Here is a 144,179-nt window from a genome sequence, read left to right as displayed (position 1 = left end):
CTACAGCAAGCAACAAAAGCAAAAAATGGTCCCTAAGTAGCACTAGGCTCTAACATTCAGTCAGGAAAGCAAGTCCCATGGCAAGAATCGGTGCCCATTCATTACCAGCTAAACAGCACTAACAGATATAAATTCAGTCTAGCACATCCCAATGAGATCTGTCATTATCTCAAACTCTTCAAGCACCGTGTTGGGCACCAAACAAGGATGATGGCGGTTTAACTTCACTCAGCAGCCAAGCCCCAGGCAGATGCTCACTCACTCCCTCCCTCACCTGCAGGATTAGGAAAGAGAATTAGAAGGATAAAATATAGAAAACTCACGGGCTGAGAAAAAGACAGTTTAATAGGGAAAGCAAAAGCTCTGCAAACAAGCAGAGCAAACGAGGGAATTAATTCACTGCTTCCCATTGGCAGGTAGGTGTGTTCAGCCATCTCCAGGAGAGCAGGGCTCCATCATGTGCAATGTGCAGTTACTTGGGAAGACAAAGGCCATCACTTCAAACGTGTTGTGTCTCTCCCATCCTTTCCTCCTTTTTCTCCCCAGCTTGATATACTGAGCATGATGTCCTGTGGTGTGGAAACTGCCTTTGGTCAGTTTGGGTCATCTGTCCCAGCTGTGTCTTCTCCCAACTTCCCATGCACCCCCAGTTTCCTTGCCAGAGTGGTGGTACAAAAAGTGGAAAAGGCCTTGGCTCTGTGTAAGCCCTATTCAGCAATAACAAAAACATCTTTGTATTATCAACTCTGTTCAGTACAGATCCAAAACACAACCCCATGTCAGCCACTGTGAAGATGGTTAACCATCCTAGCCCATATCAGCACACCAGATCACTATAAACTGTTAAAGGCTTTTACTCAGACACTCATCTCCCATGTAAGTAGATCCTTAAACAGAGTGGGTGGGAAGTTCTAGGTAAAGAGGCTTCAATTTATGTATGCCAGATTAATATGCAGATCTGCAGTTCACATGCCTGTCTGCCATTTCCATGAGGTCTGTTCAGAAGAATAATGTCTTTTTAAGAACTTTTCTGTCAGTTAAGCAAAAGATCAGCTCTTCAGTTACTTTTGGCTCATTCTAAAGCTACAGGGTTACCAAAACAAATTTTTAGGAAGAGCCAGATTTCCACAACCAGAGACTACTGCTGAATGGTTCAATATCCAATTCAAGATTAGTGATCAGTGGTGTCATCAGGCTTCCAAATTGGGATCAGTAGTATTTAATACCAAATTGGTATTAAATTGATTCCAAACTGGGATCAGTAGTATTTAATACCTTTATCAATGGCATAGACAGTGGGGTTGAGTGCACCCTCAGCAAATTTGTAGATTACACCAAGCTCAGTGGTGCGGTTGACAGCCCTGAAGGACAGGATGCCATCCAGAGGGAGCTGGACAGGATCAAGTAGTAGTCCCATGGGAATCTCATGAGGGTCAACAAGGCCATGTACAAAGTTCTCTACCTAGGCTGGGACAATCTCTGATACCAATGCAGGCTGGGGGATGAAAGGAATGAGAGCAGCCCTGCTGAGGCAACTTAGGGATACACTGCTGGGTGAGCAGCTGGACTTAGCCAGCAATGAACTTGCAGCCCAGAAAGACAACTGCATCTTGGGCTGCATCAAAAGATGTGTGGCCAGTAGATTGAGGAAGGTGATTCTGCCCTTCTGCTTTCCTCTTGTGGGACACCATTTTGACACTGTGGTCCCCACCCTGCCTTTTTCTGCTTAAGTAATAACCACCAGTGGTGGTTGTGATGGCTGTGTCTGACTTACAGATATCAATCCAATAGCTAAGGGACCTAAATCTTGCTCAACAACTAAGGGCAGTTAGTTTTGCCAACATCTCAAAGCTAGTTGAGCATGCAACAACCCAAAATACATCTGGTATGTAAGTATGACTCTAAGTCAATCTTCTTATTCCATGTACAGTGGATGGCCTGGGCCCATTGAGCTGTCCTGCATGGGAGTGAATTGCATGCCAGGATCTCCCCTTGAGCAGGAACATTTTCCTGAACCTCATGACTCAACAGGAGGGTGTCCCTGACAGTTTTGTTTGACTCTGACCTTTATGCAGCAAAAACTAAGTGTACCTTGAATTAAATCTTAATTAACAGTTAAATCTTAAATCTAATTAAATCTTATTTAACAGTTAAACCACTGTCACATTTACTATCAGACTTTGTTAAGTTGCTTGTTTATATCAATAAACATATTGCTACTTTTCTCTTACAGGTGAAGTGAGAGGTAAGTATCACTTAATCTGTGATACTGTCCTGAGTACTGCATTCATCTCTGGAGTTCTCAGCACAGGAGAGACATGGATGGGGTACAGAGGAAGGCCACGAAAAAGGTCAAAGCAATGAAACAGCTCTGAGAGAGCTGGGGTTGTTCAGCCTGGAGAAGAAAAGGCTCCAGGAAGTCCTTTCAAAACTTAAAGGAGGCTTAAAAACAAGACTGGGACAGACTTTTTAATGGGGTTTGTAGTAATAGGACAAGGTCTCATTGTTTTGAAATAAAAGATGGTAGATTCAGAGTAGATATAAGGAAGAAATTTTTTACAATGAGAGTGGTGAAACACAGGAACAGATTGCTCAGTGGGGTGTTAGGTGCTCCGTCCCTGGAAACATCCAAGATCAGTCTGGACAGGGCTCTCAGCAATTTGGTCTAATTGAAGAGATCTCGTTGCAGGGGGCTTTGACTAGATGACCTTTAAAGGTTCCTTCCAACCCAAACTATTATATTTCAAATTACTCTGAGACATCTTGCTTAATGGGAATGGCTTGAGTTAAAAAAATTCAATAAACAGAAGACCAAGAAACCATTACTGGGAGGACTGTTAATTGATGTGGAACAGAACCCCTTGCAGAGAGGCAGACCAAATGAGCAATTATTTTTGGCACAGCAGAACACTGCTGTTCCTCGCCCAAAGACACCTTGAGCAACAGTACTTACCTGTTTTCCTTCCTCTGTTTTGTGATTGCTCTCACAGAGAGCTCTTGTCATGCAAGATGAACAAGAGAACACAATCCTGGTAGGGAGTGCCCTGCTCAGGAATAAGCAGGGTAATTATCTGCTAAAGGATAATTGGGTCAAGTGTGCATCACATTCTTGATGCTTTCATTTGGAGCATAATACTTGTCTCTGATTGAGATCTTCCTTTTTGTTCATCGCTTGTTTTGGTGTTCTTTTTTGCTTGTTTGTTTTGTTTTGGTTTTTTTTTTTTGTCATTTGAGAAAACGTGGAAGATGAAGATTAGTTCATGAGTCTTTTTAGGCTAATTTTCTATGATATAGGTTGTTAACCTTGTTGTCAAGAAATGTGATCTCACTTGACACTTTGAAGCTTTTCTACAGCCTTCAGAAGAAATCAACTGTGGATTTATAAGGAAGACTTTAACCAGAAAGGATAAACTCATTTGGTGGGTAAGACTTTAAGACTTCAGTGGTGGACACTCACTTAGCTGATAGGCTTACAAATTTTACAGTGAATCCAGAAGCCAAAGGTAGGTGGCTGTTTTCTCCCAGTGGGATGAGGAAATGGGAGACTCAGGAGGTAGAACAATAAGAAATGCAGAGGTTAAGGAGTGGGAAGAAGCTCTACTGCCAGTAAAAAAGGAAATTACCACTCTGGGTGACATTGATCATGCCATGTTTTACAGGCTGCAGATGGGTAATTTTGTGTACCTGGAGTTAAAAAGAAGTGAATAGCAACCAGGTAAAAAGGTGCCAACTTCAATAGCCTTGTGTTGCCTGCAGCCACTGTCCAGGAAGGGTTGGTGTGGGATGAGCCTTGAGCTGAGTGGCTGCAGGAGGATGTTAAGAGGGTGCCAAGAGGTCAAGCACAATGAAACTTGGCTCTGCAACCTAGTAGATAGGGTGCTCATTTGGGACGTGAAAATGACTAATTCTGCTTCTGAATCAAGACTAAGGGTTTTATCTGAAAGAGCTACTGCCTCCACTAGCAAAATAATTCAGTGTAGATGGTTCAAAGTCTTCCTGGTGATTCTCTAGTGATTAGGTGTGTAGATGACAGACCTCACCTCATTATGGTGAGCAATTTATTAGCTCTGGCTAAAGGCTGAAAAATGTGTCGCCATTTTCAGTCCCCACAAAGCTAAATGAAATGAATGTCATCAGTGCTATATTTTGAAATAATCTACATGTGTTGGTTGTGCTCTGGGCCTGTTAGACCAGATTGAATTCACAGGAGTGCCTAGTGTGTCTCTGGAATCTCATAGGCTTGAACAGGATGCTTACTTTTTCAGTGCACAGAACTATTGGGTGTGAACAGGATGGCAACAACAGGAGTTCGGGGTTCTAAGTTGAAGATAGAGGCATCTTATCAGTTCACATTCTGGTCTTCTGGGTGAGCAAGTTTGGGGGTCTTTTTTTCTGGTTTGGTTTTATTTTTAATTAAATTTGTCTGTTAAGTCACAAACACTCACTGAAATCCTGAGGTAGTTCTTGAAATCTTTATTTGGATATTGTCCATATTGCCTTCCTGTTGGCAGTGGTAGATGAACATGTTTTGTAAGACGTTTTTAATCAAAGAACAAAAATAATCTTTGTTGGAGTGCAGCATGGAGTACAGAAAATAAAAGGTACCATTGCATGCTGGCAACTACACCACAGTTTCCCTTATTTAGTAATTTTTTTCTACTTCCATTACTAATGTGGTTTGGAACCTCACTTCAACTTTCCAGTTTTCACAGAACTCTATTTTAAGTTCCTGCTTGAACAGGGGAGTTGAATCACATGATCTCTGTAGGTCCCTTCTAACACAAACCATTCCATGATTCTATGAAAACTTGCATTTCCCACAACTTTTGTTGGCATGCCAATTAGTCATGCCTGCAGGGAAGCAAGCACACAGGTGGACAGAAGAGTCACCAATAGTCTTTCTCCTGGGCTGTTGTTCACCTGTTGTTCCCTATGTTGGTGATTGTCCTGTAAAAATTATTAATAAATACTGCACCTGTACTCTGAACTGCAAAAGTCTGAGGTGGATCTAAGTTTACTTTGCTAGGAGCCTACAACACATATTACATCTTAGGAATATTTTTGTTAGTGAGAAGCTCTGTTTCTTAGTCTGCCCGCTTAGTCCCAGAGGTAACTCTGCAGTGCAGTGCTTATCTGCATGATCAGGTGTATGTTGACTGCTTTTCTTCACCATCAGTATGAATGTGTTTAATTTCTGTATCTGAGATCCTGCAGGGATTTTTAAATTCCTTTGTCTTTAGCAAGGATTATTTAATTCCTTTGAATTTACTTATCTCTCTGTTGGCTAACTTTAGCCATTTGCACTTCGTGACCTGGTATATGTTTGGGAGGTGTGCAGGTCTTGTGTGTCAATGTATGTGAAGTTTATTAAAATAGTTAAATATATTATTGCTGCCTACAAGAGTGACAAAGCAACCTGTACATTTGGCCAGCTAGAGGCTCCCTTCAGTAATTCCTATGTATATTTAAACAGAGTTCTATGGTTGTTTCACCACTTGCATAAGACCCTTGTGAATTGCCAGAAGATGCAATTTCTGTGAAAACTTGTTTGCTGTCTGTAATCCTGTAACAGCCTGCCAATCTGCAAAGGCTGATACATATTCTCTAGTTGAGGGCTGCTAACAGGATTATAGGGACCAGGAAGAAAAACAGCTTTTCTTAAAGGAACAGTTTTGAGTTGATTGAGCTGTTATTTGAGGCCTCAGGGCTGCAATTTATAAGCTGTCAAATAGAGAGCTTCTGCCTTACTTATAATTGTTTTGGTTGCAGGCTAGATTAAAATGTACACCATTTATTTTTCCATTAAAATTCTTAATTTAATAACTGGAGAAAAGTAGAGATTATCTGCTCTTGAATATTAAGGGAAGTCAGTGAGGCATGCAGGGGTGGCAATGGTAAGGTGCATGGCTTAGACACTTTGAACTTAGATCAAAGGGTCCAGGGCATTCCTGGTGTCAGGGACACCCAAGACAGGGCAGGGAGCTCCTGCCTGCAGCCAGCAGCTCTCCTGAGAGAGGCTTCTGCAGTTCAGGCCTTGCCAGGAACAACTGTGGGAGACTGAAATGGCCCTGGGGACCAAGGTGACCATGATGGGCAGATGGGGATTGAGGGGGCAAACAGGGCTTGAGAGAGTACAGCTGTTTGCACAAAGTGCATGTGAGAAGGGCTGTGCACCTTGCCTGTGGGCCCACAGCCCAGGGAAGTGCTCTAATGTGCCATGATTGTGGGCACATGCCTCAGATATAAACCCACTGATTCTACAGAGAAAGCCTCTGAGATGTTTGAGGCTTCCTTGCAGAGATGGGACTGTTAAGGAAGGAGATTTCAGTAGAAGCAGTAGGATGCAATGAGTGCCCACACTCTTCTGGAGAAAAGGTAAATACCTGCAGAAGATGTGCACAGGGTGTTGCATCAGCTGGCTGAGTTGCAGGAAACAGTTAAAAGGCTGTGCAGTACTAGAGAGGCTGAGATGGAGATAGATAAGTGGTTTCAGAACCATACACCTGTAGCAGACAACACAGAGAATGTGACATCTTTGACCCTTGTGACCCACAAAAGCCTGACCCTGCTTCATTCCCCACCCTCCAGCACAGCAACCAAAACCAGATATGAAGCTTTAACTGCTTCATGTAGACAGCCATGAACAAGGTCTGTGAAGGGAAACTATGCCAGCAGCAGGCAGTGGATGCCACAGAAGGAAATGACAAATGCTTGTAGCAGGTGACGCACTGTTAAGGGGTATTGAGGCACCCATCTGCTGGCCTGAGAACAGGATATTCTTTGATGACAGTGGCCTATTTGGGAGGGATGGAATCGACCTCTCTGGAAGCAGAAGGGTGATCTTCAGTAGCACGCTGGACAGCTTAGTGAGCTTGGCTTTAAACAGGAGGACTCTGGGGGTGGGGTCCAAAGTGGCAACACGCCATTGCAACCAACTGTGGAATATGTCCGGCCAACAGAGTAGTGACAAATTTTCCTTATTTGCCTGGCCAGAAGGCAGCCACCTGACACATCAAGTGTGTGTTGATCAATGCACACTGTCTGAGGAACAAACAGCAGGAACTGGAACTTCATGCATCAGTGAGAAAGTTATAATATCACAGGAACAACTGAACCATGGTGGGACAGCTCACATTACGATGGATGGCAACAGACTGTTTTGTAAAGACAGGCAGGGATGAAGAGGAAAATGAGTCATGCTGTATGATAAGGAAAACCAGAATATGTAGAGGTCAACTACAGCAATTGAGATTCTAGCTGGACTGAAGATGAACATTTTCAACAACAGGAACAAGAAGTCATTGGAATAATCTCACCAGGGAAGTGGAATTCCCCAATTTTGACACTTTTAAGATTCAGCTGGAGAAGGTGCTGGCCATCTGGTGCTTTTTCTAAAAAAGATTGCAGCAGGTGATCCTTGAGGTCCCTTCTATGATACTATGAAAATGCTTGTTTGTATTTACTATAAAGGCTACACATGGCTCAATGCTAGTTCTACCCTTTTTTTTGGTTTTTTTTTTTTTTGGCGGGGGGGGGGGTGTGTACCTATTTCTGAGCAGTTATGTTCCATCTTTTATAAAAAATAACATCTTAAACATCTAAATCTAAGCCCTGATACCAGATGCAGTTACTCAATAGTAGAATTTTCAGGGGAACTTTTTGAGAGACCTGAATGCAGTGTCATGTATCAAGAATAGAGAAAGTGGGGATTTGACAGGATGTGGCATTTCCTTCTGAGAAGCTGCTATTCTGAAAAGGAAACTGAGAGTCCTGTTAGATAATAATCTTATCTCACATCTCAGATTAAGTGTATAGAAAAAAGAATTAATGTCATCCCTGCATACACAAAAAAGGAATATTGAATAGGTATAGGGAAATTGTTCTACTGCATTTGCCAGTGAAAGTGGTTTTATATAACTTTAACTCTCTCAATTGATCTGATTTTCCCACTGCAGGTCTTTCTCTGTTGTCTTTGGAGAAGAAAGCTAGATGGTTACCATAGACTATGTGCATAACATTTGCATAGCTCAGGTTAAATGGGGGGAACCCTATCCCTGTCCCAGCAATGTTCAGAGTTTATACAAGGCATGCAGATTCCAGATTCCACTTCCAGAAAGTTAAGAGAAATCCTCTTGTGCTCCATCCTTTCCTTATCATTCAAATTTTAGGAAAATTTTGCAAACATCTTCATACTGTGATGTCATGTCTTCTCTTCTACTTGTTGATCATCAGGAAAGTAGTTGCTTCTGTCCATGCTCAAACTATTAGCAATGGCACCAGACTATCCACAGCTGGTCTGAATGATGCAGGGCCTGGATATTTTTCAGGCTTTCAGCAAATGCATGCAGACAGTTTTGCATCATTTACTGTCATATAAAAAGCTTTTTTTTGGAATCATACATGAGATTACTATTAAAGTGGGAAAAAAATGCAAGAAAAATAATTTAGAGGCCAGAAGCCGCTCTTCCTTTTACTTCTGTTCCTCCTGAGTAGCCCCATAGTGCAGAGCCAATAAAAAGAACTAGGGGTTGTCACACATATTACTCTTTGTGGTGGAGTCCTTTTTAACCCTATGGATTAGTTTAGCCTCTGGCATAGCAGAACCCTGCTGTGCTTGGTGTTATTAAAACTTCTATGACAACAACAACAACAGTGATAGTAAGTGTACTGGAAAACTTCATACCTGTATAATTAAAAAGTTAAAAACTGCTCCCTTATTCAATGACACATTAATTAATTATTATTAATTATAATTATATATAAAGCTAATTTTTGAGATTTGACTGATTGGAAATTATTTTGCCCAAGAGCCAGTGCCTTTTCTTACTAGGTTTTCATGACAATGCAAAATGACATATTTGTGTCACAACCTCCTCTCTTGTCAGAGCACTGCTTCAGTGAAGAAATAACATCTAGTGATTTGTGTAGTAATCCTTCTTGTGTCCTGATGGAAACAGGGAACCCACATGTATTTTAGTCTTAATATCTACTTGGAATTAAAAAGCATTCAAAATTTTTTTTCTGTGTTGTTTTTGAAAGACATGCAGTCCCACAGATACTTCACTCATGCATGTTTTCCCACCAGAAGACAGTACAAAACTTGATTGAAATAATAAAGACTAGGAAAATAAATAGCTGTTTTCCTGTATTTGAATGTCAGCTGGATGTAATTGTTTGGGAAAATACACATATATTTTTTTTTTTTCTTTTTGGAATTATCAGACATAGTTCTGGACAGAAGAAACCAAAGGTTTCATTCAGAGGTGAACACTGTAATGGCATGGGAAACAAAACAAATATAGTGCCTCCCATTTGACAGGTCTTTGTTTCCCTTTTCAACTTTTTACTTTTAAATTTAGATGAAATACATGACAAATCAACATGCAACTTGGTGACAAACCAACATGCAATTCAGTTATAAATAGGCTGCCTACGTTAGTAACAGACTCAGTCCATTATTGCTACATTTGCTTCCATACTTAGTTCCTACTTCTCTTTCTGTCATTGCTCAAAAGGATTGGGCAAGCACTTGGGTTTATTAATATATTCCAACTATGATGAGACTAGTGCAAGTCATTAGCACTCAAGCAACATGCTGCTAAACTGTAAACAAAAATGTTCAGAACCAATGACGTGAACAGCTCTTTCTTAGTCCTTCACTGGTGTTCACATTGTTCATATTGTGTTTTGATTACTGGGGTTCAGATTGGTTTAGCTTGCATTGAAATTAATGACCACAGGTGTGCAGGATTCATTTTAATATTCTACCAATTCCTAACCAATACCTCAAAATATGGCTTAGCAACAATTGCTTTCAGGTGCTGATTGTGAAACTGTAAGAGAGGTTCCAGGGAATTCCTAGTTCACTTGATGAATCCACATTCTGTTCTGCCAGGGAATGTTAGTGGTACCAGCACTAACAAGAGTGCTCTTTAAAGAAGTGTAAACTATGGAGATTCTCAAGTCACTTTCAGACTAGCCATCTTGTTAATAAGCCTCGTAATGACATCAAGGAAGTATGTTAATTAAGTTTAAAAATCATTAAATAACTCCCCAAAACCTCAGAATTGAGAAAGGTGAGTGACTGAGATATTCAGTTGTGAAATGGAGAGCAGAAACTTAAAACTTTTCGGAGCAGGTTATGAAGCTTCTTGGTGGCAGAATAAAACAGAATAAACTGTTGATTCTCTCTATAAACAGAATAAACTGTTTATTCACAGCTCAATGCTTTTTTTACTTTCTTTGTGGAAAGACTTGGGTCCCACCATCAAGGAAAACTTAAATCATAAGGGAAGGTAATCCTGTGTTTCCATTAGAAAGTCAGAAGAGGAGAAAGATGAGTTTAGGTGGTTGGGATGAATTCAGATGAGGGAGAGTGAAAAGGGATCTAGCAGTGACTACTGGACTTGATCCCTTCAGACATTATTTCTGGATATTCCAATGTTGTTTGCCTTTTAAGCAGATGGCAGTTTTTAGAAAGAAAGTTCAATACTGCCTTTAATGTTGTGGGAGACTCAGAAATACTTTGGGACTTTTTATCTTTTGACAAGGCTTTTGTGCTTCTACATTTAAATGGTTGTGCTCAGTAAAAGAGAGCAGCTGTGGAATCAAACATGAGACTCAGGTTTTAAATTTGTAGAGAGTTTATTTTTCATTTTCACAAATGATGCCTCCAACAAAGAGATAGGGCTTTAAAACTAGTTCATATTTATTGATCTTAAGAGTAAACCAAATTGAGTTCTTACTTTAAAAACAGAGAATTTTAAATCATAGTCTTAGGATCATAAAGACTTTATGAGCTATTTCATGGCAAGATATCTCAAATTAACTGTTTTGCTAACTGTAAAAATTTAGATAAGATAGAGGTTTTACTACTGCTTGGTGTGAAGACTTATGACATCAAGAATTTACTACTTCAGGGAATTACTTTTGAACTTTAGTCGGGTTTACTGAGTAATCACATGACTCATTTTCATTTTTCCTTTGAAAGGCGTGAACATTTTTGCATGGCTGTTTAAAAGAGAAACCACACAGAATCCTATATAAACGGCTTCCACAGTTTCAGGCTATTGCTCCACCCCACTGGGATGATATAAGGTAAGAGTTACATAGCTCTAAAGATCCTAAAGATATGTTTTATGTTATGATTGGAAGGTTCTTAATTTTATATTACTTGCTATTTAAGTAATAACTTAGAAAAAAATACTTAAACGTACTTTTGTGATAAAATATTTTGTTGGAATTTGCAGCTTTAGTTTGCAGTTACCTTAAAATATGAAATCATAGAATCATAGAATTCATAGACAATTTGGAAACAATGTAAAGGAAACAATTCTTGTGTCAATTTTGAATTTACATTATTAGTAAAAAAGAATTTACTCCTAGAAAGCCAGATTCTCATATCTATATTTTTGCTAGGTGGCTTTTTAACTTTTTCTGCCTTTTCCATTCTTAATGGAACCTAGAAGTAAATTTTTCAAAGTAGGAATCTGAGCAGTTATTCCTAATTTCACCTTTCAAAGCAAACCCCCAAGAAATATTAACTCTGAGTGATGTGTGGGGCTGTGAAACAGCCACATCTCTGCTTCACTGCTGTCAGTCAGTGACTGAGAAAGGCTCTTTGGGACCTGCTGTGCTATCCCTGGGATGGAAAGCTCTCCCCGCTGCCAAGAATCCCCCTCAAAACCTTTCCAGAGGAGTCTTCTCCTCTTTGTGGGTGGAAGGAAGTCCAAGAGGACTGTAGGGCTTAGTGTTGGTCTTCCTAGTGAGTTCTAATTAGTTCAGTTGAATTGATTCTCACCTGACAAGTTCCTTTCTCAGAATCAAGGAAAAAGAAATCATCAGTCAGTTCTATCCTGGGGTATTTAATTTTACCCCAAAGAGAATTCTTGTCTTTGCCATCTAATTTGTTGAAAAGATTCACCTTTTGTTAGCAGAGGTTAAACAGTAAAGAGGAAGTGTGTGTGCATGAGAGAGTTTGGGGAATTAAGTGGGGAATTCCCTCTGGAAGTAGAGACAAGAGGAAGAATGTAGTACAGAGCTCTTGTGGGCAGTGTCATTTGTCATCACAACCAGCAGTAGATCATTCCAGATTAAGTAAGTTTTGAACAAGTTTGTGTGTTTGTGGGAAGTTCACATTTTAACCCAATATTTATTCAATGGTAAATGCATAATTGTTGGACTGGACTGACAGTGCTTCTGTCTTGTGCAGCCCGGGAGATGGAGATCGAGACTGCAGATGAAGTTGCTATTGTTGGAATAGGATGCAACTTTCCTGGAGGTAACTTTGGGGTAAAAGCAAAGCAGGCTGTGAGTGAACATTGAAAAGCAGAGATTTTTATTAATGTTGGCATGGAGGAAACCAACAGTTGTTGGTTTGTCCCTTGGTTGAATTTTTGCTTTGCTGCTTGTGTGATCTTTTTGAAAGGTGGTGCTGTGGTGGAAACGGATTAGTTTAAATTTGTCTGCTGACAGACAGACAGACAAAAGAAGCTGCAGTGCTGGCTGTGGGCAGGGCATTGAGCTGCATATGAAACTCATACAAATGAGCAGGATGGGTCTGGGATGATTTGTACTTTCTCTGTGTTCACTGGCTGGGTGACTGTGCATTGTTACAGGACTCTGCATCCATAGGAACAGGGCAGATGAAGGGCTGGACATTCTTATCAGCCATGCCTGTAATAGGAACAGATTGGGTTTTCATAAAAGAACGCTTCTTGCTTTATTACAGTAGATGGTAGGGAATGGGGAGAGAAGGTGGTAAAGGATTTTGTGGGGTTCCTTTGCTTTTAGACAAGCAGTGAGGGGATCAGTCATACTTTTTCATTTTCCTCTCACCAAAGAATGATCACTTCTTTCTGTGGCAAGTCTGCTTGAGCAGCCTAGATTTACAGGCGGGAGGTCCTTGTTCCTAATTGTGCATTTCTGAGTCTGCATGGGGAGGGGGAGCACCTCATTTAATCTGTTTTAAAAACTTTGTACAACAGGAGATGGAATTGACAATTTCTGGAAAGTCCTGGTGGAAGGCAAAAACTGCACCGTAGAAATCCCCCCCGAGAGGTTTAACACCAAGGAGTGGTATGATGCAGATGGTAACAAGCCAGGAAAAATATGTACAACACGAGCTGCTCTTCTGGATGAGTGAGTCTGTTAGCCTGCTGCACCACTGACTTTTGTCGTACTTAGACTATGGGTACAGCTGCTCAGGGGCTGTGATAGGGTGAAGAATAGCAAATTACAGTAAGGTCAAAGTAAGTGTCTTTTATTTGAATTGCACATTCACCTAAAATCCTCAGGGTGTAGAGCTTCATTCAAAGGAGAAGTTGACATGCACAGAAGAAATCTTATTGTCTCCTGAAATTTATACTTGGCAGGGTTGAACCATAAGACCCAGAATTACTTTAGCGCTTAGTCCCATGTTAGATATGGAATCCTGCTCTGAAATCAAGAAATGATAGAAGGCCATATAAATCTGATCTTGGGATACAAGATTATTGTTAGATTTGGTCTTTTGTAAGCATGGGCCTATTTTGAAGATGCTTTTAGAGACAAGCATACACATGCACACACACAAAGCATTTTGAATATATTTTTAGAGAAGCATTGGTATTTCTTGACAACATCTGAGTTGATCCCCTACTTTTTGGTTTTAAATTTAGAGCATTGGTCTGTATTGGCTGAAAATAATGTAGAAAACCAGGTTTTGTGGGGGATTCTTTGCAGTGAGGAGAGATTCTCATTTTGTCTATTACTTGTTGAAGCTATGACCACATTACTGCAGAGGGAGTCTCATTCTGCACATTTCATAGTTTGAGGAATCCAGTTGGTAGTAGTGCAATAACCATGAGAATAAAAATGGGTAGGAGTGGGCTCTTAACTCTGAAATGCAGAAGCTTTGATAAAATGACATATACATGAAACATCTTTGGCTTATAAACATTTTCTTCTGAATTTCATAAATGGGAACTGTGGCCTAAACACCAGTTACTGCTCAGCTTTTCATGAAGTTGCAAAAGATGTTTACTGTGAGTGTAGAAGTAAATGGATCTTATATACATCTGTCATATTTTATTCTGGTCTATGTATTTCAGATTTAATTCATTTGACAACCACCTGTTTGGGATTAATAATATGGAGGCAGAACGCATGGATCCGCAACAGAAATTACTGATGGAGTGCACATACAAAGCCCTGGAGGATGCAGGAGTCCCTGTGGAATCTATCAGTGGCTCCAAAACAGGTGTTTTTATTGGTAAGATGAAAATTTCATGTCAAAGAAAGTGTGTTTGAAGCTCCCAAAGATTGGAGCACTCCTTCATAACCTTTCAATATGTTATCTAGCACTGGATCTAGACTGGAGATCTAAGGCTACTGTGCTATGGCACTAGTGGTTACTTTTGGTAAGAATTACCAGGCTACTCTAGAAGTTCATGGTACAATTCCTGTATCTCTTTTTGCTGCTCTTCTCCCTGTGTTCAGGCACTGAAGGGAAGCAGGAAACTGCATCTGCAACCCAAGCCTTCTTAGGAAAGATACTCCCAAGACAGGCTGTGATGTTCCACCCTTAAGGGGAACACCCAAGATGCATAATTGCTTGTGTCTGCAAAAAATCACAAAGTTTTCTTAGTAAATTACACACTTGGCATGGAAATTGGAATGTTAGTCCCTGACCTGCTACATCAGCACAGGGCAGTGGGGTGTAGATAAAGAGGTGGGGTGGAAGGAAAAGACAAAGGAAGAGATGAGTTAAAGAAGGGGAGAGAGAAAGAGGGAAAGAAAGAGAGAAAAAGAGAGAATGAAAGCGGGGAAAAGAGAGAAAGAGAGAGAAAAAGAGAGAAAAAGAGAGAGAAAAAGAGATCACCAGTCCTTCTTCCAGTGTTGGTCTGGCAAATGAGATGTCCAGGGTCTTGGAGGATACCCCAGATTTGTTGGGGGTACCTTTTCATAGATATGCTTCTGTGCACTGAAGACAAGTTGCTCTCTTTCTATGCAAATTCTCATGTCCAGTTCCTTCTTTCAGACCTTTTTGGAAATGCATCAGAGGCTTTGGGATTCTTGGGTGGTCTCAACGCCCTCCCTCCCTCCCCAGATTGACCTTGGGTCAATATTTCATTCCCGTTTCTGTGCTCGTGCTGCCCATTGTTTGTTGATGGGGGTAGAGTGGTAGGAAAGTGCCCAGCAGAAAAGGACCTGGTGGTGCTGGTGGTCAGCAGCTGAACATGAGCCAGTGTGTGCCCAGGTGGCCAAGAAAGGCCAGTGGCATCCTGGCCTGTGTCAGCAATAGTGTCACCACAGGAGCAGGGCAGTGATTCTTCCCACTGTGTATGACACTGGTGAGGCCACACAGTCAAGTTCTGTGTCCACTTTGGGGCCCCTCAATTCAGGAAGGAGATTGAGGTGCTGGAGTGAGTCCAGAGAAAGGCATCAGAGCTGGGGAAGGGTGTGGAGCACAAGTGCTGTGAGGAACAGCTGAGGGAGCTGGGGGTGTATAGCCTGAGAAGAGAAGGCTCAGGGGTGATTTTACTCCCCCCTACAACTGCCTGAAAGGAGGGTGAAGTGATGTGGGGATGAACCTCTTTCACAGGCAGCTGGAGACAGGATGAAAGGATATGGCCTCAGGCATTGTCAGGGGAGGTTTAGAGTGGACAGTATGGAGAAATTCTTTACATAAGGGGTGATTTGATATAGGAATCAGCTGCCCAGAGAGCTTATGGAGTTACCATCCCTGGAAGTGTTTGAGGAAAGATGGGATGTGGCACTTCATGCCATTGTCTAGTCAAGAATGTGTTATTTGGGCACAGGGTGGTCTCAATGATGTCAGTGGTCTTTCCCAATCCAACTGATTCTGTGATTCTGTGATTGTGTCTCTGTGGAGCAGAACAAGGATGTTTATCCCAGAGAAGTGCTGCCCTACCTCCCCATGGTCCTGTCTCATTTAGGTTTTTTTAACAATTCTTGGTTATTGCTGACAATCCTTGGTTGGCTCCCTGGCTATCTGGCAATCGGTGTTTGACATGTACACATTAGCTCCTTATCTTCTGGGCTTCTACACAGGCCTACACTTTCCCCCCAGTATGCTGTTTTCCAGTATAATTTTGGTTGAGGTGTTCTGGGGATTAATATCCTTTTAAAGCAGCAGAAATCCTCCTGTGGACATTAGAATGGTACCAAGGTGCACTTGTCCAACTGCCTTTGTCAGTACCCAAAAAGCTACGGACAAGATGATACCAGATGCTGTTGAAAGATATTTAAAGGACCATAGTAGAGTACCAGCACATTATTGCTGGTGTAATGTGTGTCTCTTTAAAAAGGAGTTTTCTGGGGGAGTTTGCTTGATGCACCTATAGGGGAAATGTTTTAGATTACTTTAGTCTGAGAGATGCTCTTCTTCCGTTGAGGGCACTATTCCTTGCTCTCTAAATAGAGCTACTGTGCTTTCCACATGTGCTCATGGACTTGGGGATCCACCATATTTCAAACATTGCATTCCCAGAAAGAGGACACAACTGGTCTCACAGGCCCTGCTCTTCTTACTATTTCCTACTGCTTGCAAGTGTGAAAAAAAAGATAAATACAAAATATTAGATGTAGTTTGTGCTGTGACCCTTAACTTGGTACATCTGAGGAACTGAGGTTAACATCTTGTACATTTATGTCTGAACAACCCTCTTTGTAACTTGTTCATGTTAAATGTTCTCATAGCTAATCTAAAACAACCTGAGTCTCAAAAGTGTATCTCAGTCTCACAGTGAGATACAGACATCTAAACAGACTCCAGAGAACTTAGCTGCATCATTCAGTGAGCTGAGCCATCAGAAAGGGCATTTCCTGGGCAGGTAGGAATTTCCTGTCATTTCTTGGGCAGGTAGGAATTTCCAGTGTAAGCTATATTTGTGTACGCTGAGTCTAGGGGAAATTCCTGTGACTTCCCCCTTTGACTTGTGTTGGAGCAAAGCTTCATGACAGGAGCCCTGATGCCATATGGTTTCATCTTAACACTTAACACTTAACCAGCTTTTGAGCTGTACATGCCTATTGTTGGCTTGGGTTAAATTGACATGTATCTGATGTTTTCCAGGTCTCATGAATCGAGACTATGAAATTATAACCAGCAGAGCTGTGAGTGAAATAAATCATTATGATGGTACTGGAACAGCAATGAGCATTGCTGCCAACAGGGTCTCTTTCACATTTAATCTGACTGGACCATCTCTGACTGTCGACACTGCGTGTTCATCTTTTCTTTTTGCTCTGCACTATGCCTTGCAAGCCATTAAATCAGGTAATGGGACTGAAGAGGTGCTGGACGATGAAATCAGACTTCCTACTGTTTCTGTCTATCACCAGGGCCGTCTCAACATGAATATGTTTCTGTTTGACTCCAGGAGACTGTGAGGCAGCAATCTGTGGTGGGGTGAACTGCATCATCGACCCCCGCACCTTTGTATCTCTCACTAAAGCCAAAATGATCTCTCCAGAGGGCATAAGCAAACCCTTCTCCAAAAAAGCAGATGGCTATGGAAGGGGAGAAGGCTGTGGTGTTGTTTTCCTCAAACCACTGAAAAAGGTAAGATTGCTTCTGAAGCAGTCTGAGTAAAGACTGGTTACTTGCCTGAATTTTGTGTCTTCAGCTCTAATAATGACTATTCCAGAGAAGTTTTTCCAATCTAAGTTTAACTTTCCCTAACATAGGGAAAGGAACTCACATTTAAAAGTTAGCATAATATTCTGGTTGTTCTTGGCTTTGTTGTGTTATTTTGTTCTCTTCTCTAGAGAAAAAGCATGAGTTTATTAAAGGCAATTTAACTTTTCATGGAACAGGCAAAGGAAGACTACAGCAAAATCTGGGGTGTTATAAACATCAGTGCAGTCAATCAGAATGGCAGATCCATAACTCCAATCACGAGGCCGTCCCAAATAGAGCAAGAGAAGTTACTGCGCAGCATTTATGGAAGTCGTGTTGATCCCTCAGTTGTGCAGTACATTGAAGCCCATGGCACAGGAACTGCTGCTGGAGATCCTACAGAAGCTGAGAGCCTTGGTAATGTCATTAGCAAAACCAGGTGTTCCCGAGTTTCCATTCTGAAAATCGGTTCAGTGAAAGGAAATATTGGACACACTGAATCAGCTGCTGGAGCAGCCGGGTTAATCAAAGTGCTCCTGATGATGCATCATGGAAAGATTGTTCCATCTTTGCATTACTCAAAGGAGATGAGCAGCATCGATACAGAGAAATTAAACCTTGCTGTTGCCACAGCTGTCGAGCCCTGGGAAGAATCCAGTGAGTATGGAAGAGTAGCTGGCATCAACTGCTTTGGATTTGGAGGAACCAATGCTCATGTTGTAGTCAGGCAGGTGAAGCAGCCAGAGCCTCTTCCTGCCTTTAAGAAGCCCCTGGAATTAGTTCTGCTGTCAGCAGCATCCCCTAAGTCCCTTCAGATGACAATGGCCGACACAGCTGAGCAGCTGAACGCAAGGAACTCCGTAACTCTCCCAAGCCTGGCCTATACCTCTGCCTGCAGAAGAAGCCACACCAGCTACAGGTACCGAAAAGCATTTGTCACAAATTCCCTCCAACACTTGCAGCAAGAGCTGAGGTTGGCAGCGAGCACGGAACCTGCCATATCCAAAGCGGAACCACAGCTGGTGTTTGTGTTCTGCGGCAACGGCGTAATGCTGAAGGAGTTCAGTGAGGCACTGCTGAGCTCAGAGCCAGTGTTCAGAGACAAGTGTAAGGAAATAGAAGACCTTTTTCAGCAGCACGCTGCCATCAGCCTCCTGCCAGCAAGAAATCATAGCCCAAAGGACTTGTTGAATCCAGAGTTTTCTCAGCCCTTGCTGTTTGCCCTGCAGGTTGCTGTAGCTTCCCTCCTGAAGCACTGGGGTATTAAGCCCGTTGCTGTTGTTGGCCACTCAGTGGGCGAAGTTGCTGCTGCACACATTGCTGGGTACCTGTCCCTGGCAGATGCTGTCAAAGTGATTTATCACCGGAGCAGGCTGCAGGCAAAGACTCCCAGCGGCAGAATGCTGGTGGTTGGAAACGTCCCCGTTGAAGAGATTGCTGAACGCCTGCATCCCTACTCAGGAAAGGTGTGCATTGCTGCTTTCAACAGCCCCATTTCCTGCACCTTGTCAGGGAGCGTAGAGGCTGTGGAAGCTGTCCAGAGAGAGTTAGCTGAAGCTTTCAGACAGAGAAGCATCTTTCTTCATGTTTTAAATGTTCCAGCTGCGTACCACAGCCCCAGCATGGATATGATACTCGGCGAGCTGGAGGAGCAGATAGAGCCTTTAGAAAAGCAGAAGGGGGAAATGGAAGTGATTTCGACACTGACTGGCGTGGCTGCATCTGAAAATGACTTTTCTCAGGGCAAATTCTGGGCGCAGCATACTCGTGAGCCTGTTGCTTTCACACGAGCCATCCAAACTGCAGCCAGAGGCAGGGAAAACGTGGTGTTTGTGGAAATAAGTCCTCACCGAGCACTGCAGCGAAGCATAAAAGAAACGCTAGGGAAAGGCACAAAGGTGTTCTCCTCTTTGCAAACAGATGCAGAATATCAGACGCTCTTCACCCTGGTAGGAAATCTGTTTGAACTGGGATTTAATCCCAACTGGCAGCATTTTTATAACGGGTATCAAAGTGTTCCTGTGGCCATTCCACGATATCAATTTGATCGCCAAAAACTTATGAACTGTCTGGGTATCCATCAACAAGCAAACCAAAGAGGTGTCAGTGCCAGTCATTCTTTGATTTACGGTATAAACAGTGACAACTTGGAGTTTGGCTGCCTGGTGTCCCAGGAAACGACACCATACTTATATGAGCACAAGAACAATGGGGTGGCCTTAATCCCTGGTGCTTTCTATGTGGAGCTTGGTCTGGCCTCTGTGATGAGCAGCTCAGAACCCAAAGTGCCTCTGAGCACTTGCCAGCTGAGTATCAGTTTTTCTGCACCATGTGTTCTTACACAGAATTCCCAGGTGCTGAGTATCAAGCTGAGTCCACAAAAAGCCATGACAACCTTTGAGGTTCTCTCTTCCTCCAACGCAGTTTATGCTGCTGGCCAAGTGGCCAAGGGGCTTGAAGGTGTGGTGGAAGAAAGCAGCATCTCCTGCCAAGCCATCTATCAAAGATGCAAGTCAGTGATTAGCAGAGAGGAGCTTTATGAAGCACTGTCTCAGGTTGGCTTTCAGTATGGCTCCGTATTCAGGCAGCTCAGTGATGTGCATTACTGCCAGGAGCTAAAGGAAGCTATAACAAGCATAAAGGTGAATGAGGAGACCGCCAGAGACATGTACAGCTACTGTATCCACCCAGTGCTGCTCGACTGCTTTCTGCAGATGACCGCTGTCCTGACCTCAAGGACACTCCACTCCAGAGCAGGCTTTCCTTCAGGGATAGGCAGCCTGGTGGTGCTGCGCCCGCTGCAGGAGGAAATGATGATATACATGCGAATGAGCAAATCCACTGGGAACTGCCTTGAGGTCTGTGGATGCTTTGTGGACAAACACGGCTCTGTTTTGGCTGAGCTCAAGCGCGTTGCCATCACTTTCATGAAGGGATCGTCTTCCAGAGACAATGAGTTTCTGTTTCAAAACAAATGGAAAGAAGTCTCTCTTTCACAGACAATTGGACATCTGGGGTTTAAGCCCAGAGTCCTTGTGTTTGCAGACAAATTTGGGATAGCTGAGCAGCTCAAAAAATACTTGCATCCTGCTTCGAGATATGTTATGTATGAAGGCTGGGATTGCCTCGTGGAAGGCGATGCACAGAACAAAATGAGAGCAGAGGTTAAGGATTATGATGAAATTCTCTTCCTGTGGGGAATCCAAAAGTTAAATGAAGATTCCCCAAGGGAAGCAGTAGATCAGTTAGCAAAGTGCTGCGAAGCGTATCGCCAGGTAGTGGTGGCACTAAGAGAGAAGAGGTCGCGCTGCTCCGTCAGAGTGATCACCTACAGAACAACAGAGAGATATGTGGACCACATTAACTGTGGGTTTGCATTGTATGGCATGACCAGAGCCTGTATTGTTGAATTTCCAGAAATCACATTTCAGTTGATTGACCTCAGCTCCTCCACTTCCCTGGACATCTCAATGTTAGCAGATGTTCTTATCAAGTACAAAGGTGGGGACTATCCAGAAGTCTGCATCAGCCAGGGAAGAATTTATGTGTCCGAAATCAGACGCACACCTTTTGTAGATGCAGATTACATGCAACCCGTAAGATCACTCCAGAAATCACAATCATTCACTTTGTACACTTCTGATCCATACACAGCAAAAGACTTGTCTGGGGAATTATCCACTGGTGCTGCAACTCAGCTTGACAAACAGAGTGTTGAAATTCAAGTGGATAAAATTTGTTTGCACTCAGAAGATTATTTTCCCATTAGTGTTTCTAGCTGTAACTTTGGTAATACACTGTATTGGAACTCCCAGGCAGGGGACAAACACAGGCTTCTAGCTCTTGATTTCAGTGGCACAGTCACTGCAACTGGCAGTGATGTGAAAAAAGTGAAAGTGGGAGATCACGTGGTTTCATGTTATCCCACTGCTGCATCTTCCAGAGTTCAGATTCCAGCAACAGTTTGTTTCCATGCAAGGAAATTCCCATTCCTCCAGAATGTCCCTTGTGTGTCATACTTCATCATTGCATGGGAAATCTTCACTCAGAGGTTACCCAAAGGCAAACATGGCAGAACATTGGGTATTATTACTACAGAGCCGTCCTCAGTTCTGTGCCACGTCCTTTCTGCAGCAGCAGAAGAGATGGGTTGGAGAACAGTCCTTGCAAAGCCCACTCCTAACGTGTTGCAGTATATCAACCTGTGCAGTGCCCTGGTTATTCTTTCTCCAATCAACAGACTGTCTCAGGAGGACCTGGCCCACATGTCCTTTCTTAAAGATGTGGTGATCGTGTGTGGCAGTCAACAGTCAGAATGCATCCAGAATGTCAGTGAAATTGATCATGAAAACGTCAGCTTTCATATCCTTGCCGTTGCCCGCCTTTTCCGGAAAGCACCTCTAAAGGAAGTGCAGAAGACCATACATGCCTGGATCAGTTCCATGGATATGAAATGGTTTAGAAATCTCTCAGGTTCTGTTTTTCAGCAGACTGAGAATTTTGAAGGGCTAAATTCTGTGATGTCCTATTTCACCTGCACTTCTGTCCCCCTTGCTGTCCTGAGAAGGCAGAAAGACATCAGTGTGCTTTCAGATATCCCATTGTACGAGCCCCAGAAGCAGCTGTTCAAGCAGAACGCTGTTTATGTAGTAGCTGGGGGGCTCACTGGACTTGGCTTTGAAACAGTGAAATTCATAGCTGGGAACGGGGGAGGGTGTATTGCAATTCTGTCCAGGAGAATTCCCAGCAGTGAGAAGCAAGAAGAGTTAAGGGCTTTGCAGCAGCAGTACAAAGGGAGCAAAGTAGTGTCTGTGCAGTGTGATGTGACTTTGAGCAGTGATGTTGAGAAAGCTTTCCAGTCCATTGCCACCACCTTTGTGGGGAGTCCGATCAAAGGGGTGTTCCAAAGTGCTGTTGCTTTACATGATGGCCACCTTGAAGTGCTGAAGCTGGCTGACTTCCACAAAGTGCTGAGCCCAAAAGTAGCAGGGACCCTAAATCTTCACTGGGCTACCAGAGACCAGGAGCTTGACTACTTTGTGTGCTACTCCTCTGTTGCTTCCTTTCTGGGCAATGCCACCCAGACAAACTATGCAGCTGCAAACTCTTTCCTGGATCTCTTCTGCCTCTACAGGAGGAACTGTGGGCTCTCAGGCCAGGCCATTAACTGGGGTGCTTTGAACCTCGGCATTCTGCTCAACCAAGACCTCATTCAGAGCATTCTGGGATCCAAGGGCATAGACATTCTGCAAGTGCATGAAATTCATGACTATCTCAGGAAGACCTTACTTATAAACAACCCGCAGCAAACTGTTGCCAAATTGAACTTTCACACTTTGTATCATCATGTTTTTACTCAGATTATTTCTCTCAAGAGTCGCTTCATAACACTTATGTCAGAAGATTTCAAGAACAAGATTGAAATGTCTGAGGAAGCTGAAGTCCCAGAGACTGCCTGTCTCAAATCAGAGGATTACATCACCTCACTGATGAGTGACCTCACAGGAGTGAATGCAGATGAACTAACCATGAATACGGCACTTTCATCTTTGGGCGTGGACTCTATGTTGGCCATGACAATTCAGAACCGTGTCTTTCGGGAGAGAAAGGTGGACATACCCATTGTTAAACTGCTTGATCCTCACACAACTCTGTCAAGTTTAGTGGTGTTGTTAGAAGAAACAAGCGATGCAGATGGAACAGTTGAAAAGAAGAATGCTGTGGTTGAAAGTGCAGAAAATGGGAGCTGGCTATAGGAATCTCCCCAAACAGGAACTGTGTAACTTTGACAATACTCAGGCCCTTTGCAGCATGTCAGAATGTGTAATTGCAGAATGTCTGGTGATGTTGAATGTACTCATCTGCACTGACTCAGAAAAACCCATACCAGGTTCTTCTGCCATTATTCTGCTAGCTGTGTTAATTTCAGTCAGTTGTTTGACTTTTTACTTTCAATGTATTTTACCTTAATTTTCAATAGTTTTAACTGGAAATAAATAGGTAATTTTGTACACAATTTATTGCATATTGCATTTCTTAAATTGTATTCAAGTTTTGATGAAAACTGCATATTTGCGCCTCTAAACAGTAAATATACACATAAAGCTGTATAAGCTTATCAGCATTTTGGTCATATTCTATTGTTAATATATAATTATTTTTTAATATTACTAAATATTTTTAAATACAGATATCTATTTGAAAGTCTGATGTCAATTTCAAGAACCTAGTTTTCTTTGTCTTCAAAAATATTAACAATTTACCAAGTGTTACCAATTATGAAGCATACAGAAAAGCAAATGTTTTTTATTATGAATTAATAAATTTTTATGAAAGCCCAAATAAACAAGAATAATAAAATGTTTAAAAAAAACCCCAATGTGTATTTTTATCCTTTTTTTTTGTCCCTTATGTGCTCTCCTACTTCAAATTTTTGTAACCCTTATATCTGCCCTGCTTTTGTTCCAGTAGAAAAAAGCAGTCTTCCACAAAGCCACTGAAGAAAATCTTGTTTATAGACTTTTAATATGGGAATAGGGTACTGTATTATTTCTCCCTTTTCTCCCTAATTCTGATGAGTTGTCCTTTGCAGATCTGGTTGTATGCTCCAGTGTCTGGAGTATCCATGGTCTATTAAGTCCCCCTGAAATAATCTGATCTCCAGGCTGAAAAGTTCCCTTAGTCTCTCTTAGCTCTTGTGAGCTGGCCCCAAAGGTCTTGGTGGTTTATGCCAAAAGTGTTCAGGCTTCTCTGTATCTTTCTCATTGGGGGAGGGCCCAGAGCTGGACCAGGGTTCAGGATGGGGTGTAATGAGTCAAGGGTGGTGTTGTGGTGGTGCATGTTACACCAGTGTGATGCAGAGTTCCCTGCTCAGCTGGCTGTTGGCTTTCACTGCTGCCGGTGTGTGCAGTGAACTCGTGTTCAGTCCACTTCACCCAGGCTGCTCTGCAGCCAATCAGTGCCTGCACTGTAATGCTGTGGAGCTTTGCCTGTCTCACGTGCAGAACAGGTGCAGGGGGCTAAGCCATGCCAGGAGCAAGGCCTTGCATTCACTATGGTTGGAAATAATGAAGATTCTGTAAAGCTGTTTGTCCTTGTGAATAGTGGCCCTCCCTTTCAATGTGCCAAATGCTCTCACCTGACTTGATGCTGGCTAGGCTATTAATAAAGAGCCTGCAGGGTGCTGCTACTGACTCACTGCCAGATGGACTTGGCACAGCTGATACCACCCTTTAGGCCTGGCAGGCCAGTGAATACTCCACCCAGCTTATAGTTGTCTTTTTCAATCTATCTAGCATCAGTTTAGCTACAAGGATGCATTGGGACACTGCTGAAAATCTTTATGGAATCAAGGTGTATAAAATCTCTCCTCAGTGTTTTCATTCTTCAAGGTAATCAGGCTAGTCAACCCCCATATCTCTGGAAAATCCATGATGGTTGTTCCTAACCACTTTTTCACTCATGTCCCTTACTACCTGAGTCTCTTACTACAGAGCTTATGGCTCTGTATGAGCAGAGATCCTTGTGACCGTGCCCAAACATTTTGGAGGGAAACATGGTAATGAAGTGAGGAGCAGTTAACTGTACACATGTATATACATATATATATGCAGAAAGGCACAAGGAGGATTTCAAATCCAGAGTGGTTCTGGTGTGGCATAACCTGACCAACAGCCAGGCAAATTACAAAGCAGAGAATTTGTTCTCTGCAACACATTTGTTGTACTCATTTTCTGTGCTATTCCCTGTGCAAAAACACAAGAACCTTGTAGCACCGATGTCAAGGTCAAAGCAGTAATCCAACAGGGCTGCTTTGCACAGCAGGAGTAGATAAAGGTATATTAGAGAGATTTTAGTTGCATGACAATCTCTCACAGATGTCCACATTGCACAGCTGTGACTGAATCCATTGATTTCAGCCTTTATACAGACAGATCTCATTCTAAAAGACTGAAGCACCAACTTTGGCTGGCTATAGCTCTTTGGTTTTCTCTCACCAAAGCCATCACTGCTCTGTCAGTACTGTGAAATCCCTCTCTTATCTCTTCTATGTGTTTTGCTTTTGACTGCTCCTGTGAATCTGCCATAAATATTCCAAAGGTGAGAATAGTTGAACAAAAACAAGATCATTGCCAGCCTCCAGAAATACAATGAGAAACCTAAGCTCAAAGAACGCTCTGGCAAAGCATTTTCAGCTGCAGTCAGGGCAATTAGAATTAGCAGTTTGTAACACAGAGTAAGGCAGCAATGGCAGAGCACTGACTACTCTTTCATTTATAAATAATAAATACATAGACCATATGACCAGAAAAATAGCCCAGGAAATCCACACAGATGACAAAATAGCTCAGAGATATGATTGATGTCCTGGAGGTAGCAACTAGCTGAAGGAGAAGGCAAAGATATCTACAAGCAACAGAATGGACTGCAAAAACAGAAACAACCTGTAGTACTGTAAGAGCAGTGAGAAAGTCCTGAGTCCTGTTCTGTCCTACCAAACATCATAAATGGAAGAGATAATCAGCCCTTTGCAGCTGGCAATGCTTTTCCTAATACAGCCCATTGACCTTCTTGGACCTCAGGACACACCGCTGGCTCATGGACAAATTGTTGTCCTCCAGGACCCCAAGGTCCTTCTCCACAGAGCTGCTTTCCAGCAGGTTGACCCCCAACCTGTCCTGGTGCAGGGGGTTATTCCTCCCCTGGTGCAGGACCCTGCACTTGCCCTTGTTGAATTTCAGGCAGTTCCTCTCTGTCCATCTCTCCAACCTGTCAAGGCCCCTCTGAAGGGCTGCACAGCCTTCTGGGGTATGGGCCACTCCTGCCAGCTTTGTGAACTTGCTGGAACAGAAGAGGCCTCTGCCCCTTCATTCTAGCCATTGATGAATCAGTTAAACAGTACCTGGTATCAGTTAACAGGGCCTGGTATTGAACCCTGGGGGACTCCACTAGGGACAGGCCTCCACCTACACCCGGTGCCACTGATTATCACCTCTGGCATCTGGCATTCAGCCAGTTTATTTTAAATAAATTTAGAAGGCTTTTTTTTCTTCATCAGCTGTCAAACATGATTGCAGACACCTGTACTGCCACTTCCTCCTAAAATAAATTATGTTCTTCTCAAAACATGTATTGTATTTAGATAAATTACTTGTGGAAAAAAAAAAATCTGTATCTGTGTTTAACAAAAGGCTTTTAGTGACAATGTTCTTTGGTGTTTGCAATTAATCTTACATAGTTAACTACATAGGGATATTTTTAATGATTCTGAGCCCTCAGTCTCCAAACTCTCAATCCTGTCATTAGAGGAAGGATCCCATTAACAGGATGCATATTCAGTAATCAGATAAATGTGACTCTGGGACAATACTTGAAAAGCTATTAATTTTTCCAGGCATGGCCTGAAGTGATATAACATTTGGACAAACTGCTAAAATACCTGGCTCCCCTTCTCTGAGTAAACCATAAATGCAATTAGTCAGATATGTTCTAAACAGGAGCAACATAAATACAGAATTAATGGCACAGAGCCCTAATGGTTCTTTGGAAAATGTGCTCGTGGATGGACTTTTTGCTTAGGCACTTCATCAAAGCATTCTCCTGTTGCATAACAGGACCTTGCAGGCTGAACTAATAAAAGCATAATCCTGCAAGTAAACCAGTGTCTGTTTCTGGTTTTGCCTGGATCATAAAACACCTGATAACGTCCATGTTGGCCCGGAGGCGTGTTCTGCACCTGCATCAGGGGCCACAACCAGCCTGTGGCAGGACTGACATGGCAGTGGCCAATGCTCTGCCAGGCCCCTCTGCCTCTGGGAGCCTCTTCCCCATGGTCCCAGCTGATCTGCCTTGGCCCCAGGCCCAGGCAGCCAAACCCCAGGATCTCATGAAGCCAACATGTGTTTTCTCCTTCAGATAACACTCCAGAGATGTAGGCATTGAGTTGATAGTGGTAATGTTACTGACAATGGCTTTTTTTCAGTCATACCTTACAAGTGCATCAAACATTGATTTCCACTGTAAAGGAAAAATGCTGTATCATAAATGGACCCATGTAAATGTTTTACTTAATGTAGTCAACAGATTGAAACATGTCTTACTCAACAGGCTGTTCCTATGGTGCTGGTGGAATGTAATCCTGACTCTGCTACTCAGTGTTTGCACCTATGACCTCAGAGCCAATCATAAGAAATGGTGACATTAATAACAAAACAAGACATCAATTTTGCAAGATGCTTGGAAAGCTACAGCAAAATTACTCAGACACATGAGGCTGTTTGGATGATGAAGGGACTGGAGCACCTCATGTGTAAGGAAAGCTGAGGCAGCTAGGATTGTTCAGGAGAGAAGGAGGCTTAGGGGAATCTTATTAGTGTACATAAATTCATGAGGGGAAGGTGCAAAGGGCCAGAGCCAGGCTCCATTGGTGCCCAGTGACAAAAACCAGAGGTAACAGGCACAGACTGAAACATGAGAGGTTCCCTCTGAACACCAGAAAACACTTTTTTATTGTGAGGATGACCAAGCACTGGCACAGATTGCCAGGGGGAGGTTATGGAGTCTCCATCCTTGAAGGTATTCAAAAGTCTTTTAGACATGGTCCTGGCAACAGGTTCTGTGTGTTCTGGCTTGAGCAGGGAGTTAGTCCAGATGGCTTCTGTAGATCTCTCCCAAGCTGCGGTGATTCTGTGAAATCCATTGTCAGATGGATTTGATCATCTCCATCAGTTCAAATCTTGGATAATGTATTAAATAGAGCCTAGTGGACAAAAACCCAAATCAATTCAGAAGCCTGTGACTGATCTCCTTCTTTCCCCTTTACATCCCTTTAGACCACCCTTCATGCTCTCAGGGAAGACCAACCCCCCACTTTTGAAAGAAGTGCCCAGAGAGACAAATTTAATTCTATTTATGTATTAGTAAGACAATTCCAGAAATTCCAGAGTATTTTAAAAAGTATTTTTGTTAAAAATCAGACCATCCTATTCAGTTTGACCTCTAAGACATAATTTTTTTACTTTTAAGAAAGCATTTTCTATTGCAAACTTAAAAGCAAATCCCATGCATCAGTAAAACACAGAATACAATTTCCATGCATGCTGTCACTACCTGTGACTTTATATGCTACCTGGAATTCATTAGGAGATGACAGTCTTAGCTACTGCTTCACTCAAAGACCCTCTTCAGTTAGACTCTTCAGGTCAGACCAAATCATCCTAGATTAGTCGAGGGTGAGAACAGTACTTTGAGAATAGCTGACACACCTCACAGAGCAGACAGGCTGCTTGTTTCAGCTGCAGTGTTAGTTTTGACTACTTGAACAACAGCATGTGACCCTGCAAGAAAGAAGCTGACCCATTATAGAAAAAACAGGCACCTCCAACCCAGGGAGTGATTGGCATCTGACTCCATTGATTCAGAATGCTGAACAATATAGTTTTATTAAAACTATATTGTATTACATTATAGTATACTATATTAAAGAATACTATACTATAAAGAATAAGTAGTATACTACTAAGGAATACTAAAGAAAAACCCGTGACTGTCTTGAGACAGCCAGGACACAGCGTTGACCAATAGGGTAATTAAATAAACAACCATCACCAGAATCTAATTAGGAACTCACTTCAGGTAAACAATCTTCCTAACACATTCTACATGTGCAAAAACAACAGGAGCAACAAGTAGAGATAAGAATTGTTTTCTCTTCTTCTCTCTGTGCTTCTCAAGGAAAAAACCTGGGAGAGAGAATTATCTCTCTGTTCAGACAATGTGAATGCCACAGACCCACTCTCCTGTTATTTTCATGGATGGATTTAGCAGAGTGACATCTTCGATGTAAAGTTAGTCACAGACGCTCCATGCACACATACACAAAGAAAAAAGAAATATTTTCTAAGATAAAACCATTCAATAGATTTTGATGAGGCCTAATGACTCCCCTCTCTAAAATACCTGCTTTACCACTGGCAGCAGGAGGAACCCAGGACAGTTGGCTCACACAGGGCTCTCTTGGGGACAGCCAAACTGATTTTGTTAATATCCACAGAAATTCAACCTGCATAAGCACAAATGGAAAATCTGTAGCCTTCTAGCCTATGTTTGGCAGAAGTCTGTGGAACTGGACAGGGGGCTGAGTATGGAGAATGTCAGACAAAATTCATTATGGTGTTACTCCAGTCTAGATTTATCAGCCCACCGCAGATGAGTGGCCTCATCCATGCTTGTGACATGGATGAGAGCTGATGGAACTGCTTGAGCCACAGTCTGGCTCAGAAAGACACACTTATATCTCTCATGTGAGAGTAAAGGAAGACCTTGTTCACTTGATGTGTTTCTTTTCAATACTCAGAATAGGAAGAACACGCTTCTGTGTAGAAATGCAATTTCTTGTCATGATACCATTTATTGCAAAACTGCTAAGAAATGCAGAGAATGCAATCTTTCATATTGACATAATGTACCTTTAGTTCCATAGGTGAACTGAAGAGAAAAAAGCTGGTTATTCTGCTTTTTAAGTAATAAAGCCACTAGGTGATGGAACTGATAATTTCTGGGAACAGGAAAAACTAATATGATGGAAATACTATTGGAAAGATTTAATATCAAAATATTGTGTACACAAAAATAAATGTGCATGGTGTGAGCTGTCTTCTTATTGAGTAGATATGTTACTGCAATCTAAAACTTCAAATCAGATTTTTAGCATGGAGAGTGTAAGACTCCATGAAGTAAATAACTGTTTTTCATGAGCAGTGGAAGACTGCCCCACTGAGCATACAGACAGTCATTCCTTAGGCTTCCAGGAATTTAACCCTCGTTTTGTCTTGTAAATCTTCTTGGCTTTACATCCTGAAAGTGCCATGGGAAACAATGGTGATGACTGGATTTTGCATGTTTCCTTATCTGTTTTTACTGTAATTTCTGGATTAACAGTTCTTCACCTTTCAGCTGTTATTTGAGGGCAGACGGGCACAGAGCAATGTTACCTGTAATTTCACCTCCTATGGTGGCTGCTGTGGCTATGGTGACAATGTGGAATCCAATTTGTGGACAGGATGGCACTGAGCAAACTCAGCAGAATGTATCTTCTTCTTTGGAAACTGCTTAAATCCATATATAACTTACTTGCTGATGCTGCAATATTCTTCCAAATCAAGAAACCACTGTCTAAGCAGCACCACAGTTGCTGTGCTAGCATTGCTTCCAGGGAAATCTGTTTGAGAAAAGAGTTTTCAAGATAGGACTCATGTGTATGTGAAATATTCTTTTGCTAAAAATTCTTGTTCCAAATTATTGCAATGAATAAGGACTTGAATTGCCTTAAATGTTATTTGGACAACAGTCTGTTTAAAGTTTGCTGCCTGAAGTTGCATTACAGCAAATATAAGCCCTTTATTAAACTGGTTAGACCCTCTGAAGCGACAAGATTTTTACAGCTAATAGTGTGAGTTTATACTCCCAGGGACAGCCCCTAAGGTTTAAAAGCACAAGAGATGCTCTGTGATTAGCAAGAAGGTACCTTTTTGCAGCACATAATGGTGAATAAAATAGCCCAGGTCTTCAAACACCAGGTTATGTTTTTCAGAAGGGAATTGCTGAGGTAATGATGAGCTCCTCATAGCTGGTGTTTAGACCAGAAATAAATACACAGCGATTCCTGGGGTTCTCTGGTGGGAGGAAAATACCGTAGAAGTTATATATTCTTCTTAGTTAGCAGAAAGATATTTGAAATTTGTGACATGGGGACAGAAGATGCAGATTCAAGTATTTTGGGGGTCTTAAAGGCAGTAGTTTCAGAGTGAGACAGTGGTGTTTGTTACAACTTGAGACATGTATCCCCTCAGGTACAGTAAGGAACTAAAATACGTGGAAACACTAGAGTTACTGAGCACTAGATTTAACATTGTAGGAACAGCTTTGATAATTCTTGTTGACATTTATGAATTAACATTATGGCTGCATTTCATAGATTATATGCTATAAATGCTAGTGTGGTAAACCAGTACAGACAGTCCATACTCTGGCTGCAAACCTAGCTCAGTTCCAAACAAGACTCCATTTAGTCTATTTACCAAGTTGATCACTGAAAAGTTGAGGAGTCTTCAAAAGTGCTTACTCTGAAGTCTGACTTGGTTAAAAACCAACTGTGGTTAATTAAATTTTCTTCAAAGGATGTTTACACCACATCAGTGAAGAGATTGTTCAATATCTGTGATCCTTGAATGCATGCACAACAGTTACAAAGAAGTGAAACTCCCTGTGTTCAGCATCTTTATGGAAGCAAGAAGCAGCTGATGAGTTTGGGAGAATATGGGGCTATTGATGGGGGAGAGGTTTATGAAAATAAAGACTGCTCTTCCCAGTAGAGGAAGCCCGGAATTATTTCTCTTTTCTCAAAATATAAAACACACCTGACTAGCTGAAAGCGAGAAATCAATTGTTCTCTCTGGACTTGGAAGTTACCTGCCCATAGAAATGTCAGGTTTGCTGGTGCTTTTCAGAAACATTTGCTTTTAGCACTGCCATCGTTTAACTCCAGCTGGCCACAAACTACCAGGTAGCCACAGGTTAAATCCCTCCCCTTCCCTCTCCTGGTGGGATAAGAAGCAGAAAAAAGTAAAACTCGTGGGTAGAGATAAGAACAGTTTAGTGATTGAAATAAATAGTAATAATAGTAATAATAATAAAATAATATATTAATAATATAATTGTAATAGTATTATTAATATAATTGTAATAGTAATAGTAATGGGGAGAGAGAGAAAGAAATAAAACCCAAGAAAAACAAGTCACATTTATTACAATTCCTCATTACCCACGGAGCCATCCCAGCCAGCTCCAAGCAGCAATTGGCAGCTCCAGGCCAACCCCCTCCAGTTTATATATGGAGCAGGATGTACTAGGGTATGGAACAATCCTTTGATTATTTCAGATTATCTCTTCTGGCCATGCCCTCTTCCCAGCTTCTTGTGCACCTGCTCACTGGCAGAGCATAGAATATTGAAAACCTTGATTTAGAGTAAGAACTAGAAGCAACAAAGAAACCATCAGTTTGTAATCAACTTTGTTCTCACACTACATCCAAAACACAGCACTGTACTAGCTAGTAAGAAGAAAATTAACCATCTCAGCTGAAACCAGAACAAGCATGCAAAAGAAGAAATGTTTGTTCTTATCTTTTAGATGTCCCAGTTGTGCTTCACAGCTTGATTACCCTGCTGGAAACCAAGGAAAAATAGTATTATACTCAACCAACAGAAGTGGATTCAACACTGCCTGGGATTGCTGCTTCTTCAGAGGAGGCCACTGAGCAATGCACAAAAAACTTGATGCTGCCTTATTTTTAGGCAAGCAGTAGCACAGAAATAGGATAAACCCCAAGTGTTTGTAGAAACATGTCCTCAGAGAGGTTCAGTGATATGTAGACACTTGGCACACTAACACTGGATATCACAAACCTGTTTGATCTGGGATGTACAACAGACTGGCAGCCCCTCAGTGCATCATTTGCTCTTTAGCTGAATAATTTCTCTGAGTGTCCCAGTGCCTGTTCTGCAGTACCCATTATGATCACAACAATTCCATGGCCTGTCTGTATATTTCTGCTGCTGAGATATTCTGAACCTGGAACATTTCCAGGTCTGGACTACTCAGAGGACACAGGGGCAAAAATACAAATGCTGAGTAAACCTGGCATTTTTCTGAACTTAAATTCCATTACTACATTTGTCAAATAAAGAGAAAGGTCAGGCGCAGAACTTCTGTCATGGTTTAATCCCAGCTGGCAACTAAGACACACACAGCCACTCACTCTCTAGGGGATGAGGGAGTGAACTGGAAGAATAAAAGTCAGAAAACTTGTGGCTTGAGATAAAGACAGTAACAGTTAAAGGCAAAAGCTGCATGCAGAAGCAAAGCAAAATAAGGAATGATTTCACTACTTCCCCTTGCAGGCAGGTGTTCAGCCATGTCCAGGACAGCAGGGCTCTATCACATGTGTATTAGTGACTTGGGAAGACAAACATCATCACCTTTTCCTTCCTTCCTTCCTTCTTCTTCCCCCAGCTTTGTATTGAGCATGACACCACCATATGATCTGGGATTTCCTATGGGCTTGCTACAGTTGGCTGTCCTGATTGTGTCCCCTCCCAACTCTTGTTCACCCCCAGCCTCCTTCCTGGTGGGGTGAGAAGCAGAAAAGGCCTTGACATTGTGTAAACACTGCTCAGCCATAGCTAAAACATCCCTCACTTTTCAACAGTTTCCAGCACAAATCCAAAACACGGCCCCATACCAGCTACTGTGAAGAAATTAACTCTACCTCAGACAAAACACCACAAGCTCCAAGCATTAAAATAAAACAAATAAAATTGCTTTAATGGAACAGAGAAGAAACATGAAAATTTTGACTACTGCCACTAATTGTAGCATCACTTACATTTGTCTCTTGAAAATTTTATTTCCCTCTGCAGCTTTTACAGTGTTCACATAACATTCAGCTCCACTCCACTGAAAGCAGTGGGAGTATCACTTCCCTTTGTCAGTGCAATGAGCTGTGAGCTGTATGTTTGTATTTGGGGCATTTCTGTGAAAGGGTGGGGACAAGGAAGTGGGTTTTGCTTGCAGCAAGCTTCTCCACTCTTTTCAGTGGGGAGCTCCCAGTCCCAGAGCCATTTCTCAGCAGTGGTGCCTCCTGCCTGTGAGCACTTCCCGAGGCTGACACCCCTAAGCTGTGCAGCTGGGCAGGGCCAAGTGCAGCAGGAAGCCCTCTGCCCATCGTGCCCCATCCCCAGGGTGCCTTGTTTCCACTGACCACAGGAGATCCCTGCACTACTGCAGTGGCATTGGTCCAACAGCCACCTCTCTTCAGGTATGAATGAGTAAGATCACTTAGGAAATCACTGGCAAGGGTATCAGTGAAAAGCAGGTTTAACATTAAGCAATAGCACAACAAAGTTAGGTGCCAAGGTTTACTCTACTACTTACAGAACAGTTAAGACACAATAAGAAAAAAAAAGGAACAAAATATAGTAAATCAAAACAGAAATTACGTGAGAACTATCTATGTGTGTTTGAATGTGTGTATTTAGTTGCATGTGACAAAGGACAGAAAAGAATACAACCTAAAAGATTAGCAGCACTCAAAAGTAACAGTACTTAAATTTAACTTATATCGTAAATGTAACTTATAACTTAACCATAACAATTTAGCAAAGGAATAACACTTAAAAGCATTTAACTTAGTTTATAACTTAAACTTACTTGCAGGCCTAACTTACTTAGATATCTAAGGTACTTAAACATCTAAGAGAGCAGCATTTCTCCCAGATTTGTTATAGCATGTGTGTACATGTGTATGCCCACAGACATAAAGGTCAGTGCCAGGTACCTGTGAAAAATCCCCACTTTGGACGCTTTTGCACCTCCTCAATGTACGAAGGGTTGGGCCTTGAGGAGTGGGGCTTTTGGCCCAGGGTTCATTAAAGTCATTCAGTGATCCTCCAAGTACAGCAGAGCTCAGAGTTTGCAGGCTCTGAGAGGCCCCACTCAGATGGAGGCCACTGGTCACTGCCCACTGCAGCTCAAAGGACTCATTTTGGACCACTGTTTATAGGGCTGCAAGAGTGGGGCTTTGTTCATAGCAGCGTTCCAACCTGGCCACACTACAGGTCAGCAGACCTTCTCTGAAAATGTGAGCACAGGGATATGATGCTATGGAGGCAAGGAAAATAGTTTCCAAGGCTGATCATGAACAAGCCCTGGAGCTAATTAGACAGCAGCAGTTCCTAGGAGCAGTCAGTGTTTCTGATAAGCTCAAGAGGAGCTGAGCCCAGGTGCTGTTCATCAAGGCTGAGGCCTAATGAGCATTTCTCAGATGGCAGTGCAGCCTGAAAAAGAGAGGGGAGCGCACCACCACAGTGCTCCATTGCCTTTGTTGAGCAGACCTCCATTAACTGTTAAAGACACTCAGACACTCATCTCTCATGTAAGTAGATCCTTACACAGCCACCATCTAGAGTGGGTGAGCAGTTCTAGGTAAAGAGGCTTCAATTTCTGTGTGCAGATTTATTTGAATCTGCAGCAGACTCTCCCCTCACAGTTCACATGCCTGTCTGCCACTTCCATAGAGTCTGTTTGGAAGAATAATGTCTTCTAAAGGATATTCTACTAGTAAAACAAAAATTTGTTTGTTCATATTCTTCTGGATCATTCTAAGGTTACAGGATGAAAAAGCAAGAGTTTAGGGAGAGGCAAATTGCCAGGAAACTATTTCAAATCCCTTTTCTGTCTCATGCATTATTGTGAATGGGATGAGTTTAAAACAAACCCAGTAAACTGAAAAGCAACAAACTCATTCTACCTGACTTGGGAGGACGGTTGGCATGGAACACAACCTCAGCAGGCAGGTAGGCAGGCCAGCTCTGTGGAGAATGTGTTTACAGCAGTACATTGCCATTCCCATCCCAAAGTCTCCCTGAACATGTGTAATTACCTGCCTTTCTCACTTTTGTGATTGCTCTCAGAGATAGTTCTTGTCACGCAAGAGAGCATAACCCTGGTGGGGAGTGCCCTGCTGAGGGGTAAGGGAGGTAATTCTCCCTTAGGGACACAGTGGGTCAAGTCTGTTTTGTGTTCTTCATGCAGTCACCTGGAGCAATATGATATCTGTCTGTGAATGGAATCTTCTCTGTTGTTTTGGAGGTTCTAAGGGGTATTTTTTATTTTCCTTTGGTTTTTGTTGCTGTTTTTTTAGATTATGCGGATTGCAGGGTGCCGAGGTTCAGGGACATCACACCATAACCAATATGATCCAGTGAAGCCAAATTTATTATCCCTAAAAAGACTATATTTATAATAGATCTCTACTGTCCACATGTCTCTAGCTAATACATGATTGGTTAATCCTAGCTGTTCACCCATCTAAATTAGAATGCTGATTGGATCACCTAATTTTTCACGTGTCTTGCTGTGGTCATCTGGCCCACCCATTACTCACTTTTTTCTTAATTTCCCAAGCTTGCTGACAAACTTGCTAAGTCCTGATGACTCTTCTTCTTGTATCTCTTTCAAGGATATACTGACCTATTTCTGAATATGTCCATTATTCATTGTTTGTGAACGTGTCCATTGTCCATTAGTACAAGCAGGCTGGATTGTGCATTGGCTGAATATGGCCATTGTCTAGCAAGAACTCCTGAATTGCAAAAAACTCTCAACAGCAGATGAGCATGCAGGTGACAAAGATTAGATTATGATCCTGTGTAGGTCAATTTTTTATGAACTAGGTTGTAAAGAAGTACCATTTAATTTGACTCTGAACTGTTTATACAGCTTTCATCATCAATCATTTATGGTTTGTTGTGCTCAATATTTCAATATAATAAGGAAACATAAGTCAATATGTTTTCATTTTTGGAGCTGTTTTATTTGTCTTCCTTATAAAGCCTGTGTAATTAAGGTAATAGGCAGTTACAAGTTTAATATATTTTCCACTTTAACTGTATAAACACTAAATATTATGAATGTTTGTATCTTACCTTCAAAAGAGAAACTGTTTTTACATGGGGCACACCCAGATCACCAAGGCATCATAATGTGGTTTCTTAGTGGTTTTGGAACGCAGCAGAGGCAGTCCTTGTCCTCAGTCCAGTCTCTGTCACACCCATAACCGTGCCTTGCTTGCTAACAAGCTGAGATGAGGACTGGGAGAAAACACTCTAAGGGCCAAACAGGTTAAAATTTAAAGGTATAAAGTGAATTTATTATTAACAGAGTCAGAAGAGGACAATGAGAAGTAAAATAAGCCTTTAAAACACCTCTTTTTCCCCCAGCCCCTCCCTACTTCCCACTGACAGTGCAGGGAGATTGGGTGTAGGGGTTTTGGTCAGTTCATCACCCAATATCTTTTTTTGCTTTCTCAGGGAAAGAGTCTTTCCTCTGCTATGCCATGGGGTCCCTCCCACAGGAGACAGTTCTCTGTGAACTTCTCCAGTGTGGCTCCAATCTCTGGAGCAGCAGTCCTGCCAAAACTGCTGCAAGGTAAGTCTTTCCCACTGGTCTTTCCAAAACTGCTGTGGCGTGGGTCACTTGTCCACAGCACGGGATGGACTCCTCTAAGGATAGGCTGCTCTAGTTTGGAAGCAAGGGTCCTCTTTCTTGATCTCTGGAAGCAGGGGCACTCTCTCTCCTTTTGAGTCTCCCACTTGATCACACCTTTGTCCAGTATCCACCCACTCCGGCATTACTACTTCTGGCATGGGCTGCGAGTGGATCTCTGCATCCCCCACGTACCTCATTGTGGTGTTACATTTTAGTTAAATGGTTTGCTCTGTCTCACCCCTCGAAAATGTACGGTTTATTCCAAGCCATGATTCTCCCCTGAAGTATCACGTATCTGTAATCCCATTGGCCCAAGTCTTATTCCACACCCACTTTGAATCTCCCTGTTAAGCTGTGTAGGGGAGATTAGATGCTCTCTTGGCCCTTTGCTCCCTAGGCTCTCCCCTTCCCTTCCCCTTTTCCCCCTTCTCCCTCAGAAACCATGCTGCTCCCAGGGGTGGGACCCCCAATAAACCCTCATCTAATTAGCACCCTTAGAAGCTGTGTGGAGACTCCTTGCCTGTCTGCTGCTACCAGCGAACATACAGCTTAGGGGGCCCCCTAACGAACTGTGACACCTCATGGTCTGCAGGGGCACAGCTGCTTCACCATGGTCCTCACCATGGCCTGCAGAGGAATCTCAGCTCCAGCATTTGGAGCATCTCCTCCCCTTTTTTCCACTGATCTTGGTGCTGCCGTGTTGTTTCCCAGGTGTCCTCACCCCCTCCTCTTCTCTGACTAGAAGAAAAGCTGTTGCCTGTAGGTACCACTGCCAACAGTTTCCTCCACTTAAGATTCCTGTAGGATGCTGCAGTGCCAAGAGGTCGATTTTGTCTCGATTCCTTGCCAGGAGTCACTCGCCATACTTTTGCCGCCAGCCACGTGGCCCTGCCACCACTGAGTGGTCAATGATGGCTGCTGCGGCGCTGGTGCTATTTAATGCCTCTCTTCATGTGGGGCAAGGAAGGGAAGTTGTGGCTGCCACCCCTGCCCTTCTGTCTTTGGCAAGGCTCTTTAGGAGTGGCCAGGCAGGCAAAGCTTGCTGTGGGCCGTGCTAAGATGGCGGCAGCTGTGGCACATCGCCTCACGCTGCCAGGATGGCCCTGGTGGCAGTGCCTTGCCACCCCGGAAAAAAGCTACACATGCGCTGCTTTGATTTTCTTCTTAAATATGTCATCACAGAGGTATTACCAACCTCTCTAATTGGGCTGGCAGCATGTATATCTTCAGAGCCATCAGAGATTGGCTCTGTCAGACATGGTGGAAGCTTCTAGCAGGTTCTCACAGAAGCCACTTCTGTGGCCCTCCCCTGCTACCAAAAGACCAGGCCGTGCGAAATCAACACAAATGTCCCTTCCAACTCAAACTATTCTATGACTCTATGAATGAGAAGCATCCTGCCCTTTTACTGGGTCTCATGAAACTGGCCAGATATCCACAGGGAACAGAGGCAGTCCCTGGCTTTGCCACACTTGCTCAGACTCTCAGAAGAAACCCACCACAGCAGCAGATTTGGATTGAATGATTTAATAAGCACTACACCAATTTTTCCAGAATTACAAACACTGGTTACCATCACTTATTTTATTTCCAATGGGTCTATCGTGATATTGACAACAAATTATGAATTGATTTTCACCTACTGCCTTGTCCCCATAGGTTAGAAGATCACCTCATATATTCTTAGCTACTACTCAGTGAAAGCTCCTCTGCTCTATTGATGCATCACAGGATGGGCTGTCACTGATGAACATAATTGAATTTATGGGTTTACAGTTTTTGGACTGATCTGCATAAACATGGGTTTCTTTTTCACTTTGTCCCAAATCAGGCTGTGATTGTCTCTAGTGAATCCCTGCCCTGTCATATCATGGAACAACATCTCCCAAGTGGTTACTCAGGAGGTCCACAAAAGTTCAATAAACCTTGCAAACTGCAGCCAACAGAAGCTACAGACAAACTTCTTAAGGGTACCGGATGTTCAGCCTTAGCTAGAAAAATGGACACCAAGAAAAGGCTTTGAATAGAAAATGGGAGTCAGCTTGGGATGAGTCTTCCCCAAGGGTTTTTCGTGCTGCACGAGAAACCTAAGCACATTTTGTCTCCTGAAGGCTTATGAATTACTGCAGTCTGAGACAGTTCTGACTTCTTATAATTTTGCTGTAAACCAGCAAGATTTGAGCCTCTTGGGCAAAAAATTGTCTTCCAGCTCAGTGCTGGGATGAGTTACAGCATCAAGGCAAACAAGGAGGAAATCCAGTCCAATGAGAGTTACTCTTTCCTGCTATGACTGTGTCCTGCAAAAATGTAACATATTCCATTCACCTGATGAAGTGGTCAGTGTTTGCAATAATTTTAATACATTCAGTTAAAAAGTCACACAAAAAATGATAATTGTCACCCTGTTTCAAGTTTTTCTAAGCCTTCTGATGTTTACATTCTTGTAACCAACTTACTCACGCACTTTACGTAAATAACTTATTGTTTTGCATTCTTTTATGGAGGAGGAGAAATTTGATGGACTGTTGGTTTGTCCAGTGTCATTGGAAAGGTGGCAGTGTCACCCTCCAATCCACTGTCTCTTTTGGAAATCTATAAATGTTGGAGTCAGAAATTAAAGTGCTCTTTTTTACCTTGGAAAGCTTCATGTCCGCGTCGTTTTATTTCGTGTCCTATGGCGACAGATAATTAGCAATACTAAGGTGGTAACTGAACATACACAAAGGTAAAAACTGCAAATCCATTCTGTGCGGTTTGTTGCTATTTTTCTTACCTGGCTTTTCTGAAGCTTTTGTTGATCTCATGTATTTATTCTTCTACTTTTTATGTCTTATATTTCCTGACAGTCACTGCATTTGAGCTTCCACATAGTAAATATATAAAATCTTATATTTAAATAATTCATGGACAGTCTTTATCATTTCTAAATCTATGCTCTAACCTTTTAGACATGGTACTGTGAGGTGAACTGACAAAGTTTCCAAAAAATGTTAAAAACACTGGAATAAAAACAAGACCATGAAGAGCCCCAAACAAAATAACAAGGAACATGATCTTGAAGAACGTCCTAAAGATGTAGGTGCTCGCTGCAGCCAGAACAACTACGCCCAGTATTGTAGAAACCGCACCTTGTAGAACTGGGTAACCCAGCACGGACAGAGCTTCAATTGCCCTTTTATTGGCCGATGACTCTCCACTGGTAACAAAGGCATAGGAAATGTGAGCAGAAAAATCTACTGAAAACCCAATGCAAATGACCAGGTTGATCATGGATATGGAATCGAGGTTGACGTTCCAGAACGTCATGAAACCAGCAACACCAACTATAACAGAGGCTATAGCAAAGGTCACCCACAAGCAGCACAACGGGTTGGGAATGAGCAGGAGGGAGACAACGAGCATGGCCCCGGCAGCAACCACAACATTCTGAACAGTGTTCTGCACTATTACCAGGTACTGGTCGTAGTAGATGAAGGCTGGGTGATACACCTTCAGTGGAATGCTGCACTGCTTGGCTGCCTCTCTTAACTCATTGAGGAGATTCTTCTCATCCACGGCTGATGTCACATTCACTGTCTGGATGAAGAAGCGTGAAGCCTCTATTTCATCCTGAGTCTTGTTTATGTCCCACTCAAAACTGTGATGAACTCCAAATAGTACAATTAAGTTATTTAAGAAGTCAGTCTTACTGTTTATATTTATCACACCCCTTTTGTCAAGTTCTGTGTATACTCTCAGCCATGACTCTGAGAGGTTCTTATCTACATAGGAAATGTTCTCTAAATTCTGTGCACAGCTCTCAATGCCAAGACGCACCGACTCATTCCAATAATCTACACTCTCAGTAATGACAACCATGACCCTGGGCCCATATGTGGAGAAGTATTTGTCATCATCATCATAGTATGGAATAACGTAGGAGGCATCATTTGCCAGATTTCGGAGATCGATGCCTTCCCTGACCTGAGTACACCCATAAATGCTGCCACCCAAATATGCTCCGTAGAGCAACACCATGAGCACCTTGATCCATTTATTTGTAACAAAAGGGCCGTAATACTTTTTAAAGAATAAGCTCATTGGATGCTCACCTTCTGGCTGAGATGGCTGCCCAGAACAGCTGCCGATACAGCAAGCATTGTACAAGCAGGAGTTCTCAGCCTGATCTTTACCTACATCCACACGCATACAAGTCAGCCAGTGTCGGTTCCCTTGCTCCCTTTTGTGATTTAATACCAGAACTGCCCCAAAGAAGGTCATGGTATATACATAGCAGAAGACAAAAGCTGTCCCTGTATAGAGGCAGAAAGACCTCACGGATGGAAAAGCAGTCCAGGTGCCAATGAAGAAGGCCAAAACATCCGTCAGAGTGGTGATGGTCACAGAAAGTGCTGCCTCTGCATAAGTCTCAGCCAGCAGAGATTTAACACTGGATTTCTCGTTTTTCCTTGAACTTTGCTCCCAGGAAGCAATCATGATGAACATGTCATCAACGCCAACCCCTGCAAGAGGAGAGACTGTTAATGCTGCGCTGCAAATGGCAGCTTCCACCAACACCCAACAAAACTACAACATTAATCACATTTCATTCTGCATAAAGTCTGGAGAAGAAAGTTGGGCAACTAACACTGCTCAAGCACTGATGCAAGTTACAAGAGAATCTGGAAAACAGATCCTTTGTGTGCAGCTGAATGTATTACCTTTCAGCACCTCCTGGTGACCTGATGGGCTGTTGATCCCTCAGCGACTCTGCTGAAGGACTGAGCACACCTACTGCATCTCTGACAAGTGTCTTGTAGCTGATGTCCATGATGCAGATGTCAGATTTCAAAGCATCACATATTCTGATCCTCAACTATTCTTACCACTGGAAGCATCCCCCATTATCTCTGGAATCTCTTCTTCAGCACTGCAGCAACTTAGAGCAATAATGTCTTGTTCTGCCTTCAGAAGGCAGGAAGAGCAGTTGCTACCACCTGGGAGAAGAATGATTCCAGTTTTCCAGTGGCTTACTTTTTTTATGCTCTTTGCCCTCCACTTCTCTCCAGTTTATTTTCCAGCACTTTTTCACAATTTATTACTCATTTTTGTTCACCTCTATACTGATGTGCTCACACATATTACCTGACAGGTCCCTGGGATAACCTGCCAGGAAGACTGGATCCTGGGTTTGAGTTTTTGCTAAGATGCCAGAGTAAGTGAGCTGAAGTTCAAAAATGAAGAGCCAATGGGCTTCTCTCACCTCTGCTAACTCTCAAGATTATTATCTCACACCTTTCAATATTTTGCCATGTTGTCAAGGGCTCTTCTATTCACTGAAAATTAATCACACAGTGCAAATAGCAGAGTGAGATTTAGCCAAGCACAGAAGAAGAGATGAAATCATTACCTGCTACCTGAACAGGCAATTGCCAGTAAACATGCAATGATGAATTAAGGAGCACATCAAAAGGTACTACTGGGTGGCAGGGAGCCAGACTGCTTCAGAAAGCAAGCAGCCCTCAAAGCAAATCCTCTGATGTACTGAGAATTTGTTTGCTTTAACGCAAGGAAGACAAAAGTCTGCGTGTTATATCTGAAGATCTGAAGAGACTGACTTAACCCCTTTCCCAGGTATACAAAAGGGACTTTTTGATAATCAGAGCCACTGCAATTGATGAGCAAGCAAAAGTAGATGAAAAAATGCATTAGAATTAAACAGGAAACAAAGAAACAATGCCTGCCCAAAGGAGCATTTGCATTGGACATCTTAGGATGATGCACAGCCTCCGTCAACCTGGGAACTCCATGTGTTTCCCTCAGCATGAGACCAAGCCCAAAAAAACATCAGATGAATGTATGATACAGGAGACCGGTAAGGATTTTAAAAGCAGTAATTTGTTTGCAGCAACATTATGTGGTTGGAAACATTATCTAATTGCAGCAACACTTTCAGTACTTGGAAAGTTCAGCACTGGCTGTTAAGCAGTCTGTGTAACAAGGATGCAATGATACCAACTTCCTTGGGTTTTTGGGGGGAGCTGCTTGCACAAATGGTGCATCCCTTCAGTTGTGCAGCCAACTGAGACTGGTTCATAGATGTTATACTGCAGAGGATTAATCATCCTGGCTACACTTCCAGGGACACTAGAACAACTCCAGAAGTGCTAACCTTACCACTCTCCCATTTACAGTTTGCCTGCTGTAGCAGTGGATCTAGATCAGGCCTTGTCTTCTGGGGAAAGCTGCCCTTGCACCAGAACCCATCTCCAGTCCCACTGTGGCACACGCAGCTGAGCTGAGGGGCTTGCCCACCTCTGTAGGTGCTCTGGGGTATCTCCTACACACCTCTGGGTATCTCCTACACTCACTTCAGGAGAAACTGTTGTATTCTCTGACATTCACATCATAAAAGACTGACACCATTAGGTTGCTTTAACTTCACTCTGGTCTTTGTATCTGAATACAACTCACTTTTTCTACTTACCCAGAATGAGGAATGGTGCATTTGCTACAGTGACCACAAATGGCACTCCACAGAAGAGCATCAATCCAAAGCTGCTTAATACAGCTAAGCCAGAAGAAAGCACTCCACAGCTTGCAAGCCAGATATTATTTCTTATACAGCTCAGTCTGAAATTATTTCAAGGAATATCTTAGTTATGTTTCATATATTTCCCAGACAATACCCTGTCTGAATAGAACACCTGATGAATGATGCTTTGAGAGATCCTAGAGTGTCAGTAGTGGACAAGTTTAATTTCTCTAGGGGGTGAGCATTCAAGTTGGTCATGTCCACACAGAATACTTGTTCAGGTATTTATCTGGTATTTACTGTAATCCCCATCTAAGCAGTTAGGAAATATTCACAGATAGACAAGAAAAAGCAAATAAATACCTTTTGCCTACTATTAAATATATTATTATTAAATGTCATTGTTATATTGTTAAATATTGTTAAATCTTATATTATTAAATGTCACTTGAAGCCTGCAGTTTCAAGAACGCCTTCACTTGGCAAGAGCAGAAGCCAGCTGGAGGAAGGTAAAGAAGAGCAGAGATCACGACTCATTGAGCCGTAGCTTAGAGACCTTTTACCTTAGGCAAGAGACGATTGCAAAGGTTATTGTCAGGAAATATGTTATGGAGAAGAGCGGGATCACACTTTTGGTATTTCCTTCAAACTCCTGTTGTCTGGACAGCGAGGTAAAATAAGTCACCTGCCGTTAAAACAACAAGAAACGATAAAGCACTTTCCCTCTTCTTGTTCTATGTACAAACGCACAGGTAAGGCCAAACATCACGTTAGCAGAGGAGCATTGCCGTGGCCCTCGCAACCCGTTCGCCTTCTTCCGCCACCGTCCCTTTCCATTCCGCGCCGGGGCTGCCCGGACGTTTCGGGCTCGGCGGCTCCGCACGGCCGTAGCCGGCCCCTGCGTTACCTGAATGGAGCCGAGGCGCAACTCCGCCACTTTGGATGAGATGTTCTGCACGAAGCTCTCCAGCCACTGCCGGCTGTCCTGCGCCTCGGGGCCGTCCTCCCGCAGGTAATACAGCAGCTTCAGGGCCCGCGCCCTGAGCACCCGCCCGCCGTCCGTGTCCACGCCGCCCAGCGCGGTCCCCAGGAAGACGCTGTCGTTGACGGGGAAGCGGAGGCTCCCCGGCTCGGGCGGACCCGCATCGCCCCGCCGCGACAGCAGCTCGTTGGGGCTGGCACAGCGGCCGGCGGTGCGGGCGCAGAGCCGCTCGTACTCGGCGTCGTGCACGGTCGCGTTCAGCCGCAGCACCTCTGCCCACGGCGCCGCGTCCAGGACCGAGGTCCCGTTCGTCGCCACGGCGATGAGGGCGGCGTAGGCGCCCTCGGTGGGCAGCCGCGCGGCGGAGAAGCGCTCCGAGTCGTTGGTGGGGAAGTGCCGCCGCACGAAGTCGCGCTCGGTCTTGGCGGGGCCCCACGTGGGCGTGAACTGCCCCTCGATGTCGTTCGCCTGCCGCTGCGGTAGGAAGACGAAGCCGGCGCCCAGCCCGCCCGACAGCAGCAGCGGCACCAGCACGAAGGGCCAGGGGCAAGCGGCCACGCCGCCCGCCAGCCCTTCGAAGAGCCGGCGCAGCGGCCGCTCCACGCAGTTGGTGTTGCGGCAGGAGCAGCGCTCCGCGGGGTCCCGCGGCCCCGCCATGGCCAGGCGGGCACGGGCTGCCGGCCGCAGCTCCTCGCCGCGGGCGCGTCCCACGCCGGGGCCCGACGGTGCGGTCTGTGCAGGCGGCGGAGCAGCGGAGAGAGAGGGGAGAGAAAGAGGGAGAGGAGCTCAGAGCCGCCCTCTGCCCGTTGGGGCCGTGGCAGTAACGCGGAGCTTTCGAAGGTGGGCGCGGCCGGGGCCCTCCCTCGCCGTGATTCACGGGCTCCCCGGGACGGGCAGACCCGGCTCCTCCTTCTGCGCTCCCCCGCGTCTTGCCCCTGTGCCGTGTGCTCCCGTTTCCTTGGCCCTCGTTTACCGTAGCCCGCAAAAAAGGGACTTTTTCTGTGTATAGTGAGCTGAACAAATTCACTGGGGAGTCATATGAGTGCTGGGCCTGTTACAAGGAGGAGGGTACAGGAGATGGGGAGGAATCAGTTACAGCAGGAGGAAAGAGCACCTGGAATAAAGACTGTGTCATGCACAGTTGTCTCATGAAAGCTCACATGTCGTGGACAGCAGAGATTTCATGTAAATTTGGGGCTGCCTCTTGGTATCTAGTGCCTTGAGCTCCCTGTAGTAGACAGGGTTTAATGTGATCCTTGTGTATATGAACGGAGAACAAGCTGAGGGAAGGGATTTCCACAATATCTAACAGAATCAATAAAGCCAGTGTTACAATATTAAGAACAGAACTAGCTTCCATGTTGTAAGAAGAAGAGAGCAGAATTAAAAGGTGAGAGGTGAGGTGTGGTGATCCTAAGCAGGAGATCACTGCCTTTTGAGGAATTAAGACGATCACAAGGCAGTGAGCCTGTGCTGTATGCCCAGCTTGGCCCTCGCACCAGTCTGTGCCTGCAGGACAGCCTCAGCCAGCCCATGGTACCAGAGGAGCCTGCAAAGCATCTCCCACTTGGTACCAGTGATCAGCTAGACTTCTGTTTCTTTTATCCAAATCTGCTGCTGCTGTCACTTTGCCACTAAAGATTATTCTCCTATCTGGGAGCAAAACACAGACAGTGGCTGGCTATATGCATCTTGCAGTGTTTGATTGTAACAACATTTGCTCATTCAGTGTACAGGTTTACAAAACAGGGGAGCGACAGCAGAAGAAATAACAGACTTTGAAACAAGGGTTAGCTATTCCAGTTGGCAAGTCACAAGAATATCACTAGTGTGATATGCCACAGCTTTATGCAGTAGCAATCATAGAAAGGATCTTTCCAAGTCCAAAACCTACCCTGCAGCCTGGTGTTCTTGACACTGGTGACAGTGATTTGAGTGACTTCTGGCTGAGAAGAACATTAAGCTCAGATATGGAAGTGTGTCATATCAGGGGTCCAGATAATTAGCTAATACCTAACAGGCATGCACTTCTTCTCCTTGCCTTTGAAAGAAGCAACTCTCTTCTCTACTCTCCTACCAGTACTTGTAGAAAAGTTGTAGGTATTTCTTCTCTCCCATCTAGAGAAGATAGGCTTGGCACCTGTGAGTATAGAAGAGCCAGCCAGGTTCTGAGCAAGGTTATATATCTCCTGCTGCACTCAGGGCAGGTTGGATCCTGGTGATTTCTTTTTCCATGCACAGGTGTTCTGAGACAGGTATGTCAGCTCTGAATTTCTCTCTGGGAGACAGACACTTTGAAGCTATTTCCTGTAGCTCCTAACTTGTTGAAATCTAAGTGTTAATTAGCATGACTCCAGTGATAGCTTCTCCCATGTTCAGTTCTCAATTTCCTTGAATGGATTGACACTATGATAGAGTAAGAGCTGTTTACATAGAAGGAATTTGTCAACAGAAAAAGGGGTAGCTACTTGCTGTCATGTAGACATTTAGGTCTTAGTGTTAATTAAAGAGTTACCTAGCTAAAAAATATAGCCTTTCTTACATAGAGATAACTAGGAAGAATAGACATCTGGGTGGGAATAAATCACAAAGACACACCTATCCATAGTCAGACACCAAGAAGATTTCTAGGAAAATCTGGCCTTAGACCATGTTGTGGAGGATTCACTCACATTGAAGCAGACATGAAGAGATGGTGTCTAGCTGTAAGAAACAGCCATGAATTGTTAGTGATGTTTTTAAGCTCAACAAGGCAGAAAATAAAATTTAACCACTTGTTGTAGCCAGTTTCTTTCTGGCTTCTCAGGAGTTTGGGACAAACTCTGGTAATGGTCAAGAGGCAGGAACTGGCCTAGTGGCAGGAGCTATCCAGTCAGGGTACCCAGTACACTGGGCTCAGGTGGTGCCCTTAGTTTAGCTCTAAGACTTGGGAATCTCACCTATGGTGTGGAAAGATTGCTCCACCAACTCTCAATTCAGAATGTACTTGAAGAAAGAAGTATATGCCAGTCTTCTCCCAGAACCTGGATTCTTGTCCTTGTTCCCTGCCTATTCATGCTCTGGTATTAATTTCTAATAGGATAAAATCTGAAATGCTTCTTGGGGCAGAGCTAGGAGCTGATTACAGGACTTCCACCAGCCAGCTTTCTGGTATTTTTTGGATGAAGGCACAAGCTCTCCTGATTGTTGTGTTGCATTTGCTGAAATTTTCAAAGTGAAATCACAGTGAATTGCTGTTTAGATGTATTGCCCCACAGGTAGATACTGGCAGCAAAATTTCTTTGTGTTTCCCAATGCTAAAGAAATGGTGAAAAGGAAAGCTGATTATCTATCTATCTATCTATCTATCTATCTATCTATCTATCTATCTATCTATCTATCTATATCTGACATGCCTAGAAGATGGCTGAGATGGATAACTGGTGCCTCACATTTAAGCAGATTGTACTCACATCTTTGCAAGGTTTGTGGGGACTCAGCAATACAATCAATTAATTTCTAATATCCCTCAAAGCCCTGTGTCCAAAGGGAGCCATTTCACTGTCAAACTGGGGGCTGCCAGTGAGAGATGTTCACCAGCCAGCATGCCAGAAAGGATCACATTTTCCTTGGCCTTCAGGAAAATGCCCACAAAGGAATGATGGGGGTGGCTGGGTGATGGGGCAGCAGAATGGGAGGTGAATTCCTGGTTTCCTCTAGGGTGGCTCTGGAATATAAGATTGCAAAGAAACCCCAGAAGTTCTTCTGGGACCAGGACCCAGAACTAACAGATGTTTATTCGTGTTGAGGAGCTGCTTTTCCTTTGCTTTGGGAGCACACAGTGACGCTGTGAAGTTGCTGTGTGCTGGGTGCTGGCAGGATGAGTGGCTCCTCTGCTGCATGATGAAATTGCATTAATTTGATTTTTCATTTTTGTTTTTGGGAAGAGTGAAGGTGCCTAAGTGTTTTAACTCTCTGGGTGATACTGTGGATGGAAACTGTCAGTTTCAATTGAACATTATCATGATGAACAGAATTTCAGCTTATCAGTGTAGGATACCAGAAAGTCAAGGTATGATGCCATATTTTATTACTTTAATTCTGAGGAATATTTCTTTCCAAGCTGAGTTAAAGAAAATTTCCTGATTCCACAATGATTTCATAATCATGAGATTTCCCAAGAAGACTGCACAAAACCCTGGAAGGTGATGATATGATGTAATCTGACACTAGACACTACCAAAGAACCTAATCAACTTTTGTACTTGTACATGCTTATAAAGGGTCTATAACATTTCACTTTCTTTAATGTACATGAATGATTTCCCAACTTACTTCCATGAGAACTGCAAATTTTTTGCCTCTTTGACCAGTTGTTTTTACTAGGGAGTATGTTATCTTTGTAGTCTGCTTTTATTTGCATATATGTTTGCATATATGTTCATAAAATGGTCAGTCAGGTCTCAGAGATCTTCAGGAACTGTAAGCACAATATTTATGGAGAAAAACCACAGAGTAAAACTACAGTGCCTCTCTTTTACTCCTGCTTTGATCAGGCAATGTCTACTTGAAATTTTTTAGTGGCTTTTATTTTAAACACTACTGTATTATTTTGAACATCTAAGTCAGAGAATACTGATACTGAACATGAACTGAACTTTGATTTATTAGAGCTCAGAGACGCTGTTACAGGTTTGGGAGGATGCCCATGCACAAAAAGCTCATAACACACTCAGAATTGCAAAGGAAATTAATTTTGTTAGCCATGTTAGCAATTAATACATACCAACCCCTGGATTCTGGAAAAGCCACTGAGCCGCAGAAGGAGCTGGAGCATGGCTTCTGAGAGGGAGGGCTTGGAAGGCAGCACACTTTCAGGGCATCCCCTAGATGACAATGGTGTGCATCATGTCATCCTCTCCCTTCCACCCCAGGACCACATTTTGCATCTCCTCCTCAGGAGTAGCCATTTTCAACATCATCTCACGTGGGGCCAGCACATGAGATGAGGTCATAACTGCCTGTGATAACACTTCCATGCCAAGAATGGCTTTATTGTGTATTATTTCCCTTTCACAGGATGAATTGCACCAGGTGTCCAATACATAGTTTAATTTCTGAAGGTTAGAGTCCTACTAGATAAAAATAAACAGTTCTTCTATGTTATCTTGTCGACGTGCACAGCAGTGCACCAAATATGGCAGGCTTTAGACACATCTTCAGTCCCTGACACAGACACAATAAAGATATCTCAGGGGCTAATGTGAGTATCCTGTTATCTGAGGAGGGGATGAGCTTTCAAATTCCTGCCCATTTCATTTACTGGAAGCAAATTTTATACTTCCTTGTCAGGGAAATTTTCTGGCAAACATACAACTTAGGTAACATTGATCTGCTCCACAGAGTTTCTGTGCCAACAGGATATTAGAGAAGTTATCTCCATGTCAAGTTAATCCAGTCTTTCCTGGCATATGTTGACTTATTATGGGTGTACATGTCAGGGTAATATCTTCTTTGGTTGCTGGTGCAAACATGGAAGTCTGCGTGTCTGGCTCTATCTGTGCCTGTATATTTTTATCAGAGTGTCCTTTTTTGTGAGCTAGAATGTTTGCAGAGGTGTCGCTACCTGGGTAACTTGCTTTACATACAGTATAGCAGAACCTTCTAAGGAATTTCTGCTTTTCCTAGAATGCTGACATGTCAGATGGAGATTCCATGTCCTTAGAAAAAGATCTTTCTGATCCCTGAGTTTTGACAGCCACAGTCAATATTACTTCGCAAAAATGAACCAGAGTTCATCCTGATCCTACCTTGGTCTTTCCCTGGTACCTTCACTTTTCTTCACCCTTTACTTTATCCTTGCTAGTAACCTGGAATATGGTCCAGGGAAATCACTCCTGTTCCGTTAGCAATGCTCTCAGATTACTAATTGTAAAACACAAATGTAATGCCAGGGACCTTCCTTTCCATTTACCTATCTTGGGTAACAATTATCCTCTAAGAGTGGCTTTCCTTCCTTCCTTTCCCAGGACATTCCTCAAACACTCTTCGTGTCCACTTGGAGTGGGACTGCAGCGTCCACCTGCATTGGTCCATCATCCAGCTCACTACACTGCTTGTTCCAAATGAGAGTTTGAGATCACTTGAAAAACCACTGGCAAGAGTATCAGTAAAAGCCAGATTTATTAATAAGCAACAGCACAACAAAGTTCATTGTTCAAGGCTCACTCTACTACTTACAAGACAGTTAAGGCACACTGAGGAAAAAAAAAAACCAACAAAATACAGTCAATCAAAACAGAAGTGAAGTGAGAAATATGTGTATATGTATGTGCTTATGTGTGTATGGCAAAGGATAGAAAGAGCAATGATAGAAAGAAATACAACCTAAAAGCTTAACAGCAGTCAAACTTAACTTATAAGTTAACTTATACTTAACTTAACTTATAAGTTCTTAACTTATAACTTAACTGTAACAATTTAGCAGGGAATAACGTGAAACAGCATTAAATGTAGCTTATACCTTAAATTTACTTGCAGGCCTAACTTACTTAGATATCTAAGGTACTTAAACATCTAAGAGAGCAGCATTTCTCCCAGATTTGTTATAGCATGTGTGTACATGTGTATGCCCACAGACATAAAGGTCAGTGCCAGGTACCTGTGAAAAATCCCCACTTTGGACGCTTTTGCACCTCCTCAATGTACGAAGGGTTGGACCTTGAGGAGTGGGGCTTTTGGCCCAGGGTTCATTAAAGTCATTCAGTGATCCTCCAAGTACAGCAGAGCTCAGAGTTTGCAGGCTCTGAGAGGCCCCACTCAGATGGAGGCCACTGGTCACTGCCCACTGCAGCTCAAAGGACTCATTTTGGACCACTGTTTATAGGGCTGCAAGAGTGGGGCTTTGTTCATAGCAGCGTTCCAACCTGGCCACACTACAGGTCAGCAGACCTTCTCTGAAAATGTGAGCACAGGGATATGATGCTATGGAGGCAAGGAAAATAGTTTCCAAGGCTGATCATGAACAAGCCCTGGAGCTAATTAGACAGCAGCAGTTCCTAGGAGCAGTCAGTGTTTCTGATAAGCTCAAGAGGAGCTGAGCCCAGGTGCTGTTCATCAAGGCTGAGGCCTAATGAGCATTTCTCAGATGGCAGTGCAGCCTGAAAAAGAGAGGGGAGCGCACCACCACAGTGCTCCATTGCCTTTGTTGAGCAGACCTCCATTAACTGTTAAAGACACTCAGACACTCATCTCTCATGTAAGTAGATCCTTACACAGCCACCATCTAGAGTGGGTGAGCAGTTCTAGGTAAAGAGGCTTCAATTTCTGTGTGCAGATTTATTTGAATCTGCAGCAGACTCCCCCCTCACAGTTCACATGCCTGTCTGCCACTTCCATAGAGTCTGTTTGGAAGAATAATGTCTTCTAAAGGATATTCTACTAGTAAAACAAAAATTTGTTTGTTCATATTCTTCTGGATCATTCTAAGGTTACAGGATGAAAAAGCAAGAGTTTAGGGAGAGGCAAATTGCCAGGAAACTATTTCAAATCCCTTTTCTGTCTCATGCATTATTGTGAATGGGATGAGTTTAAACCCAGTAAACTGAAAAGCAACAAACTCATTCTACCTGACTTGGGAGGACGGTTGGCATGGAACACAACCTCAGCAGGCAGGTAGGCAGGCCAGCTCTGTGGAGAATGTGTTTACAGCAGTACATTGCCATTCCCATCCCAAAGTCTCCCTGAACATGTGTAATTACCTGCCTTTCTCACTTTTGTGATTGCTCTCAGAGATAGTTCTTGTCACGCAAGAGAGCATAACCCTGGTGGGGAGTGCCCTGCTGAGGGGTAAGGGAGGTAATTCTCCCTTAGGGACACAGTGGGTCAAGTCTGTTTTGTGTTCTTCATGCAGTCACCTGGAGCAATATGATATCTGTCTGTGAATGGAATCTTCTCTGTTGTTTTGGAGGTTCTAAGGGATATTTTTGATTTTCCTTTGGTTTTTGTTGCTGTTTTTTTAGATTATGCAGATAAGTATGTATCTGGCAAAAATTAGATTGTGATCCTGTGTACGTTAATTTTTTATGAACTAAGTTGTAAAGAAGTACCATTTAATTTGACTCTGAACTGTTTATACAGCTTTCATCATCAATCAGTAATGGTTTACGAGCTCAATATTCCAATATAATAAGGAAACATAAGTCAATATGTTTTCAGGAGCTGTTTTATTTATGTCTTCCTTATAAAACCTGTGTAAGTAAGGTAATAGGCAGTTATAAGTTTAATATATTTTCCACTTTAACTGTATAACCCCTAAATGTTATGAATGTTTGTATCTTTCCTTCAAAAGAGAGATTGTTTTTACATGGGGCACACCCAGATCACCAAGGCATCATGAAGTGTTTTTTTAGTGGTTTTGGAACACAGCAGAGGCAGTCCTTGTCCTCAGTCCAGCCTCTCTCATGCCCATAACCTTGCCTTTCTTCAGAAGCAGCCCCCCCACTACAGACTGGGAGGGAAAATAGCCATTGAACTTCTGTCACTGTGGGAAGCCACAGGCTCTTTTCTTTTATGCAGTGTACTATATAGAAAAATACTGGTATCAGATGAGGTCTGAGCCATAAGAAGATTGATGTTTACAAGCAGTGCCAAAAGTCAGACTTGCAGAACTGCTGCATCTCTTGCCTGAGACCCCTTGCCCACCCCACTCAGGGTGACTTCTGAGCTGCACATACCAACAGGGGGGCACCAAGACCTTCCCCTTGGCTATTTCTCCCAAAGCTGTACACAGCCTTTTACTTACCCCTCTTGCTTCTGTCCAGAAGTCCTAACACTCTGTGGCAGATCTCTGTGCTGTGCTGGTGCATGTCACTGTCAGGCTGTAGCGGACTTGTGACCATCTGGGGTTGGTCATTGCTGAGCAATGCTTGCAGAGAGTCAAGTCTTTGTGTTTCTCACTCTCCTCTTCAGGATCATTTGGGGATGGGCAAGAGGCAGGGAGGGGACACAGCTGAGACACGTTGCTGGACCTTGTACTAACAAACCACGAGGGATGGGTTGAAGATGTGAAGTTTGGGGGCAGCCTTGGCTGTAGTAACCATGAGATGGTGGAACTCAGGATCCTACATGGAGGAAGCAAAGCATTAGGAAGGACTAGTCCCTAAACTATTGGAGAGCTAACTGTGGCCTCTTGAAAGACCTACTTAGAGGAATGCCGTGGGTTAGGGCTTTAGAAGAGAAGGGCTTCTACAAGTACAGCAGCATTAAAAGGGAGACTGGGGAGAATGTTGGCTCGCTGCTGAATTAGAAGGATGTTTTGGTAATGGAAGACACAGAGAAGGCAGAATTTCTGAAAACCTTCTTTTCCTCAGACTTTACTGCTGGGAATGGCCCTCGGGAGTCCCAGAACTGGGAGGTGAGAGAAGACTGGAGAAAGTAAGGCTTCCCCTTGGCCTTAGAGGGTGTTGAGATTCAGTTATTAAAATTATTAGCAATGCCTCTGCCCAATTAAGATGCTAATGAGACTGTGAGGTGAGGGTCTGTAGTGACACAGGGTCCCCAGGCAGGTGCAAAGGAGAGCCCTTTATTCCAAAAACCCGGCCTTTTTAAGCAATTAGCTGGTCATCAGCTACATAGTTTTTAATCATATCAAACATAATTCAATTAACCACCATACACCACGATGTGAACAAACAATGGGTACATAACTTGTGTTTCTACCTCTAATTCAGCTGTGTCACTTTCCCACAGTCCTTTTCTGCTTAGCCAAAGTAACACACCTGAGCCATGATTTTACAAGGCCTTCCCTTTGTAAGGTTTTACCTATATGCAACATGAGACCATATGCTAAAGTCAGTAGTAAAGGGTTTTATTTGATAGTAAATGTGAGAGAGAAAGAAAGAAATAGAAAAGAGGGAGGGGTAAGAAAGAGAGTGATAGAGATAGAATAAAGAAGATATCACTATCCGTGATCACAACAATGTTCCATTGATCCTCTCCAGCTGGTCTTCTTGGTGATGAAGGTGCCCCAAAAAAGCATAGAATCCACTGGGTTCGTATTTATTGATATTAAGAGCAAATAAAATGGAATTGTTACTTTAAAGACAGAGTATTTTAAATCATATTCTGAAGATCATAAAAATTTACTGGGCTATTTCATGATGATCAGAGGGTTGGAGCACCTCACCTATGAATAAAGACTCAGAGAGCTGGGGTTTTTCAGCCTGTAGAAAGAAGGCCCTAGGAAGATCATATAGCAGTCTGCCAGTACCTATAGACCCCTATAAGAAAGACGGAGAGGGACTTTTTAGAAGGTCATATGGTGATAGGATAAGGAGGAATGGCTTTAAACTGAAAGAGAATAGGTGAAAATTAGGTATTAGGAAGAAATTCTTTACAGGTTGCCCAGAGAATTTGTGGATACTCCGTCCTTGTAAGTAATAAAGGTCAGGCTGTATGAGGTTTTGAGCAACCCATTCCAGTGTAATATGCACTGCCCTTGGCAGGGGGGCTGAATGTTGAGGATCTTTAAGGTCCCTTACAAAGCAAACAATTCTATGAATCTGTGGTTTGTTAAAACATAACTTCAGTTTATTATTTGCTAACTGGAAGATGATGGATAATACTCTTGTCCTTGCTGAGTATTACCCAATTCAAGAAATTTACAACTACAAGGAAGTGGTTTTGAATTTCAGTCAGGTCACTGATTAATCACATTTGCATTTTCCCCTTGATTTAGGATAAGTATTTCAATAATAAACCACACAGAATCCTACATAAATGACTTCCACAGACTCAGCTTATTTCTCCACCCCACTGGGATGATATAAGGTAAGAATTACATAGATCACAGGATAGTTCTAGAGATGCCAAAGGTATGTTCTATGTTGTGCTTGAAAGGTCCTTAATTTTCCATAACTTGCTATTTAAATGCTAACTTAGGAAAAATGCTTAAAAGTACCTTTGTGATAAAAGTATTTAATTGGGATTTGTAGCTTTAGTTTAGCAGTTACCTTAAAATATGAAATCATAGAATCATAGAACTCATAGACAATTTGGAAAGAATGTAAAGGAAACAATTCTTGTGTCAATTTTGAATTTACATTATTAGTAAAAAAGAATTTACTCATAGAAAGTCAGATTCTGATCTACTTATTTTTGCTAGGTGGTTTTTAACTTCTTCTGTCGTAGCTAATGGAACTAAGAAGTAAATTTTTCAAAGTAGGAATCTGAGCAGTTATTCCTAATTTCACCTTTCAGAGCAAACCCCCAAGAAATATTAACTCTGAGTGATGTGTGGGGCTGTGAAACAGCCACATCTCTGCTTCACTGCTGTCAGTCAGTGACTGAGAAAGGCTCTTTGGGACCTGCTGTGCTATCCCTGGGATGGAAAGCTCTCCCCACTGCCAAGAATCCCCCACAAAACCTTTCCAGAGGAGTCTTCTCCTCTTTGTGGAAGGAAGTCCAAGAGGACTGTAGGGCTTAGTGTTGGTCTTCCTAGTGAGTTCTAATTAGTTCAGTTGAATTGATTCTCACCTGACAAGTTCCTTTCTCAGAATCAAGGAAAAAGAAATCATCAGTCAGTTCTATCCTGGGGTATTTAATTTTACCCCAAAGAGAATTCTTGTCTTTGCCATCTAATTTGTTGAAAAGATTCACCTTTTGTTAGCAGAGGTTAAACAGTAAAGAGGAAGTGTGTGTGCATGAGAGAGTTTGGGGAATTAAGTGGGGAATTCCCTCTGGAAGTAGAGACAAGAGGAAGAATGTAGTACAGAGCTCTTGTGGGCAGTGTCATTTGTCATCACAACCAGCAGTAGATCATTCCAGATTAAGTAAGTTTTGAACAAGTTTGTGTGTTTGTGGGAAGTTCACATTTTAACCCAATATTTATTCAATGGTAAATGCATAATTGTTGGACTGGACTGACAGTGCTTCTGTCTTGTGCAGCCCGGGAGATGGAGATCGAGACTGCAGATGAAGTTGCTATTGTTGGAATAGGATGCAACTTTCCTGGAGGTAACTTTGGGGTAAAAGCAAAGCAGGCTGTGAGTGAACATTGAAAAGCAGAGATTTTTATTAATGTTGGCATGGAGGAAACCAACAGTTGTTGGTTTGTCCCTTGGTTGAATTTTTGCTTTGCTGCTTGTGTGATCTTTTTGAAAGGTGGTGCTGTGGTGGAAACGGATTAGTTTAAATTTGTCTGCTGACAGACAGACAGACAAAAGAAGCTGCAGTGCTGGCTGTGGGCAGGGCATTGAGCTGCATATGAAACTCATACAAATGAGCAGGATGGGTCTGGGATGATTTGTACTTTCTCTGTGTTCACTGGCTGGGTGACTGTGCATTGTTACAGGACTCTGCATCCATAGGAACAGGGCAGATGAAGGGCTGGACATTCTTATCAGCCATGCCTGTAATAGGAACAGATTGGGTTTTCATAAAAGAACGCTTCTTGCTTTATTACAGTAGATGGTAGGGAATGGGGAGAGAAGGTGGTAAAGGATTTTGTGGGGTTCCTTTGCTTTTAGACAAGCAGTGAGGGGATCAGTCATACTTTTTCATTTTCCTCTCACCAAAGAATGATCACTTCTTTCTGTGGCAAGTCTGCTTGAGCAGCCTAGATTTACAGGCGGGAGGTCCTTGTTCCTAATTGTGCATTTCTGAGTCTGCATGGGGAGGGGGAGCACCTCATTTAATCTGTTTTAAAAACTTTGTACAACAGGAGATGGAATTGACAATTTCTGGAAAGTCCTGGTGGAAGGCAAAAACTGCACCGTAGAAATCCCCCCCGAGAGGTTTAACACCAAGGAGTGGTATGATGCAGATGGTAACAAGCCAGGAAAAATATGTACAACACGAGCTGCTCTTCTGGATGAGTGAGTCTGTTAGCCTGCTGCACCACTGACTTTTGTCGTACTTAGACTATGGGTACAGCTGCTCAGGGGCTGTGATAGGGTGAAGAATAGCAAATTACAGTAAGGTCAAAGTAAGTGTCTTTTATTTGAATTGCACATTCACCTAAAATCCTCAGGGTGTAGAGCTTCATTCAAAGGAGAAGTTGACATGCACAGAAGAAATCTTATTGTCTCCTGAAATTTATACTTGGCAGGGTTGAACCATAAGACCCAGAATTACTTTAGCGCTTAGTCCCATGTTAGATATGGAATCCTGCTCTGAAATCAAGAAATGATAGAAGGCCATATAAATCTGATCTTGGGATACAAGATTATTGTTAGATTTGGTCTTTTGTAAGCATGGGCCTATTTTGAAGATGCTTTTAGAGACAAGCATACACATGCACACGCACAAAGCATTTTGAATATATTTTTAGAGAAGCATTGGTATTTCTTGACAACATCTGAGTTGATCCCCTACTTTTTGGTTTTAAATTTAGAGCATTGGTCTGTATTGGCTGAAAATAATGTAGAAAACCAGGTTTTGTGGGGGATTCTTTGCAGTGAGGAGAGATTCTCATTTTGTTTATAACTTGTTGAAGCTATGACCACATTACTGCAGAGGGAGTCTCATTCTGCACATTTCATAGTTTGAGGAATCCAGTTGGTAGTAGTGCAATAACCATGAGAATAAAAATGGGTAGGAGTGGGCTCTTAACTCTGAAATGCAGAAGCATTGATAAAATGACATATACATGAAACATCTTTGGCTTATAAACATTTTCTTCTGAATTTCATAAATGGGAACTGTGGCCTAAACACCAGTTACTGCTCAGCTTTTCATGAAGTTGCAAAAGATGTTTACTGTGAGTGTAGAAGTAAATGGATCTTATATACATCTGTCATAGTTTATTCTGGTCTGTGTATTTCAGATTTAATTCATTTGACAACCACCTGTTTGGGATTAATAATATGGAGGCAGAACGCATGGATCCGCAACAGAAATTACTGATGGAGTGCACATACAAAGCCCTGGAGGATGCAGGAGTCCCTGTGGAATCTATCAGTGGCTCCAAAACAGGTGTTTTTATTGGTAAGATGAAAATTTCATGTCAAAGAAAGTGTGTTTGAAGCTCCCAAAGATTGGAGCACTCCTTCATAACCTTTCAATATTATCTAGCACTGGATCTAGACTGGAGATCTAAGGCTACTGTGCTATGGCACTAGTGGTTACTTTTGGTAAGAATTACCAGGCTACTCTAGAAGTTCATGGTACAATTCCTGTATCTCTTTTTGCTGCTCTTCTCCCTGTGTTCAGGCACTGAAGGGAAGCAGGAAACTGCATCTGCAACCCAAGCCTTCTTAGGAAAGATACTCCCAAGACAGGCTGTGATGTTCCACCCTTAAGAGGAAGGGAACACCGAAGATGAGTAATTTCTTTCTCTGCAGGAGATGTTTTCTTAGTAAATTACACACTTGGAATGGAAATTGGAATGTTAGTCCCTGACCTGCTACATCAGCACAGGGCAGTGGGTTGTGGATAATGGTGTAGGGTGGAAGAAAAGGGGGAAAGGAGGAGATCAGTTAAGGAAGGGAGAGAGAAAGAGAAGAAGAGAGAATGAAAGAGAGAAAAAGAAAAAGAGATTACTGGTCCTTGTTCCAATGTTGGTCTGGCAAATGAGACATCCAGGGTCTTGGAGGATACCCCAGATTTGTTGGGGGTACCTTTTCATAGATACGTTTCCCTGCCCTGAAGACAGGTTTCTTTCTTTCTGTGAAAATTAGTTACCATGTCCAGTTCCTTCTTTCAGACCTTTTTGGAGGTCTTGGTTCTTGGGTGGTCTTCATCCTCCCTGGACAGACCTTGGGTCAATATTTCATTCCCATTTCTGTGCTGGTGCTGCCCATTGTTTGTTGATGGGGGTAGAGTGGTAGGAAAGTGCCCAGCAGAAAAGGACCTGGTGGTGCTGGTGGTCAGCAGCTGAACATGAGCCAGTGTGTGCCCAGGTGGCCAAGAAAGGCCAGTGGCATCCTGGCCTGTGTCAGCAATAGTGTCACCACAGGAGCAGGGCAGTGATTCTTCCAACTGTGTATGGCACTGGTGAGGCCACACGGTCAAGTTCTGTGTCCACTTTGGGGCCCCTCAATTCAGGAAGGAGATTGAGGTGCTGGAGTGAGTCCAGAGAAAGGCATCAGAGCTGGGGAAGGGTGTGGAGCACAAGTGCTGTGAGGAATAGCTGAGGGAGCTGGGGGTGTATAGCCTGAGAAGAGAAGGCTCAGGGGTGATTTTACTCCCCTCTATAACTGCCTGAAAGGAGGGTGAAGTGATGTGGGGATGAACCTCTTTCACAGGCAGCTGGAGACAGGATGAGAGGATATGGCCTCAGGCTATGTCAGGGGAGGTTTAGAGTGGACAGTATGGAGAAATTCTTTACATAAGGGGTGATTTGATATAGGAATCACTTGCCCAGAGAGGTGGTGGAGTCACTGTCCCTGGAAGTGTTTGAGAAAAGAATGGATGTATCTTTTAGTGCCATGGTCTTGTCGGCATGGTGGTGTTTCACCATGCAGTGGACTTGATTTCAGTGGTCTTTTCCAACCTAGTTGATTCTGTGATTCTGTGATTGTGTCTCTGTGGAGCAGAACAAGGATGTTTATCCCAGAGAAGTGCTGCCCTACCTCCCCATGGTCCTGTCTCATTTAGGTTTTTTTAACAATTCTTGGTTATTGCTGACAATCCTTGGTTGGCTCCCTGGCTATCTGGCAATCGGTGTTTGACATGTACACATTAGCTCCTTATCTTCTGGGCTTCTACACAGGCCTACACTTTCCCCCCAGTATGCTGTTTTCCAGTATAATTTTGGTTGAGGTGTTCTGGGGATTAATATCCTTTTAAAGCAGCAGAAATCCTCCTGTGGACATTAGAATGGTACCAAGGTGCACTTGTCCAACTGCCTTTGTCAGTACCCAAAAAGCTATGGACAAGATGATACCAGATGCTGTTGAAAGATATTTAAAGGACCATAGTAGAGTACCAGCACATTATTGCTGGTGTAATCTGTGTCTCTTTAAAAAGGAGTTTTCTGGGGGAGTTTGCTTGATGCACCTATAGGGGAAATGTTTTAGATTACTTTAGTCTGAGAGATGCTCTTCTTCCATTGAGGGCACTATTCCTTACTCTCTAAATAGAGCTACTGTGCTTTCCACATGTGCTCATGGACTTGGGGATCCACCATATTTCAAACGTTGCATTCCCAGAAAGAGGACACAACTGGTCTCACAGGCCCTGCTCTTCTTACTATTTCCTACTGCTTGCAAGTGTGAAAAAAAAGATAAATACAAAATATTAGATGTAGTTTGTGCTGTGACCCTTAACTTGATACATCTGAGGAACTGAGGTTAACGTCTTGTACATTTATGTCTGAACAACCCTCTTTGTAACTTGTTCATGTTAAATGTTCTCATAGCTAATCTAAAACAACCTGAGTCTCAAAAGTGTATCTCAGTCTCACAGTGAGATACAGACATCTAAACAGACTCCAGAGAACTTAGCTGCATCATTCAGTGAGCTGAGCCATCAGAAAGGGCATTTCCTGGGCAGGTAGGAATTTCCTGTCATTTCTTGGGCAGGTAGGAATTTCCAGTGTAAGCTATGTTTGTGTATGTTGGGTCCAGGGGAATTTGCTGTGACTTCTCCCTTTGACTTGTGTTGGAGCAAAGCTTCATGACAGGAGCCCTGATGCCATATGGTTTCATCTTAACACTTAACACTTAACCAGCTTTTGAGCTGTACATGCCTATTGTTGGCTTGGGTTAACTTGACATGTATCTGATGTTTTCCAGGTCTCATGAATCGAGACTATGAAATTATAACCAGCAGAGCTGTGAGTGAAATAAATCATTATGATGGTACTGGAACAGCAATGAGCATTGCTGCCAACAGGGTCTCTTTCACATTTAATCTGACTGGACCATCTCTGACTGTCGACACTGCGTGTTCATCTTTTCTTTTTGCTCTGCACTATGCCTTGCAAGCCATTAAATCAGGTAATGGGACTGAAGAGGTGCTGGACGATGAAATCAGACTTCCTACTGTTTCTGTCTATCACCAGGGCCGTCTCAACATGAATATGTTTCTGTTTGACTCCAGGAGACTGTGAGGCAGCAATCTGTGGTGGGGTGAACTGCATCATCGACCCCCGCACCTTTGTATCTCTCACTAAAGCCAAAATGATCTCTCCAGAGGGCATAAGCAAACCCTTCTCCAAAAAAGCAGATGGCTATGGAAGGGGAGAAGGCTGTGGTGTTGTTTTCCTCAAACCACTGAAAAAGGTAAGATTGCTTCTGAAGCAGTCTGAGTAAAGACTGGTTGCTTGCTTAACTTTTGTGTCTTCAGCTCTAATAATGACTATTCCAGAGAAGTTTTTCCAATCTAAGTTTAAGATTAACTTTCCCTAACATAGGGAAAGGAACTCACATTTAAAAGTTAGCATAATATTCTGGTTGTTCTTGGCTTTGTTGTGTTGTCTTGTTCTCTTCTCTACAGAAAAAGCATGAGATTACCACAGAATCAGTCAGGTTGTAAGGGGCCTCAGTGAATTTTCTGGTCCAATCTCCTTGCTCAAGCTAGGTCGTCTTAGATCAAGTTGTACAGTATTGTGTCCTGATGATTCTTGAGACATTCTGTCTCCAGTGAGGGAGAATCCAGTCCTTCTCTGAGCAACCTGTTCTTGTGCTTGGTCACTTGAACAGTGAAGAATTTCTTCCTCATTTTCAGATGGAACTTCCTGTGCATCAGTTTCAGCCCAATGCCTCTTGTCCTGTTGCTTGGCACCAGCAAGGGCCTGGTTCCACCTTCTTGACACCTTCTCTTAAGATATTGACAGACACTGATGAGGCCCCTTCTCAGTCATCTCTTCTCAAGGCTGAACAGGCCCAGCTCTCTCAGCCTTCCCTCATAAGAGAGGTGCTCCAGCTCCTTCATCATCTTCATAGCTCTCCTCTGGACCCACTCCATTAGCTCCATGTCTTTCTTGTACTGAGGAGCCCAGAACTGGACACAGCATTCCTGGTGTGGCCTCACCAGGGCTGAGTAGATGGGCAGGATCACCTCCCTCAACTGTTGGCAATGCTTTTCCTAATACAGCTGAGGATCCCATTGACCTTCTTGGACCCCCACTGCTAGCTCATGGACAACTTGTTGTCCTCCAGGCCCCCCAGGTCCTTCTCCACAGAGCTGCTTTCCCGCAGGTTGACCCCCAACCTGTCCTGGTGCAGGGGGTTATTCCTCCCCTGGTGCAGGACCCTGCACTTGCCCTTGTTGAATTTCAGACAGTTCTTCTCTGTCCATCTCTCCAACATGTTGAGGTCCCTCTGAAGGGTTGCCCAGCCCTCTGGGGTATGGGCCACTCCTGCCAGCTTTGTGTTGACAGTGAACTTGCTGAGGAGGCTCTGCCTCTTCATTCAAGCCTTGATGAGTAAACGAAACAATATGGGCCCAGGGGATACCACTAGTGACAGGTCTCCAACTGGACCCTGTGCCACTGATTATCACCCTCTGGGACCTGCCATTCAGCCTGTTCTCAATCCACCTCTCTGTCCACTCATGCAGTCCACACTTCCTGAGGATACTGTGAGAGACAAAAGCCTTGATAAAGTTGAAGTAGACAATATCCACTGCTCTCCCCTCATTCATCCAGGTGATGGTTTCATCATAGAAATCAATCAGGTTGGTCAAACATGATTTACCTCCAAGGAATCCATGACCACTCCTGATCACCTTATCTTTCTTGTGGACAGAGATGGCCTCCAGAATGAGGTGGTCCATCACTTTTCCAGGGACTGAGGAGAGGCTGACTGATTGGTAGTTCATTGGTCCTTCTTCTTGCCATTTTTGAAGATTGGGGTCCCTCTTGCCAATTTTGAAGATTGGTCCTTCCAGTCCTCAGGCATGTCTCATGATTGCCTTTCAAAGATGATTGTGAGCAGCCTTGCTATGTTGTCCTCCTGCTCTCTCAGACCTCATGGATGCATCCTGTCGGAGCCCCTGGACTTGTGGGCTTAATGTCAAGTTAATTTAGGAGTTCTCTGACCCAACCCTACTTGGCAAGGGAAGATCTTCCTTTCAGCATTCCTTTAACCTGGTCTCCTGGGTCAGAAATCCCTGAGGGCTGGTCTTGTCAGTAAAGGCAGGTGCAAAGAAGGCATTCAATAATGCAGCCTTCTCTGTGTCCCGTGTTACCAGGCTCCCCCCTCCATTTGCTAATGGACCCAGGAGTCCTTTAGTGTTAAAATTAATCCTTAATTTTCATTTTGTTGTGATGGATTTGAAAAAGCCCTTTTTGTTATACTGAAAATCTTTGGCCAGATTTAATTCCAGATCTGCCTTGGCCTTTCTAGTCTCATTTCTGCTTACTCTGACAACCTCTCTGCATTCTCTCTGAGTGGCCTGATCCTGCTTCCATCTCCTGTATGTTTCTGGCTTACATTTGAGTAATGATAGGACTTCTTTATTCATCCACAGAGGTTTGTTGCCCCCTTTACCTGCTTTCTCTCTTATTGGGATGCGCTGTCTTTGAGCCCGTAGGAAGTGAGCCTTGAATGTTGACCAACTCTCTTGGACCCCTCTTCCCTTCAGGGTCTTCTCCCATGGAATTCTTCCAAGATCCCTAAAGATGCTAAAGTTAGCTCTCCTGGAGTCCTGGAGTTTGAAATCTGTCTCTCTGTCCTGCTGCCTCTTCCTTCAATACCAAACTCTACAGTCTCGTGGTCACTGCAGCCAAGGCTGCCCCAAGCGCTGCATGTCCAGCAAGGCCTTCCCTGTTTGTTGGTCGAAGGTCGGGCAGCCCAGCATTCCTCGTGGGATCCTTCACTACCTGGGACAGGAAGTTGTCATCAGTGCTTCCCAGGAACCTCCTGCACTGCTTGTGCTTTGCTGTTTTGCTTCTCCAGAAGATGTCAGGGCAGTTAAAGCCCCCCAAGAACCAGGGCCTGTGACTGTGGGGCTGCTTCCAGCTGCCTGCAGAAGGCCTCATCCCCTCCCTCCTTCTGATCGGGCGGCCTGTAGCGAACACCCACAATGGTGTCACCCTTCCTAGCTCGCCCTTTTATCCTCACCAGGACAGAGCTTGGCGCACTCCAAGTGTTGCTTCACATCGAGTGCAACTCCACCACTGCACTTTCCTGGTCTGTCTCTCCTAAACAGCCTGTGGCCCTTCATGACAACACTGCAGTCACAGGAGCTATCCCACCATGTCCATAATTGCAATGAGATCAAAGCCCAGTGGCTGCACACAGATCTCTTGTTCCTCCTGTTTGTTCACCATACTCTGTGCATGGGGGTACAGCACTTAATAGAAGTATTTTATGGTAACAACATTCCAGTGGGGGTGTGAAGGGATGTCCCATAGCCCTGTCTAGTGGTTGTGTCTTTCACTGTAGACACTTGATCAACTTAATCCCTCGTAAGCCTTCTTTTGGTACTAAGGTGTTTCTCTGATATTTCCCTGTTGGCTTCTATTATCTCAGGAGCCCCTTGCTTGTCTCTGTAAGACTGCTGGTGTGCTCCAGTGTGGCTGGTACATCTCAGAGTCACCTCCAGAGGGGCCTCAGAAGTACCCTCTAACTTTTCCATACTATTACCCAGTTTATTAGGGACAAACCTGATATTACTGCCCTCCCCATCATAACTAGTTTAAAGCTCTCCAAGGAGTCTTGCTGGTTCCCATGCAAAGACTCTCCTTCCTTACTCAGAGAGGTGAGCCCCATCTAATGCCAGCATGCCTGGCTCTGCAAAGGCAACATCATTGCCAAAAACCCCAAAATCTTGGTGGTGACACCAGCTGCAGAGATATGTTTTAGTAGACTCAGTCCGTCTGTTTCTTTCTATATGGATGCTTTCAACGATTGTTGGTTTCAGTATTTTTTGTTCAATATTGCTTCTTTGAACTGGAAGTATGGAGGAGAAAATAACATATGCCTCAGATTTCCTTAGCAAATATCCCAAACCCAAAATCTTGATCTCTCTCAGACTATGTGCTGCCATGTTACCTCACCCCCTACACGGAGGATACGGAATGGGCTTGCACCAGGCTTTTAAGGTTCATGGTAACACCTTTAACCACAGACTACTTGTATTATTAAACAAAACTACACTTTTTCATGGAACAGGCAAAGGAAGACTACAGTAAAATCTGGGGTGTGATAAACATCAGTGCAGTCAATCAGAACGGCAGATCCATAACTCCAATCACAAGGCCGTCCCAAATAGAGCAAGAGAAGTTACTGCGCAGCATTTATGGAAGTCGTGTTGATCCCTCAGTTGTGCAGTACATTGAAGCCCATGGCACAGGAACTGCTGCTGGAGATCCTACAGAAGCTGAGAGCCTTGGTAATGTCATTAGCAAAACCAGGTGTTCCCGAGTTTCCATTCTGAAAATCGGTTCAGTGAAAGGAAATATTGGACACACTGAATCAGCTGCTGGAGCAGCCGGGTTAATCAAAGTGCTCCTGATGATGCATCATGGAAAGATTGTTCCATCTTTGCATTACTCAAAGGAGATGAGCAGCATCGATACAGAGAAATTAAACCTTGCTGTTGCCACAGCTGTCGAGCCCTGGGAAGAATCCAGTGAGTATGGAAGAGTAGCTGGCATCAACTGCTTTGGATTTGGAGGAACCAATGCTCATGTTGTAGTCAGGCAGGTGAAGCAGCCAGAGCCTCTTCCTGCCTTTAAGAAGCCCCTGGAATTAGTTCTGCTGTCAGCAGCATCCCCTAAGTCCCTTCAGATGACAATGGCCGACACAGCTGAGCAGCTGAGCACAAGGAACTCCGTAACTCTCCCAAGCCTGGCCTATACCTCTGCCTGCAGAAGAAGCCACGCCAGCTACAGGTACCGAAAAGCATTTGTCACAAATTCCCTCCAACACTTGCAGCAAGAGCTGAGGTTGGCAGTGAGCACGGAACCTGCCATATCCAAAGCGGAACCACAGCTGGTGTTTGTGTTCTGCGGCAACGGCGTAACGCTGAAGGAGTTCAGTGAGGCACTGCTGAGCTCAGAGCCGGTGTTCAGAGACAAATGTAAGGAAATAGAAGACCTTTTTCAGCAGCACGCTGCCATCAGCCTCCTGCCAGCAAGAAATCATAGCCCAAAGGACTTGTTGAATCCAGAGTTTTCTCAGCCCTTGCTGTTTGCCCTGCAGGTTGCTGTAGCTTCCCTCCTGAAGCACTGGGGTATTAAGCCCGTTGCTGTTGTTGGCCACTCAGTGGGGGAAGTTGCTGCTGCACACATTGCTGGGTACCTGTCCCTGGCAGATGCTGTCAAAGTGATTTATCACCGGAGCAGGCTGCAGGCAAAGACTCCCAGCGGCAGAATGCTGGTGGTTGGAAACGTCCCCGTTGAAGAGATTGCTGAACGCCTGCATCCCTACTCAGGAAAGGTGTGCATTGCTGCTTTCAACAGCCCCATTTCCTGCACCTTGTCAGGGAGCGTAGAGGCTGTGGAAGATGTCCAGAGAGAGTTAGCTGAAGCTTTCAGACAGAGAAGCATCTTTCTTCATGTTTTAAATGTTCCAGCTGCATACCACAGCCCCAGCATGGATATGATACTTGGCGAGCTGGAGGAGCAGATAGAGCCTTTAGAAAAGCAGAAGGGGGAAATGGAAGTGATTTCGACACTGACTGGCGTGGCTGCATCTGAAAATGACTTTTCTCAGGGCAAATTCTGGGCGCAGCATACTCGTGAGCCTGTTGCTTTCACACGAGCCATCCAAACTGCAGCCAGAGGCAGGGAAAACGTGGTGTTTGTGGAAATAAGTCCTCACCGAGCACTGCAGCGAAGCATAAAAGAAACGCTAGGGAAAGGCACAAAGGTGTTCTCCTCTTTGCAAACAGATGCAGAATATCAGACGCTCTTCACCCTGGTAGGAAATCTGTTTGAACTGGGATTTAATCCCAACTGGCAGCACTTTTATAATGGGTATCAAAGTGTTCCTGTGGCCATTCCACGATATCAATTTGATCGCCAAAAACTAATGAGCCTGGATATCCCTCAACAAGCAAACCAAAGAGGTGTCAGTGCCAGTCATTCTTTGATTTACGGTATAAACAGTGACAACTTGGAGTTTGGCTGCCTGGTGTCCCAGGAAACGACACCATACTTATATGAGCACAAGAACAATGGGGTGGCCTTAGTCCCTGGTGCTTTCTATGTGGAGCTTGGTCTGGCCTCTGTGATGAGCAGCTCAGAACCCAAAGTGCCTCTGAGCACTTGCCAGCTGAGTATCAGTTTTTCTGCACCATGTGTTCTTACACAGAATTCCCAGGTGCTGAGTATCAAGCTGAGTCCACAAAAAGCCATGACAACCTTTGAGGTTCTCTCTTCCTCCAACGCAGTTTATGCTGCTGGCCAAGTGGCCAAGGGGCTTGAAGGTGTGGTGGAAGAAAGCAGCATCTCCTGCCAAGCCATCTATCAAAGATGCAAGTCAGTGATTAGCAGAGAGGAGCTTTATGAAGCACTGTCTCAGGTTGGCTTTCAGTATGGCTCCGTATTCAGGCAGCTCAGTGATGTGCATTACTGCCAGGAGCTAAAGGAAGCTATAACAAGCATAAAGGTGAATGAGGAGACCGCCAGAGACATGTACAGCTACTGTATCCACCCAGTGCTGCTCGACTGCTTTCTGCAGATGACCGCTGTCCTGACCTCAAGGACACTCCACTCCAGAGCAGGCTTTCCTTCAGGGATAGGCAGCCTGGTGGTGCTGCGCCCGCTGCAGGAGGAAATGATGATATACATGCGAATGAGCAAATCCACTGGGAACTGCCTTGAGGTCTGTGGATGCTTTGTGGACAAACACGGCTCTGTTTTGGCTGAGCTCAAGCGCGTTGCCATCACTTTCATGAAGGGATCGTCTTCCAGAGACAATGAGTTTCTGTTTCAAAACAAATGGAAAGAAGTCTCTCTTTCACAGACAATTGGACATCTGGGGTTTAAGCCCAGAGTACTTGTGTTTGCAAACAAATTTGGGATAGCTGAGCAGCTCAAAAAATACTTGCATCCTGCTTCGAGATATGTTATGTATGAAGGCTGGGATTGCCTCGTGGAAGGCGATGCACAGAACAAAATGAGAGCAGAGGTTAAGGATTATGATGAAATTCTCTTCCTGTGGGGAATCCAAAAGTTAAATGAAGATTCCCCAAGGGAAGCAGTAGATCAGTTAGCAAAGTGCTGCGAAGCGTATCGCCAGGTAGTGGTGGCACTAAGAGAGAAGAGGTCGCGCTGCTCCGTCAGAGTGATCACCTACAGAACAACAGAGAGATATGTGGACCACATTAACTGTGGGTTTGCATTGTATGGCATGACCAGAGCCTGTATTGTTGAATTTCCAGAAATCACATTTCAGTTGATTGACCTCAGCTCCTCCACTTCCCTGGACATCTCAATGTTAGCAGATGTTCTTATCAAGTACAAAGGTGGGGACTATCCAGAAGTCTGCATCAGCCAGGGAAGAATTTATGTGTCCGAAATCAGACGCACACCTTTTGTAGATGCAGATTACATGCAACCCGTAAGATCACTCCAGAAATCACAATCATTCACTTTGTACACTTCTGATCCATACACAGCAAAAGACTTGTCTGGGGAATTATCCACTGGTGCTGCAACTCAGCTTGACAAACAGAGTGTTGAAATTCAAGTGGATAAAATTTGTTTGCACTCAGAAGATTATTTTCCTATTAGTGTTTCTAGCTGTAACTTTGGTAATACACTGTATTGGAACTCCCAGGCAGGGGACAAACACAGGCTTCTAGCTCTTGATTTCAGTGGCACAGTCACTGCAACTGGCAGTGATGTGAAAAAAGTGAAAGTGGGAGATCACGTGGTTTCATGTTATCCCACTGCTGCATCTTCCAGAGTTCAGATTCCAGCAACAGTTTGTTTCCATGCAAGGAAATTCCCATTCCTCCAGAATGTCCCTTGTGTGTCATACTTCATCATTGCATGGGAAATCTTCACTCAGAGGTTACCCAAAGGCAAACATGGCAGAACATTGGGTATTATTACTACAGAGCCGTCCTCAGTTCTGTGCCACGTCCTTTCTGCAGCAGCAGAAGAGATGGGTTGGAGAACAGTCCTTGCAAAGCCCACTCCTAACGTGTTGCAGTATATCAACCTGTGCAGTGCCCTGGTTATTCTTTCTCCAATCAACAGACTGTCTCAGGAGGACCTGGCCCACATGTCCTTTCTTAAAGATGTGGTGATCGTGTGTGGCAGTCAACAGTCAGAATGCATCCAGAATGTCAGTGAAATTGATCATGAAAACGTCAGCTTTCATATCCTTGCCGTTGCCCGCCTTTTCCGGAAAGCACCTCTAAAGGAAGTGCAGAAGACCATACATGCCTGGATCAGTTCCATGGATATGAAATGGTTTAGAAATCTCTCAGGTTCTGTTTTTCAGCAGACTGAGAATTTTGAAGGGCTAAATTCTGTGATGTCCTATTTCACCTGCACTTCTGTCCCCCTTGCTGTCCTGAGAAGGCAGAAAGACATCCGTGTGCTTTCAGATATCCCATTGTACGAGCCCCAGAAGCAGCTGTTCAAGCAGAACGCTGTTTATGTAGTAGCTGGGGGGCTCACTGGACTTGGCTTTGAAACAGTGAAATTCATAGCTGGGAACGGGGGAGGGTGTATTGCAATTCTGTCCAGGAGAATTCCCAGCAGTGAGAAGCAAGAAGAGTTAAGGGCTTTGCAGCAGCAGTACAAAGGGAGCAAAGTAGTGTCTGTGCAGTGTGATGTGACTTTGAGCAGTGATGTTGAGAAAGCTTTCCAGTCCATTGCCACCACCTTTGTGGGGAGTCCGATCAAAGGGGTGTTCCAAAGTGCTGTTGCTTTACATGATGGCCACCTTGAAGTGCTGAAGCTGGCTGACTTCCACAAAGTGCTGAGCCCAAAAGTAGCAGGGACCCTAAATCTTCACTGGGCTACCAGAGACCAGGAGCTTGACTACTTTGTGTGCTACTCCTCTGTTGCTTCCTTTCTGGGCAATGCCACCCAGACAAACTATGCAGCTGCAAACTCTTTCCTGGATCTCTTCTGCCTCTACAGGAGGAACTGTGGGCTCTCAGGCCAGGCCATTAACTGGGGTGCTTTGAACCTCGGCATTCTCCTCAACCAAGACCTCATTCAGAGCATTCTGGAATCCAAGGGCATAGACATTCTGCAAGTGCATGAAATTCATGACTATCTCAGGAAGACCTTACTTATAAACAACCCGCAGCAAGCTGTTGCCAAATTGAACTTTCACACTTTGTATCATCATGTTTTTACTCAGATTATTTCTCTCAAGAGTCGCTTCATAACACTTATGTCAGAAGATTACATGAACAAGATTGAAATGTCTGAGGAAGCTGAAGTCCCAGAGACTGCCTGTCTCAAATCAGAGGATTACATCACCTCACTGATGAGTGACCTCACAGGAGTGAATGCAGATGAACTAACCATGAATACGGCACTTTCATCTTTGGGCATGGACTCTATGTTGGCCATGACAATTCAGAACCGTGTCTTTCGGGAGAGAAAGGTGGACATACCCATTGTTAAACTGCTTGATCCTCACACAACTCTGTCAAGTTTAGTGGTGTTGTTAGAAGAAACAAGCGATGCAGATGGAACAGTTGAAAAGAAGAATGCTGTGGTTGAAAGTGCAGAAAATGGGAGCTGGCTATAGGAATCTCCCCAAACAGGAATTGTGTAACTTTGACAATACTCAGGCCCTTTGCAGCATGTCAGAATGTGTAATTGCAGAATGTCTGGTGATGCTGAATGTACTCATCTGCACTGACTCAGAAAAACCCATACCAGGTTCTTCTGCCATTATTCTGCTAGCTGTGTTAATTTCAGTCAATTGTTTGGGTTGTTAATGTTTGCACCTCTACATTATGAATATACATTTAAAGCAGCCTAAGATTATTTTGGCAATGTTGTATTCTTTATATGTTTTTCTTTTTTTTAATGTTATGAAAACGAATCATTTATCAAGTAATTTGTTTATGCAATGTTTATAAACACCAGCATTTTTTTGAAAGTCCTTTAAATGTTGTGAATTTTAAGGTTTCTTATCAATAAGGAAACTTGATTTTTTCCTTATGTTTTCAAAAATAATAAAAATGTACCATGTGCTAAGCATACAGTAAATCAACTGGATTTTAAATTGTATTAATCATTTTATGAAAACCGAAATAAACAGGAATAGTAGAAGAGTTTAAAATGCATAAGCTCAAGTGTAATTTCTTCTTATTTTATTGTTTTTGTCCTTCATTCACTCCCCTAGTTTAAATTTTCCTAATCCAAACATATGCTCTTATTTTCTTCCTGTGAGACCTACCTCACACTTTTGAAAGGAGAGCCCACAGATGGAAAAATTTAATGATATTTATGTAATAGGGATCCAATTCTAGAAGTTCCAGTATACTTTAAAATGTATTACGATTAAAAACCAGAGCATTGTATTCATTTTTAAATCTTACTATAATAAATAATTTTCATACTTGTAAGAAGACATTTTCTATTGTGAACGTAACAGCAAATGCTTTGTGTTGAAGTCAAACACAGAATATAGTTTGCTATATTGCACACTGTCATTACCTGTGAATTTATATACCACCTGAAATTCATGAAGAGGTGAATCTATCTACAGAATTATCTACAGCTTTGAACAGGGATCCTCTTCTGTCAGTCCCTTCAGGTCAGGCCAGATCATTCTAGTTAAATCTACAGTGAAGACAGTACTTCGTGTTACACAGAAGAAGTTACAAGTGCCTTTGATTAAGCAGGAATCAGCATTTTAAATTAAATTTTAAATTAAATTTTCCTACAGGACGTGCTAGTAGCATTAAATCCTACCGTGTAGTATAAATTTAACATCAAACCTTCTTCATAAATGGTATCTAAGAAAGGTACTTCCACAGCTACTCACCCAATTATACTCAAATAACATTGTCCTAGAGACTCCCTGTTAGCATCCCTGGGATTCCAAAGAGAAATGAAACAGAGCAAGAATAGTACACTAGATTAATTGCAAAGTATTTGTTCTATACAGGGGAGATGCTTATGCTTGTTTTGGATGTGTTTACTAATCACAGAGTGGATTTAATGAAAAAATATCTATATCTTTTTACATCTCTTTTGTCCAAAGTGGAAGGAAACTTTTAAGAAGTTTCTAGGAAATGTATAGAAGAATAGTTTGAGTTGGAGGAGGCCTTTAGATAGACCTAAAACTCACACCTGCTCTCCTGAGAAGCTAAATCCTGTTCGCAGTGTCTGTGGACAATATCTATCAGGACAGACTAAATCAATTCTGAGCACAGAAGACTGTCTTAAAAACAACTGGAATAAGAATATAAATACACCTTATTCAGGAGAAACTGGAGTCCCTCCAGGATTACTGATCCTGGTGCTGCCAGTGATGTGGATGGACAATGTAGTCAGGATTTAAGCCTGGAACAAGTCTTGATCCTGGATTTTAGTGAAAACACTCCCTGGTTCTATGGTATTCAGATGAAAAATAGCAGATATTAGCTGCTATTCAGGTTTCCCACTCTAAAAATGCAATAAAGTGTTCGCATGGCTCTTCATCTGTGTGTTCCCAGTGTGAGCATAAAAGGGATTTCATCAGTTCAGAACTGGTTATCAAATAAACTAGTTAACCAGAGAAATTGTAGGGAAATAACTCCAATCCCTAGCAGAGATAAGAATAGCTGACACACCTCACAGAGCAGACAGGCTGCTGTTTTTACATCTGCAGTGTTAATTTTGATAATTTTGACAACAGCATGTGACTCTGGAAGATACACCTGACCTGTTCTTGTATAATTTTCATGGATAGTTTTTGCAAAGGCTAGCACCCTCAATGCAAACTCACAAAAAAAAAAGGAAAAAGAAATCTTATCCTAGAAAAAACCATGAAGTGGATTTGAAGAGCTGTACTCTAGAAAGTCTTTGAGGCCAGTAATCTCCCAGTCACATCATTTGCAGTGTATATCAATTGTGTATTTCCTAGAATGTACTCCCCCAATTTGTTATGACAGCCTGAAGTCTGGCAGACAAAATATGGAAGAGACCATGGATTTCATCATGCAGAACACTGTTTCTGGTAAACCCAAACAAGCAGTTTTAGGAAAGTAAAGCCAGTATGGTTCAGAGACTATTTGAAGGAGATGCATAATCTGGAATAGAGCCATGCTTTCCTCTTAAACCAAGGACTCTTATCAATTCCCTGTGAGTCAAGCTTCCAGTTTAGAAAAAAGTGCAGAGGAAGAGAGATGCTGATCTGAATATAAGTAAATCAACCATATAAATATGTCTAAGTTATACTCCTTATGCGTGACTGACACTCCAAGCCCTGCAGCTGCAATGTGAGAGTTTCATGTACAGAGTGACAACTAGTGGCTTCAGGGGTTTCAGCTGGAAGAGAACTGTGCCTTGCTCAGGGTAGTATGTGTCTCAGTAAAGCAAGTATCTTGGAGTCACATGAGGCCAAAAGAGTCAATTTTCTGGTAGAGAAGGATTTGGAGCTGGCCAACACAGAGAGGGTCTAATGTGAAAAGAATGGAGAAATGGGGGATTGTGTAGTGCCACTACCAAAACAAATGTCTCAAACTGGCAATAGAAAACACAGCTGAGCAACTGAATGCAGGAAATCAATTGCTTTCTCCAGACTTGCCAAGTTACCTGCCCATAGAAATGTGAAGTTTTTTGGTGATTTTGGTTTTAGTGCTTAGCAGAAGAAATCTCTCTCTTCTTTTTTTAAATGTCCGAGATGTGTTCCATAGCTTGACTTCACTACCAGAAACTATGGGAAAACCCCCTGAATTTAAACAAATAGAAGTGGATTCCTTACTGGCTGGGGTTACTACTTCTGCAAAGGAGGTCACTGAGCAATGCATAAAATAAAATGAGGCTGTGTTGGTTGGTTTTAGGCAAGCAATAGCACAGAAATAAGAGGGAAAAAGTGAGTAAACACATCCTCAGGGTTATGTGATATGTAACAGACACTCTGCAGAAAATAAGGATTACTACTCCTCATGCACTGACACTGGATATCACAAACCTGTTTGATCTGGTGTGTAATCCAGACTGGCAGCCCATCTGTACCATCTGCCCATTGTTTGCTCTTTTCCTCAGTGTCCCAGTGCCGGTTCCCCAGTACCCATTTGATCACAAGAAACTCATGGCAATGCCTGGCTTCTTGCCATTACGGTTTATCATAAAATAATTATAAAAATCATATTTGTGATCCAAAGTGCTTGTAAAAACACATCAAATAAGGTATTCTGCTCTCTCTGCTACCTACTCCTGTACATACAGTGTACAAGTGCAGAATCCATAAAGAGTTTGCCATGGCCTGTGATTAATAGAAATACAGAAAATGAAATAGAAATAGAACTAGAAATACAATGGCTAGTTTAACTTCAGACACAAATTCCATCACAGGACTTGACCCAAATCCACAGTTTTTCCTGGGATCAGGGAGAATTCACAGTTTGGGCACCAGCATATACCAGAAACTTACGGCCTGGCTAGACTTGACAATACGAACAGTGGCTGAGAAGAAGCAAACTAGGATGTTTTAGGCAAAGGGTAGCTTGGTGTGATGGGGTCTGCCCTGTGAAACTTAAGGGACACATCTCCGTTGGTCATGGCATGGAGATGTGCTTGTATTCTAAAGGCAGCAAGCTTCTCCAGCAAGCTTTTCAGTGGGGAGCTCCCAGTCCCAGAGCCATTTCTCAGCAGTGGTGCCTCCTGCCTGTGAGCACTTCCCGAGGCTGACACCCCTAAGCTGTGCAGCTGGGCAGGGCCAAGTGCAGCAGGAAGCCCTCTGCCCATCGTGCCCCATCCCCAGGGTGCCTTGTTTCCACTGACCACAGGAGATCCCTGCACTACTGCAGTGGCTTAAAATCTTTGAACCCGCAAAGTCTTCAATTCTGGCCCCATGAGTGCCCTCAATCTCCCCATGTTACCCAGCTCTCCTCAGATGTTCCTCTTTCTCCCTGGGAGCTGAGCAATGGGCTGCAGGAGACAGATACCACATAAAACATTTTTAGTCATTCAAGTTCATTTCCTACAGAGGCCAGGCCATGCTGGATGAGCTGTCCCTGCCACATTCCTCGCTTGGCTCCTGCCATGGCCTGACAGTTCTGCACCTCTCCCTTGCACCAGAACCAGCCTGGGAGCCTGTGAGCTGGACAGGAGGATGATGAGATGCCAGCTCCAGGAAACAGTTTCTGAAAAATTTCAGCAGCCAGCAGCCTGCTTGGTTCCTCTTTTTCCCTTTTTTCTTTCCATAAGGCTCATTTGCTGTTTTCAATTGCCATGTTTATTTGTTGCTGAAGCCTTGGCAGAACTTTATCTGCTGGCTCAAGTTTATGGTAACAGTCATAACTGCAGCGGTCAGATGAAAAGTGAATACTGAAATGCTGGCTTGGGTTGGAAACATCAAAACCAGGGAGGCAAAAACAATATTGAAACCTGAGAGAGGCTTACAACTATGAAACCTCTAAGGAGAAGCAGTTAGCTCTGGACAGTGTGTAGGAAGCTAGGAGAGAATTGTTTAAGGATTTTATTTCTGTCCATCATATTGATCAAAGAAAACATGCTAAGAGATAATCGAAAGTAGGAAGGAGTCTCCCAAAACCTTTCTTGGCAAAAAATTGTTTAGCTTGATCCTTGAAATATTCCAGCAATGACAATTCCACAGCACCCTTAAGTAACTGCTTCAGTGCTTCGTTAGACTTAGAGTGAAGAAAGCCTTTCCTGATGCAGTACACTGCTTCTTGGTACTTCCCTCTTTGCTGTATTTCTGTCTGTTCTAATGGAATACTTTGGTTCTTTCTTTATGTGGCTCTTTTGAAGGTCTGAAGATCTCTTTTTGGTGTCTTAAAGCTTTGAGGCAATTTGGTTTGTTTCATATCTATCACTTGCTCTTGACTCAGTTCCAAAATACGTTTCTATTTCCCAAAATTATTTCAGTGATGTACATTCATTATGAAATAATTTGAGCTGCATATTTTTAAAGCTGCTCATTGATATAAATATTTTCCTATGAACTGGAAGCAGCTGTCTGTGAACCACATTGTTAAAATTAATAAAGTAAAAATTATCATGTAAGAATTGACCTTGACTGTTACACAGTCTACACATGCTTACACATTCCCCTAGTGATTTTCCTGATATTAGTTATAAATTCAGAGCTGGGTTAATGTTTTGGCAAAACATTCAGAGCTTCCCAACTTGCCTGACTAATGAGCACCAAAACCAGATGTTCATCCTGACACTTCAAAGTAACAAATACACTTACTGCACAGTTAGCAAAAGCAACAGAAATTGATATTTTTTTAACTGTAAAGCAGATTACAAAAAAAAAAAAAGTGTGAGAGGACCTGTCTTCTTTTACCCAATGACAAGGTGAAATTTTTAGAATTTCCTCATTTTCTGAAAAGCAGAGCAAAACACTCCCTTTGGCAATACATAAGAAAAAAAGAGAAACCACTGATTCTCCTCCCTGCAGTCAGTTCACAAAGCAAAACAGAAGACATGCATGGAAAACTTCTAAATATCCTACTTTCTGATGGTCATGGAAATATTTGGAATTTGCTTTGGTGAGGACATAAGTCTAGTTTCAGATAGAAAGAGGAGTGCATAATGACCTTAGATGTCCAATTAATGGCTTTGATTCTTCTGCTTTGAAGGAAAGGACCTAAATCACTGCCAAGTTAAACTGAAATCAGAGAACTTTCCACATCAGCTCATCAAGGAATGAACATGCTGCTGTCTGCTTGAGAAGGCTGGGTCCAGCACAGGGAGGAAACATGCATTTTTCTCTCATCCTTCAGGCTTTAAAATGACTCTGTAAGCAACACTTTTAACCAGTTGCTACTTAAAATTTTCCTCACATAAGCCTGTGTGGATTGAGCATTCTTCTGGCTTCTTGTTATTGTCAGTCCTAATCCTGCCATATTGTTAAGGGCTCTGCTGTTATTAAGCACTGTGCCAATACCTCTCAAAAGCTACAACTCTCAGCTTTCCAAACACAGTGGTAAATTTGTAAGTAATGTTTTCAGTCATGCCAAACTGACTTGGGCTCTAAGCCAGAAACGACTTAGAGATGTATGTTTGTACTGGCAAAACCATTTAATCCTTCATTCAGCCTCACTGAGTGTCTGCCTGTGCTTCTACATGCCAAAGGGCAAGAGACAAGGAAGATACATCCTTGCAAAGCTTTCAGTGCATCCTTCTTTTAGCATGCTGCTGAGCTGCTTTGCATACTTGGGCGTAGTCAGGCACAAGAACAGTGTTAGAAATACACACACACATCCGTCTCTCCCTGACAGGAACATTCAATCCTTTGTGAGATTTACTGTAAGAAGAGCAAATGTTTTGGGACAATGACTTCTGGCTTTCCCCTGGCTAGTTCCTGGTGCCTAAGTCATTTATTTGCAGAGCAGATCTCTCAAAGCTGACAGATCCTGATCACACTAAGCTGATGAAATAAATGCACTTTGCTGCCAGCTAAGGAGATGTTTCTCAGATAATCCAGTCTACTGGCAGGACAGGGTCTCTCAAGAATTGTATCCCAAAGGCATTCCAGCTAATTCAGTGCATGAACTTGCATGAGCTCCAGGTGACAGCTGAGACAGGGCAAATCAGCACCATGGGAGCCACACTGTGAGTTGAAATCCCCACAGAGCTGGTGCCCCAGGCTGACACAGAGAGATTCAGCTGGGTGCAGGGGGATGCTGAGAACAGCAGCCACAGAAACAGCTCAGCTTCACTGTATTCAAATGTCCTCTCCCATTCCATGCCACAGTGCCTGAAGTCCCCCCAGTACACTCCTACACTAGGAAAGCAAGGCTCATGGAGATTGTTAGCAAAGGTGCAAGAAGTGGGTTTCTGACACTGTCTTATTTTCCAAGAGTAACTGGATCTGTTTTTCCTCCACAGCTGCACATACTTCAGTCCAAGTTTACGCATGAGCATTCACTTAGGAGTAAGAATTTCCTATCTTGACTTAATTAAAGTTATTTTAAAAAAATAAATCTCCTTAAATTAAGTCAAGAGCCTTATTTTTGTCCTCGTGTAGCTTTGTACCAGGGTTGCTGGAAGTGCAAATTAAACCAGATGTAGTCAGTTCAGTACCAGTGTATGTGACAAGGAAATGCTCCTGTGAGCTGATCATCTGAGGATTTTGCAATACATTTCTCCTCAGCAGTCACAAGCAGCAAAACACTTCAAGGCCTAAGCCACAGTAGCATGGTTGGATGAGAGTCCATAAACAGCTTGCCATAGCCTGTGATTAATAGAAATATAGAAAATGAAATAGAAATAGAATGGCTAGTTTAATTTCAGGCACAAATCCCATCACAGGACTTGACCCAAATCCACAGGAGTTTTTCCTGGCATCAGGGAGAATTCACAGTTTGGGCACTAGTCATGGCAATGCCTGGCTTCTTGCCATTACAATTCATCAGAAAATAATTATAAAAGTAGTACTTTTACTTGATTATGCTTTGTAAGCATCACTTGGTGATGTTTACAAAGTGCCTGTAAGGACACATCAAGTAAGGTATTCTGCTCTCTCTGTTACCTACTCCTGTACAAAGAGAGCTGTTATTTTTCAGCCCATTGGCTGCTCATCCTTTTACATGGAAAAAAGACATTCCAACTCTTAGTCTAAAGACAGCAAAAATTCTGGAGACATGCAGCAACTAATATTTACTAATCTACTAGGGGCAGTTTTTCTTTGCTGGTCTCCAAAGGAATGAGAGAGAAGGTTGAAGGGCCAGTTTCTCAGGCCAGATTTAAATATCACTGCTCTCTTCATATGCCTACATAGGCGTTTACACAAGGAGATATTCCCATGTTGGAACACCGTGTGATCACCAGAAACGTGATTTATACCTATGAACTCTACCCTTACAGATTTCCATTAAGCATGCACACAGAAATGCAAGCCATTGGGAGGTGTAGGTGGTAGAAAAGAAGCAAGCAAATAAGTTGTCTTTTATTCATCTCTGAGAGGGGTTATCCCTTTCAAGCCTATGTTCTGATAAGAGTAATTAGCAGTAATATACAATGAAGGGACAGGGAAGATAGGAAAATTTTAACCCCCAGGAAAATATACATAACTTGTTGTTATGGTTAATATGCAGGTTTCTTTGGCAGATATCTTCAACAGCAGAGTTATAATACTTAGAGAAAAACATGTGCCATTTTCAAGTGTTTTATGATTTAGCAAAGTCCCAGGACCTAGAAGCAGAGAACTGTCCATTCCCATTTACCTTCATGTATCATTCTGACTCCTTTGCTGTTTGTTAAATTTTGAATTAAGCTCAAGTGACCTGACTTGCTTGAGGCTAAAGTCACCTCAGCAGTTATATTAAGGCTCTCAAAACTAAACAAAACTGTCCCTGTTCCAAGAGGAATGAACAGGAGGCTGAATTAAATAACGACTACAAATTATCTTAAAGTGATTAAATGTTAAGAAATCATCAATGGCAAATTTTCTGGGCTTTCTTTTAGCTGTTTGAGAAAAAGCTTCCTAGTCTTCTTAGAAAAGAAACTGGTTGTCTGTTGTTTGGCAGCACTCACTTAGCGGAGAGTCCTAGTTAAACATCATGTATTTATTTTCATTTTAAAACCTTTCTTTGGGGAAGGTGCCATTAGATGGTAGTTTCTTCTCAGATTACCTTCATGTCCTTTTTCTTCTATAACCAATCTCCTTCAGGTTCTCTTCTCATAATTCCTGGCTCTCTCTTATGATTCATGCTTTCTCTCAAAGTCAAAAGGATTTTCCTTTTGCAATTTTCCTACCAATTTCCAGTTAGCTAAATTGTATAGTGATTTCTTGGGATTAAATTAGTCACCAAATTTACAGGCTGGAATGCCTAAGGTGCTTTTTCATTTTAAATGGCAATTTTCAGGCAGCTGAAAAGGAATTATCAGTGCCACACAAAGATCTGAAATTCTGAAAATAGGAATCTTTCTCTGCTTCAGACATCTCCATCACCCTGCCTTCCTAACTCACCTGGTAAAGGTGCCATTTGTTGCTCACTTGCACAGATTGGTAACTGTGGCACCTCAAACATTGCCACTATCACATCTTTGAATTCAAAGTCAGGATGCAGAGCTGAGAGAGACATAAGTAATCAGAAGCATGCATTGAAGTAAAATAATTTATCCAACTAGGCTTCACTTCATTTCCTTTCCTGCTTTGAGAACTTAGGAGGAGGTTGTGATTCCCATTCTCATCTGCCCACAGAGAAAGGAAACAGCAGTGCCTCTGACAATGCAGTCAGCTTGATTGCTTGCAGGAATTGCTTCCTTGCAGGTGTTTTTCTGAATGTCTGCCAGACTACAGCACTGGAGATATCACAGGTGGGGCCTTCCTTTTGGGCCCCAATTTAGTAATTTAGTTTATTCTAAATCATGTTCCAAAATGCGTATCAAAAAAGAGCTGTGAAAGGGTACAGCTTCCCTTTACTTTATTGCTGTGGAGGAGAATAATTCCATTTCCAGAGTCCTCTCTGGTGCCCTTCCCGAACACTGTTACCTTCTTCCCCCTTTTTTTCTCTTGCTCTTTTCAAGTGTCTGGTCAAATCTGCAAGGTTATCAAATGCTTTGTGAGTGTCCATATTAGCTGCTGTGAGGAGAGGGTGGAAAGGGTATGGAACAGGATCTATTGTCTCTGTTTCTGGCACTGGAAAAGGAGTGCCAACAGGGAAGTTTCCTTAATTCGAGATTCCAGAAACACACATATATATAGAGAGAGAGAGTTCATATTTATTCTGAAAATGGAAGCAGTCAGAAGACATGGAAAGAAAGCATGAGGTGGACAATGTTTTAAATCTTTGTATTTCCTTCAAGCACTTTGAATATGTTCTCATTAAGGGTGCAGTAGAAGTTTCCAAATCTGATACTAATTTTTGAACTTGCAAGTTAATGTTTCAACATCTATATGACACAGGTTATAGTTCATTAAACAACCATTAGTTGTGAATTTCAAGTAGATATTATTCACGCTTTTATCACATATACATGAAGACATATAATTTTTTTGCTTCACTTTTTTCTTAAGGGCCTGAGTTTTTTAATTGTAAAGAATACATGTGAATTTCAATTTTTGGAACAGAATAATTTTCTAGTACTTACACTGAATTCTTGAAAGTCAAATCAAAGACATGAATATCAGAAAGCTAAATTCTGAGTAATGACTTTTAATATTGTTTCTGGTGATGCTGGGACTGGAAATGGGCAGGTTTCAAATCAGGTCTTTAAATCCACATCTATCCTGTGGGTGATCCAGTGTTACAGAACAGAAGTTGGAAAAGACCTCTAAGATCATTGAGTTCAACCATGAACCCAGCACTGCCACGCTCACCACTAACAGTGTCCCCAGGTGCCACGTCTCTATGCCTTTGTACACCTCCAGGAATGGTGATTCCATCACTTCCACGGGTAGCCTGCTCCAGCTCCCGACCACGCTTTCAGTGAAGACATTTTTCCTTATATCCAATCTAAACCTCCCCTGAGGCTGAGGGCTGTTTCCTCTTCTCCTGTTGCTCTTCACCCAGGAGAAGAGGCTGATCCGCAGGTGCTGCACCCTCCTTTCAGGCAGCTGTAGAGAGCAATTTATCGGGTCTCCACGAGCCTCCTTTTCTCCAGGCTGAACCCCCCCAGCTCCATCAGTTGTTCTTCAGCAGATCTGTGCTCCAAACCATTGTGCTTCCCCACCCTCGTCACCCTTCTCTGGGCATGAAAATACCATATACAATAACCCTGCATACAGAGTCCTCTAACAGTGAGTTTGCCCACTCAAAAACGGAGGGCTCTTTCCGACAACATCCCCTGAATCCGCGCTCACCTTCCTGGGGCAATCCGGCCACAATCCCGGCGCAATCCGGGCTCATTCCCGGCGCAATCCGGGCCCAATCTAGGTTTATTCCCGGTGCAATCCGGGCCCAATCCGGGCTCATTCCCGGCGTAATCCGGGCCCAATCCGAGCTCATTCCCGGCGCAATCCGGGCTCAATCCCGGCGCAATCTGGGCTCAATCCCGGCCGCATTCCCAGCTCAATCCCGGCCGCATTCCCGGCATAATCCGAGCTCATTCCCGGCGCATTCCGGGCTCATTCCCGGCGCTCCCGCGGGGCAGGCAGTTTCGCTGCAGTACCGGCAGTGCACAGCAGGGGGCGCGCGCAGGCCGCGTTCCCGGCTCCACTCCCGGCAGGAGGCGGCGGCGGCGGCCGGCAGGGGCGGGCAGGGGCCGGGAAGGGCCGGGAGGGGCACGGGCACGGGCACCGGCACGGGCACGGGCACCGGCACGGGCACCGGCACGGGCACGGGCACGGGCACCGGCACGGGCACCGGCACGGGCACGGGCACCGGCACCGGCACCGGCGTGGAGGAGGGGCTCGTGCGCCGGGCTCAGTGGCGGCCACGCTGGGGACCGTGATCGCTGCTGATAGGGTTGGGAGCACGTTTGGCTGCCGCTTGATGGTCCTAGGGGTGTCTCCCTCCCAGCCGAAACGATCCCGTGATTCTGCAGCGCTGAAAGCCGGAGTGGCTGTTTCAAGGGCTGTGTCACAGGCACCTGCGATACCGAGGGTGCATTTGGGGGAAAAACTGGGCCCTGGGGAACTAGCTGTAGCTGGTTAAAAGGTCAGCGATTTTTTGCTTGCCAAGGGTGGTGTAAAACCTTGAGCAGATCCTGCTGTGAAGATCTTGCTCAGGCAATGTGTGAAGTGCTTGGTTAATGTAAAACACATATTTCTAGTGATTCCTTTTAAGTGTGCTATAATTTAATAGGTAAGAGGCTGGTTAGTGATGACATGAGGGAAGGGATGATAGCACACAAATATTAGGAAGAATACTGTAATATCTGTGGAGGAGTTATGAGGACCCTGAGTTTCTATAACATTAAGTTTTATTTTAGGGGAAGGATTTGGTTTGTTGGCTTGTGGAGTTTTTTTGTTGTTGTTGTTTTCTTTTTCTTTTTTTTTTTTTTTTAACAGACAGTATGGAATTCAAAATGGAAAATCTAAGATTAAATCTAAAGCTTCTAGCTTACAAGTGCGAGGTAAAAATGTGTCAGTCTTCAAAGTAATACTATTCCACATGGCAACCAGCAATATTTTCCATTCCTGTTTTTCTTTTCAAATGTTTTTTTCTGGTGCTGCTGAACTTCTTGCCTTCTTGAATAGGTTGCTTTCTGATAATAGAAGCGCTGCAAGCTCATCCTTCTTGAAAGGGGCAATTTATTCAGTAAAGCTCTTGTCAGACCACTTATGTAACTTCAAAACCAATTCCCAGTGCTTTCCTTTGTCTGCCTCTTTGTGAGAAGCATATGGATTTGTGGACTGAATGGATATTATATCAATACTATACACTGTGCTGCTCTATCAACATCAGTTGCTGCAGTTGGGTCACCAATGCTGTACAGATGCAGAAAGGAAATGGTCTTGACAAACAGGATACATGGGATTTTTCCAGGACAGTATTTAGAAAGAGCTGCCTCGTGAAATCCCCATTAGACAGCAGCACGACAAATATGCAGGCAGGCTACATGAAATACCACAGCAGCAAATGTGAATGTCTCCCTTTTTCACTGAATTTTTGCTTGCTGCAATCATCACCATGCCTAAGTGAAGAACAGCAAAATATATTGCATTATTAAGCACAGGAAAGCTGATGGCTAATAGAGAAAAACAGCTTCACTCCAAGGCACAGATGGGAAGCACATACTGTCCTGAATTTGTCTGCTTTTCCTTTAGAGAATGACAAGTATTTAGCATTATACATCCCCTGGGTATCGGTGTTGAACCACGAGTGTTAGACACATGTAACATTTCAAAGCAGTCATACCACTGGCACAGTTACAAACACACTTGATTAAACCATCCCACACTATGAAAAGAGGTTTAGAACAATAGATTCAGGCTCATCTTTTCTTCTTGGCATAAACCTGCTCAGAAGGCTTGAAACAGGTCAATTTATGGGCCTCTGAGAGAGCTGAAGTGGTGAAATGGACTATGTTGTGAATGATTAAATTATATTTCATTGTTAAATTGTTTTTGCTCTTCCCTCTTTGTTTATCCTAGTACTAAGCAGTGGGGTTTGCATTATTCATACAGTCTAGTAGGGAGACTTTGCAATACTGGAGTACTGACATTATTTCAAGATGCAGTAATATCCTGAGATTGTTCCATGCTCTTCCCACTAAGGATGATGGCACCCAGCTCCATCAAATACATGGCCTATTGCTAGTAAAAATACTCTTTTTCCATTAATAGAACCTGACAGGAGGAAAAACAAAACTCAGCCCACAATCTGCTGTCTTGAGGTTGCCACTGACAAAACATTTTACCCAAATATTTTCAGGCATTTGATGAGGATCCAGTGTCAGATGGATTAAAAAAGGAAATGACAGGAAGATTGTGAAGATTTTTGGGACAGACCTGAAAAGTGAAAATGTCTTTTCCAGATCTTTCCAACATTCCTCAAACTGGCCAAAAAAGGGAAGGTATTTTGGATCTAAAGGCTATTTTAGTAGAGAATCCAGAAAGTGCTACTGGGGTAAAAAAACTTACCTTTGAAAACATCTTGGCAATCAAAGGAAAGAATTAGACTGTCGCTGGACTATTAAATGATTTGAAATATGAAGGATACTATTGAAAGGGGTATTGGAGATGATGGATTATACCTATTTGCTACACAGTGGCAAAATAGATGCATACTGGTACAGTTTCTAGTGTGCCTCTTTTGTATTTCTAGTGATTTATTGGCAGAATGCCTGTAAAAATAATGGAAAATCAAACAAAGCAACCAGTTAGTTAAAAATGATAGCATTAATACTCTTAATCTGTTCAAAAGCCATATTTTTATTTTAAATAATATTAGTCACTTTTTAAATCGGGTATTGTATGTTGTGTCTGAGGTCAGAGCAGGTACATGGTGTTTGCATAACTCACAGGGTACAAAGATCTCTCTGCTATTTCTGGATGCTCAGAGCACCACTGAACCAAAACTGTGAATTTGTAATGCACATTTTCTTCTTGAAATTCATGTGTATCTCTGATTATAATTCCTACAAATTACTTGAATGTCTCTGTTTAAAGTCATGTGTCAGAGTCAAGTCTTTTTAACAAAGTGATTTGCAGAAAATGAAAATATACTGAGCCCTTTTATCTTAAGTCTTATACTCCTAGCAGAAGAAATGGATCTGAGTAGAAGAATAGTAACTGTTCATATGAAAAACTGGAAAATGTAAAAGAGGAAAAAATACATGCACTGCTAACAACTGCAATCTAAATCTTTTTTTTGGACGCTCTAATTCTGAGAACTGAGAGAATGTGTGTTCTGCTGATGAGGTATCTTCACTGATGGAGAAGCAATGGCCTCAAAATAGATGAAAATTTACAGATACAGTCTAAAAATAATTTACCCTAACAACAACTTTTGAAAAGTGCTATTTCAAAGTCTGTTTTTATAATGAAGGATACAAAATTTCTTATCAAGTGCTTAATCATAATCTTCTATAGTTTCTTGGCTGCTTTCTAATATGAGTATTACCATCCAGACTGATTTAGCTGGCCTCTTCCCTTGACGGCTTAAATTATTTACTATCCATCCTTCTGGGAAAACAGGCTCCAGGAACACTCGTTACAATCTCTTGGACATGCCTTCTCCAAAGAAGGCTTTGGGTTTGTTTGGGCTTTTTTCCAGGCATTGGTTTTGGGGTTTTTCTTTTGGGGGGGTCTGTTTGTCTGTTTGTAGTTTTTTGTTGTGGTTTTTTGTTTTGGTTTTTGGGCTTTTTGACTGGCTGGTTTTATAGTTGTTTTTCTTTTGTTTGGTTGGTTTGATATTTGGTTGTGGTGTTTTTGTTGGGTTTTTGTTTTTTTTTTTTTTTTTTGGCGGGGGGAGGAGGAGGTTTGGATTATTTTTTTGCCTTCCTATCCTTTGGATGAAACTGCTGACAAAAAACCACCCATAGAGCGTGGGGTGGGTGTTGCACATTCCATTTGGACCAGTTCAAATACTAGACACGTACTAACTCTTGCTGAATACAGAGTTTCCTTTTGCATCAGGGAAGATGAGAGTAAAGAGATCCAGTAGCAGATAGTAGGTCAGTGATAGCTGAGATAGGGAAAACATGAATTTAGTAGGATGTATATTTTTTGAGAAATAAGTGCAACATGCTTACACATGTTCAGAAACGACTCTATTGTCTTCTATGTCTCTTCAGCCATCCTTTGGTAAGTTTGTTAAACATTCCAGAGTTTAAGAGACTTGAACTCAGTCTACCAGCTTAAAGTTTAAGTTGTCCCTATTCTGTGCCAGCCTTTCCTGCCTGAAAAGCTCCTCATTTGCTCCAGACCACCCTGCCAATACCTGTGCAGTGGGAACCACCAGGCAGCCTGGGCTCAGGTGACCATCTACAGGGAGGGGATTGTACTCCCTCCACCTGGAGAGATTTCTGCTCTCCTCTCACTCTTGGTTTATGCTGCAGTGCCTTTGGTTTCAGTCCTCTTCTTCCTTTCAGTTGGGCAGGAACTGTGAGGAACAGAGGGAGGAACAGATTTCTTTAATTGAAGCATTGTTTTGTATTGACAATATCAGCATAATAACACCTGAGAGGAAAGGATTTTGAGTAGCAGAGTTTTATATCGCATATGTGTGCACCTGCCATCCTGATCTCAAGCAGACTTCAATTCCCTAAAGGCTGTGGGCTGTGCCCTGCTCCAAATCACCCCTCTCTGCCTGCTTTGCTTTTGACAGTCTCTCACCTGCTTACAGCATGTCCTTGTAATTTGCTGTGCTCATCAATTTGCTGGGCTCTTTCTGCTGTGTTCACAAGAAAACCTATTTCAGTGAGTTCAGCAGGGGCTTAGGGGTAATACACTCAAGTGAATACCCTTTCTATCAGTAGTCCTGTAGATTTGCTGTCTTCAGCCACTATCATATGTCCTGTTTATTCTTCCAGGGTGCTGTTACACTAAATCAACAGTTACACAGAAATGCACCAGCAACATGCCCACAGCCATACCCTACCCAGAAAACAGCAGGGAGCAGCTGTGATACAGGCAGAGCTAGTAATGCTAACCTAAAGCTACTGGATCATTCTTTTGTCATTCTTTAACTTGAGAAATGAACTAACTGAACAACAACTCCTTTGGGCTGAATTTTGTGTTTTTCATCATTAAGACTTTTCTATTTAATGGGAGTTTTGACTTAGGAGCCCAATCTTACATCTTTATTAGAGAGAGAGTGAAATTGAATGTTGAAATAGAAGCAGACAGGTAAGTGTAATGTTGGATTTTCTCCTCTAGACTCTGCTTTCCTGACTAATACATTTGTATTTAGTTATTAAAATATAACATATGTGTAAACACATATAGAAATAATCTGTTATTCTGTACTATTTGAGTACATCCATTGTTTTGTCTTCTTTTTATCTTTTTTTATTTATTAGAGATGCTCAAAATTATTCAGTCAGAAAAGCTAATCTGTTTTATGTTTTATGTGTGTAACATAGAGAGCCAAAGGCTATACCAGTTTTTCCATTTGCACATACTAGAGTTTGCAGAACATAGCCATAACATTTTCTTTGATTACTGTAATACATTTTGCATGCACACTGCTTGATATCAGCAGCAGAATACACTTCCTTTGTTACCAAGGGACATTACAGGCAGTCTCTATGTAGGCAGAATAGGCAGAATTAATCCAAGTTACTGAGTGACTGGAAAAATCTCTAAAGAACAAGCTTAGGCAATGGCATGGGTGATGCGCTAGATTGGGCTCTACCAACAGAGCAGACTAAATGAGCATCCCAGTTCCATACTGAGAGGCCTTTTCTGAGGAAGGCACTCACTATATTTTAGATAAAACATAAAACTGAGACTCTCACTGCTTGCAGTCATCAGAGAGCTTAAACTACTTTTGTGGTGTCAACACTAATAGAGTGACCAAGAGCCACACGTCATTGCCTTCTACCCAATCAAACCCCCCAGTTGTTTCAGTGGTTTGTGAGGCCCTTCTCAATTTCCAACTCTCTGATCACATTCAAAATCATTCACTGTTAGGCAGCTACTGTGCTCCTTCTTGGGGTGGGACCCTTAACTCTTGGGGCTACTGTACAACATTTAATATTTCATCCTTCAACATCCTCTGAAAGAAGGAGACATAGAAAGCCAGAAGAAGTACATGATGTGTAAGTATTTAAAAGCTAGTTTCATGATTCCAAAGATGAATGCCTGTCATAACTGGCAGCAGTTTAAATCTTGAGCAGAACTTGAGGAGACTCACAGTTGTGATACAGGCAAATTTTCTGAAACTCTAACAAGAGAAAGTGTTGGATTCTGCACCTGGGATGGAGCAGCCCTGGCTGTGTGTAGAGACTGGGCAATGAGAGCCTGGAGAGCAGTGCCGTGGAAAGGGACCTGGGGGTCCTGGTCCATGGCAAGGTGAACCTGAGCCAGCAGTGCCCTGGCAGCCAGGAGGGCCAACCCTGTCCTGGGGGGCATCAGGCACAGCATGGCCAGCTGGGCAATGGAGGGCATTGTCCTGCTCTGCTCTGCACTGGGGCAGCCTCACCTCGAGTGCTGGGGGCAGTTCTGGGGGCCACAGTACCAAAAGGACATTGAGCTGTTAGAGAGTGTCCAAAGAAGGCCACCAAGGATGGTGAAGGGTCTGGAGGGGAATCTGTACAAGGAGTGGCTGAGGTCACTTGGTCTGTTCAGCCTGGAAGAGAGACTGAGGGGAGACCTCAGCATGGTCCTCAACATCCTCATCAGGGGAAGCAGAGGATCAAGCATTGATCTCTCTCTTCACTCTAGTGATCAGTGACAGAACATGAGGAGCAGGCATGAAGCTGAGTCAGGGAGGCTTAGGCTGGACATCTGGAAAAAGTTTCTTCACCCAGAGGGCTGCTGGGCACTGTAAGAGGCTCTCCAGCACCAAGCTTGACAGAGTTCCAGAAGCCTTTGGACCATGCTTTCAGGCACATGGTGTGATTCTTGGGGTGTCCTGCGGAGAGGCAGGAGCTGGACTTGGTGATCCTGATAGATCCCTTCCAACTCAGGATATCCTATGATTCTCTGAAGTTTTAGCTATTGGGTAACTGATATTTGGGGGAAAACCCTTTCATTCTGCAGGTAGATAGGGCTGCTATTTATTTCTCATTCCCTTTTGAGTCTCCAATCATTTGTCCTTTCCAGTTACTTATTTGTAATGGAAATAAACACGGAGTAGCTTTCTTTGCAAGAAGTAGCAATCCTTAGCAGCAATTACTTGGTTGGAAACTTAGATGGATACTTAGGAACCTTGCTTAAGTGGAATCCAGGATGGAAGACATCCAGGAAAATCTACTGGCGGCTCAGATTGTACTGAATAGTGTTAGAATATTTAAGTCTCTCCAGAGATGCTTAAATCTCAACTAGATTCGACAACTGCAGCATCTGCTGCAGCTCTTGTTAAAATAAAACAAAGTAAAAGAATAAAATAAGATAAAAGCCAAATAAAGTTAAGATACTAATAAGCCATGCTAAAGTGCAGTATCAATACTCAAATGAAAGGTAAAACTAGCAGCATGCAATCTAGAAAAAGAGACGTAACTGAAATCATACCAGAAATAAACTTCACCAATGTCAGTCTCTAGGCAAAGATTTTCATATAGCAGGTCCCTGTACAGGTGCATGGGGTATTGGCAACAAAACAAGAAAAGTTCAGCTGTGACTCAATTTCACTGGAAAGGAGAGAAAGTTATTGATATAATGAACACAGTGAAAACAGTTATGTTACAAGACTGTCATTCAATTTTTTTTTGTGCATCTGGAACATATTTTTCTTGGAACACAGGTAAAGATAAATCCTCATTTGAAGCCCAAAGAACTCAACAGAATTCTTTAAATTGACTTCAGTTGGTTTTTCACCACATCTGTGACTTGCACACCATGTAAGCAGAAGCCATAAATGAGAATCAGATGAATACTTTTGCCTTGCACTGTTGTGGACACCATTGCTATCATTCTGGATGGGAGAGCAGAAATATTTTTATTCAAGTATTTAGCTTTCTTGCAATGTTAATGAGACAATACCAACACCAGAACCTTATAAACAGCAAGAAACAATAGAGCTCTGGAGGCATGTAACTCTACCACAGCTAACCCATCAACTTAATTTTTTACCTGGCTCATTTGCTAATCTGGAGCCAGAGTGCCCAGTGCCAGGCATTAATAAAGCCTCAATGCCCAGTCATCAGGAGGCTGCCACAGGGACTTAAAATACCAATTTCAGGAGCTCAGAGGTTTCATGGTATTTTCCACTATAGTTTTACCTCATTCAGCAGTGCTTAAGTTTCTTTTGGGCTTTCCATGAGTAGGCACTGACCCAGTATTTATCCTTTAATGAGGAACAGAAGCATTAAATGCTCTAAAGTTTTCCAATAAAGATGCGAGCCATTACTGAAATTCACTCATTTTATCCTAATAGCATTGCATTTCCTGCCAATAACTTAAAATATGCTGTTATTCTGCCTGAAAAGAAAAAAGGCCTTAACTCTAAAATAAGACTCTGGAAATTATATAATATAAACATGTGCTGACATTAATTACTGTAATATTTATGTATAAAACAGATGGTAGTGCTTTCAAAAACGTGTGAGCAATGATCAGAATGAATTCATTAGGCATTTATACCGCTGTCATGTACTCACATAGGTGTTGCCTTGGACCCTGCTATATGCTAAGGGGCTCTTTCTTTTTAAGTGAAGTTTTACCAAACAGATGGAAAACATTATTAACTACTGTTTTCCTTTCTTGTCAAATATGTTTTGTCTAATCATCACTATAATTACACATCCACATTCTAGTAAATCATGCTGTATAAACATTTAGAACAGAGTGGATTATTAGGGTGAAATGCAAAGTATTCCAGACATTAAAACAAAACAAACATGGACTGGGCTGTGCTGAATAATAACAATTTTTAACATCGAGGACAGACAAAACATAATTTAATAGCTTTGGCTTTTCTTCCTTCCATTTATGTCCCATTATTCTACATACAGTGCATCCTGGGTGCTTTCAAGTGCCTCCCTCCCCTTTCTTTGTGTGAATATTTAAACGAAGTGACATTTTCCTTTATACAGCAGCTTCCTTCCACATCTTGGTGTCACTGTTTTCTTCTTTTCATTTAGTATATAACCACAAAGCACTCAGGAAGAAAGTGGACAACAATGAAATCTGAGGGCCATTTCTTTCCTGAGATAGCCATAAAATTTCCATTCTAGATGAAGCAAGTGTGTTTGATGAGGGTAACCAAATCTGCTGCAGGACCAGAGCTGCAGTACTCAACTTTTCCATCTGCAGTGTCAGGTTCAGAATCACAAAATATCAGCAGAACAACTGCCTTTCTGTCAGTCTTGTGACTGCACTCAGAGGCTGCCACAGCCCCTCTTTGGGCCACAGACAAAGATAGGGAGAGGCTGGCCCGGGTGATGTTCAGCACAGTTCACACCACGTGGCCGTGCTTGGCCCTACCTGGCCCTGTGTGGCCAAGCAGTGAGTGCAGGGGATGGATTTGATGTAACATCTCTGCTGTAGGTGCCAATATTTCTGCTAGTCATCCTCTGGAGTCAGGGTAAAGAAATGAGCTTTTATGGCACTGGATCAATTGACTGTACTGACAGGGCAAATTCTGCTCTGGTGCCCAATTCTTTCTGCTTCAAGGCTCTCTGAACTTCTAGGATTTAAACGGTCCTGCTTGAAACTGATATATTCTTATAATCCCAAAGGCTTGTGAATATTGCCTTACAGTGTCAGAAAATGGAGTTATTCTTCTATAGACATCCTGAAAGGCATTTGTTCAATTGTTACAGATAAAATTCAGATTCCATCAGAGACTGGAAGAACATTTATTGCATCTTACATTTGCTTTCCACTTGGAAAACAACAAACACCCTGGCACTGTACACAATTCCAGGACAACTTTCACATCTTTTTAAAGACTGCATCAATATATTCCCCATCTAATTTATTTAAATGTTATTGCACCAGGTGTTTCTTGCAAGATCAAAAAATTATGATAGCTGTAGGAGCTATGGCCAGACACTAAAATACACAAAGGTTTCATTGGGTTAAGACCTTTTCTTCATAGTGGTACATCCAAAATAGTATTGTGCAGTGTCCTGCTGTTTCTCAAAAGACACCATGGCCTGCTGTAGAACTAACAGATAACCAGTGATATTGGTTAAATGAAGTTGATTTATAGGGGAGCTGAAATAGTGAAAAAAACCCCAAAACTCTGAAAGACAGATATAAGTAGTTCCTATGAAAAGCAGATTAACTATGTTTAATGATAAAAGAAAGTCTCTCTGTACAGAATTGATTCAATATCTTGATCCCTTGGTCTTGTCTGGATTGATATCAAAAACTTTTTAAAGGATAAACATGCTAGTGTATTTTTTTTTTAAAAAACCAAAACGGTGTAATTTTCTTTTGTGTATCAATGCTGCTTTTATTACTATTTAAAAATTATTAAGGAGTACAAAGCAATTTTTTCCTGCTGCACATCAATATCTTTTTATCTACAAATATTTACACAGAATGTTCCAAGTCCATCATGCTTTAGATTTTATCAGCAACATTCTCTTTTTTTGGAATTCCATATGTTGCCTGAGAAAACCAAGGGTACAGAGCTGCTATTTCTACAAGCTGATTACAAAATCTGCAAGAAATTGGGAGTGTTAAGGCTTGATTAGTATCTGCTACAATCAAAAATTCATGCAACTTGTTGCTGCATCAAAGCAGGTTGATCATGAGTAAATCTGTTGTACCTTTCCACAGGTGCATTATTTTACAACTTCTTTGGGGCATACCTCAAAAAACAACCTTCTCAGCTCTCCTAGGTGGGTGGCAGAGGATTTATTCAGCTTAGTTTTGCTATGTTGAACGGCCCTGCAGTCTTACTATGCCATTAGCTGGCAAGGCAGTAGGTGTTTAATGGTGCTCTTTCAAAGCACATTAAGGCCACCACAACTTTCCTGGCTCAGGAGATGCATTTCCAGCTGCTGCTGCACCCTGCCAATACTGGGCAAGGACTGCCCATGTGTTCACCCTCTGTGTCCAACACTGCACCAAGGTATGATCACAGAATCATGTAGAATATTGAGTTGGAAGGGGCCCACAAGGATCACCGAAGTGAGGCTGACCAGATGACAGCTCCCACTTAAATGCTGGTGCATGGTTAGGATCAGTCTGTTTGCAGTGGCACTCTCAGGGCTGTATCAGAGCACACTCAAACCTTTCAGTGAGCTGCTAAGGACTGCCATGTCTCTTCTCTCTACCAACAGCAATGCAGGGGACTGGCACATTGTGCCTTCTGGAAAAAGTGGATATTCAGGATGCCTTTTTGAACAACCATCAAAGTCATGAAAGGAAAGGCTACACAAATCCATGCCACATGAGGGCTCTCTCATGCTAAGAGAAAGCGAGGACAAAACCAGATCTCTGGCTGCTATGAAGCCACCTGTTTGCATTGGAACAGGCTGGAGAATTTGCAGAATCATCCTCATATCACATTTTAAAGCTGACATCAGTGAGCTGTCAAAGCTGTCAAGGGCACTGGGACAGACTGGTAATAGCAGGAACCCATTCCTTACCAGAACATCTTTGACACAAAGTGTACAGCAGAAGGCAAAATCAGCCGTAACCCCTCAGCTGGGCACTCTGACAGGGAAGCCTCCTCTGGTAAGCACCGTTTGTGTAACACATACTGGAGCAGATAGTCTGTTAGCAGACACCCTTCTGGAGAACACATCTAGTAGCAATTTTCCTGATACTGTGGGAAAACGATTTCTAGGATACTCCTAGACATTTTTATTAATTTGATCTTAAGAGGTAATGTGATGATATTTGATGGTAAATATTATAATATATGACTGCATGACTTCTGTTTATGGTTAAATTTTTTTTTGGTGCTACCTGGATTTTGATGTTTTGAGCAGAATTGAGCCACTAAATAGCCTTTTTCAATGTTGAAAGTATATAATGGAGGTATTACTTTAAAAAGGACTGTGAAAATTCTGTTTAGCTTTTCCTTTCCACAGACTTCTCATTTCTTTCAGTTAGCTGTTAGCCATAGTAAACTCTTCCCACCAAAATGTAACTGGGGAGGTGGATCAAAGGAGATTGTGCAGGAAAGAGCTCTTTAGGACACTGCTTTTCAAAGAAAGCAAGAGTCCTTAATCACCCAGCCATGTGTTTCCTCTCTCAGTTTGTCATGGATAACACAAAATGGCACATATATTCCCCTTCTCTTCATTACCTTATAATGAAAATATATTAAGGGTTGTGGTAATGAGACATTTCCAGCTTGCTTGTTTAATAGTTGGACTAGTGTCCAACTCAGCAGAGAAGGACGGGGAATTGAGTGTGAAAAGCCTTATCCTCAAATAATCTTACAAATGACATCTGTGACCCAAGCAAATGTAGGAAAGAAATGGGAGATACTGAGCAAGGTCCTGGGACTCACGAGGATATAAACAGCCTTGACTGAAAACATGCTCAGACTGCACCTTCCTGCATTCATGGCACTTGCTTTACAGCCTACAGGTGCTGTGAGCAGCTTCTTCCCACACAGATTATGAAGTTTGGAGAACAGAGGCTCCTAGGGACAGGCCTTTGTATTTCCAATCCTACAAAAGGTCTTATTCCTTGTCATTTTTCTTTTTGAGTTTCCAGACAGATAGCAAGAAGGAAATCCTGGAGTAAACGTACTCAGTGCACACACCTCAAATTGGCTAGTTCCTTTCTGCAGGGAGAAGGACCTGACAAAGTTTATCTGGTAACCAGAATTATCTGAGCAATGAGGGGGCCCTACCAGTGGGTGCTGTGGAGGTGAATTTGGCACCCACTGCAGCAGAGTGCCAGTGCTTCTCTGTCATCAGCCATGCTGCTCCTGCCAGGTCAACAGCAGAGCCCTTTGCTGCCAGCTGAGGACCTCAAAAGTGGGATTACATAAAAGGCAAGTGAACTAGAAATTATTTCCAGACTAGTGTCAGTCAATGTGCAGTTTCCTAGTATTTTCATTACTATTTTCCTACTCTTCCTGATTCTGATGGTGTATGGACGGGCACCACTGAAAAAACAGTACAAACCCCAAAAACCAAACCCAGTGTTTGTTCTATTTGCAAAATTTTGGCAGACTCTCAAATACATTGCTAGAAACTGACAGCTCCAAGAGTACTTTCTCCATGCTAGCCAGCAAGAGATCAATAGCAATGCTAATTATCAAAGCAAGTAGAGCTCAGAGGAGAGCAGTAAAACAAGGGAAACTGTGAGTTTCACCTGTCATTCCTGTTGATTCTGGATGGTTTCTGCTAGTAATTCCATAATGCATCATGAATTTCCATAAGGCAGACGGCCCAGCATGAGCATAAAGAATGTTTGGAATTTTTGCTCATAGGGTTGAATGCTTAAGACAGAGGAAAGATTTGATCTATGGAAATACAGGCTGAGATTGCAGCAGGGGACAATTAGCCATCTGGACTCTGGCATTACAGGTTTTTTGGTAAGCCCCAATGCAGTACAGGTAAGTGTAACCTCCACATGGGAGCAGAAAGGTCCTGTGGCTTCCCCAGCAGCCTCTTCAGCTGCTGTTTAGTAACTCCTTAGATCAGTAAATTGACTCCAAGCTTGTGCCAGTGTGAAACCAGGCACATGTCCTGGCAAATGAGTTCAGAGATTATCTGTACTTACACTGTGAGTATTCCATGTCTGCAGGAGTCTACCTCGATTTGCAGACAAAAGGAGATGAACTACATTACCCAGGGTTAGACTTACATAGCTGCATTTCAGCATTGCACCAGTGTGTCATGATGCACTGCAGAGACACTGATTTTTCCCAGATGCCAGCCAGTGGGAGAACTGTGGGGACAAGGACACAATCAGGGAGAAGAGAGACTTATTGTCCCTCAGCAGCCTCCTCCAGCCTCCTGTGTTCAGCATGAAGTTGAGAGCAAAAGGTGAAAGACTCTTAGGTGTTTCTCTGCTGGAAGGACACTTGTCAGGAGATGGGGTTTTTGCCAGGGCTGAGAGGCAGCAACCAGGAAAGAAGTTTCTAGACAGCAATTATAATGCAATCCCAAAGAGCAGACTTTAGACAGCTCAGTTTAGGTCATAGGAAACAATTTATGAACCTATCATGTTCTGTTTTTCACTAGATGGAATGCTGAGTATACAGTCCATGGTCAGGTTTCTTCACCCCTTGCTGGGATGGAAGGGGATGTGCCAGGCACCCGGGTTTCAAATGAGGCACGTAAAACAAAAAAAAAAAAAAAAAAAAAAGGATGATACTGTTTATACAATGAAAGGCTCAGGAATTAGGACTAAAAGTCACACTTTTAAAAGATAGGGTAGAAAAAAAGTACATTATAATGTTTTTGATAAAAGGATGTAGCACAGACTTTACAGAATTAAGAGGAAAATCTCATGTATTTTCACTGAAATATCTTGTGTTGCATTTAATCTGTAAGGAAACTAAAGGAACTATGGAGAAAAGGCCATTCAACCCTTGACTGCTTACTAAGAGTTTATTTGCAGGCCATCTCTCATTTCAGACATCTCATCTGTGTCATGGTCAACATGTATGTTGAACCAACTTTGGAAGAACAGTGCAAAGTCCAAAAGCTCTAAAAACAATAAATAAAACATAACACTATCAGAAGATGACAATGCTTATTTTACTTGTTATCCATTCCTAAATTTTTCCCTCAAGGGTTCAAAAAGTTCAAGCAATTTCTATACTTTTAATAATTTTCTAGTGCCTCTGTAGCAGAAAAGAATCTGTGATCCTTTATGGAGGCTTATTAGTTCAAACTTTCTGAATTCTGTGCACCTTCTAAACTTGAAATATTTAAATATTTAATGTGAAATTCTTCTTCTGACATCTTTTAGCAAAACAATATTTAATGATCTAGTTCACAGTGGTGAGAAGTATGTGTTCTTACCAGGTCATCAGCTTTTATCAATCTTAAAACAATTTTTATAAAAACTCTTCTTTCTTTCCTTAAACAATCCTGTTTTGATTTGAATTGTACCAATCTCCACATCACCACTCAGGAAAAATTAAAAGAGACACCGAGTAATTTGAAAGCAAGGGAAGATTGTATCACCTGTGGATACATGATCTGCTTGTTATGAACTGCCAGGGCACCACAGTGAGCCCAGCAGTGGATGTGATGTCTGGAGAAGATGTCAACCACTATCCAAAGCTGCTAGTTCCTGCTCCATGTACACAAGGGAATAATTAGGCAATATAATTTTGATGATGTAATGTTTGCAATTTTGTATCCTGTTTCCACAGTGTTGGTGGGTGGAATTCCTAGACTGAAATTACCCCTGAAGTTAATATCTTCCATTAAAACAGGTTGGTTTCATCCGTTGTCAGCAGAATCTATAGTAGTGGTACTCAAAGCAGATGGCTAAATCCTTTGTTACAAGCCAGGTTCTGACTTAAGAGGTTCTATTTATGAATCAAGATAGGTCTTTGTGGTACCTATTTGCTTGTATAAATATTTTCACAAGTTTTCCTAGAAATAAAGCTAAACAAAAACTAAAGAAAATTGGTAGAGATAAAAAGTCCATTTTTCCTGGCTTTTTTGGCATAACTAACATGGAGAAATGCAAGCTACCTTAATAGTAGATTGCTATAGAAATGAAGGTATTTTCTTATAGACATAAAGTTTATCAATTTCCTGGTTTGCATAACCTGAAATAATCTAAATTCAAACTGAGTAGGGACTGCAAGAGTGACTCAAGTGGACCTAAAATTGTGGGGAGACCCCCTCACACCCTTTGGTTTCATGCTCCTGCCCCTGCCCCTGTGCCAGCTCTGCCCATGTAAGGCAGTCACAGGGAAGGGAGAGCAGCTTGGTGTTCTGACAGAACCCTTCCTTCTGCACAGTTTGTTTTCAATCAGGGGTTGGAGCTTTCCCACTGCTCATGGCCAGGAGGCACTAGGGGCAAGTAACTGTGAGTGGGAAGGGAAAAAAGAAAAAGTACCCACCTTTGACTGCAGTGGGGTCTCAGAGAGGCTTCTGCAGCCTGTGGCATGTTCCCTGGCTGCCTGTGCTGAGTTTGAGCAGCTGAAAAAGTCACCCTTTAGCTTTAGTGAAAATAAGGTTGTAGAATCTATGCAAACTCTTCATCATGTTGCAGCCCCTCAGTCAGATATTTTTTTTGGTATTGACAGGTATATTTCTATCCAGAAAAAGTGCTGCTGAGTGTATTAATGGATTAGGAAGGAGGATTTCATTTTGAGATGTGAGAGAATAATAACATTATGTGCTTCCTAAATTAGAGATGATTATAATACCAACTTTTGCCCTGGACCTAATCAATCTCTTTTACAAGTTAATAATTGATTTAGTTTTGCTTTAGAGTCTATAACCCTTTAAAGCCTGTAGTTCCCTGTAATATCCAGGCAGAGCCTGCCAGCTGCTTTAGTGGTACATATGAATATCTGAATGACAAAGAAGCAGCCTTTTGTTTATACCAGTTGGATCAATAGGATATTTTTGCTAAGAGCCACACATCTTAATTTAGCACATATATAAGAGACAAAGAAAAACTCCTTTAATTTTGTTTATTGAAAGGACAAACCCTGAAACCAGCATTCAGCCTGATCTCTCATCCTGGTGGAAGGGCCTTTTAATGGAAGCTGTGGGGAAAAAAAATGAACCTTTTCTATGTTGGTAATACAGTCTTGGGGTTCCATTGGCTTGTGCAGGTAATCTATTGCAGCTCCATGGAATCAGTGAGGGAATGGCTGGCAGATTGGGGCTGCCCTGTTTTCCCTAGCAGCAATAACATCTAGCAGTGTGCCCCTGCACTGTCTGCTCCCAAAGCATAGAGACCATGTACAATCCCCTTTTGCTGTTCCTTAGATGTTACAGGCAGCACAGCAGGACTGTGCCTTCAGCCTTAAGGATTAAGGTAGAGGTAGGACCTGACTGAATTTGACTGGAGTGTGATCTTAGCAGGCAATGCAACTTTAGAATAAAAGGAAGCTATCAAGTTGTGGACAGTAGTACTTATGTCTGTAATATGGAATTGCCCTTCCCATGTCGGCCAGTCTGCAGATGTGCCCTGTCTTTTAAGGCATCTTAAGGTCAAAAGGAAGTTTTCTAATATCATCTTTCTTTGCTTTTGTAGTCCTTGTAAGACACAATGCAGCACACAGAGCTAAAGTTTCACACTGCTTCTGCCTCACAGTATGGTTCTACAGCAATGTCTAGCTCTTTCATGATGCTTTCCATCACTAGAAATGTTCTGTAAAGGAGCCTATTTTCTTGTATTGACTTTACAGATGGAGAAAGAAAGGTAACAATAACATAAATATATAATTTAATTTTTATAGGTCATCCAACTAACTGCCTCAAAATTGCACCCTGGTCACCAAGTCACCATGGTGTGATTTGACTACATAACAGAGCTTTGCTGTGTGTACTCAGCCAGAGTGTTGTTTGTATGGGAAGTCATATATAATGAAAATTCCTGTAGCCATGCCCAGGGAGAGATTGTTTATATTGAACACAAAGGGTAACATAATAAGCTCTAAGCAATTTTAAGAGCTGTTGGCTTGTACATGTATATAAAAGGTACTAGTATAGAACCTGTGCTTCTTTATTGGGTCAAAAATTAGGCCGCTGTTAAGATTTCAAGGCTGGAGGAATTTCTGATCTATTCAGACCCTTCTGTGTGGCTGAAAAATGTCCTCTGGTTTCCTGACTAGCCTCCTCTGTTCTGTCTATCCTCCACAAATTAATCTCCACAGTCACTCTTGTATCCTGACCTCAGGTCACAGCTCTCAGCTCTCCCCGTTTTCCAAGATCCCTTCATCAAAGTGAACTGTGTCCCTGAGAACAGCTCTGCACTAATTCCTCACCATGTTCATATTTCTTTGTACTAAGATTCGGACATTTTCTGATAAATTTCACCATCTTTCCTAGAAGAGTAAAGGGAAGTATTGGAGTATCTCAAATAGCTCAAGATGCTGACTGTTGGCTATCATTAATAAATTAGTCTCCAGCCATTTCTGCCCACACAAGTCCATGAACACATTCTGAATGCAGAACATTACACAAAAATGTATAGCCCTGAACGTTGTCCACTCAACACAACACACCAAATCAGATTAAATGAATAAATTTTACAGAAAATATATTCTTGCAATTGCTTATTCATTGAGTCTTAAAAAACTAAGCAATGTAAGGTGATGCACAAAGAAAACACAGTTGAGATCAAATTAACAAATAGGGAAGAGACAAAACCAACAGAAGACTAGAACCACCCAGCAATTCTGTTCAAGAAATCACTGCAGAGTGTGAAGGAAGGAAACCATTATGAATTTATTCTGATTACACAGAAATTACCATGAGATTGTAATTTGCAGGATCAGGACCAAACCCTGTATAACAGGGTAGTGAATGAAAACAAGACATCGGGTACTGAACTGGTGGCAGTTTACATCCTCTCATGCTCAGTGTCTGCATTCAGATATTGTGACATGTACACATTCAAAATAACAAAAGCTCATGGTTAAATAGCTCTATAAAAAGTTGTCAGGTTCCTGGAAGGTAATTTAACGTCAAAGGTTGTTTGCCCCTATAGGGAAAAAAAATCCAATAGTTTCTTGGTACCATCTGAGGAATTTCTCTAATATCACAAACTGCACTTGCATATAAATGTATTGAAACATTGTGTAGAGTCAGAAATTATCTGCAAGTAAAAAAAATCTAGATGAACTTTATGGTGCTGACATTTCAATGAAGATGAGATTAATTTCACTATCTTAACAGGAGCTGAGAAAAAGTTAAAACATGAAGTGATCATAAGTGTTTATAGTCAGCAATGAAGATGAAAAAGCACCTCTGAGTTGCCCACTATTAACTAATAGCACTATGGACATGAAACTCCTTTCCTCTTGGAAAAACCAACAGCCAAACAAACTCAAAAGTTCATGGAGGTCCAGATCCCTGACTGCCCATGGAAATGCCAAATAACATGTTTGTTGAAATGCAGTAGTAATAGGTATTTGTGCATTGTCAAGTATTAGTCAAGACAGGAACACAGGTATTGCATCTTGAAAAACGATTTTGCTTGAAGGTGCACAGATTACTCACAGGCCACAGCAAACAGGAAATTATTGCTGTCACGGGACTTCAGGATAGGAGTGAACATATGGTGCCTCAGCAACTCAAATAGTAATGGAGGTGATTTAAACCTGTATCATCTTGTCAAAACAACTGTGAATGCAACGGATTCTTAAGATCAAAGGATCAAATATATATGAGATCTGCAAAAGTGCTTCCAAAGTTCAGTGCCCTTCTAGGACCTGAGGTGGAAAGCTCAAGTGACAAATATAAATCAAAGGCTTTAAAGTCCTTAGCAAATGCTAAGTGTCACTTTATCATTGAAATGTCTGTGGGAAAAACTACTTGGACACAATGGATGGCAGATGATGGAACAAATAATGGATAGACTGCTCTAGTAGTCTATCCAAAGACTCAATGACAGATCTAAAAACTGTAACTTCCTTCAGATTACCGGACGCTCCATAAACAGAGTTAAGCAGACGTAACCAGAGAATCAAGGGGAAGTATTACAGTGATGCAGGAAACCCAGTGGAAAAGTAATCTTTTCAAACTCATGGGGAAAAAAACTCCTATGTGTAATTATATATATTGTATAACAGAGGAGGATTAGGAGAAAGACAAGGAATAATACTCTCATGCCAGGAAAATGCAGTCATCTAATTCAAACTCCTGATCCAGAAGAAAATATTTTGGTTTATTTGCAAGTGTTTTAGCTTACATGTTGTCATGAGGAGATGAGAGCAGATTATACTGAATGTTGTTATGCAGGACATGTGGCCTGATCACTATCATAAAACAGATATCACCACAAAAAACTGTTATGTTATAGGAAAAATTCCTGCCGGAATAAGTAGGGAAGTTTTCTCTTCCAGCAATTTCAGAAGCCTGTGATTTTGCAGAAATGAATACAGTTGGGCTCTGTTCTAATGAAAATCTCCAGGTATTCATGCAGTGGAAATATAGGAATAACAGGAAATCAGTACCTCAGCTTGATATTAAGGAGATTTACTCATTTACTGGCGCTGTTTCGTATCAGATGAGAAATAAGGGAAAAGATTATGAACATGAGCTGTAGATTCTCACTGCAATTTTTGTAACAGTAGAAGGGTACTATTAGCATCACTACATTTTGACTGTGTCCACCCACGTTTTGGCTTCAGCTTCAAACGGAGATTTTGTTTTGCCTTGCTTTGTCTCCCAAACTGGTCTTCAGCATTGATGTGTCTCACAGATTCTGGCTTCCACCTCAAAGAGCTTTACTTTTGTGGATGTCAAAGATCCTCCTACAAATTTTACCAATAACACTGATGCCTCAGGTTTTAGCTTTTATGTTTTTCAGATTCTGTGCTGCTTTAGTGTGTAGTTCTGAGCTTCATATTAAGGGATGGTAAGCTCTCTTCACAGAGTAGGTACACAAAACAATTCCTTCTCTAGCTGGGGGACCAAGGACAACCCATCCAAATCTCAGGCCCAAGAGCATAAACAACAGCAGAAGGAAGAGAGAACAGGAAGGATGGGACTCCATGGACTGGAGCTGTGGTTGGAGAATTGACTCCAGTATGCTGGTGGACCAGAATTTATAGGGGCGAGGGACCTCCTGACTGGTTGTCTGTTTTGTGACCATTTTGGTTCATCTTGGGGTGTAGACCTGGCTGGGCTCTTGTACTGCCCAAGGTGTATCCATTGAGGTCTTCTAATAAATACCTACCTTATTCTTTAACTCTGTCTAGCCTCTGTTCTAGGTCAGCCTTTACAAGACATCAGTTCTGGTGACTCTGGTGGGACTGAAGACATCTGAAAAAACCCCCTGGACCAGAGCCAGAGGAACATTCAGCTCCTTAGGAGAAAGGGATCATAAAAATATATTATTATAATCACTGTAATTTTTTTATTATAGACTTGATAGCAGTAAGAACTGCCTACTACTTCTCTTCTTGAAAAGGAGGTGCAGTAGATTATCAGCATGTCTCAACAGAATGTTTCATAATATTAGCATACTCTAACTGCAAAAGAAAGGTGATGAAAGTGCAGAAGAGCTACTCAAACACACTACTGCAAATCCTTCCCAAACTCTGATGGTGCAATTTTTGTAAGGGAAGACCTAATGATGCACTGTTTGTTATCATGCTGCCATGGCCACCTAGTAAGGAACATGCTTCAACCAAAGTCAAATTACACAAAACTTGGCACAGTCCTCTGCTGGAGAAAAAACCAAGGGTCCTCTGCCAAGTATGTTGGTGGATGAAATAAACAGTGCTCATGAAGGAGAAAAGAATGTCACATTCTTCATGCTGAATTTCTTTCTAATGCCCATGCATTCACAGTGAAGCCCAAACTCCATCTGCTGGCGATATTTCCAGACAGATAGCTCAACCTCTTCCAAATGGCCACTCCCGCTGCCTCCCTTTGCCACATTCCCCATGTGCCATAAAGGAATTGTTATGTGGCTTCTCTCCTAGGTTTGTAAGTTCCTATCTTTCAGCTGTCTTGAGTGTGAGAGCAAGCTTTGGGCCACATAGTTATTATAAATATTAGTATTAAGCCTTTTCCTGATTGCAAACTGCTTACTTAACAGGCAGACAACAACCATGTAGGATTAGGAGTGTGCAATGGATTGTCTGACCAAGGTGACCGCAGGGACAATGAAGTGAAGAGCTTCTCAGTCATGTGGAGAGGACAAGAAACTCAAATAATAATGAAAACTTCTGTTAGCTCTAAAATATAATGTCTGAACATGGTCCTAGGAATAAAGGTTTGGATTTTAAAAAATAATTTCTTCACTTGTTGGGAATTACTGGTTTAGATCACTTAAAGGAATTAGAAAAAGCAGGTTTAATGTAAGTTTAATGAAAACACAACTTCATGGAGTTCAGTTGCAAGGTTCAGTCTTGAACCTTGAACTAGAACAGGGCTAGAACATACAAAGGAAAATTAGATTATAATCAATTTAGAATGGTTTACATGGAGACCAGAGATACAAAAGGATAAAGACCTTCCCACTAAATCATGAGGTTTAGCAGGGACCCCTTGCTTCCTAAACTCCTGATGCAGTCTAAGTACAGCTAGGTCCAATCTTACTCTCAGATTGGGTAAGTGGTTTATGTTCAAAGGCTTTAGCAGCACTTAATCAAGGATTAATTGAATGTTTACCAAGTGACTCAGTAGGATTTACTACAACCACAACAGTGACTTTAATTCAGATCTGAGATGGCAGTATTCATACTATACTTGCTATAGGATTTAAATAAATTCACACACATATGCACCCAGGCACAAAAATATATATACATAACTATATAAGGATGTACCTGTTAAAAATTCCTTTTGAAATACTCACATCAAATGCATTGTTCTTTCTCAATGGGCAAGGGTTGACTCTTGAGGAGCGGTTGGGAGTATCAGCCCAGGATCTGTCCTTGGCTTTCAGTGGCAGTCCTCTGAGTTTCATAAATGTGAGAGTTGGTGAGCTCAGAGATGTGTCCCACTCCAAGGGAGATGCTGGTGGTAGCCCACTGTGCTTCAGGAAAGCTCAAAGGTGTCCCCTAGAACCACTGTTTATAGGCTGCCCAAAAAAATTTGCTTTACTTATTAGTAAATTTCCATCCTGGCCTCCATAGAGGTCAATAATTACTGTAATATTCAAAGGTCCAGTCACAATGGTACCATTCCACTCAGGCTAAAAATTGGGTACAAATTGGAATGACCCAAGAATATCATGGGGTGATGGATTATCTCTTTTTCCCCACTGTGGTCAGGCAACAGGAGTACCTGGTATGATCAGTGCTATCCCAGCCTTAGCCCTGTAAGAGTTCCTGCTGCAGTGAATGGACACTTCTCACAACTCATTATACAAAATCTGAAGCCTAATGAAAATTCCTGAGATCACTGAGTGGCCCCAAGGAGGGAGAAAGAGAATGCACCACCACATCTCTAAACAGATAGCTTAGCACAAGAGGAAGTATAACTATTGATATTGGCCTGGATGATGGGAACAGAATCATAGAATCATAAAATGTCCTGAGTTGGAAGGGACCCACAGCTGATATGTAACTATGAAAAAGTCTTAGAATAACACTTGTATTCAGTAGTCATGCAGAGAGAATTAACAGAGGAAAATCCTGCATCCAAAAAAACCCTTAAAAAACTCCAATGAAGAGCACTTTAAAGATGACTAAAGGGTAGAATGGAGGTTAAATGCAGGTTATATTAAGGATACCATACTTGAAGTTCAGAGCATCTGTAAGCCACCTGTCAGTAGCAGTTTTTTAATTATTGAAAAGACCAATATGAGTAAAGAGCAAGATAAAGGAGAGTTTTGAATCCCTCATGGCATTTCTTGTGGCTGTTTAGCCTGGAGAACAGATAGCTCACAGTGAATCTTATCAATATGGACTGACACCTGATGGGAGTGGAGTAAAGAAGATAGAGCCAGACCCCCCTCAGCAGTATCCAAGTGGCAATGAGCACAAATTACAATGCAATAAATTCTCTCCTTCTCTTTTAAAAATATCATGAAAGTGCATTTGTGATGAAGAGCACTGACCTGGCTGTTACCACCTCAGAATGACTGGGAGTTCAGGAGTTCAAGCAGACAAATTCTGTTTAAAATGTAGGAGTAAAAGGACAGGAATAAATAGGCAAAGGAAGGATTTAGGAAACATAATGTACAGATCTACAAAAATGTTAGCTCAGGGCTAATTGGTAACCATTAAAACAAACAGAGTGTTAGAAAATATTAAAAAACTCTCATAGAGTAAACCAGAAACATCTTGCTTTCAGCCCTGAGGGTAGTAATATTTTCTGTACTTTCTCTAGTTTAGTCTTCTCATCTGAAAAATGATACATCAGGAAAGTAACTGTACAGCAAAGTGCAAAGATGATAATTAAAGTTTTAATGGCTTCCATATGAGGAACAATTAAACGGATCATGATTCTTCTGGCTAAAAAATTAGAACTATGGGAGGGTATGTGGAGATCTACAAAATCATGTGTGGTATAGACTAAGCAAATAGACAGTTGCTCACAGTTGGGCCTAATCTGAGAAAGGAAAACAAATGAAGGCAACAGGCCAAAAGAATAAAACAAAATTAAAAATTTTTATGTAGTTAACTTGTGCAACTCTGCCACAGGAGGCTCTATATGTTCTTCTGGGTTAAAAATACCTGGATGAGAAATTACCTTCTATGAAGAGAAATACTGCTATTCTTTAAGAGAAATCCAGCTATTACATCTGAAGACACCATCACAATGGGCTCAAAAAGGCCTGGGTCACAAGCTGCTCCAGTCTGCAGTAACATTTTTGGCAAGTGCTATTTCATGCTTGTCCTGTCTGTATGCTGTTGCCTAAGCAAAGCTACTATCACTGGTGACAGATGGACTTTGCTCTGATAAACCTGATAAAACTGTTGCCATAGTAGGCCCTGATTTGCCCCCATATGAATTTACATTTCTGTGTGCATTTCTTTCAACGATCATTGTAGATTTAATACAAATTGGTTTTTGGCTTACTTGGCAATCCCTGCCTTGACATTATGTCTCTGTCCTTTGCCCACCAGATTCTCTGATTTACCAGAATTGCTTCACACAGAGTTGTGCAAAGAGCAGGATACTGATGGCAGAGTTTAGTCAATCCACCCTGTCCCATTCTCACAGCTAATCCTGCAGGCGTGTGGGATCTAATGCTGGATGAGGTATGTTATCCCTTCAGAGGGGATTATGGAGAAGATAGGCTCACAGCAGGGAAGGGGTTATTCCTTCCCTTCCCCCTTAACATTAACCATATTAAGTACTGAAAGCAACTGGAGAAGGAGAAATAAGTTCTTTATTAAATGCAAACTCCATTCCATGCTTCCCCCCCTGAAATGATAATTTGAAGTATACCCTCTTTGAAAGAGTTCTTTCAGAACAGCTGCTTTCTGAGAAGGAACCTGAGTTGTTTTGCTTGTGAGAAATACAGATCTTGCTTAAGCAGGAAGGTACTGCACATGGCTACTTTTTCTCCTTTAGCAGGTTTACTGTATTCATAAAATCCATCTTTAGCTGTCCTCCAGCACAGGAAATCCAAAGAAAATCCTAGAGTGGCTTTTGAAAAACTGAGGCACCAATGTGGAAATAGTAAGATTTGGACATGTACTAGTTGTTTTTATTTCGTTAAGACTGAGAGGAAACACTTCCATCAACTTGGTCTGTCAGATAATCTCTGATTTCCAGTTGAGGCGATTTATTTGTTCACAGATGACACCAAGCCGGGTGGGAGTGTTGTTGTGGTGGAGGGCAGGACGTCGTGTTGGGAGATCTGGAGATCATGTCACAGGTTGTGACATAGCCTCAAGCTGTGCCAGGGAATGTTTAGGTTGGACACAATGAGAAATTTCTTCACAGAAAGGGTTGTTAAACACTGAAATGGGCTGCCCAGGGAGGTGGTGGAGTCCCAGTCCCTGAAGGCGTTTAAGGAAGACGGGATGTAGCACTCCGTGCCATGGTCTACTTGATGAGGTGGTGATCACTCAAAGGTTGGACTCACTGATCTCAGAGGTCTTTTCCACTGTAAGCAATCCTGTGATCTGAGTGGTAAATGTATTATCTATTGTGCTCCACTGGAAACAACCACACTTGCTATGAAAAAAGATGAATTCGTAGCACTCACAGTTCAGTATGCTCATGAAGTGCACATGAAGAGCAACTGTGGGAAAACTCTAGCATCCAAACTTTGTTGTTCTTACTGTGTCCTTTGAAATCTGTTGTCTCACCTTTTCCATTGTTGGTGCAGTAGATGATAGATTTATTTCAAACAGCAAAGCTGTTTTCTTATTGTGTGAAGTGTAATCAATGTTTTGTAAGGAATCTAACATTTCTAACCAGTAATCTACTCTCTCGTTGTTTACGATTGCAATGGTTGCTTTAGAGACATTTAAAAATTGTATTTAGGTCTTCTAGTACTGAAAGCTGTCCTTGGTATAAGGTTCATTACACAATGCAGAAAGATAAAATGTTGGTTTTAAGATTACTGCTTGCATTACTTGGGATTAAATGATTAGCCAATTTATCTGAACAAAATTTTATTTAAGTAGGAGGTGGCTAGCCTATGTCATCATTTTCCAGCAGAGAAGTAAGATGTGGTGTCTCAAAGTTACACCTTGTATCTAGCAAAATAAAACTGCAAAGCATGCAATCAAGTTTTTAATATTATTTTCAGCAATCACAATATTCTAGCACAAAATCAGCAATCTACTCATGGTCATTATGCAAGTCTCAGTTAATGATCTTCAGAATATATATTGGTTTCCTCTGAAAAATACTGGCATATCATTCTCATATACAACCATGGCTCTTTGAGTGGCTGAAATAATATTTTTCTTCTTGTTCTTCCCCAAATAGCCGATTTCTGTCACAGCCCCAGTGCTTTTTTAAACTGTGTTGACTATAAGCAGTGTATTTTAATTGCTCAGAGCTAATGTGCTTATAGCCTTAAATACCCCTTACTGTTCACAGAAACAAGCAGACACTGAGAAGATCAACAGATGGGAGTGCTCAGCTCTGGCTGCTGTTGAAAGGGGGGAAGAGAAAGATAATTATGTAGTTTCTTAAAAAAAATAGGCTGAATTCTTTAGAAAAGGAGTGGCCAGACATAGCAGAGTCATTTACATTGCAGTGTGGTCTCAAGAGGAATTCTGCCCAGAGTTCTGGGACTGCTGCAGCACTTTCACTCCTTGCTTTTATTCATTGAATGTGAATCATATAGATGTGCTGAGTCTGTTTAAGGATGTCACACAGAGAAGGAACCTCCCTTAATATGACACTTATAGTGCCAGTTTTACAGACCTTGCAAATTACTTCATGAAGCAGCAAAAAAGAATGAGCGTGTGTATGTGTGTCATCTCTGCTGGGTGGGACTGGTGAGTTTAGCAATCATGCTTGTTTCACTGTGAATCATAACTCCTGACTCACTGCCACAACAACATATGGGTCAGCCTCACAAAGTGGAAACAGGACAGCAGGATTAGTCTTTGCAGCAGTAGATTGCTGTCAACTTCTCTCTGAAGTGGTTGAGCTTCTCAGCTTCTGCTGCACATTGTGCATGACTGGCCTGTGAAAATCTTTGACAGTGTCAATGAATTAAGGACTTTGTCACTTCGAGAGGTGCATGCTCCTGAGACTTGTGTGTACCTAGACAGCCTAAACAGAACCTATACATTTCAAGGCCTGTTTTCACTTGTGATGGCACAGAGAGACAGGAGGACAGCCATGTAGTTAAGGGGACACTCTCTCATCATGAATTTGAGAGCTCATGCTAAACAAAGCAGTGCTGGCAGCTTAGCTCCCTTGACCCATTGCTGTTTCTGCAGTCTTCTAATAGCAAATACCATTATCCCCACATTGAAGCTGTGGAAGTAAGGCGGATGGTTCAAGTGAATTTACCAAAGGCTCCCAGGTGTCTTTCAGACACAGAATGAGACTGAGGGAGCTCTTTGTTGTTTATTCCAGGTTGTCTCTCATGGTAATGGCTGATTATTACTGACACACTCGTCTCTGTTGCCAAGGTTACCCTGCAGCTGGTTCAGCAGGAACAAACTGGATGGAGCTCCTTCTCACCTTTACTTGCTCCCAGCGCCTGCATAAGGGCACTGCACCATGCAACTGCTCTACAGTCCCTTGAGGGGACATAAAATGCAACGGTCCTTTCATTACTGATCCCAGCCCTGAGGGAGTGACTATAAATAGCTTCCCATCTGTTTTCATGGCCAAAGATATAGCCAAGTCTGTAATACAGTGGGCAGGGAATTTTAATGGTGAGAGTACACGATATCATTGTCAAGATGTCCTTTCTCTGTCACATCCCTGAAGTAATCAAAAGCTCAGGAACACTGATTGCATACATTTGCACTAGCTGAGATGGACCGACATTTCTCTAGCCTGAGCCCTGTATCGAACCAGGAACAAAGCAGGCTTCATGCAAGACTGTAAAGGTGAGAGGAAGCTCTGAAGTGCAAAGTTTCTGTCTGTCTGTCTGTCTCTCTCTGTCTCCCCATAGCAGTGACCTACCTTGGAATAAATTATGCCAGTTTTTGACCATCAGGCTGCTTCCCTTAGTGATGTATCTAGAATAAGGAAAGTATATATGCATAATTATTTATAAATATTATCTCCAGACAAATTGATCTGCTCTGTGCTATTCTGTGAGAAATGCAGAGATCACTGAGAAGAAATCAAGAGGAAACAACATAATAGCATTAAAAAAACCAAAATCTCCAGTGTTCTTCTAGGAAGACTGATTATCAGGCAGGGCTAACCGCTATGGCTTGACCCTGCCACATCAGAGGTCAGGATCAAATGGGACAATAAACAACAAAAAGAGAAATCCTCCCAGCCCTATTCAAGGGATTGGGCTAGTTAGGAGCAAACAAGGACTCCTGAAGAGTACTGAAGGGCAGGCAAGCAAAAAGACAGGCACCCATGAATTACATGTTAGATATCGCTCCCAGTTCAGAGATGACTTCAATGAAGAAACTATACAAAAATTTGTTGAAAGATGTTCTGATCATTGTACATCTTTCAATGAATAAATAATATTCTTGTTTTGAAGGACTGAGACACCTTAATTATCCTACAGCTGGTTCCTGCAATAGGCCTGGCTTTCCAGAATTAAAATAGATAAGCAGACAGCAAACAGGCTGACAGCAGCATTCAGATCCAATCTCAAAGTGAGAGACTACATAGTTCCACCTGAAGGAGGACAACTTGGGGACATACATATTCTCAAAGGGCATGCCTAAGAAGGTCTAGAACATTACATCCATAAGTATGAGATATAGAATTGTTCATTTAGGGCATGTTTTCCCTTTTTTCTTGCATATGCTCATCATTAAAGATCTGAATGCCATCCTGACCAAATCTTCATTATGATCTGAATCAGGACTAATATTCACATTGAATAGTTTAATTCTATGGCTGCAGTGGGAAAAAAACCAAATCCCAGAATACAAATACTCTCTGACTTCAAGAGATTAAGTAGCTTTAGTGGAATGCTTTGCACTTTGGATATGCCTTCCAAATTCAAATCCTCATCCTGATCATGCTAAGACCCCAGAATTCCTGTACACTTCAACAAAAACTAGAGAGTATAGACATTCTGCTTTCTTGCATGACTGCAAAGCACAGTCCAGACTACAAAAACTGTCACACCTTCAACAAATTTTAGATTATTCATTACAAAGAGGCACAGCGCTGTTGTAAACACAGCCAGCCGTTTGCACATCTAATTATAGAATATGTTTCCATAGTTTAATAGGATAATTACTGTTATTGTACTCATCCTGGGAGTTATTTTTCTGAGGTAAAAGAGTCAGGATACCAGATCCTGAAAGTGGAAGAAGCCAGGCAACAGAGAGGTTTACCACAAAAACACAAGAGAATGGTTTCTGTGTTGACCCTAGAACTCAGGTGAAGGCAGATGCTCAGCAGAGGAGCTGTGCCCTCTGCAGCCATCGTCCCGACAGAAACCACGACGGCCTCACGAGTGCATCTGCCTTGTGCAAACTGCAGACATGGCCTGATCGCTTCTTTTGGAGTGACTGGTTGTGTGACTGATTGATGTGACTATGGAGGAGCCTGAACTTGTTTATATTTGATGGAATCAGTCTCTGGCCTGCCTAGAGGCTGCCCAGCAGGGCCAAGGACTACAGCACAGGTTGAGGAATCTCACATCTGACATGTACTCTGTTAATTTTAGAAGAGTTGCACTTCTTTACACATGGCCTGAGGTAGGTTTCAAGCCATAATAGCAGGTTAGCTGAATTGGTTATAAAGAGCCTTTCTCATAGGAATCGGGAAGAAAACCAACCAAACAACATTCTTGGCTTTTAAGGCAGAATGTAAGATGCTGGTAGAAAAGCATGTGGTGTCACGTACCAGCTGGCCCTAGTGCCGGTTTGTCCCCAAAGGAGCCATGTTTTGGTGGCAGGCCCGGACCAGCTGCTCCCCGCGGGAGGTGGCAGCTGGCCCCGCTCCCGCACCGGGCTCTGGCCGCCCGTCTTCGTGCGGCGCGAGCAATGGCAGAGTCACTGAGGCTGGAAAAGCTCTGAGCTCATCGAGTCCACCTCGCCAACCACACCGCAGCACTGAATGCCACGTCCAGTCCTTCCTTAAACACCTCCAGGGGCAGGGACTCCACCACGTCCCCGAGCAGCCCATTCCAATGTCTAACCACTCGCTGCCATTTTATTTGGTCACTTTTCTCCCCACGGCCCCGGATTCTGACACCGTCAGCAGCTGCAAAACCCGCCGGGTCCCCTCGCTCCCCTCAGGTCACGGCCCGGCCGCACAGCTCGCCCCGCCGCAGGCCCCGCGCATGCGCGCACCGCCCGGCCCGGCCCGCCCGCTGTAAACAAACCGCGGGCGGCCCCGCGCAGGCGCAGCGCCGCCGCCGCAGCTGCGCACGGAGCGTCGGGCGGTCGGGGCCGGTCCGGGGGCGCTGCCGGGATGGACGAGGACGTGCTGACCACCCTCAAGATCCTCATCATCGGCGAGAGCGGCGTCGGCAAGTCCAGGTGAGGGAGCGCCCGGCAGCCAGCCTTCCACAGCCTCTCCTGGCCGGCCGGCTCCGGCCTAGGCCTCTGGTCGGACAATGCCGTCTGGGCGCGGCCTGCGCCCCGCAGGGCCGGGCCCGCGGGGGGAGCTCCCTTCCCGGCCAGCTCTCCGGCGGGCGAGAGGTTCCCCCCACCTCCTCTTCCTCCTCCTCTTCTTCTTCATCTTCCTCCTCCTCCTCCGCGCTCCCGCAGCCGCGGGCCCCGAGCTGGTGTCTGCCAGGCTCAGGTGCCCGCAGATGAAGCGGGGCTTCTGGCGGGCCGCCCAGGTCACCGGGCCGCCCTGTGCCCGGGGCAGCGTTGCGTGGTGCGGAGATGGGTGCCTTTGTACAGCTCCACAGGGCTTTGGGGTTAACGTCTAGTCGATAATACGGATATGCAGAGTCACAAGTGACCCAGCTTTGGGTGTGTGAGGGGGAGCACGGGGACGCAGCAAAGTAGTTGTAACACAGGTTTTTTTTGCTACCTATAGACTTTATCGAGAACATTGAGGTTGATTTCTTCCTCCCTGCTGTAGTCATGGCTTTGGCTAAGCTGTAGATACCAATCTTAAGGAGCTGGAATTTTATTTTTGTGTGTGCGGATTTGTTTTTTTTTTTTGACAGTAATATAGTTCTTATTAAAGGGTGTAGGATATAAATGCAGGAGGGCGTCTGGGAATGTACCACACCGGTAATTTTATATTTGATGTTTTTGTGGCAATAATATATGTCCTCTGCCGTTACCTCAAATTGCATACAAGTTGCTAATTAGGGGGAAAAAGGCGCCCGTATTTGTTAAAAGTCTGTCAGTTGCTTGTTTGAGTTAGCTACTGAATTGATAATTAGTACAGTAGGCCCCTGGTGACAGACATGACCCCAGCAAATTTCTTTTAGTTGATGTCACCTCACATATGAGTGGCCACATGGAAGAATTTTTCCTGGGGCAGATAAAACACAGGGGTTTTACATACCTATTTATATACACATTTCTTTACATCAGAAAGCTTGTTAGAAGAGGAATTATGTGGAGGAAGTAAAAATGCCATTAAATTATAACAGTGGAGTTGTTCAGGTACAGGAACTTAATATAGAATTATTCTTAAATTTATGTCTCTTACCTATTGGTTGACTAGGAAAGGTCAGATGCTAAGCAGGTATTAGCAAGGTGGAGTAAGTGGTTGGAGTCCTGCCTTCTGAACAAATGCTGTCTTAAACATGGTCCCTGTGAGAGTGCTATGCTTTGTAGAAGATAATAGCTACCTATGAAAAGAAGGTAGAAGTTGGCTGGGCTAGGCATGCCAGACTGGTGATATGATGGCTTTATTCTAGTAGCAGTATAAAGGTTCCATAATTTCTCTGTTCTGAATGAAACTGGTATTGGTTGTAACTAAAAATAGCTGCTCTTAAATAGCATCCTTATAGAACTATCTGTGAAATCTAAAAACCTGTATGCTGTGATTTAAAAAAAATATTATTATTTTAATTATTCTTTGGTAAGTAAAGCTACCATTTGCTTTTGGGGTTCTGGAGTAAGGAGAGAAAAAAACGTTAGTCTTAGTGATTAGTGATTAACTTGGAGTTTTCACTCATCCTCATTGAAATAAAGGAATTTCAGTGGTCACTGTTTTTGTCAATGCAGAACTGTGTCCAAATGCTAAAAAGCACTTGAATTCTAAATTCACACGCAAAAAAAGGAGAAAAGAACAAGGTGGTGGGGAAGACCAAAGAGTAAATAAGGCTTTGTTTTGTTTCTCCATTCTGGAAATGAGTAGAAGTTGTGGTTGTAGCAAACAGCTGCCTGCCACATGCACTTGCCACAGATGCATAAAACTGTTGATTTTAGGAACTGCACGCTCAGAATCTTTGTCTCTCACAAAAATATTTACATTTGACACTGGTGGCATTATGGGCACTCCTTTAAGGGACCCTGCATTGCCATGGTGTGATGTGCTGTTTAATCTTAGTTGTAACTTTTTCTATTGGTAGGAAACACATTCATCAGGATAGGGGAAATGTGTACATGAGTTGTTAATGCAAAGAAATACAAAATCATAAAATGTTGGGGAGCTATTTCTACTCTTCAGCTTCTGTGTCTTTATTTCTCATGGGTGTTATCCTTGCTGTTCCCCTGTGTCCCCAGTTCAAGGAATTATTTCTGCGATGAAAAGCTGACTTGGAATTTATTTCTCAAGCTTACAGAAATATTGTGTGAAGCAATATTGAAACAAAACAAAAAATACTACTTTTGTACTAAATTCTTGGAGAAGAAAAATAGAATAAGGTTGAAGTAAAATGCTTTGCAAAGCAAATCACTTGACTGTTCAGGCAACTGATTTGACAACTTGCATGCTACTTTTTTTCAAAGAGACATTCTTGGTAGTGCATGCAGAGATAAGTGCTCAGGTAGCAGAGCGTGTCTGCTCTATTCTTTCCATGTTCTTTTCTTTTTTCCATATATTCTCTTCTAAAAAAAAATTAAAAACCTCAGATGTGAGTTTATTTAGCTGTGTGATCTTGCTGTTCCTTTCAGACTCGTAATTTATAGCTTTCAGCAAGGTATGGATATGCTGCAATAATAGTATCTCCTTTTTTTCTTTTTTCCCTATCAGCCTTCTGCTGCGGTTCACAGATGATACATTTGACCCAGAACTTGCAGCAACAATTGGTAAGTATGTGCTGATACTACCTTAGAAAAACTGATAACATTTTCAGTGTAAAATTGTGGTTTGTTCAGACTTGTCTGAACAGTTCTCTTAGAACTACTACTCTCCTACTGATTTATCTATGCAAAATAGCTGTCAGGTTTTTGACTAATAATATTGCTGTCCAGGCCTTGTGTCTCTGTAATATGATACTTGCTAGCTATCTTCACACTCTGTAGCAGGTAGTGTTAACTCTTCCAACTTCTGACAATACTAGAGTGCCCTGGGCTCTGCCTGGCATCTGCTTTTCCTCTGTAGAGAGGAAATTACAATGTGGCTTTTTTTTCTTCTGCTTAGCAATCAGTTCCTTGGCAGACTCCTGAGAAAAGTAGAAGAGAGCCAAGAATCTAGAGCTGCTGGGGAAAAAGGCAGTGACGTGTCACTGCTGTGCTGCTATTATACCTACCAGCATGGGTCAGTTGTTCTGGGGGAGGGTGACCCAGAATGCAGGATACACTAAGTGGATTGGTTCTCAAAGGAAGCAAAATGGAACTTTGAAGAGTATGATGCAACTCTGTGCCAAAGTAATAACTGAAATTACGGAAAATAGAGATACTTTTTCACACCATCATTTCAGTTGCATTCTTTACTTTCTCTGTAGGAAGATTTCTGTCTAAGAGCTTATATAGCATTTTTTCTTTTGAGTTCAGCTGTTGGTAAGCAAAACCAGCTCTATCTAATTTATTAAGAATTAAATAAATTGAACTTTTTTTTTTTCATTAACATTAATAAGATTCAGGAGTACTATTTCATATAAAGCACTGAGAAGCCAAGGGGAGGAACGTGGCCTATTTTTGTTCATTCCATTGGTTATAAAAAATGAAGTTGTGCAAGTAGCCCCACCTCAGCTCATGAGGGAGGATAGCATGGAAGGAAACAGGAATGAAATAGATCAGGTGGTGAAAATGGCAATCTTGGATTCTAATCTAACAGTTTTGGCACTGTATATACTTGATATGCCAACCATGCGAGCCAGGCAGTTAGTGCAGAATAGCTACTTCAGCTTTCATGATGTTTTGGATACCAAAAGAGTAGCTCAGTCTCTGAGTGGGGATCTTTATTGTTTGGGGGTTTTTTGTTTGTTTTTAATGGTGGAGCTTCTTTTTTTTTTTTTTTTTTCCATTCTGCTGTTTGTATCTGTGTCAAAAACTGGCATCTTTTGAGAAACTAAGGAAATGTTTCCTGAAGTAATTCTTCTTCGAGTTTGTAAACATGCACAACAGCATGTGTGGTAGCTAATCACTGATTGTTAAATAGTAACAATTCAAGGTTTGTTGCTGGCAGGTCCTACTCTGCTCTATTTCTGGCGTGGAAAAGGAGGAAGAGTACTCAATGTAAACATTACTTCAGATAGAGTTTGAGTTCTGAAACAAATATACTAATCTGGAATGAATGTGATCATTTGGCAGGGTAAGTCAGTTTCTAGAGACTGAGCAAATGCCCTGTTAGGCCCAACCAGGTGATGTTTGAGGTAGTGCTGTGCAGTAGAGCTACTGTGACCCCAGCTGTGCAAGTCCTACAGCATGGTGTGAGGGGCTCTCCTAGGGGATAGCAGATTGATTTTTTTGTCAGCTTAACTGGAAAAGGACAGAATCTAGGTTCTTATTTGTTTTCTTGTTTTTCTTTTTAAACTACTATCCAGTGCCACTGCCATTTTTCTGGTAAATGTATTTCTAAGAAGCAAAATGTCAGCTTTAAATTCAGGGCATGATTTGTTGTTCATATAGATAAAGCAGTTGGAGTGAGTTCCTAGAGGTAACTATTCTGCTGCACGAAGACAGACCCTAGATGCCAATTTCAGGTACTTACAACATGGTGAAATGTCAAAACACTTTGTGAGTCTTGGCTTGGAGTTCTTTCTTGTGCTAATTAAACATACTATTTTGTTTTGAGAGTTGGGGGACAGAAGGACAGAAGAGGTTTTAAAGCCTTTCCTGTTGAAACTGAAGAATATGGTGCTTTTTCAAAATGAATGGACTATAAATAATGTCTTCTTTCAATGTCATCTGCATACTGACTGCTGAACTGGCTAATGTGACTATATATTTTTTTAATTTGGATTAGAAAGTGAGGAGAACTTTGGTTGGTTTGGTTTTCTTTAAGATAAGAACTGCACGCAAACCCACGGTACTGAGGAAAGCCTTGACAGCAGTACAACTGGTCCCCTGTGATGACCTGTTGAGACATCTTAACCTTCATAGACTGCACAGACCTACTGAGTGCAATTTAAAAGAAACCTTAAATGATTGTTTCATGTGGCTTATTCTTCAGAACTTAGTAAAAATCCTGTGATATTCTTTGAAGAATAAGCTGCTTCTGGCAAATACTTCTGCTTTAGTAGCTTCAATTGGATTAAACATGTTGTATTTAACCTGGCAGATTACCTGTCCTTGTATTCTCTTGAGAATGAGGCTGGCTTGTTTGTTGGGTTTCATCACATGGTTCTTACCAGACTACTTGTACCCCAGTATTTTCTGTTGGCCTTACTGATCATGCTTGTCCTCACTTGCTTTTTCTTTGTAAGAGAGATTCTAGATAAGTGTTCAGTGCAATCCGTATTTTGCAAATTAAGTGACGTATTGAGATCTTATGTCTCTTAACTTTTTAGCTTTCTTTGCATTTGGAGTCCTCAAACTCCTAAACTGTCCAACTTGTCACTTACCTACAACACAAATACTACACTGTAGCTAATTGTGTACTTCTATAAACACAGCATAGCATTACTGGCCTGAATGTGAGAGCAGTATCAGTGTCAGAGCTGCTTCTTACAGGCTGTAGTATGTTAGTGTGTAGCGCTGAGGCAGGAGGTGTTAACACACAGGAGTACACTCTAGTAGTGCTGTCTTGTTTCTGGCTGCCTTCCAAGGCATGGTGGAAGGCACTGTCAGCTTTCTGCTGTCAAGGCAGACACATCACTCTTGCAAGGTCAGAACTGATACCTGTCACACAAACATGTCTGTATTTCACTGTTGGTTTTAGGAAATAGAAGCATCCTGTTTGTTCAATTCCACAAGATTTTCTTGAACTTTGATTTTTTTATATTTGTCTTTCCTTATAGCAGATAGGCAACCAAAAACCTCTGTATTTAAAAGCTTTCTTTTTGTTAATTGGCTTTTATATGTGTTGAGCTCCTTTGTTTGTTAGAAATCTATTTGAATTGCCTCAATCACTTTAAAGGGTGGATTTTGGTGTGTTATTAGTCCATTTTCATACTTTCGTTTTTCAACAATTTAATGCATGGGGTTTAGTCACTATTTTAGTTTTTTATTTTACTTGCATTGGTCTTGCAAAATTCAAAGTGAATTTTAAACCAGCAGGAAAGCTAACATAAAGGTGTATATATCCATTTCCATTAAATGAAAATTGCTGAACTGTGCAGGCACAAGATACAGAATCTGTTTACCGAATGGAAGGAGAATAGTGTGGCTTCAAAATACATAAAATATGTTTGTCTTAAGGAAGAAATTTTCTTTCTTGAAAATATTATGATGTCTTTTGTCATGTTAAGTATCCAATAGACTTGTAATATCTGCAGTTACAGGTTTTGGTGCCAGACTAATGGATAAAAGAATGCACTGTGAACTGTTGGACTTGCTGGCCTAACTGCGGATGGGGATTTTTGGAGTTCAGGGGAAGAAACATGCAATTACAGTGGAAGAAAGAGATTCTGTTAGTCTGAAAGTTACCGCTGAGTGCTGAAAAGAGGACAGAACAGAATGTTCTCTAGGATTAAATTGAGTCAAATTGCTAGCATAGCAATGTTCTGTGAAATAGATAACGTTCTAAGAACTGGTGTTTAAAATAAAGCTTATAACGACTGTTCTGTGAACCTAACTGTAGAATAATGTACCATTCTTCTGCATGGTACTGGGCATTGTATTACTGCTAAGGTAGGGACTAAGAGTACTAGTAACTGAAAAAAACTTAAGTTCTGTTCAGTTACTACAAAAGTTGGTGTACTTTGGGAAAACTTTGCTTGAAAGAGAGCATGGGCTTCTTCCAGTGCAGAATGTTGTCTGAAAAACACCTGACACTTCAGGGAACACTTCAATGAGCTGAAGCTGTGAAACAGTGGAATCAAAATTGTATTTGCCTTTTTTGAAACAAAACTCTTTTAAAGTTCAGTGAAATGGATGTTTTCATCTGCTTATAATATGCAGTTTCTTAATCATCCTATATATATTTGTGGCTTTAAGTTGAATTTGTTTCAGCAGCTGTTTGTATTTGTTTGTAATCTGCATGAATTTGGGAATGTAAGTGCAGTGCACTCATCCCGAGGCCCTAATCATTTTGTATCAGAATGGTTTAATCTTTTTCTGGTAGGGAGTCTGATGATTGACATTGCAATTCCAAGTACAGAAAGGTTGCTGTTGCACGTGAAAGTTGTTCTTGTAGAAGTATCAACTTTCCATACTGCTACTTCATTTTAGAGCTGCTGCCTGGTGAGAAGTGAAAGTCACTCCAAAATACTTAAAACTTTTTTCTAGGTAGTTACTTGCTATTAGTAACTAAGGGTTAAATTAAAGCATAATGCATCATAACTCTGATGAGCTCTCAAACAGATGCGTGTCACTATATCCTTTAAATTTGCAGTCACTAACATGTTGTTCTCCTTGGCCTGAGTTTTGTGCATCTTGTCCTTGAGCAATTGATAGGCTGCTAGTTCCTGGGGTGGAGGATACCTGAAGGGGGAAGAATTGTTACTTGTTGGAGTAGGTGACTGACCAGCAGAACCATTATCTTGTTGTCTGTTTGGAGAGTGTTTGTGAGTACTGAATAGAAGGTTAATCCATTTGAATTCTAAACTTGAAAATTTGTCCTGGAATACGTGTTTTAATACAAGAGATACAGTATTTGACTTCCATAAAATATTTTAAGTCAATGGCTTAAAAGGCCTTTAGGCTTTTGCAAGAGCATGTCAGCAAGAAAACCTTACATTTTGAGCAAGGTTCATAAATAGGTAATGGAACTTACTCTTCCTGCTTGTGTCAAAACTTGGGGGTTTTTTGAGTTTGGTTTTATTTTTTCCTATTTCTCTTTATTGTCTTTTTCAAAAATAGCTGTAATATGTTTGAAGAACGAAAATGTTTTTCTTTCTCTAGGTGTGGACTTCAAGGTGAAAACTATTTCAGTTGATGGAAACAAAGCTAAACTGGCAATATGGGTGAGTCTCTCCTAAGTTCTTCATGTGTTGCTTTGCTTTAGGAATAGCTAGGGTTTCTATAATGTATAGTTTGTACAGAATCCCTTTTTATTAGCATGAAGGTGATTTGGAGAAGTGGGAGGTTAATACTGCAGCATTCAGAAATTGCAGTGAACTGTGGGATGACTGGCTGAGGGGGTAGTTCTCCTGGCTGTGAGCTTCTGCACTACTAATTGCAGATCTGGTTGGGAAAGAAGTAGAGAAAAGGATGAACTAAATGGTATTAAATCAGTAGAAGGGTGCACTTCTTTACTAAATTTTGCCTATAACACTGAAGTTGTGTATTAATAGATTAAGAATTACAGTTGTGTGCTCATCTGTTACCTCTTTAGACACGTTTTTTGTCTAAACTTCATAGCCATCATATAAAGACTTTTATAGGCTCAACATCAGAATTATTTGTAGCAGATGCATTTCAAAGAGAGAGGGGCAGTGTTTATAATTGTAGCTTTAGTGGGTTCAACTTCTGCTCTAGTTAAAAGTAGAGCTTCCATTACAACAAGCAAAGAAAAAATACTTCCAAGCTTTTAAAAAATATTCCTCCTTGTGTAAACCAGCCTTCACACTTATGTGACTTGAAGCACATTTTTGAATAGTCAGACCCAGTTGTGTCTTCTTGTACCAAGCAAGATTAAAACTTTGTTTCTCATATAAGTAAGATATCAGACCTTTGTTTCCTTGGGAAGTAGTAGTAGAACATGAAATGTGTATTGCAGTGTTTCTGTAGCTTGGAGGGTACTTCATACCTCACTAACAAACGGGACTTATGTCTTAGTTACAGTAGTACTTATCAGTGAAATAAATGGGTTGGACAAGGAAAATAAATGCAATAGCTTGACAGAAAATAAAGAATGCATACAGGAGGAAAACCAGACTGATAGCAAAACAAGGAATGATAAGTTAGGGGTTTTTTTTCTTTCATTTTGGTAAATAGAAAGAAATAATCCTGAGGTAAACTGGAAAAGAAAAGCTTGTGAAAGTGCATCATGACACAAAACCAGTTTTGGATGTGTGACGTTCACTGAGTGGCTTGTAGAATGTAGAAGTCTACAAGCTTATCCAAGTCTACTTTGCTTATCCAGGTTGTTTCTCAGGGAATCCACAGTGTTTCATGTGTCACTTCTAACCTGGGTAAATTAATAAAGTTGTTTAAATATTCTGTGCATAAAGCCTTCAATGAGTGTGCACTATAACTTAATCTCTGACAAGAAAACAGCATTCTAATTCTGGTCAGTTTTGTTGGTGTTTTTTTTTTTTTTTTCCCCAGAGCTATTGACCTTTTAATTTTAGGATGTAAATCAACTTGGCTTAAAACCAGAGAAACCTCTGACTTATTCCTGCTTCTGCTGTGTTATAGCATGTTAGTCCATTTACCCAGATACTCAGTCAAATTTAATTGGACCAAGTGATTGAAGTGAAGGAACTGGTTTTGTTGTCATGGGCTGTGACATGTTAGAAAATGTTAGTACTGCAGCTATGCTGCTTTCTTGCTGGTTGCTGCAATACTAGCTGCAGATCAAATGCCTTCGCAGAAATGGCCATCTTACAGTTATATAATCCAGTTACATATTGCATCTAGTAGTTCAAAGGTGCTTCCTGGGACAGGCTACATCAAATCTTAAAGTTAATCTGTAGTAAAACAGCAGGGGATGGAATAAACTCAGCTAATCTGCTAGTGGAATATAGTTTAAATCTTACTCTGTATGTTCATCAGAAGTAGAATACCTGAAAGCTAAATTGCATTCTGCTCAAATTCTGAATAATGGAACTTTTTGAATGGCTTATTAGGATACTGCAGGTCAGGAGCGGTTCAGAACATTAACCCCCAGTTACTACAGAGGTGCACAAGGTGTTATCCTAGGTAAGTATATCTTTGCATGCTAGTTCAAATGTTTGTGGTTTTCTCATGCACTGGAGTTACACAAACTCATATAGCCTTTATATAGTATCTAAGTGATATTTAAAATCTTTGTATCTGTGTTGAACAACTCATATAAAAACATCTTGGTGTCTCGGCTTCTTTCTCATGTAGTCAACCTGGCCAGCTTGAGAACCTCTGATTTTTGCATGAGAATAAAAGCTACTGCTGTCTGAAAGGATAGCTTGGAACTTTTGTCCTTGTGCTGTCACAAATTTGTCTTTTATTTATTGCGTTTTGCTCGTGCTTACTAAGTGCAGAGTGAAAAAAATTCTCCTCAGTGTAGTCTCTCTGTATCAGTATGATACAGCTTTTTCTCCTCCCTGTTGTTTTTTTCCTAATGAAATTAATAATATAAACCATGTGGAATCTGACTGAGGTTTTTTGGTATTTGTTTCCCAACTGATGGAATGTTACACAATCAGAATCACTTAGAAAAGACCAGCTGGACATGTAGAATGCACCAATCTGTGTTTGAGAAACCCAGGCAAAACCCATAATTTTAGCTTCATGGTGAAGTCTCATTTGTACTTTTATTTTTTGGTGTATGGAAGCATGTTTGCTAGGCACTGAGCTCTGAAGTTCTCCACTGCTAGGAGTGAGGAGCTGACTAAAGCAAGGGCAGCGATGTACATTTAATATTCTTGAAGTTGCTTCTGACTTTAGAGAATCTTGCTAAGCTATTGTGTCTAGTTAAATTGTTTAATGTGGAGTAACATCTATCATGTGACCTCCTGGTAGGTTTCCCAAGTTGTGAGTTGCGTTGTCTTCCTGGTATAGGAGGGTGCTGTCAAAACATGTTGTATCAAGTCACTTAATTGCACTGAACCTGCCACTTACTGACTGTTGAAAGCTGTAAAAAAGCACTGTTTGGGAGTGCTTGTTTGGGAGATAGAAGGTTGCTGTTTGAGAGATTTGCACTCCCCTTTCATTCAGTATCTCCTGACTATTTCTTTGTTACCCTGTCTTCCAAAAAATAAGGTTGTTCATGCAAGCCAAGTTACAGATTTGATTGAAATAAGCTGTTTGTGCCTGTCTGCACATGGGATGTGAAAACAAAGGGAAAAAAACCCACTTTCATAGCTTCAGTACTGAAGGTTGTGCCATTCTGTTTGCATAGCTGTTGTGTAGTGATTTTAGGTATCCTACATGAGGGATCAGCTGGTGTAGAATTCCTTGGAGAATGATAGTCTCTAGTCTGTAAGCTAGGATATATCAAGGAATATTAGCTGAGAACTGTAGGTAGCTGAAGCTTGGAGTTGTTCTGCATCAATTATTTGAGCTGTTAGATGTCCTTCTTTCTTTCCAGTTCTTCATACAGAAGGTAAATTTGAATCCTTAGAACTCCTTCAGTTTTCTGATTCAAAAAGCCATCATTTTTGCTACTTTTGTAATGTAAGTTGTAATTCTTGGAAAAATATTGTGAAATAATATCACTAATATCTTTCAGTTTATGATGTCACAAGAAGAGATACTTTTGTCAAGCTGGATAACTGGTTAAATGAATTGGAAACTTACTGCACAAGGAATGACATAGTGCAAATGTTAGTTGGAAACAAGATTGATAAGGTAAACCAAATTCAACTGCAGTAAGTAATCTGCTGGTGTATTTTGTTAATAAGGAATATTAATACTTTGTTTTATTATAGGAAAACCGTGAAGTTGACAGAAATGAAGGCCTCAAATTTGCAAGAAAACATTCCATGTTGTTCATAGGTATGCTATAGATACTTGCAGAGATCTTTCTTGATTTTTGTTACATAAGGAAAAGTACCAATTCTGTAGAATTGAGAGTCTTTATGTGTACAGTCCAATTAATGATATTTCTCACCTTTGCTGGGCACAAAGATAATGGGTGTTCCTGTTTTTTAAAATTGTGCCTGTCCAGATACCTGTTCTAGCTGTGGATGATTATCTAGAAATTCATAAGGATGAAGGGCAAAGTACAGGAGCTCCATAGCGTGATGAAACCTGTTTTGGGTTTGGAGTTTTGTCTGATTTCTTTCCCCAGCTTACTTGCTAAATTAATAACAGAAGCAAAATGAAAGAGGAAAAACTGGTGCTAGTGGCCAGCCTTCAGTATAGCAAAATGGCTGGCACCTGAGAGAAATCTGTATTAGAACCGGGATGTAAAAACACATAGGTATATAATTAACTTATGAATGGTGGGTGGGATTGAATAATGACATAATTATGAATGGAGCAAATATATTAGTCTCATCTTGCTGCAAAATGAAATGGGTCTTGTAGGCAAAGCCATGTAATGATAAATGAAAAAATGCGTGTTGAAGTGACTGTTTATGCATATGTTTATTATGTGTTTCACCGAAGGATCAGAAGGGATTATTTTACAGGATTATTCCAGTAGCAAAGCAGTTCATTGATATGTACTCATTCATTCTTGTACTCAGACTTAAGTCTTCAGTCAGAGATGAAGAATGTAATTTTGTTTAGTGTCCTGCTATGTTTCTTTTTAGCCACAGCGTCAGATGTGAAAATAAAAGCTCAAAGTTGAGGCACAATCTATTAAGTGTATGGGAGATGAAAACAGAAATGAAAATTAGACTATAAGTGTGCATATATATGTGTATGTATATATATATGCATGCTACATATGCTAAGTATCTGCATGGCTGCATAGATGAACAGGGCAAGGCCTTGTGGGGCTTGAACAATTTCTGATAGTGTCTGTTGTTCTCATAACATAACCTGTGGGCAGATTTCTTAGTTTTGGTTAAAGTAAGGATCCTAAGTGAAATTACCTAGAATTCTGCAAATTGCAAAAGGAATGAGATGTGTTATTGCTTTTATCAGATGAGTTTTATCATGGAGACTGACCCAGAATCCTGCAGTATGGATCCTTGATTCATATGGTCTGTGGTACTGCAATTGTGATTAATGTACAGAACTGAAATACAGAACAGCAAACAGGTTTTTCAGACAAGAATCCAAATTTTTCTTACTGGAGTGCTTTCCACAGGAAAATAAAGCTAAGCTGTAGCTGTCTCTGTATGTTCTGGTGAAGTTTGACTTGAAAGCTCTTCTATTAAAAATATTTTGAGATGCCACCTGTGTGGTGACAAATCCCCATAGCTGCCAATTTTGACACCACTATGTTTTTAGGAATAGGCTGTAGAACTTTTAAGTCTGTTGTAAGTTGAAACTTAACCAAAAGAGAAATATTAAACAAGTTACCAGAAGTTATGCTAACACTTGGCTTTTTGTGTCCCTTCTCCAGAGGCAAGTGCAAAAACATGTGATGGTGTGCAGTGTGCCTTTGAAGAACTTGTTGAAAAAATCATTCAGACTCCTGGACTGTGGGAAAGTGAAAGCCAAAACAGAGGTGTAAAGTTGTCAAACAAGGAAGAAGGATATGGAGGAGGAGGAGCATGTGGTGGATATTGTTCTATGTTATAAACTTTGGGAAGCTTATTCTTTGCATATTTAAACAGATAGTTACATCTTTCTGTACATAAAGTCATTAAATGCTATTTTTAGGGACCTTGCAGTTTGCACATATTTGTTTTGTATCATGGCAGTGAACACTTGTAGAAAAAATGTTCTGCAGCTTTCCCAGTCTGAAAATGTTATGGTAAGCATGCCCAATTTGCAATCTTCAGGTTTTTATAAGTAGCATTAATAATGTGCAAGAACAAATGCACTAAAAATTTTACAACTGTATACATTAATTGTGTAACTATTCTAAACAAATCCATCTAACAAATACTGCATTGTATGCTCTTTGTCTTATTTTTAAATTCTGTTGAAATTATAGAACTATATAGTGTGCACAGATCTTGGAAACAGTATGAGCTATAAATGTTACATTTCATCTCTTCTAGTAAATGCTTTTTTAAGGTAATAAAAGCAGCAGGATTATACAGTTCTTAGACAAAGCTGCTAAAATTTTGTCTTTCAGCAGTGCAGTCTAAAACACAAATTGGCACAGGCCCTAGTTGGCATCAGCACTTTCTTGAAGAGATGCTTTGAAAGCTTCTTTTGCAAAGCTGGGAGACGCCATGTTTTCCTTTTAATCATCACTTCAGTTGATGGCTTAACTGGAGTTTTAATCCTGTGATATTTATATACTAAATTTGTGGTACTCTTGCACTCTAGGTTTTTATGATGGTCTACTCTAGACTTGCTGCAGAAAGTCTTCATTATTGGCAAGGGGTCTGAGTGATGTCATTGTTCATTCATTGTGAATCATTTTGCCACACTTCAGTATGGATTCCTAATTTTCTGAAATGTTTGTTATATAAGTTTATCTCAACTGTAGCTCACTGTGACTGTGAGATCTCTTATCACGTCTGCTTTGTGCAGCTACTTATTCAGAAATAAAACTGTCACAGACACTAAATGGGAGGCTATAGGGCTTCTTGATCTCTGTATGAAAAAATACTATTGCAATGAGTATTCACTTGAATTTACTGTATCAAAGCCAATGGTTTGTTTCAGAAGACTTGTATAGACTTAAATAAATTTTTTTCCACAGTATTCAACTTTTTTTAACCTCTTTCTATTGCAGAGTTCTATATTTTCTAGCACATATGGTTAAACAAGGTCATTTCGTACGTACAAATTATTTCTAAAGGACAAGACAAAGATGCTGTGCGGGATTTTTAAATAATCACTACAGTGCAGTCAGTAAATGAGTTATTAGGCAGTTTCTTGTAAATATAGTGAATGACAGCATCTTTTATTACTGCAAGGTTTTGTCTAAATGTCAGCATACATGATCTGTGTTTTGCAGCAGGTCTTGGCTGCTTCTGTTAAAATACATTTTCTTCTTTACATGGAAACTTTATTTTCTATTCTGTTTTATACTTGATAGAAAACTACCAAAATTTGAAGGCTTAACCATGCTAGTTGTTTTTTCTAAATATTGTATCTAGTATTGTTAATGTAGTAGGATAATTTAAATATGTAAATGTAATTAATATTAAATATGCATAAACATTATATTAAAATCTTAGATTTGTATTACTGTTGCATGCAGAGTATGTGGGCTGAGCAAATCGTGTTTGTTAGTATTGAGGTCAAAGGATTTTGGCTTTTGTAGCCTCACAGTAAAGTTGTAGGTGAATTAAAACTGAACAACTTAATTTTGTCAGCAGTAGTTGGCAAGTATCATAATGCTGGCAGATGCTTGTAATTTATTTCCATATTTGTTTCCCCCCAAGTTTGGGTGCATCCCTCTGCTTAGAAGAGACTTAACTTTTGGTTTCTCACAGAAGGTCCTTTTATCACAGGACCTGGATTCATCTTTTATTCTGCCTTGCCAGATCTGACAGCTTTTGTCAGAGGGAGGGAATGGCAGGGTGCTCTGAATAGTGGGTATTGTTCTGTGAAAGAATTAAGTCATTTTTTCCTTACTGCACAGCAAAATATTTCTGGGAGAGAAGTATTCTGAAACAGCATAATTAGTGGGACTGAAAGCAGTTAGAGGGGTGGTTTTCTTTAAGTAGATGTTTTCTAATTGACTTGCAACTAGCTTTTCTGTCTTCATCTTTTAAGCATGTTTAGTTCTGTCTCTGAGGAATGTTTTTCCTAGGGTGTCACTTCTTTTCATAATTTCTCTGTCAAGAAGCTCTACACTGGAAGGCTGGGTTCTTGCCCTTCCAGTATTTGTTAAAGAAAATTTAGCAACAGTTACTATGCTACATTTTTTTAATCTTTCTCTTGCCTATTTTTTTTTTTTTTAATGAGGATGTGGGTTGTGGAGCTGCCATCTTTCAAATAAATCTGTTCCCATGCTTCCCAAGTTTTTCCCCCTTTGTAGGTTAGGTTATCTCTAAGTGTACATCCACTGTTGTAGTTGTAATACGAGTGTATCTGAAACTACTATAAGCTGTACCACATCCAAATTGATGTGGGCCTATTTGTGGAATAGTGGGTCTATTGCATCCACAGAAGTGTGTGCAGGAGATCCTTCAGCCTATCTCTGTAGGCAGCAGAGGGATAATGGAGAGAGCTGTTTGCTTTTCATCAAGTAATGAGAATGAGTCCATGTCCATGGCAGGGAGTTCTATACACTAAAGCACTAAACCACAATGAGGTAACTAAAATCTTCTGTGATTGTGAAAGGCAGTTAAAATTAAAGTTGCTTCCAGGTCATATACTCTAGTCAATAAATTGCTGATTAGCAGTTTAGTGCTCAGGCCTGGCAGGTGTTTTTTGTAGGCTTTACACTAGCCTGGAAGAATATGGCACAGCACTTGCATCTTCTTAAATTTACACTTCAGAATACTGCTAAGTGTTGTTACTTGTATTTCTTGTATTTCTTCTGCCGCTGTTTTAAAAAGGGAGGTGGGGCAGGCTTCTGATGGAGGTTTCAAGATGCTGGGATTTTTATTGCTAGTGGGGCTTTTGTCCAAACTACAGCATCACTTTTCCTTTCTTCTGCTGCAATAATGAGATCAACAGCTGGCTCAAAGTAAGTCTTAACTAAATGAAAATGAGAGTTTGGTGCGTCCCCAGACAATAACAGTGACTGCCTCATCAGCCATGGCAGAACTTCAGGGCACAGTGGTCTTGCTGTTGTGTACCACAGTGATAAGTGCTCTGTATGATTCCTTCCTAGTTCCCTTGTTTGCCAGTAACCTGATATATAGTGAGCTACAGTAACCCCTCTAATTTTGCCCTGTAGTTTGATACAGTAATTTTATGTTTTGAGGCCTAACTGATAAATTTTTTTCAAATACTTATAATACTTGGGCAGCCTGTGTTGTGATTAATACAAGTTACTGCTCTTTGGCTATTGGGGGATTGTTGCAAGTGGTCCTGGTGCTGCATCCATCCTGTCCAAAGACCCTGCAGTAGTTTTGTGTCTTGCTGTCCTGCATGCCTTACTGATGCCTTAGTAATGCCTTATTGATGAAAGCATCATTGAGCAACATTAGCATGAGCAGGACTTTTTCATGTTGCCAGACAAATCACTACATACATTTCAGACTTAGTTGAGCCTTGAAGGGCAAAATATAAAGTGTTTTTCCTGGCCACTGTCCAGCGGTGGGAGGAAAAAAAGAGAGAAGCTCTCCATTAAATCTTCCAAGTTTTTTTTTTTTTGTTTCTACACCCTTTGTTTTTGAGTACCTGTGGCACCTTAATTAAAAATTTATGAGGTGTTATATGGGCAAAGAACTGTGAAGATGTGTTTTCAAACTACTGTATGCATATGTTCTGTGATTGATTTAATGCAATGGAAGTTTTGTCCTTATCCTTGTGCCTGAGTAACATCTGGTCCTTTCTGTTAGAGTGAAAATGGTCACAGTGAGTAAATCTTTCTTTTTCTCATGCTCCCCGTTTCTGTAACATCTATGCACATTTTATGTACAATGATAGCAAAATTCCCAGTCAACATCTAGAGTTTCTGGGCTCTAGTTCTTTATTTTAGAAGCTTAAAACAACCTCAGAAAAGTGTTAATATAGAAGTGTCAAATCATGATTGGAAGGAAACACTTCTGGTGTTTTCTGTGTATCATCAGCTCTGGATTTACTAGCATCTGGTAATGTCTGCTTGGATCCTTTTGACAGGAGTGCTTGGTTCCCAGTTCTTAGTGCTTGTCAGGCTGGACTTTCTGAGGAATGTGGCTGTCCAGATGTTGTTGACAGCACAAAACTTGTTCTTTAACAGTGATGAGAAGGTCCAGATGTAGCTACTTAGGATTAGGAGTGAAGCTGTGAACTGGGGTTCAGGGAAGAGCAGTAGCAGCCCCCAAACTGTGAAGACAGTTTTAGTAATGTGTAATACATTTTGTACACAAAACAGAAACTATTATAATGCATGGTATAGTAAGCATATTTAATATAGCTGACACTATTAATGCAATTTAATAATATATAAATGTATAAACTTTTTATACAGGGATTATCTGTCATCTCTTTAAATGACAGCTTAAGACATAATTAGTGCAAATTAGAAATTCAGCTTTAGACATAATTACTTTTGTTCAGAGTAGGTACGAGGAAGATAGATAGATAGATGGATGGATGCATGCATGCATGCTAAGCCTGTGGGCAGGTGTCATCCAGAAGAACAGGAGCAAGGATGCTTATGGAACCAAGATGGAGGGAACCTGAGGGACTGGTGTTGTCAGGAGAGGTGTAGGTTGGATATTAGAAAAAGATTCTTCACCCAGAGTGTTGCTGGACACTGGAAGAGGCCCCCAGGGCATTGGGCACAGCACCAATCCTGACAGTGTTGAAGAAGTGTTTGGACAATACTCTCAGGTACATGGTGTAACTCTTGGGGCTGGTTCCGTGCAAGGCAGGAGTTGGACTTAGGTGGTTTCCAACTCAGAATATCCTTTGAGATGTTGAGCTTTCCCTGGAAAGGGACCTGGGGGGTTCTGGCAGATGCTGAGTAAACTCAAGGCAGCAAAGTGCCATTGTGACAGGTCCATTTCTGTGAAGCTGCTGTGCAGCGGGGGTGGCTACAGCGCATACTGATGCTTGTGGTTATTCCTTCCCTGGGCAGAACTTGGCACCTCCCCTTACTGGGCTTCATGAGATTCTTTTTGGCTCTTAAAAGGGATTTCCTCCGTCCCTGGATGGGCTCGAACCACCAACCTTTCGGTTAACAGCCGAACGCGCTCGCCGATTGCGCCACAGAGACTGATGTGCTGTGCTCCCAGAGCAGCTGAATTCCTGACTGTGATCGGTGAGTGCTGCTGGTGGGGCCTGGGTGTGCTGAACAATGGCAGCAGTACTGCAGGCACACGGCAAACCTGAAGGGCTATTGTGTCAGAATGCAGGGACAGGAAGTGCTGTTACCTCTTGTGGGGAGAGAAAGATGAGATTCTTTTGAAGTAGCTGTTCTTCGCTGCTTACCTCTCTCAGGAAAGGAGGTCTTGGGCTTGTGTCATGCCAGGCAATTTATTAGTGGTTCCAAGTTAACAGCACTGTTTCTTCTGCTTTTTGTGCATCTGGAAATTTAGCTTTAATGTCTGAAAACCTATGGGGCTCATTAATTGTATGTTAATGCACTTAAAGCAAAACATGGGTATGCTTCAGAACATGGATGGTGAGATATCAAACTGACTGCAGAAATCTCAGTGCATCTGGGAGCTGGGGCTTAGTGGTGAGAGAGCTGTTGGGCAGGTCTTAATGAACAGGGAAGATTTAATGGACAAGTATGCATTTTTAAACTTCATACCTCAAAGAAACAAGGTGTTATCAATGCTAGTGGGCATATGTATTTTTTACTGTCAGTTGTCAGCCAGGAAAAGGTGGAGCCTCCTGCTCTGTGTGCCCTTGTGTATTGCTGGAAACAAAAGGAGCTGAGATACATGACAGGAGCTGAGTTCTGTTCAGCTGGTGAATCTGTACCTGGTTTGTCTAGTTTTCTGCCAGAACAAAACAGGCTAGTACTCCAGCCTTTTTGTTGTTGTCCATTTGATGAAGGAAATACAGCAAAAATTGGCTTGAAAATGGTTTAATTGCTTTTGAAAATTAGGAAGCTTAATCTCTGCAGGGCTGTGCTTTGGAGTGCTGCTGAAGGCATTGTTGGTGAAGTTCTGTCAATGAGCTGCAGAAGCTCAGTAGGAAGATGTGTAAACTGTAGAAGGGATTGGGGCAACTTTCTCTTTGAGAGATAGGAACTGTTAGGTGTAGAAAAACATACTCTCAATAGCAGCAGTAGATAGCCTTTCTTAGCAGGGAGTATGACAGCAAGCTGCTTCTTTCCCTTTGCCTTCCTTCTGGTATTTTAAGCTGTGCTGTAAGGCAGTCTACACCATGTGCCTTGAAGCTGTGGGGCAGGTCTGTCCCACAGTGTGCTCTGGGGTCTTCCTGCCCCAGCTGCCCCCCTCAGGGGCTAAAGTGGTGGTACTTGGCTCCTGCCTGCCCTGCACACTGGGTTACTTGCCAGGATCCCTTATGTGAGAGAAGGGTGGGGATCCAGGTTTCATCCTGAGCTGGATTTGGAGGGTAGCTGGGCTGAATGGACCTGGGATGGCCTCTGTTAAGTGTTGAAGAGAGAATCTGCTTCTTTTTGGTTCCCTTTTGGCTCCACCCTGCAACTGCTTGCAAGTCAGATGGACATAAATGTCCCTTTTCTGGACTATGCCATTGCTCAACTGCATGTGTGCATTGTAAGAAAAATGATACCTAATCATGTATAAAATAACTTTCAGATGTGAGAGAGTTTGTGTGTGTTCTCATGCTCTGTAACTTCTGCCTCCCTTGCAGCCTCTACTGTAGGCTTTGCAAGGGTTAGATGAGTTTGCCACCAAGCAGAACTCTTTTCTCCAGAGATTTTATCTTTTAAATGACCTATTGAAAAGCTCTCCCTTTGCCTGTGCACAACGGATTTCTACCAAGTCCTGTCAAATCTCCCAGTCTGTTTTCATCTTATGGTGCAATTTACTTTTATCCCAAAACACAGCTCTCCAAATTTGCCAAAGAAAACACTGGGCTCTGTAGAAAGACTGTTTTAAATGAAGGTGTTTGGAGGAATCTGTTACAAAAGTAAAAAAAAGTATAAGAAAAAAAGGCAATGTGTTTTTTACAGAATATGTTTAAAAATTTTTTATGCTCTGATTAGAGACTAAGTGGACCCTTGAAACCACAGTCTCTTTCCTTCTTGAAATTTTATGTCTCTCAGTTAATAAGCGGCCATGAAAGTGCTGGAATTTTTATTGAAAGGCCAATGTGAACATTAGAAGATATTTTCAGACATAACTGAGAAATGCTGCTAAATGAGACTTGACAAACTGATACAGGAGAGAGAAGATACTTGTCTTGGGCACCTGCAGTTTGCCCCTCTCCAAGGCCTGAGCTCTCCATAATCATTAGTCCTCTCCAGTGTGTAGTGAGAGGCTTGCAAAGGCAGTGCAAGATGGGTCTTGATTGCTGTAGAAGCATTTAGGTGGCAAACTCCCTTTGAGTACTTGGGCACAAATTATTTGTGTAAAATCTTACAAGGACACAGAAACCTGCACTAACCTGAACTAACATACCTGAGTTCCCACTTAATGCCAACCACTTACTTCCCCTAGTTCAGTAGTTGTAGCTTTCCTGTAATAATTCACAGGTGCTCTATATAAACTTCATTTAGTTGCATATGGGGAAATGAGGATTAGGGCTATTATGTTGTAGGAGCCCTGGTTGCATACTACCCAAATTTAGCTAGTACAGCTTAATAATGTAGGATTGTTGCATTGTAGCTGTTCATTCTCAGTAGGAATTCTTTAACATCTTCTGTGGTTACTAGTAGGTTAAAACTCTTTCATGAGGAGGAAGAGGAAGAAGAAGAGCTCAGGTCAGATAAAAGGAATAAAGTGTTTGACCAGTGACTGTATTTTACAGCTTGGTGCAAGCTCCAGAAGGGCTGGGGAAGCTCAGGTTTGCTGGTAGAGTGTCAGTGTTACCTGCTTTGGGGGGGGCAAGGAGGACACTTGGCTCCTCTCATACTGGTCATACTCCTTTCAAGAATACTTATGGTTTTTGGAATCCAATGATTTAGATGTTCAAGCTGAATATTGTGTCCTAGGTCATGATGAGAGCTGAACTTGCATGAGCCCTGTGTTCATACAAATGCAGTATCTTGGCCTTGCTGTACGCTTTCACAAAAAGTCCTTATCTAAAAACTTGGCTTCCTATAAAGCGTAACATGAAAACTCGTGGAAAGAATTTCCTTTCTGAACAAAAGCAAACTCTCTCAACAAATCTCTCTGGTGTTCTGCAAATGCATCTCTTGGTGACCTACAGATGGAGAAATTGAACCTTTGTGCTGGCTTTGGGCTTAAACGGGCTTATTTTTATTTATTTTAGCATTTTATAAGTCGCACCTTTAGTTAAACTGGTTCAAGCTGGCTGTATAGAGAAGTCCACAGATGGAACACACTAAATGACTGCCTGAAAACTGGGCAAAATTGATGACTCTATCCTGTAGTGGCTGAATGGCTCCAGCTGGCTTTTGTTTTATCTTACAAGAAACCTCTGTCTGAGGCAGTGTCAGGATTAACAGCCTGGCTGGTTTGTTCCCTTCCTTGGAAAACTACTCCATTTGACTTCCTGGATGCTGTGAAAGTTACTGTAAAATCAGAGGTGAAAAAATTACTTCCCCAAAGAATACCTCATCACAATAAGCATATTTTTGCAAGGCAAGGAAATTCTTAAAAAAAAAGTTATTACAGAGTAGACCAAGGAAGGTGGAGAAGCACAGGGAAGGAGGAAGAGCAGAATGGATTTTGCATCAAGTGTTTTTCAAGTTCTCTTCCATAAGATGGCAGCAGCTTATTTTGTCAGCTGGACTGGGAGACTGATCTTCTGAAAGCTCTACAGAATAGTCATGCAGTCTACGGCTTTAATTCTATTTTCTTGGAACACATCCCTTATGATTGTCCCAGTGTAGATCAGTTGTGAACCTTACTTTATGTGCAAAACTGTTTTCTGTTGTTTGGTACAGAGACAATTTCATTTTATTTTTTTCTAAATACAAGCACAGATGCTTTCGCATTTGTAAGGGTTTAGTGTGCAAGATGTGGGGAGAGTGACAGGGTTGTTTGGCCTATATTGATAATTTATAAGCATTTCACTTTGTGTGACTGTTATGTTAATAACTGCCCAAAACAAATTGAGTTTTGTGAACAGAAGAGGTAGAAAAACTGTTGGGATTTTTCTCTCCGCAAATAATTGGAGTTCAGTTTCATGACACAACTGTTTTCAGTGGATTCAAGACACTCATTTTCTTTTGAAGAGGGAGACTGTGGAAAGAGGGGATTTCCCCTCCCCCCCAACAGAAAACAGTGGAAGGAAAAACATATGGGAAGAACTATATTCTAAAGTCTTATGACATAAAGGATTTTCTATTTCAGCCCTTTCACTTTCCCTTCTAGAGGTTTTCCACATTTTCAGTGACACCCACAGTGGTGTGTGCAATACATTTGTGCAGTTTGACTGTCTCCTGTTCTTTCATGCATTTTTTCTCTACAGAGGAGCATCAGACACTCATCCTGTTAGTACCAAGTACTTAACAGTCATAAACTGCTGTGATACCCACTAATAGAAGATTTTATTTAAGTACAAATTATGAATAATCTTCTCAGTGTTTGTGTTTATTCTGAGTGGCTGGATTACATGGGAGGAGTGAAAAGCAGCCTGTTTTTGCTTTCCCTGGTGCTTACACTTATGGCTAATGTTAGTCATCTGTTTTGGTTTCCTGTGGCCCATTAGTATCCAATCAATCAAGTGTGCAGGAGCCACAGTAGCAAAGTTATAAACTTGAAGACTTAAGGAACAAAACTCTGGTATTTGCCTTCTGTTAAATATTAAATGGATTAAGTTTAATTTCAGAATCTGTGATTCTGATTTCTGGTGTTGATGTACTGTTGCAGTAGAGCCCAAATGAGGTCCATGCTGAGTCAGTTCTGACATTGCTCCCCTGTCCTCAAGTTTGTGCCCTGGCTTGGTGAGGACCTCAGGGCTGGATCTTATCTGAAACTGAGTGGGCCAAGCATAGCAAGTGTGAGAGGTTTCCCCAGAGGTGCTGGGAAAGGGATGTGCCCAAAGTACTAATGACAGGAGTCTGATAGTTTTAGTCCCAAAGGAGAATTTGGGTGTTTAGAGGCCGAGAGCATCTCTCTCCTAACTGTTGGACCTGCTCTTCTACTGCAAACATCAGCTGAGATGAATTGCTTTAGTCCTTTCTTCCTTTCTCTGAACTGTGCCCCAGGTTGAACTAGGAAAAGAAGGATTTTGAACTCAAAAATTTTGGCCAGTGAAGTTTAAAGTCTTCAAAGAAGTTATGCTTGGCAAGAAATGCAATATTTTAAGGGGTCATTTCATTGTTACTGGTGCGCAGTGCGTGTGTTGCCTGATTTATACCAAGGAGACTCCTGGAATGTGTGTCCTGGTGACTTCTTTCCTTCTTTCTTTCCAATTAACATTAAAGAAATAAAAAGAGAGATGAAAGCAAGTTATTTGAGTAATATTTGAAATGTATTTATTCTAGACAAGTTCACATTCTTTTCAAGAGTCCACTTTCTTCCACTTTTAGAATGGGGTCTTTTACACCTCAGATTATTTGCCTTGTGATAGCATCCAGAGACTCTGGTCAGGATGACTCCAGAGGGCTTGGGGAAACAAAATGGGTGAAATGAAAAGTAATGAGAGCAGTTTGGAGTTGGCTTGTGGCACTGAGCACAGGAACAGATCAGCAGAGAGCTGGAGCCTGGATGGGGAAGACCAAGTTCAAAGTAAAATGCCTGGTTTATTCAGTTTGGGTGGAGTGAATGAGGCTGAGAGGGCTGGCCCGGCATGGAGCTGAGTGTTACCTTAAGGATGGGGCTTTTTGTGGCCACATGCAGTGCCTTTGCTTTTCTTTCCTGCAAAGTTTGGTTACAGAACAAGTTAATGGCAATAATTTTGGTTAGTAACTAATTTCTTGAGCAAATATCTTGAAGTCAATTATCAGATGTTGTCACATATTACTTTGTTTTGGTGTTTAGCCACAAATAACTCCTGACAGTTTTTGTATTATAATACACCGTAATTTACTTTAAGCAAGCATGTAATTCCTAAGAGAGAGGGTGGCATTGGGCTTTTGTGTTCTTTGGGCCACTCTATATTGAATCCAACACAATGGGTGCAGCTGATTGATTTAATGTCATCCTAAAAGAATTCACACAGGCTGCTGAAAAAGAAAGCAGGCCATGGAAATAAATTGTAACTAAATGTGTTCTTAAATATAGGGCTGCAATGCACACAGAGTGTGTATACTGCTGAACTTTTTCAACTGTATTAAAGCCTTAACCTCCTGTGGAATAAGAGAAAAAAAGTGAACCCAGTAGACTAAATGCCAGTAAACAGTAAATTCTGTAAAATGGTCCTTTCATGTCAGACAGGTGGAAGTTCAAGATTCCAGTGCAGTTCAGGAGAGATGTGAGATTCATACCAAGCATGAAGGCATTCTGTTTCTTGGCACAAGAGTTTAAGTAAGAGTGAGAAATCCAATAAATCTGTTAAAATCTCTTTACTAGATAGAGGTAACTTTTGGGGAGTTTTCAAGTCTGCTGTAAATCAAAGCAGTTTGCTAGTTCACTGTCTGTTCATGGGCTGGGTGGCCAAAATAGTAATGGAGCTGATCAATAGGTTCAAAAGAGGTTGGCCTGCAGTGGTATACACCAGAGCTGGCAATTGTTGCAAGTATACTTGTTCCTCTGACCAGATCCTGATGTGACACTAGCACTAGGTGTTGGTTTCTGATACAGAAAAACTGATAGTAATTCAGTGTTTTGCTTGATAAGCCCAATTATCTGGGAAATACATAAAGAGGTGATGCGTGTTCCATTAAAGCAGAGATATAGCATACACAATTACCTCTGGCTTGCACCACTTCCAGCAAACTGTCTGTCTTTGTTTTGATTTTGAAGAGGTTTTGCTTTAAAGTGTCAGTATTCAACCGAGAGAGGCTATTTACCTTTTATTTACTAGACAAACCATGTGATTCCTTGCATTAGAATGTTCATTAATTCTGCTCTGTTTTAACTATGTCAGAAACCTACTAAAAAGGTTTCAGAAAAATTCCATTCCAGATACTTCAATGTACTGTAGATGATTTATTTCATTCTATTTCTAGGTTATTATACTTAAAATTATACTTGAATGCATTCCTGAAGATGGGCCTAAATAAATAATTTATATTTCAAAAACAATGGAAGTAACTTCACTCAATACACAGAAGGATATCACTGAGCAAGTGTAATGCTTGCTACATGGCTTTGTATGCTGCTCTTGAAATAGTACCTATGGTAATTCTAAATCACATTTTTCTTGTACAATTGTCCCCAGTGCTGCAATAGGATCTGCCTGTTAGGAAGCTTGCAGCCCTGGAATCCCACTGAGCTCTGGGGGGCTTTGTGTGAGCTTGAGGGTCTGTGCCAGGGTGAACTTTGTTGCAAAGTGGAGGCTGCAGTGTTGAAAATGGAGTGATGAGATGGGGTTGAGAAAATATGAGTCCTCTTGTAGCATCTCCTGCCCAGGGAAATGATATTTTTGGGGCTGCAAGGATTTAAGCAGGTTATAGTTACTAGTCTTCTAGTATTTAAATAAAAGATAGAAGTGGACTAAAGAGGCAAAACAAACAGAAATTTTCCTTATCCTCATGGGCTGGTGCAGGTTGATATCATTTACCTTAGTGTGCCTGTTGTTGGAGAAACTGGTACCAATAAAATATGCACCAGTGAGAAGCCAATTTATGTACCAGAAATGACTACATGTGTTACATAATTAGAATACCTGCCCCAGCTGCTGAAACCTATCGCTGCTGGGCCTGCTTTTAATCTCGCATCGTCTCCTCAGCTCAGAGGATGAAATGTAGCTGGGGAGCTTATGAGAACCAGATGGGAAGCCTGGCTGGAGGGCTGCTGGGGATGGAGACTACCTTGCTGCACTCTGAGCCAAGTGTGCTGTGTGCCTTTGAATGATACCTTAATCCATGATAAAGACAGACAGCTCACTTTTCCAAAATCAAAACCATATTCATCAATGGTAGCCTCTTTCCAACAGAGTACAGGCTACTGCTTTGAGAGATGCTGTCTGGAACAGCTTGATACAGGCAGAACTAGATGACTACACATGGATAAGATAAAATCATTCAGCTACCTAATAAATAAAGTTGAAAGATGTTCTAAGATGATACAAATTCAAGTACTAACTTGATTTATTTTCCCAGAGGGATGTTTGCTCCACCTTTCAGTCACTGAATCCTGATATATGGTGCACGTTTTTAGGCTTGATTACCCCCCTTTTTTAAGAAAGAAACCTTTAAAATATAGTTAGTTGACCTAGTGCTCTCTGTCCAGCTAGCCTCATACTGCTTAAATTAATACAACTCATTCAAAACTGTTGTTGAATGGATGGGTTTTTAAATCCACAAGGATTCAGTTTTGGTAATGAAATGTTATTCCTATATGGTAGAATACTAGTAGAAGTAAAGTCAATAAACTCTAAAGGCAAATATATTAAAGAATTCTTATGCAGCATGATTTTCCTCTTACCATCGAGGGAAAAGATTGTACTTTACACAGGAACTGAAATGTTTCCCTTTCTGTGGTCCTGTGTGGATTTAAATAAAGCAGCAACTAAGAGAAACAGGGGTTCATAAAGAAAGCCTTGTTTATAATTGTAGAGTGGTTATAAGCATATGTTCATGGCAGTTATTTTTCTTGTTCAGAATTTTATTATGGATTTTTAAGTTTGAAATGACTCTTGATATTTTGCATGTGTAGACAGATTCTAGGCAAATAAACATTACATATTATTTTGAGACAATACTTCAAATATATATTTTCAAGGGCATGTTCTTTGTTTGACCACATATGACTCCTATAAATCTATAAACTGTTTTAAACCAGATTATCAGACTGTAAATAGGATAAGATGGAGCTAGGGGGAGAAATAAATATTTTTGCTAGTTAACAGTTCTAGTTTTATCAAATTGCTCATTGGCAGAGGTATAAATTATGAATTGGTTGTTCAAGGTTTTCATCATGGTTGGAGCTAAAAAAATTAACCACAAAAACATAAGATGTGTGTTTATTTGCTAAATCAGGGGATATATTTGCATTTGCAAAAGTAAGAATCTTTGACAACCATCTTTTGAACAGCATGATGTGTTTCTCATCTACATATTCCATCAGGAGCAGAAATTGATTGTGAAAAATGTGAGACTTAGTTTAACAAGTTCTGTCTAAAAAGATAAAATACTTCTTTGGCTAGAATTCTGCCTGTTACTTTTTAAATATCTCTTGAACTCAAATGGTGGAATTTTTTATAGCCCTGCACATGTGAACAACTTGGTGGTAAAAGTAACCTTCAAAAGTAAGGCATTCATTGATCTGGAAGGAAAACTTGGAGTAACCTCTCTTCTTTCCAGATGATGTTCTCCTTTGGTAAACAATTTGTATTAAACTCACAGTGTCCTTCACACTGAGGCTATGACTGATACAGCAGTACACTGTGTTATATACCATAGTACTCAAACCATTGTGTATTGTGAATTATTTTCACAAACCACTGATTCAAAAGGCTGTGGACTTCAGAACAGCGTGTTTTGAAACTTTGAAGGCTTAACAAAAGACGCTCAATCCACCAGATGAATGAGTCTTACAGGCACAGTTTGTAGTGCTGCTGCCTGAAGCATTGGATGGATATCCAGATATAAGAATCATAGTTCAGTCTTTGCTGCAATTTATTATGTCCACATTTTGCTGGAACTGGTAGCAAAATTAATCATATCAGTCCTTTTTCTTTCTTTTTTTTTTTCATTTAAAAGGTTAAGATTTCAGAGAGCCAGCCTGTATTCCTTGTTTTGAACTGGTAGTGTCTCCATTTGCATATGACACCACGTATTTCTCTGATTTATTATTTTAGTCAAGGAATAAGAAAAACATTCAAAGCCTACTGTAGGTTCTGACAAATAAAATTACTGATTTCTTACATCTGAAAACCCATAGTCTGGCTGGTTCAGATTTGTCTAACTACAAAGGTGTTAGACTGCTTCTTATTCATGCTTCATTTGAGATTCCAACCATTTAAAGAATGTTATCCTACTAGTATATACAATCCATTTATTTTATTGCACATACTTTGTTATTTAATGCCACCCAGAGTTTTCAAGGTGGCTTAGATTAAGTAAAAGCTCAGTGTTAACTATTAACATCTACAACTTAAACCAGACCTGATACAGTAAAGGGAAAAATGTTAATCACAAGATGCCGGTGTGCCAACAGTGAAATTTGTCCTTGCATGGTAAGATGAGTCCTGCAGGCTGGTAGAGCCTGGTTTTGGTCTGATCCTCTGGATGCCTTCAGCAGCAATCGGCCTTCTGGAACTGCTGCACTGGGAAAGGTGGTGGACAGTGGTGCCCAGACCCAAAGCAGTGATGGACAGCAGGAAGGGAGGGATGATGCCCTGTGACAGCAGATCTAACAGTGGGAGGAGGCACAGCCTTGGGAGTAAGTGATGCTTTTACCTGAGGCAGTGCAGAAAGGGGAGCTGTGAATGACATCAGCTGTGGAGACTCACAGGGCCAGAGCTAAAAATGGCCTGATTTTTTATTTGTAGCTGTACTGCCTGTGCCTCAAAAGGATGTTTTGCATGGCTTAAGGCAATGCTGAAAGCAGGAGGTGCTGAGGACATGAGTTAAGTCTCTTCCCCAAGTCAATGTTCTCTGCCTGTCATTTGCTTCACATACAATATGTTTCAGTACAAAAACCCAGTTAGAGAGTATTGTTCCATGAAGAAGAAAGCTAAGCTTTTCACTATCTAATCAACATTTCCTGAAGAGTTGGCAATGTCTCCTGAGCAGAGTAATGATGTTTCTGCAATAAATCATGCCATTACTGACCTTAAACTTTCCCTGGACAAATGTCCTCCCTCCTGACGAGTGACATTTCAAACAGGAATATAAGCATTTAAGACAAGGACAGCATGTCCTACAAAGCACATTCTTGGTGTTCTGCAGACAATAATCTCTGAGTTACTCATGATGATAATTTTGGGGGATTTCATAATGCCAGTACATATGGCAGAATCCTGGATTTTGACCAAGAGGGTGTTACAAATAATAAACATCAGTAACATTGCCATCCACTGTAGCTAACTACCATCTTGCACGCAGATTGCTTTGTGCACTTGTATTGCACCCAGACATATACAAAGTTTAGATTTCTCTTGAAAACATTTGGTGTTTTGGTAACTAACTAAATGAATAAACATATAATCTTTCAGGAACTGGCAGAACAGCATCTAGTTCTCATTACCCTCTTGGTTTCTCTCTGCCCTTTGGCTCTCACCATAATTGAAGACAACTGCTCTGGCCACTCGGCTCAGCTTCTGCAAGATGAAGTTATACATCTTCCAGACATGGCATCCAGTTCCCAGCACTTTTCTTACCCTTTGGTTTGCTTTGGGCCCCTGCTTTGGCCTCAGAACTGTCTACCTGTCTCCAAGTCTGCTGCTGATGCAGTTTTAGCCTTGGTGCACAGTACTGGATTCCTGTGTTGCTCTCTGTCACACTATGGAAAAGAATGGGTTATGCTGAGAGAGACAATAATATTGGGGTAACAGTATGCTCATTTTATTTGCAAACATATCCAGAGCAATCTAGTTATTTCAGAGTTCATGTCAAGCTTTTTTCTGTGACAGAGATGCAAGCAAAGGAGCACTGTCTACCATCATGCTATGGGTCAGAGTACCTGCATATTTCTGTAACAGCAGCAGTTGATTTTCTATTTTAAGTAGAATGGTATTACCAGAAAACTGTTATTGTTAGCATTTGCATAGAGCAGGTTAGTTCTTTTAAGTGGCTTCATGCCACTAAATAGGAATATAACTACAATATAGCAGTTTGTCCACAGAGAGGAAAAATAACCCTTCAAACTCCTGGCACCAGCTCCACATTAGAGCTAAATTACTGCAGCACATTGAAATGACAAGACTTGCATTTTTAAATGAGCATGTAAACAAATCATGTGCCCAGA

At 41.9% G+C, this 144,179-nt stretch overlaps 4 protein-coding genes and 1 non-coding gene across 5 annotated transcripts; 3 read left to right on the top strand and 2 right to left on the bottom strand.

Annotated features, from left to right (window-relative positions):
• Window positions 1-12,165: 12,165 nt before the first annotated feature.
• LOC136563087 (mycolipanoate synthase-like) lies at window positions 12,166-23,379 on the top strand. The gene is made up of 6 exons (XM_066560299.1): window positions 12,166-12,280; window positions 12,987-13,140; window positions 14,091-14,251; window positions 17,078-17,281; window positions 17,385-17,566; window positions 17,821-23,379. The coding sequence occupies exons 1-6, from the start codon at window positions 12,166-12,168 to the stop codon at window positions 23,377-23,379; spliced, it is 6,375 nt and encodes a 2,124-aa protein (XP_066416396.1).
• Window positions 23,380-40,259: 16,880 nt separating this feature from the next.
• LOC136563006 (patched domain-containing protein 3-like) lies at window positions 40,260-45,882 on the bottom strand. Its single transcript, XM_066560180.1, has 4 exons — window positions 45,151-45,882; window positions 44,807-44,928; window positions 44,196-44,341; window positions 40,260-42,231 (listed from the first exon to the last, which is right to left on the bottom strand). Exons 1-4 carry the CDS (start codon window positions 45,880-45,882, stop codon window positions 40,631-40,633), a joined length of 2,601 nt encoding a protein of 866 aa, XP_066416277.1. The 3' UTR covers window positions 40,260-40,630.
• Window positions 45,883-57,104: 11,222 nt separating this feature from the next.
• LOC136562923 (mycocerosic acid synthase-like) lies at window positions 57,105-71,822 on the top strand. Its single transcript, XM_066560057.1, has 6 exons — window positions 57,105-57,219; window positions 57,926-58,079; window positions 59,030-59,190; window positions 61,941-62,144; window positions 62,248-62,429; window positions 66,267-71,822. Exons 1-6 carry the CDS (start codon window positions 57,105-57,107, stop codon window positions 71,820-71,822), a joined length of 6,372 nt encoding a protein of 2,123 aa, XP_066416154.1.
• Window positions 71,823-113,719: 41,897 nt separating this feature from the next.
• On the top strand, window positions 113,720-128,187 carry RAB18 (RAB18, member RAS oncogene family). Its single transcript, XM_066551967.1, has 7 exons — window positions 113,720-113,850; window positions 116,477-116,532; window positions 121,672-121,733; window positions 123,561-123,633; window positions 125,141-125,259; window positions 125,340-125,406; window positions 126,929-128,187. The coding sequence occupies exons 1-7, from the start codon at window positions 113,783-113,785 to the stop codon at window positions 127,105-127,107; spliced, it is 624 nt and encodes a 207-aa protein (XP_066408064.1). The 5' UTR covers window positions 113,720-113,782; the 3' UTR covers window positions 127,108-128,187.
• Window positions 128,188-132,233: 4,046 nt separating this feature from the next.
• TRNAN-GUU (transfer RNA asparagine (anticodon GUU)) lies at window positions 132,234-132,307 on the bottom strand. The gene has a single exon. It is a non-coding gene; the product is annotated as a tRNA-Asn (tRNA).
• Between the last annotated feature and the right edge of the window lie 11,872 nt (window positions 132,308-144,179).

Source organism: Molothrus aeneus, chromosome 1, assembly GCF_037042795.1.
Source record: "Molothrus aeneus isolate 106 chromosome 1, BPBGC_Maene_1.0, whole genome shotgun sequence".
Taxonomy (NCBI): domain Eukaryota; kingdom Metazoa; phylum Chordata; class Aves; order Passeriformes; family Icteridae; genus Molothrus; species Molothrus aeneus.
This window is presented reverse-complemented; position numbering and strand designations above follow the sequence as displayed.

Coding starts and splice junctions, on each gene's coding strand:
- RAB18 (XM_066551967.1), top strand. CDS start 113,783: ATGGACGAGGACGTGCTGACCACCCTCAAGATCCTCATCATCGGCGAG. Junction 113,851..116,476: donor AGCGGCGTCGGCAAGTCCAG/GTGAGGGAGCGC, acceptor TTTCCCTATCAG/CCTTCTGCTGCGGTTCACAG. Junction 116,533..121,671: donor AGAACTTGCAGCAACAATTG/GTAAGTATGTGC, acceptor TTCTTTCTCTAG/GTGTGGACTTCAAGGTGAAA.
- LOC136562923 (XM_066560057.1), top strand. CDS start 57,105: ATGCATAATTGTTGGACTGGACTGACAGTGCTTCTGTCTTGTGCAGCC. Junction 58,080..59,029: donor CGAGCTGCTCTTCTGGATGA/GTGAGTCTGTTA, acceptor TGTGTATTTCAG/ATTTAATTCATTTGACAACC. Junction 59,191..61,940: donor CAAAACAGGTGTTTTTATTG/GTAAGATGAAAA, acceptor GATGTTTTCCAG/GTCTCATGAATCGAGACTAT.
- LOC136563006 (XM_066560180.1), bottom strand. CDS start 45,882: ATGGCGGGGCCGCGGGACCCCGCGGAGCGCTGCTCCTGCCGCAACACC. Junction 44,342..44,806: donor GCAATCGTCTCTTGCCTAAG/GTAAAAGGTCTC, acceptor AAATAATTTCAG/ACTGAGCTGTATAAGAAATA. Junction 42,232..44,195: donor TGCACCATTCCTCATTCTGG/GTAAGTAGAAAA, acceptor CTCCTCTTGCAG/GGGTTGGCGTTGATGACATG.
- LOC136563087 (XM_066560299.1), top strand. CDS start 12,166: ATGCATAATTGTTGGACTGGACTGACAGTGCTTCTGTCTTGTGCAGCC. Junction 13,141..14,090: donor CGAGCTGCTCTTCTGGATGA/GTGAGTCTGTTA, acceptor TATGTATTTCAG/ATTTAATTCATTTGACAACC. Junction 17,567..17,820: donor TCCTCAAACCACTGAAAAAG/GTAAGATTGCTT, acceptor TTCATGGAACAG/GCAAAGGAAGACTACAGCAA.